The following is a 144,179-nucleotide window of genomic DNA, read 5'->3' as shown; positions in this document are numbered from 1 at the left end:
AAAATAACATTAGTAGAACATTCAAAAGAAACATTTTACTAATACTTTTGAATGTTATGATAATGTTATTCAATGTTTATGTTGCATTGTAAACATTATTTTAATGTTACAAACGAATATTGTTCTAATATTGTCTCCTAAATGTTCAAGTAATATTTGGATCATAACTGTAAAACAACATATAGCATATATATTTCAAACACTGAATCCCGGCACTTTTGCCCTTTTTCTTCCACTAACCATGTTTTCTTTAATAACACTTCTTTGCAACTAGAGCTTCGAGATGATGCCCACCATAGAATGCAAGCACAGCGCTATGTTACAAGAAGGTATTGCTTATTATCCATTCGCCACTATCACTAACGGAACACCCGTCGGCGATGGATATAAAAGGTTGACTCTATGCTATTTGTTCAGAGGTGAGTGTAGGAATGGTGCTGTATTGTGGAGTTGGACTTTATTGTGGTCTTTGTAAAGCGTGGAAGCTGTGTACCATATCAGGAGCAGTGGGCTTACATGCTCGTTCAAAGTTGCTCTACTTTTTCACGAATGTTACATTTATGTTGCATAAATAATAGATTTATGTTGTTTAAATGTTTATGGAAACATATACCAATATTTATATGTAACGTTGCTAAAACATTACAAAAGAATGGACATTAACAACATCAAAATAATGTTCGACTGAAACAAAAATGTAATATTTCTCTAATGTTTCGGTGCTACCTGGGCACCAATAGTTGATGCAGTGAAGAGGCATAAATGCACGCCGTGCTAAGCTCGTGCTGGGGTAAAATCATCTCAATACTCCGGCCTGGAAGAAAGCGTGCCGAGTTACGTGGTTGTGGAGGTCAATCTTCACCGCTCACAATAACTGCATAGTAATAGCTATGGCAGGCAGGTACGGGGGTTTGTAGCGCCTCCCTGAGGTACACCTTTTATTACAAGTTTGGGGCCCACAGTCATTTTGCACGGCTCGTTTAGCATTCACCGAGTCCTAACCGTTGGAGAGGGTAGAACCAAGTCTGATCCCCTATGTGTAACAAGAGAATGCAATTACGAAACACCCGATGTGGCTCCGAAGCAAATCCATTGGGCTGCTAACTTTTGAGAAGAGCTATATATGCCCAGAGCCCAGAAAGAAGACCAAGAAAGGGAATGTAAAAGAGTGACAACTTGTGCGAACGCTTTTCCTTGAACGAGTTAACGCTGTGGTTCTGGCAACAAACATTATTGATTGGCCACTAGTGGCAAGGACCAGAAATGCAATTTATTTTAATGTGAAGCGCTACTTCTCCCATTATGAGAAAAGCCCGGGGCGTTATTGTTCTTCCTTCTCAATCATTACAGATTAGACGGACACTGCCTCGGGCAGACAAAATTCTAAGCAGAAAAGAAGAGGTTATATGAAGAAAGTTGCAGGCGGGGGTTTTTTCCCGACCCACTAGCACTAGTGGCATCTGGCGATACAGGACCCGCGGTGCAAACACTGTAACAAAACTGCAGGTATGATACATATGATGTGGACATGTCCTAGTTACATGTCCTAGTTACAACGAACCAGACAGAAATTTGGAGTCCTGGGAGGCTTTAATGATCAGCCACAACAAAGAAATCCAAACAAAAATCATCAGTCTGGCCCTGGACACCACTAAATCCCAAGGGATTCCAGCCTGCTGAAAGGTTTGGTTTGGTTTGGTTTGTGGGGTTTAACGTCCCAAAGCAACTAAGGCTATGAGAGACGCCGTAGTGGAGGACTCCGGAAATTTCGACCACCTGGGGTTCTTTAACGTGCACTGACATCGCACAGCACACGGGCGCCTTTCTTTTCGCCTCCATCGAAAAGCAGCCGCCGAGGCCGGGATTCGATCCCGCACCCTTGGGAACAGTAGTCAAGCGCCGTAACCACTGCGCCACCCCGGCGGGGCCTGCTGAAAGGGGAGGAATCTTTTTCTTGACGGGTGTCAATAAAGTTATTCATCATCTTCCTCATGAGATGGTTATAAAAATCTCACTGATATGAAAGAAAACAATAGTGAAATCATTAAGTGGCCGTATGACGCAGCAAGTCGCTCATCCATGATGCATCACAGGATGCACCCAGACACAACCACTGAGGCCACCGCCACTTCTGACAATCCTATACATGTTGTTCCTCTATATATACTCGCAATTGGCCAACCTCCACGTAGCCCCAGTTCTCCCTACATTTGTGCTAAAAGTGTAACGCAACCATATGTCATATACCGTAGCCGGTAAAGTCATGATTCGACATTGCACGTAGCCAACGTGCTCTTCATGTGCTCGTTGGAAACAACTGGTTGAATTATTTTTGCGGCGCTTGACAACTTTCTTAATCGGACCTGAGTATTCAGAGTGACAATTATAAATGATCAGCCAATTTCGCCCAATTATTAATGCATTTAGAACTAAAAATGCTAGAGGGTACTTTAAATACACCTAATATCATTTGCTAGAGTTCAATTCAGAACAACACGCATTTTTTTTAAGATCTTCGTCACGATTATACACTTATATGCATGCACAAACAAGCACGTAAACAATGCATAGGCCATCGACAAATGCGACAAGTTTGCATTGGTAATATCGGCTGCACATTTTGCTTTTACACTGTTAGCTTTAATTGCAACTAATCTTGCCTTTGTATTTTGCTCTCGTCACGATCTTGGTGGGTGGAGCTTCTGAAAATCCAAGTTACATAGGTGTGACTCTAAAGGTGACTGTTTTTTAATATACACACTCATAAGAAAAAACAAGTGAACGCACAGGCACATACATGTCATACTTATCTTTTGTCAAATATTAATGACTATAAGCTAATGCCGTAAGGGACATCATGACTTCTTTTCTCTTGAGTGGACAGAATGAGAATCGAGCGGTGCGCCACATTGTCGTACCTCAGCAGTGCTCGCCAACCTGCTTTTGTGCGAAACAGTTTTATCAGTGGAAGAGCGCATGAGACGAGGTGCACTTACTGGAATTCCCCCAGGGCATTGCCAAGTTGTTCACTCATTTTTGACAATACATATTAACAGCATACAGGGCAAGAATTTGCTCAAACATCCATTCGATGGTAAAAGTGGTGGTAGCATTTCGTAAGCCTTTCCACTTATACATGTAGTTACCTGTGAGAGAATGTGCCAGTGGTAATGCACGTCAATTTTCACCCACAACTTGCACTGCTAAAAGAAGACTGAAACACATATATTGTTGTTGGTTTTATTTACAGGCTGTAGTCGACTGCAGAGCAATGCATCAGTGCTAAGATGCCAAACTTGCTCCACAGTCGCTACATTTTTTGTTCTTCATTCAATGTCCATCATTCAATGTCTGTCACATGACAATACTAACACCTCTCTCACTTTCCAGGACATATATTTTCCTCTAGGCTTAACTGTCTTCATTCAATGTCCATCAGTAGCACATGACAATGTCAACTGCTCTCTCTCTTTCCAAGACAAATATTTTCCTCTATGCTTAACTGCTAGCTAGTACGTATTCAAATTTTATAGTGTTAGTGCTTGGTGGACTAGCTTATTAACAATGTGTTCAATCGTTACCCATCCAAAACAAATTTCACCACAACATCGTGTCTTTACTGCCAGAGCAACAAAGTTGAATTTCACACACTGCATGCACGTGACACCATTCTTCACCAGGCATTCAATAGACTACTGCAGTCTGCTGCATCATGTCTCTTAATGAGGTTATAGCTGCAATTTGACGGCTATACTGTCAAATAAATCATAATACTGCAGCCGTATGCTTCACTATCCAAAGTCAGCTTTTGCTTTTAAGTTTCAGCTTCCAAGATCATGGTATCGTTATCAATGTCCGCACCGTGTGACACTCAAAATTCACAAACAAAAATCCTAACCTAAACACATGCAAGTTCACAACAGCATGTGCTGGCAGGCTAGCCAAGTGACTATGTTGCATCGCCTTTCTAAGATGCAATAAGAAACAAAGTGATAACAGGTTCTCTTGCTCAAAAACGTGAAAAAAATTGCAATGAGCTCAAAAACATGAAAGAAAGCAGTGGGTCCATCGACCCTAAACTTTGTGCTACGCAGAATGCAAAGCCAATAGGTGTCAGCACTAAGACCCCACTGTGCATGCCACCAAAAACACAGCAAAGAAGTTAAGACGTGAAAGCCCTGTGATGTGTGCTGCATAAGCTAAACCAAAGAAATCCATACGATATTACTATTTGTCTGCCAATATGAATTTTAAAATCTGACATTCATCCTGTCAGGTAGCAAATTCATACTGAAAACGAAAAAGGAACAGCGACCAAAAGTTCCTGAAAATTGCGGGACACACAAGCTCTGCGTTAAGTATATGACGCGATAGTGCTAATGGGTTAACTTCAGCAACCTCGTGTCCTTGTCAGATTACTTCAAAGATATATAGTTTATTTTACCTTCTAATCCTTTACAACAAGACAAACAAGGCCTGTCACTAAGGGAGCCCGTGCAGCACGTCTGACTCATGATCTAATGGTCCCAGATTCGATTCCCAAATTTCTATTCAGCCCAGTTATTTACATTACATTCCTACGTCATAATGACATTTGATTCATGTTGCGACCTTTTAATTAATTTCATTTTCGTGACATCACAATCCCAGATATATCAAATGCCACTATATCAAATTATTGCATATATCAAGCTCTCAGAATAGCTCCTTGAAATCTCCCAAAAAAGGCATAGCAGTGTTCATGTTTATTGAACTCCCATTAATATACTGAACTGTACACTAGACCCTGAATGTGGCACTTCTGTTCATTGCACTTCTTCGATCACTTTTTGCGCAAAGAGCCAGGTTCGCTGCGTGACCTTGAGCACCTACTGCCAGCACTAACGCGGTAAAGCAGCACGACAAGGTCAAATTCGAGTCCGCAAGAAAGTGGACTTAGTTCTGGGGTGCTTGTTTTCAACCCCAGGCAGCTGTTATACAGGACAGCTGGTGTTTGTTTTCAAGCTGTCATGCGGTGAAACAAACATAAATGACCAAAGACTTGCGGCGGCTCTTATGCGGCATTCTTTGTTGCTGAAGGCGATGCATAAATCAACTGTAATTTGCCATTACCAAAATTAGGCCTCTTACAATCAGCTGTGACCTTTTGCAAGGTCTCATTGGCTGCAGCTTTGACGAGAGCCCCAACTCCAACAAAGCTTCTGCCGTGGGGAGCGAAACGCGAGCAGTGTGCACTCTGACGCTCAGATCTGTCCCTACCAGATATCCCCTGCGCGTGCTTGTACCCATAATGCAACACGAGAGATCACTTTAGCGAGTGTTTGCACTCATAAAGCAAAATGTGAAGTCCCTTTAATGAAGGTGCACCCAGTGCACCCTCCTTTTCGGCAGCTAGCGTGAGGTAGCACTCAGTGCGCGGATGGACATGCATACACCTTGCGGGCTGCCGCACAAGCACTGTGCTGCTAATATACTGGCCTGCGTCAGGTCCCCGCAGGAAGAGAGCTGCGAGCATGGGTAAATCGTATTCACATTTCTGGCTTACGCAGACGCTTATCTGTTGGCATAATTTACGTATCGAATTATCAATACATCAAACTATTTCGTGATATCTTTCGAGTTCGTATATCCAGATCAACTGTATACAAATGATGTAGTAGCGGCATCATCGCCACTATAGTGTGGAGTTGTTGTGGACTGTTCGAATGACTGGAGTGAGGTTAAATAGGTGGGGTGTCGAGACTTGACCAAAGCGGGTTTTTGGACGCAGGACATTAGGGCTTCTCCTCCAGACTCCCAATCTGACATAATTGCATCAAAAAAATTTATAAACTGGCATGTGACCATCATAGCTTTGAAATGGAAGGTTTGGCAACATCTTGAATGGTCAGATAGTAAAACCATGTCACAAAGGAAAATGAAGCACCTACGAAAGGTTGTAAAAAAAGGTTCAGTCTTAATCTTTTGCAAAAAACTTTTTGCCGCTGTTATAATAGCTATAAAAGAGACAACCTGGGTCAAAGGGGTCTGCACCTCTTTGTGCAACAGCGTCGTCTGCATTCGTGGAGCCCTTGGCAATACCTCCGCGCAGCGTAGCCACGTCGTCTGCTCCGCGCAGCATTGACATGCATGTTGACGTCTACTCTGCGCTGCATTTGAGCGCGTGTTTACGTACATGCACGCGGTTGTTGCTCTCTTCTTCCTGCCGCCCTCTTGCCGTCGAAGCATTCTAAGAAAGGGGGCAACAAAAAACTACAGTGATTACATTACGACGCGCTTTTCGTACAACTTTTATGGTAAATGGTAACGGGGTGCTTGTCATCCCTTTTTGTTAAAGTATCTCGTACCACTCGTATCTCGAACCACCGTTCGTCCCTGGCGGTGCCGCAACAGCCATCGCGGAACCGAGTAGGCCTCAAACAGATATGTCAATCGTTCTACCCTCACATACAATCCTGCTTCTGGAGCTCAAACACAGCGCACTCGCTCAAGCAGATAACTGAACTTGGGATTGCACAGAGTAGCTGTAGAACTACGAACACAAAGATCTCCCTGGAGAAGTGTCCTCGCCTGCATCGAAAGTTGTCAGGCATTTCCTCGGTGTTCGTGTTGTGGAGAGAGAAAACTGCCATAAAAATGGCATGCGTCAGCTTCTTGTTAGTGACCCAGGTCATTAGAAACCCCTCATCGTTAAAGGTAGACAGATCACTGATTTCGGACGGCAGCGCTGCAGCAGCAAACTTCCTTGGCCACTGTCAGCATGAACCAAAGAAGGTGGTATCCTTTGTGCTTTTGTAGAGAACATGTCCATAACAGTCACCACGGCACCTGCAGCATCCTGTGTAGTTGTCCCCGTGTGGAAGCGAATGAGTCATTATGGGTGGCAATGTTTACTTTCGTTGACCTTGTTCGGGAGTTGCCTAAAACGTCTGTCCTCAAAGAGCTGAATGGGGCCCTTTCAAGTGAGCAGTCATAAAGGAATAGGAAGCTCCCCAACTGGTAACCGGAGCACTCGTTGCTATGTGCACATGTATCAATAATTCTCTACGAGAAGGCTGCATCTTTCATTCTCTCAATAGCTTGAACAGAGACATCGGGGCTCCTGCATTATTCTTTACTTTTTCACATCTTAACAAAACAAGAGGTGCCACCTCGGGTATCTCAAAATACCTGTCGCTTGCCTTTCGCCTTTGAGTAGCAAATCCACATTCATGGTTTTTTTTATTTGTTTCAGAGCCGGTCAAAAGCACTTTTTGAAAACAATGTTCACGACGGTCACTTTTCAGGACCTGAAGCAGTGCACAGTGATGACAGTCTATCAATTAATCATAATTCCTCGCTTTCGAAACCACCGATAAAAAGCATGCATATTTTCAACTAGCCTCTTTGTCAGCTGTGGAACTGCAAATGCAAAAATGAGAAACCCCACTGGTGAAGAGCACCGGCTTTACGCGCGTTTCCTGGCACACCTTCCTGCGGCGGGCTGCGCAGGCTCTAGACGGCTGTGCGCTGTGCAGCCGCGCGTAGGTTTTGCCGCTTCTCTCTGCTCCATCAGGAAGCGAGTGCTGGCGTCACAGAGCAAACTCTAGCTTGGGTTCCCTATATGTATAATTGGTTCACAGGTATGGAAAGAGCCAGTATCTGTTACACTTGTTCTGTGGATACCTGAACCCTGCCGTAAGGGAAGGGAGGAAGTTGGGAGAAAGCAGAAAGAGGAGCCGTAGTGGAAGGCTACGGAGTAATTTCGACCACCTGGGGATCTTTAACGTGCACCGACTTCGCACAGCACACAGACGCCTCTCTGCTTCGCCTCTATCGAAACGCAGCCGCCACTGTCGGGATCGTACCCGGGTACTCCGGCACAGTAGTCGGGCATCTTAACCACTGCACCACTGCGGCGCGGCTTTTGGCCGCTGTTTGTTTTTATTTTTAATAAGAGTTTACCGGTGTTCACTAAAATGACTATTTGCAATAGCAACTGTTACCACATTGCAGCTGTGTAGCAATGGTCGTCTATCTTGCTACACTGTGGTAATCGTGATGATGATTTCACGCTTTGATTTGCATTGCCATAAATGACTGTATACTATGATTTGCTTTGACTAAAACAAGCCATTCATGCGAACAATCTCACTGAACCACCAAATGTTTACTTCTCTACATTTGTTCTTTCCATTTTCAGAGCTAGCTTTCAAATAGTCTGGACAGGTCGAAGTCTTACATGAAGCCAGAAGCGATGTACCAACGTCCTAAAAACATCATTCAACACGTCTTCCTGAAATGCACAAACACACAGGAGTTTCACCTGGAAGTTGAGGCGAGTCTGTACTTATGACAGAACTTCTGCAGTGCAAAGAGTACACCTCGTCTTATGGGCTTGCGCTTCCCGCGCTTTTCAGTGCCCTCGTTGAAGGCCAGGACCTTCTTGATGGCCGTCCTAAATTCGGTCACATTCAACCTCTCTCGTCGCACCGCCTTACGGACAGCAGCGAACAGTTCATCCACATGGTTCTGGTTCATGCAGCCACTGAGCAAATGGCGCAGAGGAGGGCGCTCTTCATCCAGTGTCAGCGGAGAACACATGGACAGTACACTCTCGATGGTCATCAGAAAGGCCAGGTAGGGTGTCTTCCGGTTAGTGCTTGTGAGCGGGATGCCCTTGGTGTTGGTCAGGTTGGAGATATACGCCTTGCAGTCTTCCAGGAATGACTTCCATGAATCCTCCGCCGTGTCCGTACTTGGTGAGCCGATGTCTTCAGAGTCCTACATTAAAGAGGGGACCACAGTATAGCTTTCTCGTCTATGGTGCAACAGAGAAAATTTGTTGCAAAATTTGACACAGAAGCAGGCGTGGAATGGCGTGGAAATCCCATTGAGGAATGCGAAAATTCCAGGGGTGCACTTAGGTCTGCTCAGGTGCAGTAATGCAAAAGCATTTCGAGGTCTTTTACACCACCTGGCGTATTCATCAGACACCATGCTATTAAACCTTGGCTGCACTCGGCCAGATGGTGCATGTGTAGGGCGTATTTACCTAGGTTAATGAGAAGCAGCACAGATGGAACTTCATAAAGACGACAATTTTTACTTTATAGAGCAACAGTGTGTTGCAGCTTTACACGAGTCATGATCGGCTGTGGTAAAAGTATATAGTGCCCCCATGCCTGGGCCAAGGAAGCTGATCTGTTTAGATGGTGGTTCGATTCCTGGCAGTGAGAAAATCTTTTTTTCTTAAGTGTCAGTTTGTGTGGAGATGCTCAACGACAGGATCTTATCAGCAAGAATTTGCCTTTGCAGTGGACAATTTTGATATTGCAGGCAAGCTGACTTACAGGAATGTGTTTTCCAACCAAAAACCCTTATTCACAGTGCCGCTCTCCCGTCATTTTTAGACTAGTAAAGGAGATGCCCCTAACCTGCATGCGGGAGTTTGTTGATGGGGCGCACAATATTCACTGAATAAGCTATCCAGCAAACAGAAATTTTGCACTGATCTTAAGGTACAATAGTGCCATCACCTCACGTCTCTATCTTGGCCCATAACAAAAATTCTTGTAGGGGGGCTGGCGTTTCGCAACTTCTGGTCTGCCCTTTTGTGTTCAGAACAGAAGTGCGACACCACAAAGGTAAGTGTTTTGCCCTTCTGACAACTGCCTGCAATGCATGTCTGGAGTTCAGGCTTATGCTATCAATAAAAAATCCCTCCCTCTTCTTTCCAAGAAAGACTACAACAGTGGTCGACTGACACTTCTCCTCTAGCGCTAACCTCTTTTATGGGCAGTGCAGGAAGTGAACACAGCCTGTGAATGAGGGTTTTTGGCTGGAAAACATGTGCCTGTAAGTCAGCTTACCTAAAATTTTGAAAGTTGTCCATTAAAAGCATAGCACCAAGCTCATTACCAACCATATCCCTCCTTTCCATATGTTAAGTTCCAAAAGTTCCATACGCTCACAAGGAAAAAATATGGGCAATAAGAACAAGGCATCTGCAAAATAAGAACATTATATGGATTTCAAATACACCTTGCACACCACATCAAAATCACGTAGAAACTATGAGGAAAGGAGTGGAAACCACATGGAAAAAGAAGGAAACGTATGAATTGCTATATTATTTTCCATGTCACGTCACTTTATATTTACATAATTTCGTATGAGTCATTCCTGTCAAAATGTTTTGATAGGGTAAGCTGGTGACATCACACAGTCAGAAAAATTTACGTCTTACTCCACCAGATGTTGCGAGTGCCTGTGACTCAAATAATTCTTTTATTATTATTATTATTATTATTAGCAAAAAGCTGCTTTAGAGTGCTCACCCAAGATAATGTGACACCCACGGTGTCGCGTTAAGAGAGCAGCTAACACGTAAAAGGAAGAGTTGCACTGCATCGAACACAACGACTCCTTAGGCGGCGTGGATCTGTGGCACCCTCTGTGCTCAGAAGCAGGGGGAGATACCTTGTGCACCATTTGAAGCAAAAAAACCGAGTTTGGTAGAATTGAAGCCACTATATCGACGTAATTAAATTTGTCATGGATTAGCAACAGTCGTAGCATCAGCAAAGCCAGAAGTTGTTCACTTCTGCATTTCAAGGGCACCCCAACCGCTCTCCTTCGCCTCGCGGGAAGTTGACTGGTTTTCGTGCCTTCGTTTCAATTCGTTCCTACTCACAATGCCTGCCCAGCACCCCTGTAAGTTCCGACTTCAGGGGTATAGTATGTGCAACCGAAAATCAAAAACGAAGTGAAAACCCAAGCGCTGGCACACTCAATTCGCATTTGGTTTAACTACGCTAAATCTGTGTTCATTTTAGAGTGCAGCTCTCAGGCGTACATTTATGGCTTGGGCGTTGTTGTGTAAATGGTGGGCAGCTATGTATGAACAGGAGGCCATGACCGGGTCATGCCAAGAAGCCAGTGCCAAATGTGATAAAGCACACCCTGTCAAAGCTGGTACCGGCCAACCTGGGGCTCAAAGTTATTCTTGGCCTCTGCAAAGGTCATTCAGAAACCAGGAGTCTAGGGCATTCTAGTGAATGGCATAGGTGGGATCCTAAGGGACCCCTAAAGCTACTGCGTCTATACTTGGAGATGAAGTTTTTGGTGTAACCAGAATAACGTGCCCCAGGTGACTGCCCATTAATTCCCATCTTTGCGGATTTTCTGTGAGGTAAAAAGCTGCAACTAATTTTCACTTTTACTGAGCATCATAATCGTCAGTGTTCCTTTTCTCCCTTACCGTGCCGCGTCTCCCTTTATACTCTCTCCTCTGTCATCCAGCTCTTGAGGGGGCGAGCAAACTAAAAAAAAATAACCCGAGCCGGGTTGGCTGGTGACGCTTTGCTGGGGAGCGGGTTTATAATTTACAATGTAGGTGGGGAATGCATGAATGTAAGGCACAGTCTGTCAGGCTTGCCCCAGACCACGCACTTCCACCTCATCCTTCTCTTCCTCATGCCCAGTGCCACGCAGCACAGCGCAATTGGTGTAACAAAATATCATTACTGGTTTTTTCCATAACCTTGACAGAACCTTTTCCAGTGCCCTTTTAATTCACTGTGCTGTGCAATTAAATATTGTCACGAAACGTTTTACGTGCAATTATTTCATGCCTCATATGCGCAAATCATTCAAGCAAACAGCAAAATAAGTGTTTGCATGAAATAAGATTTGCTAGGAGCTTTCTGGAGTGGCATATCTATTGAGTACCTACTCCACACACCCACATACCCCTTAGAGGTGAAAGCAGTGTAGCTAGTGTTATGTGCAACTAATCAGACAATGAGAGTGAGGGCTGTTAAATTGATGTCTCCCAAGCATGCTAACAATAATCATAAGGCGAGTGTTGAAGTAGGTGCATGGATAAAAATTTGGTTAAACGGAATAAAAGGCCAATTACCTGCTCATTTAACTACCACCAGTCACGTAAGAATAGAAAGAGCATGTCAGAATCACCTCAGTTTTGACTTCACTGGCGTCGGCCGAACTGAGTGTCTTGGTGAGTTGGTGAAAGGTCTTGATGAAGCGGATGGTCGCCTCACAGCCGCGAAACTGTGGCATCTCCAGGGAGCGGCCGCAAAACTCAATTCCGTGGGCGAAGTTTAGCCCCAGCGTTGGTTCAGACAGTCGGATGCGCATGCCCATCCCCTCCCAGTCAATGCCCGAGAACTTGTGGCCCTGATGATAGACGAAGGCCTGCGCACGATGCAGTTCCATTATATAGTTCCATCGGATCTCTGAGGCTGTGCTGTCACATAATCGTTGCAAAAGGGCCAGAGATGTCTTGATGAGGGCGTGCATCTGACGAGAATCGAATGCAACATGAACTCTAGACTGCGGACACTCCGGATGCGGGAACCACGGCTGCATCGCGTCGGGGCTGGGATTGGCGCCAAGTTCACGAAGGAGGCCCGCATTGAATGTGGGCCCGCCGAAAGTCACCGACAAAACCTGTGTGTGGGCGTCATGCAGTTTGGAGATGCACAGCCGAATGAGGCTGGCCAGGTCTTTGTCCGAGAGGGCATCGACAAAAAAATAAGCACACGGGGCCTTCCAGTCCAATTCCAGGCTGACGGCCATGAAGACCAGGACGTTCCGGGCGGCTGGCAAGCTGTCGTCTTCGACCGACGTACCAAAGTCAATGTAGCCCCGAACATTGCGGCCGTCATGCGAGATCTCTTTGCGGATGGACATGTCATCAATGACAAGCGTGCACAGCAGCTTTCCACCATCAGTAATCGATGCTCTCTCCTTAAGGTTATCATACACGACACACGGAAAGCCCGGGCCGCACGTCGTGTTGCCCATCCAGTTCCGCGCTATGGGCACCGGAGGCAAGGCAACCTCATACAGCTTCCGCACTTCTTCGTATGCCTCTGTCGAAAAGCAGAGCAGCGTCAGAGCAAAGCTGCGCAACGAGCTGGGGTAGCCCGCCTTGGAGTTGTACACCCGGTAGTCCCTCAGGATGAGTTCCATATCCTCCTGAGATGTGTATGCGCAAACTTTTTCCAGCAGGTTGCACAGCAGTGGCGTGACCTTTCCAGACTCTTTGAGGCCATCGACAATGTCCTGGAGGGAATCGACGGGCTTTCGCATAACAAGTGCGCTTGGAGATGGCGGTCTCTTTGCGGGTGTCATGGTGGAAGGGTCGAGTGGCCGCTTGGTTTTCCTGAGGTACGTTCGAGGAGCAGCGGACTCCTCCGTTGCACCACTCTCTTCTTGAGCTGGTTTCGGCCTGTCTAGGTAAGACCTCTGGGGTGCACCCTGCAAGACCCCGACAAAGCATGCTGAGACACAGTATGGTGCACAAGTTTTTACCATATAAAAACACAAATTAAAAATGCCAAAAAAGTAGCTGGGAAAAGGAGTCATCACCTCCAAGGCCCTCTCTGCTTCTGCATGTTGTTACAGTTTTGCGATTCTTTAATGGAAACTCTGAGCCTTTTCACTGATTAAAGAACATCGTCCAATACAACTCATCAAAAAGCTGCGGTTGTTCTCACAGAAGGTCCTTCAGCTGATGGCACTGTCCTATTTTCACGATGCCACAGCTAATACAGTTAAACCTTGGTGAACACCCTTATATCTGTCCCATTTTAGGAGAATGGAAATCATGCCAACAACAGGATGTCGTCTACACAATGGACACAAATCACCCAGAGTTTCCTGCTAGCCTGTACGTGAAATATGTGGTGATGAGCTCACAGTTACCCACATTTTTATCTCACGTCCACAACTTGAAAAACTTTGGAAAAAATATGTGTATTTTACGAAGACTACATCCCATTTCATCTAGCATTTCTTTTAGGCAAACAAGCACTTGTCGAATTTTCTCTTGTTTTCACATTTCTGAAGAAAGCCAATCTTTTAAGTCAAATATAAGAATCATAAATGGAAAGTCTAAGCTTGTGTTTGGCACACGATAGCCCCAATCGCTTACGCACAATAAAATGCCTTATAACTAACTACCTCACATCTGTCACACCCAGCATTGCCCCACCTGGGGCGGAATTATGGACTGCACTACAATTGAAAGCACCCTAAAACGGCCACTTCTATTGGTCGCCGCCGCCCTCTTGAAAAGTTGCATAATGGGATGCTGCTATTCTGTCGAGGAGGCAAAAAAAAAAAAAACGATGACATTGCACACCTAATTATGCCCACAGTCTTAGACTATTTCTGCAGAGCGCTATGAGCCGGGCTATAACGTTTTAGAGCTAAAATAGCAGCGATGTCCGCGGTGCAGAGGTGGCTGCGGTGCTGAAGCAGCAGCGCCGGCGCTAGCAACGACGAAGAGCGGTGTGCGAGGATGCATTCTACATGTCTGGGTAGTTGTTCCGACGCCGATTTCGACTTGAGCGCAAAAGCGGAATGGTTGTGCGACAACTCGCCGATGAAATGTGATGAAGCTCACAGTCGACTGCCCTATCGGTGCGGCAGTAAGTGCTATGCGAGCTCCGGTGTGTGTGTGTGTGAGTGTGTGTGTGTGTGTGTGTGTGTGTGTGTGTGTGTGCGTGTGTGCGTATGTGCGCGTGTGCGCGCGCGTTTTTGCCTACGAAAAATTTCGAGTCTCTGTAGGCAGTAAGAGCGGATCTTCGGCCTCTCATTACCAATGGCAATTGAGTGCGTGCGTCAAATGACTGAAGCCGTATGCTGCAAAGTTAGCGCACTGAGCGGTGGATATGCTTCGCAGTGTACCAGAGCAAAAGGCAGCGGCGAAGGCGACATACAGTACAAAACGAATAAAAACGAGCGAGGTTGGTAGTGTACGCTCAACCGCGTTGCATTCCCTATGCTCCGTGGTCAATCTTTCTTCTGTTTCCTAAAGAAAAATAAACTGAACCCCTATTACACTGCTTTTGATCAGATTTCTTTGTGCATTAAGAACCACCACGCAATACCGTGATTTCAGACGATGCGTAAAAAGCAGGAACTAGCCGTGGAATCAGCCGTTTTACTGAAGGCCACCATTAGTACAAATTGTTTACCTCTGCCAGCGCACCCTCATGGCGACAGAAGTTACGCACAAGACAATTCAATTGCAAAACTGTAGCTACTTCTTGATTTTTTTTATGGTGTCGAACTTGAAATGCGGCTTCTTAAAAAATTAAAGCATTAGGCAATTTATTCACACGGTATATCTGTGAAAAAGTTATCAAACGGCCTCTTTACGTGCGAATAAACCTCTTGCCGTGCGAATAAGCGGCCCAAGGCAACACCCTTGCGGTCATTGGTTGATGCTGCATTTCGTCACGCATTGATGTTTCACCATGGCGTCATGATGTCGTCATTTTGACGTCATGCTCCAAAACTTTAGAGAAACTTCCGTAATTCGGCCCCCGGTTTACACCAGAATCGGTCAACGCCACTGGCTACAGGGGTGGGGTTGATCTCAGAGGCAAAAGCTGCTTTTTTCTTCAGTTGTAGCTGACTATAAATGTTTTCCCCTGGGTAAAGAAGTCAGAGGTCGTTAAATGGGTGAGAGAAGAAGATTAGCACAAGTGGCACATTACTGAAGCAGCGGTATGACAACCAGAGTGTTAAACTGGAATTTTTTCGGGTTCGGTTCGGGTTCGCGCCTTTCGGGTTCGAGTTTGGATACGGCTCCGCAGACACATTTCGTTCCAGTTCAAACCGGTTCAACCCTGCCCGAACCGGTTTAAATGGGTTCGTTACGGTTCAAACCGGTTCAACCCTGCCCGAACCGGTTTAAATGGGTTCAAACGGGTTCACAAAGAATAATCTCGGACTGCGCTTTCGTACTTCACTTTTTTATTACGGAGTTTTCTTTCATGTTCCAGTACATAATTAAAGCTCAAAATTCATGTACTAGTTCACCTAATGTTTTTGTCGTCAGATGTGAAGGTTTTCATGGATGTACAGACAGCAGCAAAATATTTATAATTACTGACCGACGATTACAGCAGAATGGAGGAAGAATGATTATTTTCATTGGCACTAACCAACTAGAGCGGTCACGCACCGAAGAAAAGTTAAAAGAACATACTGTTTTCTGCTGCGCTTTTCAGGTACACAAAATTACACATGAATTTTATTTTAGAGTGAAACCTCCCCTACTCCATGTACGTTTCATTCAGCTCGCACTAAATGACTGAAATGAGATCAAGGTCGAGCCAAGCACACACCCTAAGACTAAATATGTATATACCACATGTGTGACTATATATCGTACAGCCAAAGAACCGGATTAGTTAATTGTTTTGTTCTTGTGGCCGCGACACGATGCAACCACTGTCTTGTTGCGCGCCATGGTAGCCTTATACCTCCTTCTAGAGCCACTTTGAGGTTAGACTAGCATGTTTAGTCGCTTAATTTACAACAAGCATGACATGACATCATGGCTGCTGGTAAATATTTCATTATGTGCTCAGTAAACACTGCCATCGTTTTTATTTGCCAGCATAGAAAGCCGAAGGAAGACAACATTGTCGAGGGCTATCGAAGTCATACGGGTTCGATGACAAGAGAGGATATATACTTTATCGCAGAAAATGCTTTCTCGACGCTGACTTGTGCAGATGGCACAGCAAGCGCTGCTTAACATGTGAATACAGTTCTGGATGCCGCAACTGCCCTTCCCTCAAAGCCCTCGAGTCTGCTTATTCCGGGCACCTTTTGAAAAGCGTACAACAGGCTCTATAGTTCTTCAATTTTAAGAGAACTGCCACTATTTACAAGTTCTTGCAGGCAGTCTTTTTTCCCTTCTATAGAAAATGCTTCAAGCTCATTCTCGGCTTGTAAGCTTAGGGGGGGGATACTCTCCTGCCGCCTGTAGTCATACTTGATTGCGATCCTATGAAGCCGCTACCATGTGGTGACCAAATGCTGTTTTGCTCGGCATCTTTCCTCACTTTTCAGTGTAACGTGATATCGAGGATCTCACGCTGCGATTCACAGATTTCAGACTTACTTCCATTCCCTGCTCTGGGGTTTTTTTCCTCGGGGCCTGGTCGCAGGTTCCTTCGGTATGCTTGACCTCGTCCCTCTCCCTGCTTTTGAACATTTTTGTCCCGACTTCGTCATCGCGCAACCCGTAGATCAGCTAATTTTTCGTTAGTTACGTTTTCTCTCAATAGTGCACTTCTGCAGCTTTCAGTGCCACATTTCTAGACTGTCTTAAGTATTCGCATCACTGATGGTGGATAAAGCGATGAAACGCATTCTCTTTTTCAACACCTTATGTACGGACCAAAATGATAGTACGCCAGACAGAGCTTGTGAATCAATCAAAGTGAAATAAAACAAGCGGACATCATAGGAACAAAAGGAATAGAAGAAAAAAAGGAAACAACTTATGGAATCATCGTTGAGCTAAGTTCAGATACAGCTCAAGACCAGACAGGTAAATTGCCCAACACCAGCGTCGGTTTATCATTCTGAAGTCTCAGTCAACCAAATTGCATCTGCTGGCGTCGGATCACATACAGCTGCTATGCATGTGCCATGCGATTCATGGCGATGCCTTAGAACAATAGGAAAATACAATGATTTCCGACATTCTTTTACAGATTCGTCATTTCGTTTTTGAGTACATGGTTATATATTTATTCATGTAAATACGCAACTAAACTTATGAATTATATGCTATTGTCTCACTGCTTGGGAAGGCTATCGAATGAGGCAACTTTCTCCATAAGCTATTGTGCCGTTGTGCAATGCAGCAGTCACCTGTGTTCGGGATGAAACGATAGCTCGGCACCAGATTGGTGCTAGGCATATGGCAACATAGTTTCCTTTGTTCTTGTCCTCTTTTTGCAAGGAACGAGTTTCCAGTATAGTGGTAATGTTTGCAGTGTGCACTGGCTGTTTAAAATAAGACAGAAGGCATTTTACAAGCAGCTATAAAAGAAAAAAATAACAAAGGTAAGTTGCCACCAAAAGTTGGTTGGAACCGTACCACGAAACAGTTCGGGACGGTTTCTCTTTTTTGTTCCGGTTCGGATGCAGTTCCAAGATGGTGGAAAAAATTCGGGTTCGGTTCGGTTCCGGTTCGACATCCTGATGACAACGCATGGCTTTGCAGTAGGCAAATATACCCTGACAAAGAGTGCCAGGTTGTTCAGGACCACCACAACAGCAGTATGGCAACCTACGGCATTGCAGCAGATGAACCCCAGGTCAGTAAACTGCTGTCGACTTGACTGAAGTTCTTGTTTGTTTCCCCACCTTTCAAGCGATCGAGCCATAAAGAAAGGCCACAAGAAGTCCAGTCAGTGGTGCGCTTTACAAAGATTGCCGCCTGCCTTCCTCACATGCTGAAAACATAAGAACGGCCCTATTGATGGTTTTGCGCACCTCACCGCAACATGGCGTGATTTCACCACCGCAACCGTCAGTCACATGAGGTAGTCTTTTATATTCACACTTGTACCACACCTCCCATGAAAGTGCGGCGCAATGACAAGTGATAGTGTAAAGACAGCACTCACACATTATTTTTTTCTTCGATACCAGCTCCCCGTAAAGTTTTAAGATGTGGATCCCCAATCAGATCAAAACTTACTCATTTCATGCTGGTTTACTTCCATCGTCGTTTGGAAAAGAAAAGTCTACAACGATGAGCAGCCTACAACTCGCCCAAATCTCCCTTCTGCAGAAGTAAAACTGAAGTATGCAACCACTGCATTCAATGACACAATGGTAACACCTTGGTGCTAAATGCATTGAGACCACTGACTGATAACTCATGAATGAAAATATGATACTGGCATCTGACACTTGCCAAATGATTTATGCTCGTAACATAAGTTGAAGTAGCCTTTTTCTCACGCATCAAACAAACAGAGCTGATCTCAGATTTTTTGAAATGTTCCAGATACATGAACCAAATGAACTTTTATGCTTTCTGTTACTGTTATGCCTGCATTACTTATCTATTCACAACACTGTGGTTGTGTGTGGACAACACATCTGACACTGCGTACAGCTTCTGGCAGATGAGGCCTCTGCAGCTTCACTACAAATGTAGCAGCCAGAAATAATGAACGAGAATGTCAAATACCTCGAAGTGGACGTCAGGTAGGAGATAACCAACACACATTATACGCCGTTTCCGTGGTGGGTACACCGACCGCCGCCTTGGAACTCCGTCTTCAGACTCGTCCTGTTCGAGAAGGATGCCATGCACGTATGTAAGCGTACTGCGAAAGAAATAGACGTTCCTAGAAAGCACGCCACTCTTGAATAACAATCAAAACTATGAGGCCACTTAAGACTCTTAAAAAGCATTCGAATTCTCGGCTGTGTTTCTTCTGTGTGCTGACATAAGTTTTGTTGTTGCAATCATTAGCACGTTACACGGCACCTTGAGGTAGGATCCGAAGTTTTTCTGGTAGGCCGACAGGTCATAATTTGACTCCTGCAGGTGGTGCTCTGTAACTGGTCTTTAGCGGTCATGGGGTTCTATGACCTCATTACTGTCTCGACCAATCAGAGAATTTCATCTCAAAGGAGAGTGCGCGATGGTATTTGTGTTAACTCAGAGCCGATGGTGTAGTGCGAGCGCGGATTGCAGTATTGGACAAAATGTGTGCTGCCTGTGAGATGACCCAGTGAACCCACAGTTAAGAGCGAGCAGAAATCTATCCTGATGGCAGGGCCAGAGATTCTCGGCGGTATGAGTGTTAGGGTCTCATATATGAATAGCAGTGGATGTGGCAAAACCTGTTCCCACGGGACCCGAGGTGTCTGGGAACTGTGCTGGAGGCTACTGGCCCTGCCCCTAGGCGTCACCCTCACTTCTACTGACGTGGCTGGCTGTTTTTGTTTAACGAGGCTATTTAGTGAGGCGTCTATGAGGATTTTGGGAGCAGAAAAGACGAGATGCAATAGACATGCAGTTCATCCCAACTCCGAGTAGATCTCTAAGGGGCCCAGACGGCACACCCAAAAAGACTTCCGGTTAGCGCATCTTGGGCACGGTGGGTGAGGGGAAAACACTTTCGAAGGCCAGCAGCTGCACAGACTGCCACCTCTCTGGATGAGCACAGCGGGTGACAGCTCGGACAGTGCCTACAAAAGCTAACTGAAGTGGGTGGGGGATGGTGTGGAGGGTTGGTCTGACGGGAAGGTAGGGCCCCAAATTTTGAAGGGAAAGCTTGACTATGTCATGTATCAGCCAAGGCCAACCTGTCTGGCCGCTTGACCTTCAATGAGCCAGAGGTCACAGTGGATAATATAGCTAACCACCATTGATGGCAGATACAGCATCCCATGGTCCATCTTGTCGTTGACGGCATCCTCGACTCAATAATCTACAAATGAGGATGCTAACCTTTTAAAGGTGACTGTTATGAGTGAAGACAGTGTCGGCTGAACTGATACAAAACATGGGGCGAATTGTGATTATATACTTTATGAATGGGTTTAAGGTGAATCTGTTTTGGCGCATGTATTAGTTCGCCTTATTTGCATTTAAAAAGTGATATGACTCAGCAGCCTGAATGGCTTGCCAGCCCAGTGAAAACAAATGCAGGTAAACAGGACTGGCCTCATTGTCGAGTCTGGGTCCAGGCACATTGATGGTTGGCACCGCTTGCCAGCGAAGCACCTTTGGCTCATCATCGTTGCCACTGAAGGAGCGAGAATCAAAGTGGTCATTGCATATACGGTCCTCCTTGGTAGGTTTCCAGTCCTCAAGTTGGAGCTGTACCAGCCACTTTTTTAGTATGATTGGTCGTGAAATCGGGAACCTGTGGTGTTGCATCAGAGAGGAAAGATCTTCAGTGGGTTGAAATGAAGTTATTGAGGAGAGAATTTTATAGCAGTGCAATGGTAATTCTGCTGTCCAAAGCAGGTAACTTTAAGAAAGTTAATGAAAGGTAAAAATGGTGCAAGAACAATGGGACAAATTAAGGAAACACAAACAGCACTCGGTAGCAACCGTGATCTTCAGTAATTAAGGAGGCAGGCATACATTTACAGACACAAACATATGTAACAAAACAATGAAAATGTGCGGAGGAGAAGGAAACCAATTCCTTTTGATGCCAGATTTTTTGCTTCTCATCGCCGGCATGTGTGCGACTTTTATGGCCAGTGAAGACCACGGCAGTTGGCTAGCTCATCTGTGCCTTTGTTTCGTCCCATTTCTCCCGCGCGGTTTCTTTTTTTTACTCCCTTGTCCACTACGTGCGCACTAACTACATTGCGTCGATAACACATCAAGAGATTATTAAAGAGAACTCTTCAGCCTGTGTACTTTTTCATACAAACATGGTCTACACTGGGAGCACTGACTAGTGAAGGCAGCATTAGCTGCACGACCACCAAAAGCTAGATTTTCCTTCGCTATGCAGTGATGGTTACAGTAGCTAGTGTCCTGTAAGTGCCAATAAGCAATGTGGATGTTAGCAGTATGCAGATGCGTGCGAAAACGAAAGTTCACAGCTGGGGTGGACAAGTGCCAAATTTGTCCTCAAATCAAGCCCGAGTGCAAACGCTGACCTGACTTGAAACTTCAGAGCGCTAGTCAAATCTATGTCATAAAGCGAAGCTTTTACGCAGAGTGCAGTAGCCTCACATCCAAGTGCACAGTAGCGTAATTCGAAACCGCGACGTTATTCCGTGCGACCTGTCACTCCTCTCACCTTTGAAACACTTTGTCACCTCCTTCTACGTCTCTATTATTGCAAGTTGGTACGCTGCATTTTACTCCGTCTTCCGTCATTGCTCAAAGCGAAAACGGAGCAACAGCGACAAAACTTTCCACCTGCGATCAGCAGCAATTAATCACAATGATCACAATCATGGAAGCCGCCATGTTGTGTTTATACTTGAATGAAGCCAAGGCCGAAGTTTCGTAAGCCTTTTTTTGGCTTTATTCCAATGAGGCGTCGAATTCGAAGAACTCCCCTGCGTTAAGTAATAATCATAATAATTTTCAGCGGTCAAAAATAGTCATAGAGCTCCTTCGCGTAATTGCTTGTATGACATGGCTAACGTGGAGCGTCTTGCTTAATTTAGGTTGTACTAGTGATAAACGATAGTGAGTACCGCGTGAGTACCGGTAAAATATAGGCCTGTGTTATACATAGACTTAATACAAAGACTAACTCTATGGTGTTATATTATTTACTATTGAGGGACACTGTAACTTACTATTCATGAATGATCATAGAGTTCCAGCCGCATGCACTTCACCCCCTTACCCATACAATAATTTTTACGCTCTTGGGTTTGGGTCTGCGGCCAGCATGCGGCCACTGAACTAATCAGTTTCCTTCCTCCATGAATCAGATGTTCCCATAAAATGATCATCGCCTGATGATGATGATAAAAAGCGCCCCCTAGGCGTCTGCTGGTAGTACACCATGGTAGTACAAATCTCCGGCGTCTGCATTCGAAGGCATATATGGAGTCAGTATATGGATCCACCGCTTTAATTTCTATTATGTATGAATTACAGCAAATTTAAGGCGCTGAAAATTCTTTTAGGGCTGTCACGACGTAAGCAAAGGCAATAAATAATCCAACGGTCAGGTATTATACGGCATGCAGCAATCGGAGGCGACGTCTCGGCGCGCTGCCAGTCGATATAGCCAGGTAAGTGTCGCGCGAACTCGTGGAGCTCCACGAAAGCTTTATACGCAGCTGAGCTGAAGCAAGTGAGTCCACAAAACCACAACACGGATAGGCAACGTAAATAACCCCTCCGAGGCACAAAAAGTCCTTCCGATGGGCACCATGGACCGGCCGTGCATGGGCCGTTGGGTTTTGCGTTCAGTGCATGCATGTGAGCTTGTAAGTTGATCCTAAGCTGGCTTTTGCTTTCTACGCACCGTTTAGCTGATAAGTCACACTCGTAATGTTTGGAAATACAGTCCACGTACTGGGAAGTCCCACAGAAAGCTGAAGCTGGGACTGCAGATACGTTCGAATTGCACCGCGGCAGGCGCTTGTGTTCGTCATTAAGTGCAGATATCGCACGCTGACCTCGTTTCACTGCTCAACTAATACATGATTTATGTGCTTGCAGCTCTCGAGCCAGCGTTTTTGCCTGTTGGGGGCAGTGGGGACTATAGCTTTTTAAACAGAGTCCACTGGCCTCGCAATATGAGGTTGCGTACACACTTTATCATTGCGTCATCGCCATAGATAACGAAACGACGAAAGCTTCACCAAGGGTACAGACTTCGCCCTTAGCGTGAAGGGCATGACAAGAAAGACAAGCACCCTGCCTTCCTTTCTGTCCTGTGCTTAGCCCCGTAGGGCCAGGAACAGCCCCCCCCCCCCCCCCCTCCTCCCCCCACGGGATGCACATGCGAACAAGCGCGGACCCTCCGATCCAGCACCGCACTGTCCATCTAGCGGAAGAGGCCACAACAAGCCAAGGGCTACCTGCCAGCCTCTAATCCGCAGGCGCACGACTCCCCGTCTTCCTCGGCACGCATGTCAGGGGCGGGGAAGAGGACGCCCATTTCCGATGGAAATAAAAGTTGTGCAACCAACCAACCCATGTGGTCGAAATTACTTCGGAGCCCTCCACTAGGGCACCCCTTTCTCTCCGCTTTCACTCCCACCTTCTTCCCTTCCCTTACCGTAGGGTCAGTTGTCTACAGAACAAGTGTGACAGATACTGCGCCTTTACTTTCCTCTGAACGATTTCTGATGTATGGCATGTGCCTCTAATGCCATCGTGCTGAAGCTGCTCCAAATTGGTTTGGTTCGCCGGGGTGGTGCAGGTGTAAGACGCCCGACGGCCTGACTACTGCCCGGAATACCCGGGTTCGAACTCGACCTCGGCGGCTGCATTTCGATGGAGGTGAAACGAAGAGGCGTCTATGTGCTGTGCGATGTCAGTGCACGTTAAAGATCCCCAGGTGGTCGAAATTACTCCCCAGCCCTCCACTACGGCTCCTCTTTCCACTTTAACTCCCACCTTCCTCCCTTACGGCGCGGTTCAGGTGTCCACAGAGCAAGTGTGACAGGTACTGCGCCTTTCCCTTCCTGTGAACCAATTATTATTCGTGGGGTTTATAGTCCCAAAGCGAGGCTATGAGTGGAGAAGAATTGGTTCACAGGGATGGAAAGGCGCAGTATCTGTCACACTTGTGTCTGTGGACACCTGAACCGAGAAAGAAAGAGGAGCCGTAGTGGAGGGCTACGGAGTAATTTCGACCACCTGGGGATCTTTTAACGTGTGCTGACATCGCACAGCACATGGGCGCCTCTTCGTTTCGCCTCCATCGAAACGCAGCCGCCGAGGTCGGGTTCGAACCCGACAGTAGTCGGGCGTCTTGCAAAACTAGTAACATATGAACCTTTTCCTTCCCCCAAAAACGCATAGAATGTGCTTCCATTGCGTGTAGCAGGCGCCAGCAGAGATACTTTTGTTTCCGTACTAACGAAATCTACCGTACACGGTTATGCTCATAAGATCTGTTTGCATTTTTGTTTTGGTATGTTGAAATTGTATAACCTGACACTATCTGTGAAGCCTACTCACTCTTTAATGCTTGACGCTGTACGTAACAATGTAAATAAAAAAAAAGAAAATTGCTTCAATCCCTTGCCTTCCACCCTCTTCCTTTCAAAAGTGTTTTCTCGCTATATTCAGAGAATGCTATGGCTGCAAGATGCTGGCTTCCACATGCGAGCTATAGCAGACCGATGTGGTGGCGGCGAGCACTTGGAAATTTCAATGCACGACTGCAGAGAGCTGCCTGTTATGTTGAGACCATCATACATGCCACTGCAGTCTCAGATCGACAATTGTGGCACTGCAGAGCATGTTTTCGTGCTTACGTACGACTCGTCCGTACGTGCACGACGTAGGGCTCGTCCGTACGTGCACAGCACTTTTGCAATATTATAGCACTTTTGCACTATTTATCATATTGTGCAATACCCTAAAAGTGGAGGTCAAGTGTTTCCCAATTTAATTATCAATTTGTTATCAACAGTTTCACATTGTTGCTCAACTATGACCAAAAGCACATATAAAAAGGTAGAAGTCCCTCATTTTCCCTGACTAGTTTGGTCAATTTTCGATGCTTTCTTTCATAACTATTTCACAGTTATTACAGCACTAGCATCACAACCTCTCACACAGACATGCTCACATATAAGCACGACGCTCTGCAAACACGCAAAGCTACTCAAAACACTTGTAGGTGCAAGTAGTACACCAAAACAAAAACTGGTTAAATCAGACAGATGTTACGAGTAGGATAAACATTTATTTTGCTGGTTTACTATGCAGGCAGTCCGTTATCGTCACAGGTCAACACAAGTAAATTGCATGCCTACAATAATTACATCTAAAAGTCATGCAAAAGTGCCTTATGGTGGAACTGTACATGCACTTTCGCATACTAACACATTGGTGTAGTAAGCGTTCGCCACAGTGCTCACAAGATTCAACATGGGAACATAAATTAAAATGGACACTGCAATTCCACCTCTCAAAGAAATGGGTTGCAGCGGTCGCATAAAAAAAAAAAGACACACCATTGTCACGCAGCACGAATGCAGTAGCAGCCTTACGCTGGATGAGGCGCCTATACACAGCCAAACTCCTGTTCTAAATTGACCGCATCAACCATTCTGGTACAAGAACACATACAGATCATCATGAGCATCATCACCAGTTCCAAATTCATTGCACCAGCGTCTTTCCCTATTTTTTACAACCACCTATGTACATTACAAGATAAAAAAAAAGAATGAAAGGCATGAAAGTTTTCAGAGGGGTTGTCTGTTTAGGCATCTCCATGCTTTGGCATGCATCCTCGACAAATAGACAAATAGAGGGGCAAAAGCCCTCACAAAGACAACTCATCAACAAACTGAACCGAGTAAACACACGATCGTCTTGGAACAGACGTAGCAAGCAAGACTCTTGTTCCAGAAAACTATGCTGACCTTGGCCTTTTAACACGGCATTTAGAAAATCATAAGGCCCTTATAAGACAAGGCCTCTGGACAGCCTTTGCGGCAAACTTCACGCAGTCCTCCACAATCAGATGCAAAAACAGTCCCTTGAGGAGTAATTTCTCGAAATGAACAAATAACTTAACATGAGGTCAATATTACAACAATGAGAGGAGTAAAGCATAACCATCACGAGAGTGCCAGCTGCGGTTGAACTGGCGAAAGCAACGTCTTAACAAAAAATACACAAAAAGTCGCAATGGCTGCCTGTGTAAAGGCAGAAAACATGGCGAGGCTATGGGGCAGGACACAGGGCGATGTGAGCGGTCAGAGAGACGGTGGCAATAAAACTTGCTTAAAAGCTAATAATAAAAAAAAAAGCTAGTTAAAAACTCCTAGCATCGCTCTCTCCGTACACTACAGTGTCCCGCCAACTCGACACGGTTATTGCTCTATGTTAACAGGAGACCTTGTATCGGCGTCTTCGGTTCTCTCTTGCAATGAAAAGCATAATAGCCCAATGACCTAGCAGTTGGTCCCGTTCCCAAAACGTGAGGAGGGGGTCAACATGTTGGCATAGAATGGGTTATTCCTGTTGCTTGAGCGTTTCTACACAACAGTTACACAATTCTGTCGGAAAAAATGAAAAACCATGCATGTCAAAGAACTGCATAGGGTGCTCAGGTTGAGAATTCACGGACAAGTAAATCAGATTCAGAACGAGAAATCTGGCAGCGTCAAGCATTGATACGAGCCGGAAAAGTGCCCCCCACTGGACGCATGGAAACCTCAATTCAGAACCATTGTTGCCCGAATAGGCGAGGTCTGAAAAGTAAACACAACATTACCGGGCAGAACTAGGATGCAGTGTTTAGATTCTATTGCAAGACTAAGCGCTATAAGAAGTAAAAAAGGCCGTCACGAGTGAGATCAGACCGGGGCAATGACTGTCACGTCCCTGGCGCTATGGTTCGTCCATTGCCGAATGGAAAGATTGAAGGTTCTGGTATTAAAAAGAAATTGTGTGTTAAAATGTCCAGCTGTGTTTTCGAGCTTTGCATTCAAATATGTGGCTTTTCGGTAAGGAAGTTCTGAAGAGCATAGATTTAAGACTATTTATGATGCGTAGAAAGCTTTTCGCAGTTGGGACACCCAGGCCCGTACAACTACTTTCATGTATATAATGCATGTGCAACGCTTCATAATGCAAATGCAGCAAAAATGGAAACACAGCTGTATGCAAAGTGTACAGGATATGTAAGAATGAGAACTTTAGGATATGTAATATACCCACAATAAATATATAGGCAAGTCAAAAGTTAGTATACAGTCTAGCAATAGCCATTGTAACCCGGCCACGAACAGCCTAGAAATGCCTTCCAAGAGCCCTGTAGAATTACAATGCAAATCCTGCTTCCTAGACTGCAAGGAAAAGAAGTGGGAAAGGGTTCTTTTCCTTTTTTTTGGGAGGGGGACAAGGATTTGTTCAGTAATGGAATCCACTAAATTGAGCTTCCCGACATCAAGTTTCGAATGCACACCTCCGAGCTACATCCAATAGTGCACAACCAATCTGTTTGATCTAACTGCGGCACAAAACATTGCTCCTCGTAAACTAACACAAATAGTACAAAACTGCATGCACAATATTGTGGTGATATAGTGACAGCATCACGAGCACCGCCAACGGCAGAAATATCGATAGTAACAGTACCGAAGGCAGCTCGGCATGCAGAAATTGTGGCCACTGTCAATTTTCTTTAAAAAAAATTAAGTTATGCGAAGTGAGAACAAGTTTTCATGCAAACCCGTTTTGTGACCGATTCTGAAACAGTCACCGTGGGAACCAGCGAGCAGTCACTTTCAAGACGGGTTTCCCTCTGCGTCCTTCCTTTCACACAAAGCAAGTGTGCGAGTAACTAGCGAAAAGTTTAAAAAAAAAAATTTACATAATGCAACATTTTCGCGATAGCCTGCACTTACCCTTTGTGGTCCCAGATGACTCGGTGATCATATCTTTCAATCATAGCCTTTGACACAATCATAATTTTTCAATTTCCCTTACACCTGCTCACACATCTAGTCAATACTAACAGTACATCACCGCCTCACAATGACGTGGCCTTGGTCGACTCTGCGTGACTGTTGTAACGTACGACGGGAAGCCCACAAGTATTCGTTAAACAAAGAAATAGAATTCTCAAAATTCAGATGCAACAAGTTTCACTCTGGTAACAATTGTGGCAGTGTAACTTGACTTTTGCCAGCAGTCTCCGAATCCAAACTTGTCTCCGCGTTTACATGTTTTTCATTTTCCACGCAGAACTTTCTTAACAAAACATAATCTGTCTGCGAATAAAGCATTTTCCGGACCTTCGCCAAAAAAAAGTACCGCTTTCGCTTCCCTCCTCATTTCCGGTGTTTTAAGGCACCCGAGAGAGGGGGCTCGTGAATACCACAAATCTTATTAAGCTCGGACCACACATCTGTGCATATTGAAACACTATCATACTTTTTCGCTTGCATGGTCGAGAGAGCACTTTAACACAATACAAGGTTTCGTGAAAACAAAACAAAAAACAAGAAAATTCACACCGGACAATGACTTGGTCGCAAGACCCGTGGACAGTTGTGACGATGGAGGACAAAGATGACATCAGTCCAGTTCCTCCTCGCAGATGATGCTCGTGGTGGTGGCGATGGATTTTGAGGAGGCGGAAGAGAGCGGGGAGCGTCACAACCCCAACAACCTTGTCTCGAGAAGAGAGCGCCACGCCCCCAACGCCCTCGTCCCGAGAAGACAGTGTCACGGAGGAATGCAGAGGACGATGATGGGAGAGAAGTAGGAGGCGCGGCCGGCTGCGTGCCGTTATGACGAGCACTGCACTTCAACAGGAGGACGCGGTGCGCTCGATGGCGACGACGGGGAGATGGCTGGCTGAGAGACAGGTGCCAGGGAGGAGACACACGACGACGCAGGCGCACCTGCGAAAACAAAAAAGAAAAAAAAAGATATTTCCATGATTGCTCTCAAAAGCAGAGTTAGTGCCGACTGTTCGGCCACAAATTCGAGAAGAATTGTAGCATTTCAATGACACAAACGGGGCAACAATCAACGAAGGCTACGACTCTCTTGTTCGGATCATAAAGCTTAGTGGGCCTGATTATTGCTCAGCTTAGAGTTCCCTACCTCTACCATTTGCGCTTCCTCTTTTGCGGCCTTTAACAGGAAATGTTTGCCTTAATAAGAAGAATTACATAAATCTTGATCTCAGCAACCTCAAGAGACCAGCGGCCGACTCCCACAGAAATCGAATGGTTTGATGCAATTTTTTTTTTTTTTTTTTTTTTTTAGCAAGCCAAGCTCTTCGTTTCAGACTTGCCTGCTGACTTTGTGCTTCCGACTTTCTGCCGCGTGTCCCCTCAATCACTTATAAGCATTCCATGTGATCATCAGCACACATAACATTTTCAGTAATAGCATAGCTGCTTCTAGATGCTACGAACATGAAGATATGCCGAGTTTTTGAGGTGACCTTTTCAAATACGCACCGTCTTCTCAAGTCAATCATCTTCGGGCACGGTACACGTTACTCAACCTACGTGGATGGCCTAATCCCTCTCTCACCCGCACGGCACAAAGCGGAACCAGGGTATATCGAACTATTGCCTATATTCACCTCCCAGAATATCCCTTTGAAAACGCCACACAAGAATATAGCAGCCAGCGTTCCTCACGTTTACTTAACTCCCATTCAGTGTGACATTCTTGTATAAAAGAAACAGTCTAGGAAATGAAGAAAACATGGCAAAAAGGGGGAAGGGGGAGAGATGAGGCGAGGGAACTGAAATATGCATTGAACTATCACTGTTGAATTGAAAGCTGCAGCTGTTCTTTAAAAATATCATATTAAACAGTTGAAACTTGGAGTTACTTCAAAGTGCCATTTAATATTTTGGCTTCCCAACTAGACTTCACAATCACGTTTCTACAATTAAATATTTACAGTCATCAATAGATTTTTCAGACTCCAAAAATTCGGACTCCGAATTTAGGTCAACGCTGCCGCACCCTGTGGTCCTAGCTTGCCCAAAACATTTTTCAGAAGGCCGAGTCATAAAAGAACATTTATTCGTTCATGAGACATCTCTGACTAGTCGCTTGTGAGGACACTATCGCAATCATCATCTTACGAGCCACTGCTGCCGCTGGTCGCCGGAACCGGTGCCATGATGCCGCACGTGGAAAACGCCGCAGAGACCATGTCTGTTGGTTGTCCACACCAGGCATCATTGACCCATTGCGCCACTTCACCTAAAGAAGCTCGCTGTTGTGAACCCAATCTCGAACCACCTCATCAACGGTAGGGTATTGTCCGAACTTCGGCCCGCGAAAAGAACGGCATGTAGCAGCGCATGCGAAAAGCTTTGTTTTCTCCAACCGCTCACGCACTTTTCTGAGACTTCAAACTTCCGCCCCGCTGCGACGTTGTTTTTCGACTCGGCGTAGAGGATGAGTTGCCGCTTGAAAGCCGCGCTGTACTGTTGCTGAGGTTGCAGCGGCATCTTGCAAGGCGTCCGTCGGGCAGTGACACAAACCACATACACCGCTGTTAGCCGTCACGTAGGTGGCGCGACGTGCAGTAACGGCGAAAGGCATACAACAATGCACGGTTGCAGCACAACAACACGCGAAAATCAACGTTTTTAGATTGCGAAAATTCCTCTCGGCTCATGTGATTGGTCACGTGTGGTTATGTCTTGGATTGGATTGGATTTGTAGCTGTCCCATTTGTATCAAACATTGCCAGCCCGCCCGGCTTTGGTCGTTTTTCTGTGGAGCGCCCACGGTTTGTCGATAACAAGTTGCTATCGTATTAAAACAAACCTTTGGTGCATATCTCAATTAAATTCAAGTATTTTTTTAAGCAGATACACTTTCGCATCGTGTCTGACCACTATTATGGAACTACGAGCGCACGGGGCGTGACATTATCCGCGACTCGGTCAAAATTACTTTTGACCCCGCATATAGGGCGACTTAAAGACTTCGCATATACGTTGACTCCGATAATAAATCGACCCCCAACTTTGGATAGGCATTAAAAAAAAAAAAAAAAAGCATGTTGACTTATACGCGGCAACTTTAAAGTTGATCAGTCAAAATAAAGTTCATTTTCCCATATCACTGTTGTTGTTTTTTCCGAACTCTTCAGTTTAATCGGACATTTTTCGCGTCCCCTTGAAGTCCAACAAATCTGTCGGCAACTGTAAATAAATAAATAAAAAAAAAAGCGCAAAAATGTGATATCGCACCTCAACGCGTGCTTTCCAAAACACTTTATGCTTCAAATCTAGGCTGCAAAAACAGTACAATTTGCAGGTATAAAAACAATACACTTTGTGGGTGTATAAGGATAAAAAGAAGTCGACGAAGCACCTCTCTTAGTGACTTTCAACTGGCTTGACCCTTCCTCATTTGCACGCTTATAATTAGAAACATGATAGGAAAGGGCACTTCAAGAGTGTAAAAAAATGCTACACGGACACCCTTGAATGAGTTTTTACTCACATGACTCTTTTTTCTTCGCCCGCTTGCGCCGCCGATCTATCACCGCCACCTCGGCCTTCAGCTGCATGTACACCTTTCGCAGTTCGCTCATGCGGTCCTGGAGAACTGCAATCCGCTTCTCAGCATCCATGTTGTCATCTGTAATGAAAACAAACAAACAAAAAATCATGCTAGGCTTTGTGTGGCTAGCTAGCAACGGCATTGCTATTGTCATTAAAAATAATGACAATTCCCCCCCCCCCCCCAAACTTCTTCCCATTCACCTCAACTATGACCAAGGACGTAATCCAAGGACACACCTGTATGGTTAAAATTGCCCGAAAAATTTGAATTGTTTAGCTTTCACTGTGTTTGTGCCGTCTAGCCAGAACGGAAACCTCAAAAACCTTTTCTTTTTTTTTTCTTCTGGAATATAGAAGCCCACTACACAAGTTCAAAGATGCAAAAGCACCCACCACTTTGAAGATGGTTAAAAAAAAAAAAAAGAAAAAAAGAGAGAGAAGGCCATGAAAAGGGATGCAGCTCAATTCGGAAGTGATGCCAGCCAATAACAACCTCTTTCCATTCCCAACTTCGTCGCAATCGGAGTTAACCAACATTCCTTCTGCACAGATCAGACCTGCCCTCTATTACATATAGGCTCAATATTAACGGGAACAACTAGTTTGTACGCAAGAACAACTTCTGCTACTTCTGCAATGAAGAAAAGAAACATCCGATCCGAAAGAGAACTGTTCAGAACAAAGCAAGAAGTGTTCTTCCCGCTCAAGCTTGGGAACTAATCAATGGTTCAATACCTATGGTTACGCTGTCATAACATAGGCAACCTATACTTGACAGCTGTGCACTCAAGAAATGCCAGCTGAAGGTGACATGGCCATCACAATGTTGCATAAATGAGGCGTTAAACAGAAAAAGAGAGCAATGCAGCAGGCAGCATAAAGACACTATCCACGCACCCAAAGGCAGGTCAAAGTTGAACTTGGATGGCCGGTGGCAGCTGCCAATGTTGATGCTGCCCAGTGTTGCCGCCGCGCAGGCCGCTGCCATGGATGTTGGCGTGCAAGAGCCACTGTCTGGCATGGACGACATCAGCCCTGAAGTGTCTGCACAAGCAGACAAAAAAGTAAGTACAGAGTTGCAATTCTTTCCCAGATGCTTTCTGCCCTTGGTAACAATAACCAGTGACCACTGGTTGATCGCTATCGTCAACCACTTAAGAGAAGCTCCTAGTTTAAATACCGTATAAACCGGAATACAGGTCAAGATTTTAAGCTAAAGTCGGCCCTTGTCTTATATAGTGGCCTTTAGCAGAATTTGGGGCACAGTCTTGCAACAAGTGGCGTGCCTGCTCGTGAACGGACAGCTAAAACTGTATCTACATCCTGCAGTTGCTTTCACTTTTTTTCCCTGTCCCAAGTACATTCATCTTTGTGTGCACTCTTGCGTTCGACATGCTTCTTTAGTAATGAATAACAGCATGTGGAGGCAGTTTACAGCGGCTTTCCACAAAAAGTGATGTTCGCCGAAGCGAACGACAACATGGCCGCTCTCTCAGCGACAGTTCGACGTGTGGTGCTGCAGATAAGATCAGCTGTTCGCATGTTGCCTTTCAAGAAATGTCGCATAAGCAACACGCTTGATGGAACTAGATGACACACTCTGGGAGGTGGCGAGAAAAAGTCTTCAGAAGATGCTGCTGAAAGTTTGGAGTGAGTAGGCTTATAAACGGATAGCAGGACGGATAGTAGAGTGCGTGGACACCATGAAAGGAACTATATTCATGGCTGCCGCAACAGCTGAGTGGCAGTTCTATCACTGCTATCAACACGCAGGCTGTGCCATAGCCCCGCTTCTACTCAACCTAGCTCGACAACCCAGTGACGACACACCAACCCAAATTTCGACAGTAGACTTGCACTTTCGACTTTGTCTGCCGGCTATCCCGTTTGCCTTCCGGTAATTCTTTTTAATGACAGCAGCAATTCTGTCGACAACTACGACTCCAAGTATTGCCATGAGCGTGTCAATTATTGGCGAATAAACTAGGCAATCAAGAGCATCTAGACTCGATGTGACATTTATCCACAAAGATGAGGAAGCCGCCACCACGGCCGCCAAACCATTCCAAGTGACATCAGCTGCCGTGCCGGTTATGGTGCCTCTATGGCTTTGCCCATTCTTCCATAGTTTTACCCGATTTTATCATCTCTCCTCGTTATGAAGACGTGCAGCCTTGTAACTATGCCGCCCATCACAGGGGCATTTCTTTGGCCACATGCCAGACATCAGTTCGAACTGCCGACTCATGTCTAAGTTATAGGCTTTTCTATACAAGGAGTTCTACGGCGCTTGGCCAGACCAAATAGTGCAGTTTGAATTATCGAGGTCTTAATTAACAAGCTTTCAATGCATTTCATTAATTATCCACATCCTTACAATTTTACTGTTGTTATAGTCAGTAACTTTATAGTTTGATTCAGACTCCCTGCGCTTACTCCCAGCTCCGTACAGTGTGAACCAATTTTTGGCTCGCTTCAAATTCAGTGTCCAGAATCGACTTTATGCATTGTATCTAACCATCTTTTGGATAGGCAAGGGTCTCTACAATATACAGAAGTTATTTTCCAACTCTCCCCCCTTTCTCAGCAGCCTCAGGATCAGTCGTACAGAAAGCAAGATACAAATGCTCACCCCTTGTGCTTCGACCACTCGTCCGATGAGTCTTCCCCTTCAAGTCTCCATGCACCGCGGAAAGCATTGCCTTACGCGCTGCCTTCCTCGCCCGCTTTCCGTGCCCCATAAGCGCGTCGTCGTCGCGGGACGCGGGCCGCTTCATCCCAGCCAGCACTTTGTGCCGTTCTGCAGATGATGCACTGTCCGTCGTGCGCGAAGATGAGGAGTCGTCTTCCCCAGCTGCCTTGTAGCCGACCCCACCATCAGCGGAACCTCGGCTGTTCTCGGAGTCCGCTGACATGGTACTCTCTCCGTCAATGATGTGGAACCCGTCACCATCTCGCCGCGGAGAACCAGCCAGGGATGATGAAGGCGAGTCGTTCTCCGCGCCGCCGCTGCCGTCTGGTGTCGTAGGGGGCGTGTTGTCAAGGACAGCCGCTGAAGGGTCCGAGGTTGATGGCCCAGCGAGCGCCGCTTCTGCAACTGAAGTGAAGATGTCCATTTTCGTTGGGCCATGCTGCTGTTGCGAATGCGAAGGCTGCTGTTGCTGCTGATGATGATGCTGGTGATGGACATGTTGATGGTGATGATGCTGCTGGTGGTGGTGGTGATGATGGTGGTGCCCATGAGGCTGATGATGATGAGCCTCGGCCTCCTCATCTCCTTCTCTTGTGGGACTCGCCGGGACTTTCTCCTCACACAACAGGAACAAGGACTCTGCCGACTCTGTCTGCGGCTCGGTAGTCTTCATCTCCACCTCTTGTCCACACACCTCGGCAAGTGTGGACAAGTAGTCGTGGTGGAACGGTGGTGAGGGGCGCACTGCCTTACGCTTTTCGCGCTTGATCTTGCCCGTGAAGGTTCTCTCCACATCACCCGCAGCCTCGTCGGAGTCTTCGTACGTGGCGCTGGAAGCAAACTTCTTTCGCTTCCCCTTCTTCACTGTGTCCCCATGATCTTTGTTGGCCTTGCGAATTTTGCGCTTCGCTTTCTTAACACCAGTGACCTCTGGCTCATCCCCAGCGCCGGCCACCCCTTTCAGCTTTTTGCGCTTTTTCACCACGCGCTGCTCCCCGTCAACTTTACGGCACTTCTTCATGCGTGGCGCTTTTGCAGGCGTGCCATCAGGCAACAGCTGGCCCTTGAGTTTCTTGCGGCCTTTTAGTTTCACCTCAGCGCCAAATTTAGTCTTAGTGCCTTTGAATTTCTTCCGTTTGATTACTCGTTTTGTCGAGGGTTCGCCTTCGGGAGGACCCACTTCAACTTCTGCCGCTGACACCACTGTTTCGCCGCCGACTGGCGGGAATTCAACAGGCTCGTCGGCGCTCTTCGTTCCTTCCTCTTCCACTTTGAGGGCATTGGAGTTGCTGCCATCGTCGCTCAACGACAACGCCACCTTGTAGAAGTCCTGGGTGGAGGCGGACTCCGACTCCTCCTTGACGAACTCAATGCGGTCGACAGTGCTAGCCGGCTCCCTGTCGGCACTGTCGATGGGGCTGCTAGGAATGTTGTCCTCATCCTCATCTTCTTCCCTGTGCTCCTCCTCTTCCTCATCTTCTTCCTCATCCTTACAGACGTCAAACTCTGATGCTGGGAGGGAGTGCTCGGGCGCGAGAAGGGCATCCCTCTCAGGACCCTCTTTAGCTACAAGCGAAGGGGGTAGGAGAAGCACGTCACTGATGCTCTCTGCCGCAAGTTCCTCCACATTGTCATCATTCTCGCCAGGGGGCGATGACGGACAAGCCGTTTCCTGCTCGTCGACAGCTTCCTCTTCCTTCATCTCCTCCTCCTTTTCTTCAACATTCTTTGTAGATACCTCTTCGTGCTTCAGCCATTCACCATGCTTCGGCATCTCTTGTTCAAGAGCTGGTGGGAAGATGGTGATCACCCGCGTGGCGGCAATAACGGGGGGCTGGCTAGTCTCAACGGGTGGTGGAACAACCTCGGGCTCTTCCTCCTGCTTTGGCTCATCTACACCAGCCTCAGCCTTCTCCTCAACAGTAGCCACTTCATCATCGTGCTTGACAGCAGAGATGGCTGCAGCAGCTGCGGCCACTTCCGGTTCGACGGACACCGGCTCGTCATCGTCAGCAGCGTCGCCATCAGCCTTATCGTCCTCGAAGATGACCAGGCTGCCTTCTTCAAGCAAGCTGTCTTCCTCGTCGGCGAACGTATTGAGCACTTCTTCAACTTCCCCAATCTTTGTCACTTCCTCCTCAACATGCATAGTCATCTCAGCCTCGCTCTCTTCATCACCTCCTCCTTCATCAATGCTTATCTGCATGTCCTCCTTGCTCTGAGCTCGGGGAGTGGCTGGGAAAGCCGAAGCCGAGCTTTCGTCAATGTCTGTGTCTTCATCATCGCCCTCCATTTTCTCTTCCGCTTCCTCCTCTTGTGGCTCCTCCTTCACCGCGACCTCGCGATCCTCCAAGATTTCAAGCTTGGGCTCCGGACTGCACGGCATCAGAGGAACATCCTCGCTCGAGTCGGTCGCAGCAGAGGTCGTCTTCTCCATGTCATCCAACGGCTCGGCCTCAATCTTGATCGAGACATGACTCTTCTCCGAGGCTCCGTCGTCATCTCCAGAGCCCTCGTCGTCGTCCAGACAGGGCGGCGAGTGTGTCCCCGACTTCCGGCGGCTACGGCGACGCGGTTCGAGGCCGCTGGCAAATGCCGGTCCGGAGGTCGGGGTACGCTCGGACCGCATGATACGTGTCGTGGGCGCAGAACTGGACTTCCCGGGGGGCGGAGTCGCCGAGAGAGCCCTGCCTCGATTGGATGAAACACTGGGGGGACGGCCCCGACGCACCGCCTTCTTGCTGCCAGAGATTGGCGAATCGGATGAACCGGTCGAGCTGGCTGAGCTCTGTGTTGCTGCTGCAGGGGGTTGACTGCCATTGGGTCCAGACTGTGCTTTCTGCTGAGGCTGGAAATGAAAGAGCAGTGTCAGGCCAACGTACCGTATTTAATCGAATCTAAGCCGATAGTTCATAAAAAAAAATATATATATATAAAACTCTGGGGTAAGCTTAGATTCGAGGGTTTTGTCTCTGAGTATTATAATCATAAAATAGGGGGAAATAAAAGTAGCACGCAGGTGGCGCCCCCTGGAAAGCTAACAAAAGACAAGCCGTAGCCGACGCCGGCCAAAGCACACACGAGCATTGGCTGCCATTTTGGCCTTGTCTTCACGCGTGCTCGTGTGGCACCCTGAGCGCGTTTCGAGAGTTTTTATACGTGCGTATTTTTCACCGACATCATAGCACCAAGTAGGCAGTGTCACTATGGCGCCACCTTCAAGCGAAAAGTTATACTCTCTGCAGAAGAATCGCCAAATCTTCATGCCAGGCGGGACTTCTGAGTGTATGAAAAGAATGTTCGCCGTTGGAGGAAGTAGCATGACAACAATGTGTAGCGTAAAGCTACACTATGCTGGTCAGAGCAGAGTTTCGAGTGAGTATGCACCGCCCGTTATGCATATGCGCGAGAGCCCCGTGACGTCGCACGGACTTTTAACTTTCGGGTCTCGGCTTAGACTTGTGGCTGGCCTAGATTCGAGTAAATACGGAAGTTAGGGTTGTTAGTCAGCTCCCCTGCTGCCTCATCTTTGTAACGATTCTTTCAAAAAGGGACGCCCACCTATAGGGAGACCTCCTAGCCTGGCACTGTCATTAGCCATGCGAGGAGAAAAGAAAAAAGAAAAAGTAACATTCCATCCTTCTTTACGACACCAAAGGATGTTCTCAATCCATTGCTAACTAGCAGCTCAATTTGAACTGCCTTCCCCAACACAAAACACGCGAGGCACAAAAGAGTAATTACAGCAAGAAAATGGGGAAATCGAAGGACAAACTCACCGATGAATCTGACTGCTTCTCCTGCAGAAAGAAGAAGAAGAAGAAAAAAAAAAAAAAGCTCAATGTACAGCAATATAATGAACATTCAGCGCAAACTGTGCTCAAAAGGAAAAGGCAACCAAGTTGGCGGCTGTAGGGTCAATAGACAGTGTGGCTTACCTTCTGCAGTCGCTTGCGTCTCGACGTCTTGTCAGTGACATTTTCGACGATGCGGTTCTTCCTGACCCACTCGTCGTACCTGGAGCGAAGCAGTGTTGACTGAACGAGGAGCATTATCAAGCAGCCCAAAGACCCACTGCCGGACAGCGGGCGTCTTTATACTTTATCATGCATATGAATTGTACTTCCAGGTTAACTTTTAATTTTAGTCAGGGGTGCACGAATATTGAAATTTTTGAATACAAATCGAATACGAATATGACAAATAAAAATGCCTTCGAATATGCAGTATCTAATTAGCAAACAAAACATGGAAAATAAAAAAATAGCAAGCCCTGTTCACCTTGTTTATATTTCAGAATCCACATGGTATTTGCACATAAAATTGAACTAAAATTGCACATAAGTGCATATCCAACTGAAAAATACAGTAAAAGAGTTAGTAGAGGATTCTGTATATACAACAAACTCATTAATTCAGCTTTCAAGAGGCTAGACAAAATGTCAGAATGAACCGAAAGCTCTGATTATCGAATGAGCCCGAACAAGGCAACAACCCACTTGCATCACAGTAATTTTATCTGATGAATACCTGCATGATGCATACCTGGATTGCAAATGAAATTGGAGTAAGAATGACAGTTTTTGTTTCTCAGTTTAGAAACCGCGGTGAATTAGAAAATTTTTGGTGCATTCAGTAATTTTCAAATATTCCAAACTTTCGAATATTCGCGCATCTCTAATCTTGGTGATTAACATCGATGGTCCATTTATATTGAAACTGTGTTCATTACAGAAGCAAACACTGCATATCGAAACAAGAGGCCACTGCCCAATTGGCCACCCACCTCATGTTCCAGCCCGTGTAGTGCACGTAGAACTTCTTCTCGCTGCATTCTTCCTCAATGCGCAGCACCTTGGCCTCGTAGATCTTGAGCTGGCGGCCGCGGCCATACTTGACCTTCACTCGGTCACCCACATCAATGCTCATGTCGAGCGAGCAGCGCCGCGTCGGCTCCCCGCTGCCGCCGCCTGCGCTTTCCGAGCGTGGTGGTGGGACTGGCTCTGGCTTTGTCTCGGGCTCAGACGTGCCACTGCTGGCTCTGCAGCAACAGGACGACGACGATCATTTTAGCCCTTGCTCAAAAAGAACGGCCCTAATTCTTGCGATTTCGAAAACAATGGCACTGCTTCCTGCGTAAACAAAATGCTGCTCTCCTCGGACAAGACATTTTCAAATGCCTTTGCAGAGTCCACTTTCAGCAATTAAGCACTTAAAATTTAAAAACTTCGCTTGAATTACATGCAGTTAAGTCTGTAGGGAATCCTCGCAGGCTAGCCACCGCCGCAAGCGACATTCACCTACCAGTCCCAGCCTCGTAGGGCCAGGAACAGCCAACCTTCACCACCTCCGCCCACCCCCGCCTTCGATAATATTAACAACAATTGGTTCACAGGAAGGGAAAGGAGCAGTATCTATCATGCTTGTTTCTGTAGATCCCTGAACCACACCATGAGGGAAGGGAGGAAGGTGAGAGTGAAAGCGGAAAGAGAGAAATAAGAGCAGTAGTGTTAATTTGCTCGATTTTAATGGTGCAAACTGAAACTAGAAATTAACGTACAGTAGTACAGCACAGTTTAAAAGTGAAAGATGGCGCAACGCTTGGCACGCAAACTTGATTCTGAAAGGAAATGACATCCACAAATTAGACCAGGCCTCTGTAATATGCAGTCGACGACCGATTTTCGGACACCTAATTTTTTGGACATGCTTGATTATTCGGACTTTTTCCCAGCCCCAGGACATATTTTTCGGACATTCCAAGCGTCAGCCGGGCCAACTGCCACACATTTTGAGCGGTGTCGCCGCGATCTTGTTTGTTTACTTTTTCCTTCGATAGCCTCGAAACCGGTGCCGGCCTTGCGTGCCGCTCCTCAGCTAAACTGACGCTGGATTGAGGCTATATTATTTTCTTAGCAGCTTCCGTTTCCGGGACAACGTCGCTGCTATCGCTGCTCGCCGCCGGAGGGCTTTTCCTTTTCCTTTAGTGTGATCGCTTCGACTGCCTGTTCCACTGTGTGTTTGCCGTGCGTTTCACGTGCGTTGCCAAGCGTAGCGAGTAGGCCTAGCTGTGGTTGTGCTGATGCGAGAATTGAATCGGCTTCAGTTCTTCAAGAAGCTGTTTCCAAATTTTATAAGGAGTTTTTTTTTTCCTTTTTTTTTTCTTTTTTGGTGCAACGCAGCAGCGAGAAGGCACTCAACGGAGTCGGTCTTGTGATCAAGTGGTTGGTGGTTGTGGTGTGTCTCGACAGTCAGAAAACATACTCTGTCGATTTGCTTTGAACACTTAGTACGCTCGCCGATGCGTGGAAGTCTGTACCCCCACAATGCTGCACAACTGCTCCCACAACGTGGGATTTGTGCTGGATGACGAGTCGGCTGCCTTAGACGAGGAGTGTGTCGTCGAGCAGCTGTCAGGCAATGAGTCGCTCATTCACGATCTTCGGTGTCGAAATTTCATTAGCCGTCTCGTTTTCAGAGTTCACAGACGTGGACCACGAGCTCGAACTGTGCGCTGGGCTCACAGATGCAATAATTATTCGCCAAGAGCTTGCGGAGTCTGAGAGCGATGACAGCGATGACTTGCCTGCAGCAGCGCAGCCGACGCAAGCTGAGCTGATGCAAGCGAAATTCAGGCTGACCTGTTAGCACGGAAGCGGAGCGTAGTGCAGAAAAGCATTCATGACTTTTTCCGGCTTCAAAGTGAATAATAAGCAATAAATTGAGCTTTTTTGGTGCACATTTGTTTTTTAGGACTGCCCGATTTTTCGGACATCTTTGTGGTCCATTGAGAGTCCGAAAAATCAGTCGTCGACTGTATTGCTCCAGTCAGGAATTTATATCGCTTGCAGACATATTAACTAATTTATTTCAGCCTCGTGGCGTTGCTGCCGCACCTGTGACCCCAATTATTATACCAGAAGCAGGGTTACAACGTGTCGGACGTTTTGCAATTAAGCAGACAAGTCACGACTGGCACAGGTAACCTAGACGCCACAAAGCAGAGTGAGAATCTTTCTTTGTAAACACAGGAACATCGCATTACTCATCTGGCGGTTACACATTCCTTTGAACATGTTCAAGTCCTGTTTGGGTAGAGTCCTCTGTCGCTCACACACAGCCCGACATTGTGTATTTTCACGACATACTGAGATTGCAAAAGAACTATGTCTTCAAAACCAGAAAAAATAAATTTGACACGCTTATAGTAAAGTGCACGTAATGAATAGATACAACATTTTGCTGGAATACTACAAGCAGTTCCCTTGTCTCTAATACTGTAAAAGCTAGTAAATTCGAACTTTACAGAACCGGGAAAAAAGTCCGAATTATCGAATGGCCTCGAAAAAACTGACAAGAGTCATTCACATTACGGTAAATGTACTGTATTTACTTGAATAACGACCGCACTCGCATAGTGAACCCATCCAGCCCCGATCTTTGGCTATGAATTTGAAAAAAGAAGCGTGAGCCGTTAGCGCTTCCCTCCGTTCAGCGCCGTCACAGTTCATAACGCATTTTGCGGCGCAGCAGCGATAACGTAACGGTGTGTTTACCCTTCTAGGTTAGCTCTAGAAATACAAAAAAAATTATTTTCCTCGCGATTCTAGGTAATGCGTGGGCGGCGATGTCATATCGCGGGAGTCGCCGCCGCGACCAGGCGCACTTCACTATAACAAATTTTACCAAAAATATCTTTACTATAAAGGGGGGAAAATGTACAGTTGTCTATGGAAAATGAACTGAGACTTCAGTTCCACTTCATTATATCCGAGTTTACAATAGCGGGGTTCTACTGTAAGGCCATTCAGGCTACAATCACTGAGGGCGAACCTCCAAGCCCACCTGAGATCACAGAAGCGTGGGATAAACTACAAATGAATGGTGGGGCGCTTGATGGTACTAAATCTTGCGACTTTTTGTTTGTGGACAACGGCACCGTTTCTACGGAAGACTGTCTGATCCAGCACTTGTTAAACCATTTCATCGCCTTGAAAGTGATGGCTTGTCAGAGCCTGATTCACTTTGTGCAGTGCCTACAGCGACAGCTTGGATAGATATCTGTCGCATTTCGGTTTCGTTTTTGCAGGATCCTTACCAGTCTTAACCTGAAAACTGCACGCAACGAAACCCTGGATATGAAGAAAAATTGTAAACTTTTTAAATTTCGTTATATCTAGGTTTGACTGTATTAAGCTTAAAGACTTGCAATGAAAGCAGCTTCACACACAAAAGTTACACACATAAGAGTTACATGTATAAAGGTTACATACTTGGTGTCGTCATTCTTGTCCTTGTCAGCCTGGTCTTCTACTTTGTTCTTCTTTGGCTACAGAAAAAAAAAAAAAAAAAGGAGGGGGGAAAGAAATGCAATCAATATCATACCTAACATCACCAATTAATGCTACGAAACATATTGTGGTATGCAATGGCACAAGGAGTTTAATGTCCTGAAATTATCAGGCTATAAGGATGCTGTGATGGACGACTCCGTATGAATTTAGACCACCTAGGTTATCTTTAAGTGTGTTTACAATGTACAGCCCATTACTGCCCTGTCCATTTCATCTCTATCAGGTACATTCGATTATCAGTCCTGGACTGTCCGAGACTACTTGCCGACAGCTGTCTGGTGTTCGATTTTCCTCGGGCAGCCCAGAAACCCCGCCCACCAGTAAAGCTCCCGGGCCGCCGGCCATTTTGAGTTGGACTCTGGGCGCATTCCGAGTACTTTTCTTGTTCCTGCATGCAATATTGTGCGCTAAACAAGGACACAATCTCTCTAAGCAGCTGTAAGACGTTTAGATCTCACGTCTTCGCTTTCTTGTCTTGAATCTCTCTACACACAGAAGCGTCCGGAGCTCCGAGCATGGATTGTTTGTTCGTGCTGCCCAGAAGTTCACCAGTTTCGCTCTTTTCAGCATGCAGGTCTGAAAGCGTCACAATCAAACCGCTTTGTGCTGGAGCAGCTAATGCTTGTTGTAAATGCTTTTGCAAACGCTTTCGTCTGGCTTTGAGCGAAGTGAGCTAAGCCCTTGGAAGAACTTCGTGAGCAGCAACGGCAAGAAAACCCTGACAAACATTTAGGCATGCGACGCTCCGTTCGTGAAAAGTACCGAATGACTTGCGCTTCTGTTATCTGTATTACACGTATGTGCACCGAAAAATAAACATGCATGCAGCGTCACTGTGAAAGAACTGAGTCGTGACTGATTGTTGGCATCGTCTGCCAAGATTGGCAAAGAGCAGACGATGGAGGGAGCTTGCAAGGTCATGTGACCGTCACGCTGCTTTCTGCCAGAACAGAAGCCAAGAACTGTCAGCAAGTAGTCCGGGACTGGAAAATTGAATGTACCCATTGAAACATAGCCGGGTTCTAACCCGGCCCAAACACTGGTACTCCGACACTAGGCGAGCGTGCTAACCACCGAGCCACTGCACAGCATTTCGCACAAGGAGTTGTGGAAAAGGCATCGTAAAGATGTGGCATCCTCTATCACTTGGCAGGCGCTATGTTTTTGTCTATAAAGAATTCTCAAAAAAAAAAAAAAAAAAAAAGAAAAGGAAACACGCCGTAGTGATATCAGCAAACCATGATAATTTTTTTCCCCCATTACGAAAAGGTTTGTAACATACTAGGATTTCAACAAGCAATTGACTGCTCCTGCACTTTGTCTACACCAGAATGCAGGATTTGACTAGAAAAACAGCACGCTGCAACCAAACATCACACCCAACACCCCATTATGAAGAGATGTTCAGAGTTATGACGTATTTACAGTGCAAGCTGTATTATCTGGCTCCAGTGATTTCGAATCTAGTCCCACCACATATCTCTATCCGCATGCAAAACGATATACAACTGTATACATGTATAGGAAGCAGCTGGCTCGAGCGTGCCCACCCTACAGCCACTCTACCCTAAACTGTACCAATCAGCAAAGGTAAATTTAAGCAATAAACCCGGACCACAGGCCTTATCCCGGATGGTGATGAAGGTTACACTTTTCCTCACGCACAAAATACTGAAACTGTACTGTTCGATAGCAGTGGAAATCACGCTGGTATCATTATTCATTAAATTTAATCCTTGTTGAAGCTGTTCGTTTGTCATACCCGGAGGATAAGTGGGTAGAATTTTTTTTCACAACCTTGCACAGGGAACTGATGCAACAGCAGGCACAAAGAAAATACACAGCCATAGCAAGCACACACAGCGTACCTGTCGCTTTGGGGTGGTTGTCGGGGTCGCCTCCCCGTCTTTGGAGTCCTTGGAGGCGGCAGGCTTGGACGAGAAGCGCGACTTCTCCGCGGCCGGGGGCGGTGTCAAGACGACGACCGACTCCTTAGAAGAGTCCGCTTCCGCGCCGTCATTGGCAGTGGCTTCGATGTTGCTCTTGCGCAGCGGCGGCGGAGGAGTGGTCGCTGCTGCCGGCACTACCTTACTGTCGCGTTTGTCGGGACTGTCATGCTTCTCGCGCCGGCTGTCCTCTCTGGTTCGCACCTGCTTGTGGTGTCGCAAATGAAAGAAGCCAATGGAGAGAGGAGGGGGAGGAGGAGGGGAGGGGGGTTGAATTAAGTGAAGTCACAGCCCTACTGCTGTTTAAACTGCATCCTCTCTTTCACTTCCACCCCATAACCTGATGAGATGCGAAGAATACACAGCCCAGAAGATCAGTCTGATTACCCTCGTGGCGTTCATCCGCGCATCTTTAGCTGCGTGCCACATACCGAAATGCCCCACGCGCATCACATCTCCCGTTATCCGATGTTTCTTGTCAACACTTTTACCAAAATTCTTTGTCAATTATGAGAGTGGATTCACATACAGGTAAGTGCAGTGTTAATATAATTTTTATTACTATGACACCATACGCTTTAAATGCGCACAGTTTGCTTTCCCAACTCCATGCACAAGTAACCATGCACGTAATCCTGACTGACCTTGACATCTTCCTGGCTGGTGGTAGTCGCTGTTGCCGATGGCTTGGCAGCTGGAGATGGTGTCGGTGTGCCGTTGTCCTCATCCTGCTTAGCCCTGGATGTCCGGGACGGCCTTGGCTTCTCCGGAGGCGGCTCTTCTTTCACCACAACTGGTGGGGGAGCTGGGGCGGCCGCCGCTGCTGCAGCCGGCTTCTCTTTGGCTTTCTTCTCCTCCTCTTTGCTTTCCTTGTCCTCTTCTTTCTCTTTGGCTTTCTCCTCTTTCTTCTTTTGCTATATACGCAAACAGAAAAGAAAGGGGAAGGAAGAAAGAATGAGGGCCACGTGCAGCAGTTCCCTTCCAAAAAAGAAGAGCAGTCGCCGTCAATTCTAGATAGAGGCAGAAAATGAAAGCATCTTTACCGGCAGGAAATTACCAATACATCAATACAGCTTTGAAACAACTCGTAGACAATTCCGTACACTGTAAGCTCGCAGCACTTTTTAAAAAAAATTATTGCTATACCCAGTACTGGTCTCTTTAATTGAGTGCCCTTTCCTAAATAGAGTAGTTTTCTAATGCCAACTAGCGAATAAAATGAAAAATGTTTCTCAAAACAGAGACCTTGTAAGTATGACTTCCACCATTTTCTAGCCATGTCCTGCTATTGGTAATAATGTCCACTTCTTTTTTAAGATTTCTATTGTCACATGGCATGATTCCACGAGTCCTAGGAAGTCTATTCGTAAATTCTGGTATTTCCAACATTACAGCTCCCTATCATTACACATACGTGTATAAAAAAATGTGGCATTAGCATTGTCCAGTCAAAAACTACAAAAGTTGCTTTCTGGAGGCCTGGCTCGCTATCAAAGAAACAAAAATACTTCTTTCGAATAGAGATAAATGCCACTCCAAAATGATGTCCCTCAGGGATGGCTGACAAATTTACCATACTGTTTGTAGGACTGAACCCTTTTCTCTTTTACCACAGCAGCTGTCGCAACAAAAACTAGGAGAGAAAGCAAACGACTCACCTCCTTGTCTTTGCGGGCAAACAGGGTGAGTCCCCGGTCTTGGTTGCGGGTCATGATGCGGTCCGACCGGTGACGCACCCTACCCGACCGTGGGTTCGACATGGTGCAGCCCAGCTTACGGTAGAAGTCTTCGAAGCTCTGCAGGTACCTGCAAGTGGCGGAGAAAAGCACCCAGTCAAGGCTAAGCAACACCTGGATGTGAAGGAGCTATTTTTAACGGGAAGAAGAAAAAAAAAAAAAAAAAGATCATCCCTTCGGCCCTCAACATGTCTCACCAGTTCCTGGGGCCGTATTACGCACCGCTCTCAAACGGATCGCTCTCAAAATCGCTCTCAAAGGCCTATGTCTTATTGGTCAGTTCTGCGTCACCGGTGGACGTCATCAGACGTCATGAACACGAAATAAATGACGACGTTGAGCACCTAAATATGGCCGCCAATTGAGAGCGTTTTTTTGAGAGCGACAAAAGCAGTCTCAAACGTTTGAGAGTGAAAATGGCGGCCGCGTAAATTGCGATGCGCCGCTTTGAAGCATTGTATCGGCGATCCACAGCGAAGAATGAAGCACGAGGACGCGTTTGACTTGCCGGACAAGTTGCTCCGGCTTTGTTCAACTCGGGAACAAGCAGAAAGTGTAGTGACTGTGCGACGATTGCCGACGAACATCGATGAACGGCGGCTTGCGGACGAGTGCGTCGTCACCGCGGCGGCAACGCACCGCATTTTTTTGCTACCGGAGGCTTCCAACCACGATTATACCGTGCTTCCAACGTACGTAGGGAATGTAAGATCGTTTGCATCACGCAGTGCGTCGGTAGCGGAAGCCACCGGGCGGAACGATGACTGCCGTCAAGGATACGGAAACAAGTCGCTAGGCAAGGGGTTCTACGCACGTTGTGAACATCACAATAGTGAGTAGATTTTGTTATTGACTGTGTGTGTTTGCCGAAGAGTTCTGAAGATCATAGTAAACTTGTATTGTGCCTGCTTTATCTCAGATCTGCGAAGCGAACATGCGCATTTCGTGACCCTGGCTGCCCCGCCGGACCAACGCCTCCTCCACGGCGCGTTCGTCTAGCGTTTGTGAATGCGCCGTAAAAACGCCTGCTTCTTTTCATTTCATCCTTCTGTCAATTATATATGCGCGAATCAAAGGCGTCCAAAATAAAGTAAGTTCAATGCAGTTGTGTGTGTCCCTAGTCTTGTCCTTGTCTGCCAGCGCTGCGACACCATAATGTTTGATAGCGGTACTCCTGTGCACCGAAAGGTGATCGAAGGTCTGCTGAACACCTGCGTCTTTTTCCTGATTAGGCTCTAAAAACCCGTGTTGGTCATCGAATGATCTTGATTATATGCACTGATGTGTGCAATACCACTTGTTGTAAGTCGGCTTCTCTGCAAGGCTTTTTTTCCAACCAAAAGGCCTCGTTTCCACTCGTGCATTGTTTTTTAACAGTTGTCTTCAAAATGACCTAGCGAGAGCTGTCGAAAGGTTTCTGTATACCTGCCCTTTATATGTAAAGCACAGGATGAAGGGACTATTGATTGTCCAGCGCGCCTTGCTGCTCGATGACTGGTTTTGGGCCATTTGTCACGCTCCCTGCCTGCGACACATTCGCGGCTTGAAAGTGAATGCGCCGTTAAAACGCCTGCTTCTTTTCATTTCTGCAAAGACCGGGAGTCTTTTCTGAGGACAAGACTTTTTTTTTTTTTTTTGAAAACAAGCCTTGCAGGGAGAGATTGACTTAGATTTCGGCTTTGGCAAGAGATACATTTCCTGAATATGCTGAGACGGGCTATATGCCAAAGAATGCATGTTGCAGTGAAATTTTGTTCATGGCAAAAGCAATAGGAGACAAATATTTATAGTGTTTAAATTTATTTGCTGCCTAAGAAATCGGGGTGCTTCTGTTATGCAGGTAATCATCACTACCAAGTTACAAGGCTGTCCTTACAATGATGCTTGCCTAAACAGCATTGGCACACGTTGTAAGCATTCCTGCGAATGTTTACGATTCTGGCTGTGGGCTACTTAGTATGGATCTTCAATTGAGTGCTAAAACATGCTCAAAAGCTGTTGAGATTAGCAAAAGATGGGCCTAAGTGGATGTCATATTTTGGTTACCCATGAGACGGCAACTACCCACTGAAGTCATGGCTGATTACACCAGCGCCAAGCCATCCCAGTCCCAGCTCGCTGTCTCTTCTCTGCTACCGTCTTGCAGCCTGGTACAGTTGGCTGTGGTCACTGTGGTGTAAACATGCTTAAACTGAAAAGTGCAGTCTTACAGCAAGGCAGTAAATGTTCATGATGCTGATTGTAATCAGAAAATACTACCAACAAAGATCTTTTTTTTTTTACTGCCACTTATATTCAGTAGAAACACTTATTTCTTGGCAGCAGCATTTCACTTGAGTGTTTTTACTGCAAAAGAGGCAGCATATAGAGAAGCACATGTACCTTGATATACATTGACCCTACAACATTGAGAAGCCATTCCATTGCATATTGAAGCTACCTATACAAATAGGTACTGTATGCATGGTGCAGTATACAAAATGCTTATATATCAGATATAACAAAGCTGTAGCTGCTGCTCTGATGTACCAGCTGCTAGGAGAATAGTGCATTTTACATGGCTTCAGTGCCCAGAATGACTGCTGAATGACAAAAATCTTAGTGAAAATAAAATAACTGCAATCATAACAAATGCATTGCTGGGGCTATGTGTGAATAAAGGTTTACACTAATAAAACGTGCAACACTGTCAAGAAGAATGCTAAACAGCTTGAAGACAGTAGAGGAAGCTAAACTGTAAGCATCCAATAAATGACTACGCCATAAATGTGTGATATACACATTTTGCACAGCTACTTTTGTCATTGGCATTTATTTTCTAAGTCTTTTCAACAAATAATCAAAAAAATTCATCTTCTGTTCAAACTGATATTTTATAGAAAAGGCTTGTACATAATTCACACAATATTGAAAGAGAATGCGTAATGTGTGTAAAATGAACATATTTTGAAGCACTAAAGACTCTTTGATGGATATAAAGGCACTTGAAAGCTAGTTGTCATAGTGCGATCGCAGAAATTGAGCCGATTTCGAGCTCGCTCGCGGCATCACATGCATGATACGCTTGCTTTTCCTGCCGACAGAGTGGACACCGTCTAGCACGAACAGAAACTATGAAACCGTCAGAGAGGCCTTGCAACAATGTGCGACCAACACCATCACTCTTACCGCTGCGCGAAATGCAACATACTAGACATCCCTGCTCAGGCCTACCTTTATCGCCTCTAAACTGAGGTCTGGTAGAACAAACTCGTTCTCGCCTCGGTGACAAAAAAAAAAAACTGTGCTTTCTTTCTCTTGAACAAACCAAAACGGAGCGTAAACGTCGGTTTCGGTACCTCACACATAACATCAGCTACTGAACATGAACGGAATGGAGCAGCAGTAGCATCAATCGCAATATGAAGAACCGAGCCCAATGTGCCTGAAGTCAACTGGTTGCGAAGCACAGCAGCGAGTCACTGTGGCTTGCACGACAAGTCAGTGGTGAAGGGTCGTGCGTCGGATCTCGTTTCCCGCACTGCAGTCGCGAGCTCTTGCATAGCGGCTGACACCTACTTTACTGATACTGTCGGCTTCCATCTATCGGCAGAAGTAATAGTGTAGCCTTCATTTTCCTCTTGTATTTTCCAAAGAAACAACACTAGATCACATGGCTACCGCTCGTCGCTCTTGTCATCGCTGGTAAGCACTGATGAAAAACACTCTTCAGCAAGCTATTTTCGTGACAGATACTTTCACCAAGCTGTTCACTGCAGGTTCGTAGCCTTTACTGCTTTCAGTCAGATGTTTCCGGCAACTAACAACATCCGCAGAGGACCTCGATTTTAAACTACGCGTAAAAAGCAGCAACTAGACGGGAAAATCAGCTGTTTCTTTGCAGGCCGCCATGTTCACGCCTCGCTGTCGTCAGCTGACCCTCGCGGCAAAAATCGTTACCTAGGCGCACATTTAATTGTAATACTGAAAATGCCTCTATTTTTAGTTGCCGTATTATAGCTTTGAACAATGTTTCTTAGGTAAATAGAACATTTATACTTTTAATCGCTGCGTTTTCACGAGAAATGTTTGCACACGGCCCCTTTATCGTGCAAATAAAAGTTTCCGGGGTGGGGCTTTGCTATTAAGCACCCTAGCCTCCTTGTAATTGGCTAAAGCCGTGATGTCGTCACACTTCACATGTCTGAGCCTCGTCATTTTGACGTCACGCTCTCAAACTTGAGAGCGATTTTGAGAGCGGTGCGTAATACGGCCCCTGAACAGCCTCAAAGCCAGCGAAGACCCTGTAGCCTTGGTTCTGATGTAACCTTCAGCACATAACTGCACCTACCACCAAAGTTCTAAGACACAGAGATAAGAGACAGTTGGAAAACTGCCGCTGGCACGCAGCGCTGCAGAGTGGGCTCAAACAATCTCCTATATGACATCAGCCAATCCCAAAATGCCCCCCTCCCCCCTACCTGGAATGCTGTGGACAGGTAAGGCGGAAATATCAAATGCTGCTAACTCTCTTCTTTCAGCAACGCAATAGAAAATAACCTGCGTTTGCGCTCAAGCAGACGACATGCTTGAGCCACGTCTGCAACGTCTTTGCTTCAGACGCATCAGTAGACGTGGTGGCTTTCATATGCATGGAAAAGTGCGTTTAAAAACGCAAATGCAGTTTTATTTTCCGTTGCGTAGCTGAAAGAAGAGGGTAAGTAGCATTTAAAAATTCCGCCTTACCCATCTACAGCATTAGGGGGGGGGGCGGGGGGGGTAGAGGGGCGCTGCAGATTGGCCGACGTCATCCACAATGTTTATCTTCCTTTTATTGCCCAAGACTTTATCCGAGGCTGTGGTCATCTAAAACTGCTCAAAATGCTGAAGATCAGCCATGTACACACTCTTGAAACCGATTCCCTTCCCTGGGACAACGAGGCAAGGGCCAGGAACCTAGACGAGCACTTACTTCTTGTACGCCCCACGCAGGAGGTGTGCGTTGGCCTGGGTAGCCGGCGTAGGTAGGCCCAAGCGGGAGTAGACCAGCTTCCACTGGTTGTGGTTGGTGACTCTGTTGCAGCCGCCCAGCTTACCCACCACCCGGAACAGCCGGTACAGGTTCAGGTCGCGGCCCGCCATGGCGGGGCCCTTGTTGATGGGTGTCCCTGCACAAGAGCACAATGACACGTGACGGACGCATTCCGAGACTACTCCACAAACGGCACGAACAATGTGAAACAACAAATGCCTACCGCGTTCGTCCATGAACTTGTACAGCTGTGCCACAAACCGATCCTTCTCTTCACTCGGCTCGTCGTCAGACACCTGGAGGCCGCAAAAAACAAAAACACGTTCAGACAACATTGAGGCTGCAATACAGTCAAACCCGAATATAACGAACTCGGATAGAGCGAATTATGTTTTATATCGAACACTCGAATTTCCGCTAGCATTATGCATATAAAATGCATTTTTTATAACGAACTACACATCGAATATAGCGAACTCAGCGCGCGCAATCGGTCGCCAAACGCCCGCCAACGGGCGGGCGTTTGTGCCGGCTCCGAGTTCTCTCCGGGCAGCCCACGCTGCCGGGCCGCAATACTTCTAGCGCATGCCGTTGTCAGATGGGAGGGGGATTGGCGACGGCTCCGTTCCCCAAGGTCTCACACAGCGCATACGTCATCACGCGCCCGCTAGGGTGCTTCTGCTGCTTCTGCGCCGATGCCACGCTTCCGTAAAACGCAGGAGGGGCTCCCTACAGCAGCTTCCACGAGGGACCCTCCTGTACGCATGCGCGGCCGTCGCCCGGAGTAGCGTGAGTAGCCTTTAAAATCCGCGCCATCGGCCAGCCTCTCTTTGCAGCGCTCCTATTCGGCAGCTGCCTACCATGTGATCAAAGACGTTCGAGCAGCTCCGGACCTATTGCGCTTCGAGAAAGAAGCAACACCGGCCGGAACTGGTTTCAAGTTTGGGCGAAGGGAAGGCAGCCTCCGAACAACGAACGCATCAGTGGCGAACTTTCCCGCATCCTCGGAGCTTTCTTTGTTCGCGTTTGCAAGTCGTGCTGCTGCTATCCTCACGATTCCGGACGTGCCTACGTTGCTGCTGGCTTGCATTCCGGCGCTACATCCTGCAAGATGACGACGAAGCAGCGGCATGCCCTACCGCTTTCCGACAAGCTGGAGATAATTCGCCGCGTTGGCCGCGGCGAAAAAAAGTCTGACGTTGCCGCGCATTTCAAGATTCCGCGGAGCACGTTAAGCACCATTTTGAAAAACCAGTCGGCCATCAGAGGCAATGCACAGGAACGACCAAATGGTGATGGCTTTCGCCACCGCAAGCCGGCTTACGACCAAGTAGAGAAAGCGCTGTACCAATGGTTCTTGGACGTTCGCGCGCGAAATCTGCCGGTCTCTGGCCCCATGCTACAACAGAAGGCAAAAGATTTTGCCTTCGTCCTGGACGTCGAGGGGTTTACAGCAGGCAGTGGCTGGCTCCAACGATTTAAAGACCGCTACTCCATCACCGGGAAGGTGGTTGTAGGTGAAAGCCAAGCAGTGGACGCTGAGAGTGCTGAAAAGTGGGTGCAAGACGTGTGGCGTGCTGTCACGGAGAGATACGAACCGTGCAATATTTTTAACACCGACGAGACTGCCTTGTTTTGGCAACTGCTGCCGAGCAGAACCTTGGCGCTAAAGAATGAGAAGTGCCATGGCGGCAAATTGAATAAGGCCCGAGTCACCGTTCTTCTCACGACAAACATGGACGGTTCATCAAAGCTGCGGCCGCTTGTCATAGGCAAGTTCAAGTCTCCTATGTGCCTGCGAGGATGCACTTCACTCCCAGTCACATACAACTCAAATTCTAAGGCCTGGATGACCAGAACGTTGTTCGAAGCGTGGCTGCGTGGCTGGGACGAGGAACTTGCAACGAGCGGGCGAAAGATTTGCCTCCTCCTCGATAACTGTTCTGCGCACCACTGCGGCATCACGCTCAAGAACATCGAGCTTTGTTTCCTGCCACCAAACGCAACAGCGGTTTTGCAGCCCCTCGATCAGGGGATCATCCGCGCTTTCAAGCTGGGCTACAGGAAACGCGCCGTTGAGCGGCTGTTGGTGAAATTGCGGGTTAACGACGAGCTCAAGATTAATTTGCTGGCCGCAATAGAAATGATTAACCGTGCCTGGCAAGACGTGACGCAATCCACAATCCGCAACTGCTTCCACCATGCTGGACTATGTCGAGAGGATGCAGAAGCTGCTAGTGAAGCGCGCACTGTGCAAGATGACAGCGATGTTGCCATGCTGTGGGAAGAACTCGCTGATGTTCCGGACGCTGTGCCCGAAGAAGTTGCCCTGGAGGATTTTCTCACTGTTGACGACAACGTAGCCGTGACAGCGAGCCCGTTGGACTCGGAAATTGTTGCCGACATGCTGGCAGTGCGAACGAGGAGACCGAGGAGCCGCCGCCGGAGGACGATCGCCCTCGCCCGACGTTGCACGAAGCCCTCGCTGCTACCGATCTGCTGCGCCGATACTGCTCCGGAATACAGGGAAGCGGACTGGAGTTTGTGGAAATGATGTCGCGTGTGGAAAGTGCGATTCTCGCTGATGGAGTTAAATGCAGTGTTCAGGCGAAGATCACTGCCTACTGCAAATAAGTGAGCATTTATCTGCAATAAATTTCTTTTGTAGATTCATGGTGAGCGGCACGGTTTTTCTTTAGTTAGTGCGTTTTCGCTGCGCTGTCTGGACATCGTGTATAACGAATTTGGCACTGAAGTTCGTTATAAACGGGTTTGGTTATAGCGAAATACTTTATATAGCGAACAAATTGCGTTGAATTACGCAGTTCGTTATAACCGGGTTTGACTGTATATTAATCCGAGCAAGCCTTGCAAGTAAGTCCGAGTAAGTCTCAATCATCATCATCATCGATGCATAACCAGAAAAGAATGCGTACTAGTTACAAGCAGCAAGCATACCAGATTTATCCGCAGGCAATGCAATATAGATTTTTTTTTTTTTTTTACTATACTCCGTTTCATACATCAGGTGCAACGCAGCGAAAGCTACGCAAGTAGTCCGCAAGAAAAAATAAGGAGGCGTATCACTACGCGCTCGTTTTGTGGCCGAGTGGTTCCTGCGGAAACGGGCTCTATTCCGAGCATACACGTTTGCAATCCCTTGCTTCGCATGCCTAGACATCTTCGCAGTGCGGATCTAATAGAAAAAATGCGTACCGAAAAACCATTTCTCAAAAAGAGATGCGCAGCGTGGAGGGCACAGCCAGCGCCATCTAGTGGCACAGCTGGCAAGGTTGCTAGGCAGCAAAAACGCGACACGAACCAAAACGACATAAAAAACATACAAATTCACCGAATCCGATCCTTTTTCCTTAGAAAGGTGCTTTTTATGAAGTTGATGGCAAATGTAAGATGTATTAAGCTTGCAGACAAAGCAACTATTTTTCCTCTAGTCAAGTGCAGGCACTATTTTTTATTGCGGATGCAGAGAGCGCAAACAAGAGCTGTAGCTTTGGCAGTGTTGCACTTGATGTACGAAACGGAGTATAATGACTGAAGAGAAAGTCATTCTAAAGTTAAAATTAAGTCCCCTCCTCATTATTTTTCACTTCGCACTGGTAGAAGTAGCCTGCATATTGGAATCATGGTCACACTAAAATAAACCCAGGTAAATACGGTAACAGCATATAGATCAGCCCCTAAACAGTACCACCCTAGAAACACTAGCACTTGCTATTTTTTTTTTTTCTCATAAAAGACTATGGCTGCCTTGTTATACTTACTAACCACCATACAAAACACCCAATGACAGCAAACTACACATCTGTTTCAATAAAACAATGCCTGATACGATAGATAATTTCGGTTTCATGAGAAAATTACAATTTATTTACCCCGCACATTGAAGATAGCCTGAAATTTTTACCCAACGAAACGCCAAGCAACTCTACCAGATACTTTACGCTAACAGGGAAACAAACTCCACCCTTGGCTACTAATAGCCTCACCACGTCCTAACAAGTTTAATGTTGACAGTGTTAAAATGCCACAAACAGGGATGCGTTACCGTGATATATATTCTCTCCTTAACTGTTTTCAGTGTTTATGCCTGCTCCTCCAAATACTAACTAATGGATTGATTTCTGACCACCCTAAACGTTTTCTTCGCGCGTCCATGTCATAGCACGCGAATCAAGGCCTCAAAGCAAAAGAAAGAATCTTTTCTGACAAGCCAGTTTTTCCTTACGTGCCTTCATGAATGGAATCAATGCAGCACACAAAAGAGTTAATTAATGAGAGCTGTTTTAGTCGGGCAAGCTGACTCAGAGCTGTGGCAGTTCAAAATACCTACGTCACAGGACGATCCAAACCAGAATTATTGACCATTTTATGCAAAAGTGGCCATTCATTAACGCAGAAGACAAAGGAAGACTGTTCACAGATATTTGTCAATGCATGTCTTGACTGCCTAAAGTCAGAACACCCCACACAAAGTGGACTACACATGAATTGAAAACTTCCCATCTTTCATTGCTCCATCAACTCGGAGCTCTTCAACCGAACGGTACACAACGAAAACAGTGCACCCGAATGGCGTAGTTAAAAAAACTTGAATGCAGGAGATCTCGCAATTAAATTCGAATACAGTCTTTTCCCGCTCACATCGGACTGCGAGTCGTGGCCTCCGTCGTCGTCGTCAGGGGCAGAGGCAGAATTGCTGCCAGCATCCGCGGAAGACGATGCAGGCGAGGCAGAGCCCGTTGAGCCTCCTGCTGAGCGGGATGATGTGGGAGGCACGCTGCCACTGCGGAGCAAGGAGTCGCCCTGCCAACCCGTGGGCAGCTCGCCACGGTCGAGGAACGCCAACGCCCGGTCAACGGCCAGGCGCAACACATTGCTTTCGGCCCGCAGGCCCGCCTCGCGAGAGAATTCGCGGAGGTCGCGCTTGGAAACTTGCAAGCTGCGCATGGGGTGGGGAGAGGGGACAGGCAAAAAGGAACGGTCACGCATCTAGTTAGTACCTAGTCAATAAAAATGTGGCAATGTTTTTAGTTCTTCACTAATGCACCAACTCGCACAGTTTTCAGTTTTTCCGCACCTAGTTAGGTGCAAACTTGATAAATAAAAGACGCTTAGGAATAAGCGTCTTTGATTTATCAAGTTCTTATTTATCTTATATGTATCAAGCTGCCCAGAGTATGCCCATGCTGCTGACTACGAAAATGAAAATCGAACAGCTATACTATTTTCTTAAATGTAAGGGGAGTTCCCTTTTTTGTTTTTTCTCTCCAAAAATAAAAATGAATAGTCACCCGTCGAATTGCGATTGAACATTATGTGGCAAAAAAGGCATACTATTCCATATTTGCGCACATACTGGTAGCTGTGAAACATCACTCAGGCCCCAACTTCAGGCAAACAAACAAACAAAAAAAAAAAGAACAAGAAAAAAAAATTTTATTACAGTTAAAATCGGCAGACCAATGGAAGCTCCTAACTCCAAATATACATTCTAACCTCAGTATGACACAGATATAGCAAATCAGAGGACAGAACAAAGTAAAAGCAAAATTTGGTTGGTCCATGCTTTATTTCTACTTAAATTCTACCCTGTATAACAAAAACGAAAAACAACAAAGTTGTTTTATTTAGATTGATTGAAAATGCGTAAAGGAGCCGAAAAATAACTTCCACCGCGTTGCCACATGAGAGTAAACATGGTAGTAACCGTGTAGTAACACCAGCGAGAGTTTGTTCAACTTGTTCAACGGACACACCACGGCCACTTACAACTTGGCGTCCCTGAAGGACCGCACGACCACGTCGTCCCGAGGTAGCGGACTAGCAATGCTCTGTTGGCCTGCTGCTGCAGCCGGATTCACAATCAGCACGGGGGCCCACGAATCTCTCTTGCGCTTGTCTCCGGTGTCCAGGGTCGCCACGCGGCCGACGCGCCAGTCAGAAGACGGGGTCGTGGCTCTGCCACCCCCCGCTGAGCTCCTGGATCCCGCGGTGGGCGTGCCTCGACGCGGGGGAGTTGGGGCTGGTGGCGGAGTCGGTGCTGACTCTTCGTCACTGCTGTCTTCCTCCCTGTGACATCCACCACGAAGTTCGTGGGAATACTACTTCAGTCATCATAGATAACGAGTGATAGATGCATGCTTAGCAAGTGGTCACCACAACCACTAGGTCTACTACCACTACCACTAGGCTACCACTACCACTAGCAAATACCAGGTTACTGCTACCACTAGGTCTGCCTTCACTAAAATATACGCTGATTTGGTGATCCAGCACCGAGAATGGAAGGTTCAAATGAGAAACCGGGCACGTTCGATTTTCAGTTCAGGGCAGTTCCGACTACTTGCCAACAGGAATGCAGCGTTAAATTTTCCTCGGGCAGCCCAGAACCTCCGCCCACCAACCAATATGGACTCTGAGCACATTCAGAGCACTTTTCGTCTTCCTGCAGAGGATATTGCGCGTTAAGAACCCCGAGCACGGATCGTTTGTGCTGTCTATAAGTTCTTCACCTGTTTCGCTAGCTTTTCAGAGCGCAGGCCTAAAACCATCGCAAGCGAACTGCTGGAGCAAGCAAACCCTGCCATGCTGAGTTGTGTAAAATGCTTCGCATTCAGGCACGTCACGCTCCATTCGCGAAAAGCACCGCTTGATCCACGTCTCTGTTATCCATCTATAATATTGCGCGGATGCCACAATATAAACGTGCACACAGCGTCACTGTGAAAGAACTGTGTCGTGGTGACTGATTGTTTGGTGTTGTCTGCTAGAAGCAAACGATGGAGGGAGCTTGCAAGGTCACGTGACCGTAACGCTACTTCCCGTCAGAGCGGAAGCCGAGACTTGTTGGCAAGTAGTCCGGTACTGGAAAATCGAACATACCCACTTATAAACACATAAAATGGAGAGTGGAAAGAGAAAAACAGAAAGAAAACTTACATGGTGGCGATGGCAGAAAGCATCGATCGACGCTTCCGCTTCGTCTTTGAACTCATGACAGGAGTGCCAAAGTGTTCAGGGTTGGTTAGGGGAAGCTGATCCAATGTCTGTGAGAGAAAAAAAGAAAAAAAAAAAAACCCTGAAAAGAAGGCATCAACTCCTCCCATCCACTCTTTTCGGTCCAAGTAGCGGCCACCATCGCTACTATGCATACAGAGAAGTTGCCACCTGTTTTGGCCTTGATTATTTAACTTACATTTCTTACACAAGGAAACAAAATAGGCAAACAGGGGGCGAACATTTCGGCAGAAGCCTTTAAATTAGCACGTGCATTTTTTTTTGTTGGTGCTTAGTCTACTTGATCACCAAGCCCAACGTCCCGAGTAAATATCAAGCCCTGCCGATGTGAACCAAGCACTCTAGGTTAGGCAGGAGAGCAGGCACAAAAATGACAAAAAAAGAGGACAGAAAACATTCATCACGTAAACATCACACATAACAAGCAGACCAACAGCCAAAATAACATGCGACATGCTTTGTGCTTGAAAATATCTCGAGATTTCTAACAAGAAGATGTGAACATCCCTTAGGCCCACAGAGAAGAGCGTTCGTGGCATTTGCTAAGCACAAGTATGAAGTACAGCGTCCTAACTTGCACTGCATGTGACCAGTAACATCAACAAGAAGCAGGTTAGACAAACCTCGCTCTCTGCGAAGTGTCGGCCGCTCTTGAGACAGAGCGATGTCCGCCGAAGTGTGGTCTCGTCCCCATCGTCGAAGACTGGGAAATCGGGAGAAAAAAAGAGGAATGAAAGAGAGATGCCAACAAATCAAGGGACTTCATGCGTGCACAGCAGAAAGAGGGCTTAGCTACACCTAGGCAGCACGCAAATGAAGTTATCAGTGCTCGTCGACAAGGCCTTACAAAAAATTAAAGAAAAAAACAACAACAAAAAACAGCGCAGTCTGAACCAAGGTGTTAAAAGTGCAGTAATTCTGATACAGAGGCTTTGATTACATTCCCTGCTGCGAAAAAGTTAGTTTATGTTTCATCCTCGCTCTAGACATTCCCCATACAGGCCTAGTTTACGCATGCAAAACCTGGCGACAATACAAAGTGAGGCACTAAAATGCATGCCAGAAGTGCAAAGCCTCTGCTGTCCTCCGCAACTCTTCTGTTTGCTTAATTTGGCTTTCACTGACATCACACAGAATGGATGCCACTTCGTATCCGTCCGTGTGCTGTGCAATGTTAATGCATGTTAAAGATCCCCAGGTGGTCGAAATTACTCCGGAGCCCTCCACTATGGCACCCCTTTCTATCTTTCCGCTTTCACTCCCACCTTCCTCCCTTCCCTTAGGGTGCAGTTCAGGTGTCCACAGAACAAGCGTGACAGGTACTGCGCCTTTCCTTTCCTGTGAACCAATTATTATCATTCAGTTAAAAACTCGTTGATAAAACAGAGCACTCACCCACAGTGTACTGGCTGTAATCGAGCAGCTTGGCAATGACGGCCTCAACATACTGGTTCTTGTCCGGATGCTTGGCTTCCACATGGGCACCAACCTGCAACAGAAATTATATATATAAAAAAAGATGCCACTTAAGTCGGAAAAGTGAACACAGCGCATAACCTTGGCAAGCTGAAGCTTGAAAGTCGAAGATTGATAGTTGGCACAATCAATGTAACACAATGAAGCACAAGCTTTGAACGAGCACGTATTTCCAGCAGCATACATTTCTACTTCGAGAAGTCAACTGTGGCTCTAGGGATGCCTCACCATATTTTTGTTTGATGCTTTACACCGTTCCCTGCCCCTTTTTTTACTTTCCATTCACTTCTTCTGCCAGAATTGGAATGCACATACAAAATGTGTGTGGTTCAAAATATATATATATATATACTCTTCGAATGTACAGCCTTTGTCAAAAGTTTAGAGCCCAGGGGATCTACTTCTGAGCCATACATACTATGTGGCTCCTAATTCATTTCCAGGTTTCCAAACTTGCTGAAGAAATTTTTTGTCCTACCCTCTACAATGGCTAGGACTTCCATGATTGGTAAAGAAGTCATAATATACGGCTTTAAAGCAAACCCTCTGGGCTCTAAACTTTTGACAAAGGCTGTACGTGCTGTTCTCACTGTGCTCCATACCAGGGGTTCTCAATCTTCCGAGCCTTGAGGAACCCCCTCCTCGCAACTTTCAAAGGATGTTGCGGAACCACTTCTGTTCCGCTCTAAGACACGAAAGTAAAAAATAAAGAGCAATGAGACGCACAAGCCTCGTGTAAAGAAAAAAAAAAAGCAGGAACTTCACTTATTATTTCGACCTCCATGCACGTAATTATAGCTTTCGTGGTAGGTCCCATGGAGCCTTCTGATTACTTTCATCAAACCTTGCAACCAGACAGGCATTCTGCATTCTGCTAAAAGTCAGAAATTTTCCTGTTTTCGTGCCCCCAATTTGATTTTGGGCAACTGTGTACTGTAATGCCTTCAGCCTCTGTAGATGTTCTTTGAAGGTCATCGCAAAGACTACACTGTCGAGATGCACAACATATGTTCGCAACTTGAAGCTTGCCAACACCATGCCACTTGTTCAAAAGGTACAGCAAAATCCAAATAGCATGAACTTGAAGTTTTATAGACTATCCAACGATTTTGGGCAACTGTGTACTGTAATGCCTTCAGCCTCTGTAGATGTTCTTTGAAGGTCATCGCAAAAACTACACTGTCGAGATGCACAACATATGTTCGCAACTTGAAGCTTGCCAACACCATGCCACTTGTTCAAAAGGTACAGCAAAATCCAAATAGCATGAACTTGAAGTTTTATAGACTATCCAACGTGACAAAGGCTCTCTTTTCTCAGTCTCTCTCACCAACTGCGACAAGAAGCACTTGGCATGGCTAAGTCAGCCTAGCCTTTCATCTATACTGGAAAGGGGACATACGTCCTTCATTATGCCACTTAAGCCACTCGTAGTCAACACAAAATTAATTAATGCCGTCTTTCGCCGTCACTAGAAAAAATGATGCCGTCCTGGGCTCTTCCACATTTTGATGATGTCCTTGCGAAGTATTTCTTCCAATTGGCCTAGATGAGTTGGCATTCTCCTCTGGCAAAAAAGTTTGTTGCGTTCGTTGGTTCTGTGATGTCCGGGGGCCGGCATTTGTCAGATCTTTGACGAACAAGTGAAACACATGCTGCAAGCCTGAAGAATGTACATTTCAACTCATCAGTTCGAAGGCAATGATAGGTTGATGTCAAAGGCTGGCGTGTGATCTTTGTAAGGGCAATGATGCAAGGGCTGGTAGGAAAGGGCGAAGATGTCTAGAATGTATGTTAGTTCGCCCAAGAAACACCTACCTTTGAGGGTTGAGGTGTTGGTATTCTTTGCTGAAGTTTGTCACGAGTACCTCAGCTTGGCCATTTCGAAAACAGGTGAAGCATTTTGCGATCCCCAGCCCTTGATGGTCAAGCAGCAAATGCGCGTTTTGCTCAGTGATGCCCCTACGTCAGTATTCTCGACGTCTACAGAGACCATGATGCTTGAACTGGGCGGGGATGCTCATTTCTCCACTGAGGACATGGGCCAGCATGTCGCTGCAGCGTTGCCTTTGAAGGTCTGGCCTTGAACGTCGAAAGCGAGATGGACTTGGGTTGAACAAAAATGTCCACTCATGCAATAGAGAACTCAAAATGTACGAACACACACTGGACTTGCCGTTGATGGTACAGTGAGGCATTCTGAGATTAGCAATTGCAGTTTTAATAGCACCAAAGCAGAGTAGGTAAGGGGGCAGTGAATGTCAAGGCATGCAGACTTAGACACTAGGGCAGCCAACCAAGGGTTCTGACAAACTCTGAGAAGCCTTGCCACGTACCTCCCATACTTTGCTTTGTCTCCCATCCCCAGTAGGCTAGCAGGGTAGAGAATCATCGCTAAGAATAATCTGTTAACTTTGCTTGTCAAAGTTATCTTAAAGTTAGCGTACTGCTGGAAACAACTGCAAGAACTGTAATAACAGTTCACTACCCGATTATATAGGACCCAAGTTCAAAGTCGGTGCGTAACAAATAAGAGAAGCAGTGCCCCATATAGCTAATTGATTTGGCATGGTCTCTTAAACCCCCTAACAAAGAGGTTTGGTAACAAAATCTGAGCTAAAGAGGTCCTTTAGCACTTGTACCCTATCATTTACGAGCTGTATAGAAAGACGTGCTGGACAAGCCCTACTAGCTACAAACCGTACAGACTGACACAAAAGGCACGATGGGCAGAAGTCAGGAGGCAGAAGCAAGTCGTTTTTGTGAGAAGCCTGGCTAGTCCGCTAGGCTGATTAAAGACTGAAGCTAAGCCCTACTATTCATTTTTCCATTACATGTAGTAGTTAAGGAGTTGAAAAGCCGATTTAACAAGGGGAGCTCACCCGCAATGTGCCCCCTTTGATGTGGTCATCCGGGATGACATGGGTGCCATGGTTGTTCTTGAAGGTGACCTGCGCACAAAACCAACGAAGAGAGTTGCACTTAGTGAAGTCATAGGCCCACACTTCCAAATTTCTGCTGATATGCACACAAGCCCTCCCCACAAGAGACGGCGTAAATTTTTTTTCCAACGATGTTGTGACCTGAAAGCTCGGCCGAGAAGAAGGGGGTGTCAACAGCAGCCACGCAGCTCGCTCACGCGGCAAAACAGCAGCACGGCACGCGCGATTCGCTCTTCAAGTCGAGTCGGCAAGTCGGCACGGCGACGTACAGGTCTTCGGGCGGCCGATCATCGTGGATAACGTGGCAGCGTCTCAACGGCAGCGCGGCAGGCAGTGGGGTTTGGCACCTCATGCTGCGCGGTGGCCCGTCGCCATTGCTCATCCGTGGTGGTCGTAGCTGTGGCATCCGCGCACAGCGTCGTTTTCGCCGCGCCGGCAGATGAAGCCTGCACTGCTGTCCTGCCGCCACTTTTGCAGGGGCAGTCTGCAAGTCAACAGTGCAAGCGTTTGCTTATCTGTTCACTCAGCATGGCCGCGATGCGCAGCAGAACTCAATTCCGGCTACGCTGTACACACCCTTCGCAAGCAGGAGAAAGCAAAGCAACGGCTATGCTAATTTGCTAAGTAGGCACTAAGTGAATTGTACGAATCTGGAGCATCACAAATGAACCTCTCACAAATGCCACGAGATTTACGCTAGGTATCAGTTAACGATTCTACAGCGCACCTTTCTTTTATTCCCGAAATACTCAGCCCCAAAATGGCACATGCCTTAACAAGTGGACGCAATCGACTGAGCATGTTCAGGTGTCATCCTGACCAGCGTACTGAACATTACCGCGCAATACTGGGGTGGCTGTGATGCCTCACACCACGGCAGCCATGCTGGAGCTGCTTCATGGCTATATGAACAATTCAGTGAAAGATGATGTCCAGACGCCCCCCAAGGAGTGGCTGAGACCAAATGCTCACCTATGCTCGTACCAAGCAACAAGCTTAAACGTGCGTCACTAGATAAGAAGGGATAACATGCAGTTTGCAGCGTGACAGCTCAAACATGATGGACAACAGGAAGGTCAACATGCAGTGAACAACGAAAATGAGCTGCCTAAAGAAGCAAGCACATGTTGCCTCAGGCTCATGTGTAAACTTTGCGCTTTTCACAAGTGTGATGATGAAAAATATGGAACATTTTACACGCATCTAAGAATCGGCTACGTGCTGAAATTCAGTGGGCCCTTTTCGTACAGCACTTTTACCTTGACGAGAAGTTGACCGTACGAAAGAACACAGTGCTACTTATGAAAGTTTGCCATGCAGCCAATCACAGTTGTGACATCGGGGGATACTTGCATGTTGAGTTTTTACAATGGAAACCTGGCTAGCATCCACACAACGCTCATCTGCTGAAGGAACCCGACCATAACTTAACACAGCTTGAAATAACTTTTTAAAATAGAGAGAATCAACCTCACAAAACCTGTATGAAGAAAAACAAAAAAAAAGTTGAGTGATCTGATTTGACTCAACAACACACAGTCGCCGACCGATTTTTCGGACTCGGCAGACCCAGAAAACTGTCCAAATAATTGAACAGTCCTCTCAAAAAGATGCAAGCTTTGCTGCTTTTCACATTCCGAAGTATTTGTGTCAGAGCCATGATTTCGTCATGTCTGCACAGCCTCCTCGTGCCACCAAGACGAGACTGTATGACACGAGCACAGGTCATGTTGGAATGCGGTGGGGCAAACAACATGGTTGCAAAGACCGAGTCTGGAAACAGACAATTAAGCGGCCGTGAGTGAGCTTCATAGAGTTCCTCTCCCCCCTCCCCCGCTCGCACACCCGCCATACCACACCATGGGCATCGGGTGCTGCCACTGTTTGTTTTCAGCATGATCGCATGCCCAGCGTAGCTCGCACGCACTTCACTATAAGCCCCTTAAACAGCAACAAAGGGTGCTCCATTACCAGAGTGGCAGCAATGGGGAATAACTATCTAAACCTTTCCAAGGTAGTATGTTCAGATGACTTGTGATTAAATTCAAGATGGTGAACGGCAAAAAAGGTGAAGGGTTAGTTGGTGATGGTGAAGCCTGCCTGCACCCAAATTAACTCTCCATAAAAAAAAGCTGTCACCATAATAATGCTGATGTCTATTCCTAGCCCAAAATATAGAATTTGTAGCGTCCTACCACGCGCGACTATGGTCTAGCTGAAAACGAAGCCAACAAGAGGCTCACGCGCATGTAGCGCGAGCAGCGCAGGCTCGGCGTCTGGCAAGATGGAATATAGCTGCACACAGTCTTGTTTCCAACTGGCTGAGTGGACCTGATAAGATATATTTGTTGTCACCAGGCAGATGCCGGACTGGTTCATCTAAACCAAAAATTTTTGGAAGCCCAAATGGTTTGAAATATCAGTCGTCAATATGTAGATGTTCTACGAGGTGCGTGATGTTCTCCGGTAAAGCGTAAAACATCGCACAAGTCCGAAAAATCGGTCAGCTACTGCACAACGTGAGTGAACAAAACAAACGTGGACACATTTTCCATACAGTTAAATTTGAGTCCTCTTGACAATACACAACCAAATGGTCAATCAAATTTAGGAATGGCCTCTAGTGTAGAAATACAAAATCTCAGAGGCGCTCATGGTTGCGAGCACAAACGCACAAAGGAAGCGCTGTACTTCACTTAACTGCCTTAATATCATTTCAGCCCAACTCGGACAGAACAGTATGTTGAAAACAACTGTAAAAAAAGGCAGTTTGAAAAACTGCGATCTCAACAGTAACAAGCACCGATAACGTTCAAAAGAGCACGACTCCTATGTTCACTTTGAGGTGTCCATCAAAAAGATTACGCTACTGCAGGTAAGGCTCTCCATAAACAAGCTATCCTGAAAACCACTCGTTAAGGCACAGTCAAAATACGAATGATAGCTGCTTTGAACATAAACAGTGGAGCTCAGACGGGATCAAAGAAAGGAGGAAATCGTAAGTGAAAATTGTCAATATATGTCATCATGGCAATAGACGTCTTGTGCGAGCTGTTGCTGGTGCACTACTAAAAGGGGAGAAAAAGTGTTCCCGGAGGGCGCTTTTGTACACGAATGGCAGTTCCTCTGGTGGCTCCCATCCAAGAACCGGCTCCCATCTATTCACTGGGTAGCCATCAATAGGATCTGCAATATGACACGAAATGTGGCACTCAATGAATCCCAAGTTACATGCAACGCTCTACAAACAATGCAAGAGAGAATTGATCTGCACTGTCATGCTTTCCCCAATGAGGTTTTTGTAGGTTCGGTTGTAGGTCTATTGAAGATCATCAAAACATGTTGAGGAGCCCTAGCGGTCACACATTGTCATTGTGAGCACCTACAGTTGCTAGTTGCTGGGCAAAACCGTATCCAAAAGGAAGTCCTCCAAAATCCATATTTACTCAATTCTAGGTCAGGTCGAGTAAAGCAACCGGCGGAGCAAGTAAACTCGCCTGCATGGGATAGGTTAACTTGCTTGACCTGCTTGTCTAGAAACATGTAGATGCTGTCTAGTCAGGTAGTCGAGTTATGGGGAACTCTGGGATCAAAAAGCTTCCAGCGTGGCTATAAGCATCAGTGAAATCGAGTGCTTTCTAGCCCTCATCAGCAATAAAAATAATAAGCAAAGCTCTTGACAGTAAAAGGCAACGAAATCAAGCACGAAAAGGAACCTTGCACAACAAGTGCAAACGTAGAAGCTAGGTGCCGCCACTATACTTATTCGCTAGAAGCGAGTTCACATAGATACCAACAGTCGAGTAAGGGTGATCTCACTTACCCGACACTGACAAGACCCGGTGCTCTGAAGTACATGTATACAGGACATACATAAGAAGCATAAGGGAAAAAGAAAACTATGGGGGCACTTAAGCTATGCCTTAAGGGCTTCAGTAGCGATAATGTCGCCCATCGGGGGCTCCCCTCGCAGCTTTTTGTGCGCACACGTGTATCTTGCTATTCGCCTCATCACGAATCCCTTAATCCGTGCATCTATTAGATAGTTTTAGCTTACCTAGATCCGCGATCCGCTACTTGGATCTGCCACCGCGCGTTCCACTGCGCACGCCCACACCCCCCTTGACGCCGACAGATAGCGCCACATACTGGATGTCGGCACCAATCAGCTTGACCGCCCCGCCCACGCGCAGTAGAGAGCCACGGTGGCGGATCACGGTAAGCTAAATCTCTCTATTATCTCAGACATTCTCATTTGCATACAGTCATAAGCCACAACATTGCATGAAAGAATGCCTGACAGATATAAAGCCCTGATTTGACCAAGGCCTACGAACATGCTTGTGTGGCCTAGGGGTAGTGTATCTGGCTCTGGATTCAATTGTCCCGGAGGGCTGGGTTTCTATCTGACCCTCCCCAACCCAAGTTAGCAGCAGCTCCTAATAACTTGGTGTTCCATGACCTGTGACATCACACGACCCGCCAACCAATTAGAGGCCATCCATGTCACCTGCCACCTACCCACCCGTCACAGGTATGATGACTATTTTTCACTCACAACACTGACGCATTTTCTGAAGAATAGGGATTTTAAAACTAAAGAAAAACCCCAAGCAGTGCACAGCAGTCGCCGAGCTTATGATAAAACTGAGGAAGCCTAAGTGCACTATCTCGGCAGGCACTATTTAAAAAAAAAAAGTCACTAGGCCTCACGCCTAGTGACTTGCCGGCTACGAGGCAAGTGGTAGCATTTGTACCACTATTAGCTGTTAGGTATTTGCGCCCAGACAGTGTGCACGTATAGGAAGCAGTTTAAAAGTAGCAGGCTTTGCCGACGTAGATTTCTTTAAGGGCGCTCATGTAAATAGGTGCAAGGACACATTGTGGCCGCGGGCACAACACTGCAAGGCCGATCACGCGTGCTGGATCACAAATGCTGGCAGTCGGTGTCACTTTGTACCAGTGGAAGTGGTGCAATTGCTCTCTTGAACAATTTTGCAGTTGGCGAGTAATGCACTGAGGTCAGTACCAGGCCTTGGATGACCCACGGCAATTCTGGTATGCCTGAACTGTAGAGGTGTGTTTCAGCCAGCTCCTTTGGTATCTGCTGCTGCTTACTAAGCAGGTTGGCAAAAACTCTATGCACGTAACGATGCTTCCAAAAACAACTGCTGCACACACTACAGTGCAAACTCTCTTTCGTACCCATTCTCAACGTGAAAACAGCCATGCTTATGGCAGCTTCCCATTTTTCAGGTCAGAATCAGAGTTAGCACTGAGCTCGGAGCATCGGTATTACATAATCATAAGTTATGCCCTTCTAATGGCATTACTACATGACCACAATGTGTAAAGAATGAGTTCCCAAACATGGAAACTAAAGAGCAACGTGGCTTCTAAAATGCGATATTCTTTCCAGCGCCCTCAGGTCTTGCAGCATGAAGAGTCACGTACCAATTCGCGACGCAAGAGAAATGCCAGTGCTGTCCACTCCAATGAGTGAGCTCGCGCCCAATATGAAACACTAAAATTCCATGGATGATTTCAACAGCACTTCAGTTGACATTCAGTTGAACTGAATGGAGGTAGAGGTAGTACAAAGCAGCGGCAGCTGCATCTGACATCTCAACGGCCATTCTGTTCGACTGGTGTCGGTAGTTGCAGTTGAACCAGTCAACTGACAAGATGGCTGTCAGCGGATGCGCCGCATCAGCCGAGTCAGCGGCACTGCAAACTGGCACGCATTCTCAAATCGCATAGAAGGTTGTCCTGGCTAATGTAAAATCCAAACCTGCAATTTTTACTAATCAAATGAGTGTAAACTTGAGCACACAAAGCGCCACTGGAGAAGCCAGACATGCCTTAAATGAATCGTCCTGGCTGAGTACGGTGCTCAGTTTTGGCATATTCAACAAAGAACCCTTGCGCAAAAATTGCAACTTAATAATATAATGTGTGAAAATACTTACACTTACTAATAACAAAAAATGCACTTTTTCTGGACATAAATTGCTGTGATTCAAAGATCAACCCGAGTTTCGTGAGGCATTCCATGTAATTTCAACCCAGTGCCGTTAGTTTATCAGTTGGGAAGTTGAACGACTCAATTGCCATTGAACCTGCCTATGCTAATCAGGTATAAGGAAAGGTAACGTCAACTGAGCACTTTACAACCCTATATTAATGTTATAAGGCAGGGAAACCACAAAACAAAACAGAGTAAGTAAGCACGGCCCTCTCAGCATTTACAAGCATCCTACACTAATAATACAAGGGAAATGTTTACTAGTAGGTGGCAGTGAACATATCTGCATCAATGTGCATTAAAGCAAACAAAATATATCAGGCCCAATGTGCTGCTTGCGTTTTAAACTCTTCCATTATACTGAAACTGATAAAGTTTGGTCCCCAGAAAAACTATCAAATACAAGTTGTCTATAGCAACTGGAACCATGTCAAAGGGAGATGCCTGATTTTGACAATCGAAGGGTTGATAAGCAATGTTGTAGCTGTCTTACACATCTAATCTACAGATACTAGACAACTGCATCAAGTGTTTTCCGCATGACAGTTTTTTACCTGTTACTGCTGTCTCTCTGCATGGGTGACCTGTCTACACCCTACACTAGCAATACCCCAGCTACAGTTAAAAGAACACAGAGGACAGCGCCACGCAATTTTCATTTTTTACCAAGAATCAACCATTAGCTTGTTTCTGACAATGTTATCCGTCTGGAAGGGAAAGATATTTTTCATAGACAGGAAAACCTGAATTTGAATAAAACATTGTTCCTCTCCGTCCCTGCGAGATCCAAATTCGACCAATACGACTATTCCTGCTCTGGAAGTGGTGGTGTACGGTAACTGCATAGGTCCGCATTCAAACCGAACTGATGTCAATGCAGTTTGCTGGTGCAAATGAGTGGTGGCGACATCTGCACCTGATATTTCTTAACTCCGTCTAGCCAATAATTCTCCATTTCCAGCGAAGGCAGTAATGTACCTCAACATCAATTTGTTTCCAGTGAAAGGGCAGCAATTGCTTCCGAATTCACTCCCCACCTGTTTACCGGTGTCACGCACCCCTGTACTGCCAATGAAAACCACTTCATCAATCAATGCGCACTCCAACCACAATCTTACTAAACAAGACTTTTTTGTTTAAAATGCTTTGACAATGCACAGCCTTGTCAACCACTGTCTTGTACAATGACTCCTGGACTTTACTTTTTGTCATGCTGCTTGACACAGCTTTTAGTCCAGTAGACCACCCAGGGTCACTGTATGTCACCCTGGAAAATAAATTGATTTGTTTTGATTTAGCGGAGCAGTCTCACCATCCACAGAAGGCATCCTACACATAAAGCAGTAGGGACACCTAATTCTGGTTGTGCGTACACATCAATAAGCATGCACATAGAAATTGGTAAGCATAGACCAGCACGCGGCACCTGCCATACCCCAGTAAATAATTCATTTTTTTCATTTTATTTCGGTTTCAGTTTCAGCAGCCAACCATCTGTTACAATGTTACAGGCGAGTTCAGCCAAATATAGCAGCCGGACCCGTCACACAAAGATAGCTGTGCAATATCGCTGTTGCGGTTTTTTAGGAACGTTCGATTAAAGAGATGAAGTCAATTCAGCAAATTAAGCAATACTTATACACCAGTTTTGTGCACCTCACATGGTCTTAACATTGCCTCAACCTGCGTGTGAGTCAGAGCTTCCAGTTGGCTGTTGAAACCGTAAAGGGCCTGTCACACCAGCACGACATGAACCTGCGTGTGAGTCAGAGCTTCCAGTTGGCTGTTGAAACCGTAAAGGGCCTGTCACACCAGCACGACGCAGACGCACACACGACGATGATACTAACGGCCGGCCAACTCATCGGTGCCAACGCGAGCTACCATTCCGCATTTCTGAAGTCCGCAGCAAAGTGCAAAATGAACTAAGTGCTAATGACGAAGAAGTGACTATATTCCTGGAGCCAGCCTAGAGCTGCCGATCCTCCTAACTTCGATAGGAGTATGTTTAACATCTATTCGCTGCGGAATTATATACGTCGCTACTTCACAAGCCAACCTCAATTCTATGTTGTAAAAAATTTTTGAGAGAGAATATAATGCATTTCAAGAATTATGTGCATGGAGAAAGCAGAACTTGCAGAAAGAACAGCAGCCGTTCGGTTCTGCGGGCGGCCTTGTGCAAACCGCCGAAGGCTTTACCAGCTACTGCACAATATATACAGCAAAATATCGGCACTTCAGTCTCAGCAAACTGGACATTCTACAGTTAAACGGTAAACTCCTATCGCCCCTACTGCCTGCGAGATTTTCTCACCGAAAAAAAAAACAAACATATCAGGTGAAACCATATGTCGACGCCTCAAGTACAAGATGAGGCTTAGCTTTCGTGGCGCAGTGGTTACCACAGATTGCTACAAAGCAGGAGGTTGCAAGTTCGATCCCTCGCAAAACACTTTTTATTCTTTTTCTGTTTTTATTATATACTAGTAGCTCATATTTGCCACCGATTGCTTTTATTTTTAGAATGCAGCTTATCTGACCCGGAAACCACTGCCGTGAAATACTGGGCAGTATTCAGTCTCGGCCCATAATCACAACTGGAGAGGCGCTTGTGTTGGTATGAAACAATTAAAAATAAAGAGTCCCTCCCTATGCTACTATGAGATTAAACCAAGTAAGAGAAAGGGAGGGGCTATAAAAAGGAAACTTTCGCATGACACAAAAATAAGAAAAAGATTAAGAAAGGGACAGTACAGTGGCACAAGAAGACTGAGAACGAGGGAGCTGAGTAGGTGGGACGCTTCGCACGCTCTCGCTAGTGTGACATAGCAGTTAGGCGACCGTCGGCCGATAGCCATCTTGCGAGCGACACGGCGCTGACACCGACTGTCAGCCGACTGTTTTCGTCGGCGCAGTGACATAGACACAGACATCAGGAAGACACGGTGTTGGCAGACAGAATCGGCGTTGTGTCGTGCTAGTATGACAGGCCCTGAACAGTGCAAAAGAACAAATTATGCGGTCATGGGCAAATTCCACGCGGTGATCGATGTACATTCGTGCCCTGTCAATGTGAAAACTTCGGTTTTGATTAATGACAGCGACACCGTTTGTGAACCAAGTAGTCCCCAACAATGAACAACTATTGCATTGTAACAGTTTTTAAGGCCTGCTCCCAGCTCATAGTCACATGTACTCGAGTGAAAATTGCATTGCAATTGCGCATGTATATACAGAATGCAGATATCTGTAATTACTTGCCATACCAAGCACAAAGATTCCTTCTATCAGTGCATTAAAAAGTGCCACCCGCAGCAGCTTCGATAAGAAGCAGGGCAGACCTAGTAATGCCTGATGAGTGGTGCGCTTTAAGGATGCAGCGAGCGGCACGTCGCTACAAGAAGCATATGAGTGGTGTAGGTGCAATGTATTCTCACTTCTATGCTGCAAATAAGCTTACTGTCATATTTTTATATATCAAAATATCAAACCATTTCGCTGACCCCTTCAAATTCGATGTACAGTGAAAGCTCGTTAATTGGAACCTCTATTATATGAATTTTCAGAAAATTTGAACTGCACTACTTGGCCCGGCCAAGCTCCATAGAAGTCTATGGATAGAAAACCCGTTAATTCGAACGCAAGTTTACTTTGCCACGAATAATTCGAACCATGTGCTGTCACGTCTGGGCGACTTGGCTCCTGGCACATAGCCAAAGAAACACCAAAGAAACGGGGAGAGAACCTAAAACCAGGCAAAACCATGGAAGAATGGGCAAAGCCAAACTGGCGTTATGACCGGTGCAATGGCCAGCGGCACTGGAGGTTTAGGGGTTGGCGCCCATAGCGGTGGCTGCCTGCTTTGTTTCGTGAGACCTCCAAGACTGGCAACTAAATGCATGTACAGTAATTCGACTCCCATAAATTCGGAAATGCGGACGTATTACTGTCAGCGTGGTCCCAGCCAACGCCCATGTAGGGTTATGAAGTCTGATTGGCACTATCGGCCCTGCACCGTTTAGGCCGCGTCCAGGTACGACTGACACTGCAAGTGATCGTCAAAATGACACGTTTTCAAACCCGAACTGCATGTTGCATAGTTGACCGCACGTCTGTGACGTGTGCGTAACGGTAAGCGTGTCAAAACGTGCTTCCTTGTTTTTAATAGTAGGCAGATTATTTAATTCCACGGTTAGCCAATCCCACGGTGATGGCAGCTATCAGCTATTGGTGCAACAACCAGATAACAGATTGCAGTTGTGCGATGTTTCAGACGATTATTGGTGGTACTGGACATTTTCCATGCTTTAAGGTTCTTCTACTGCTTCGAAAATGCACACTTCTCAAGTCGTAAAGCCACTTTTGCGTGACGCCATGATGAATGATTGGCAAGCCTTTAAAATTTTTGAGCAGTTCTGCTCTGACACTCCAGGCAGTGTGCAGGGAATAAAGGATTAATTCGAGTGTTCAAAATAGTCACTGCCGCCACTGTTCTCATTTAATAGCAGGCCCAATTTTTCACCACATAAATTTAGCGTAACACAAGCGGTTCTTGTCACGTGGCCATATGATAATTATATATGATAATTCGAACTTTTTTTTTCTGGAAGTTCCAATTAACAAGCTTTTATTGAATCTGAAATCAGCTGTATTTCAGGTGCTCCAAGAGCCGTAACTAGCTCGAAAACATGCACTGAAGTATGAAGCCCGCAACAGCGCACAATATTATGTATATGTTGTGATGACACTTCTATCAAATTTGTTTTCGTACCACGAAACACCAGCAGCACATATCTGTATCCGGTTGGCTGCCAGCCACGAAATGTAGCTCCGAGTTTATGTAGCCTATGCTAAACTGCTGCAATGTTTTTCTTTTTTTAAAGCCACTCATTAGAAAGGCATGTCGACAAGGCGCATCAACACAATATCAGCATGGAACGAAAAGAAAAAAAAAGAAATGGAGCCTATTACTGAGCCATCCCTGACCCCCCTTCGCATCATCTCATTTGGCCAGAAACCGCAATACACTGGTGGTGCGGCTAAAAGGCCCTCTCTTTCCCGACTTTTCAGTAATATGTCTTGCGCTGATGTTTCACACTGAAAACGCAGGGCGAGAAGTATCAGGTTAGGATGGACGACATTCTCTTCTCATCGCTGTCCATATCTACGCGGAAAAAAGGGGGAGGGGGAGGGGTGCACAAATGCAACACACATTCAGCCTTTCCAGTGTCCGGGCCGCATCATGTTTTCATATCAATGAAGCCCCGAAACACTAGAGAAATAAATGCAGTGTCCAGAAAAACTGTACACGATTAAAGTCAGCCATATTAACGAGGGCATTATTAACGGGGCACAACAGTCCAGGGGTGGAAGTAGGCTTGAGCATTTTGGTGCAGCTCAAGAAGCAGCACTAATGCCATTTTGGAGCAGCTTTGGATCAATATACAGTTGAACCACTTTATAAGAGACATGCATTGGGAAGCAGTTCTTGTCTCTTATATGAGAGGACCCTTATAAGCAGGGTACCACATTCCCATTTTCTAACCTGACCTTATTGCGATGTAGGCATCCTATGGCTAAAATATGCAGCAAGGAAGGATATATCCTTTAGCAAAAGCGTTCTTACAGCTTTCACTTACTCGTTGCATTTGCTTGGTGGACCACCACACACTGAACACCACCTCACAACTGTCTCACACTTATTTACTGTTGAAACAGTTGTAAATCTTGGTCTGCTTCATGGCTGCATTGATGCTGTTCTTCAATATAGCTTCTTCCAGCTTGAAAACTGGGCCAAGAGCCTCATGGGCGCTAGGCAAAAACTGTATATGTTGGCGAACTGCGTTTGCAGCGATTGCAAAGGGCCATCGCAATGTGACATGGCACCGTAGCTAGCGATTCGCAACTCCAGAAAAAATTGCGTGTCTGGTAACGCTGCAAGAACTCGACTTAAAAAGTGCCACGAAATCATAAAAATACCCAGCTTACCACCAGGGCGCTAGAAGCAGCCAAAACTATAAAACATCACCAGCAGAAACATCACCCAGTAATTTATGTTTGTTTGACAAAGGGTAACGGAGGCTATGAGTAGCAAGCCTGCGAATGTTGCTACTCAGACAAAAAATAAAAAGCATATGAGGCATTTCTGAGTGGAGTTGAAAGTAGTTGAATAGCAACCAGACAAGTTTATTTGTCCTCTGTTCTCGCCAAAACAGAACCACTTCTGTTTTTATGCCGTTTATTTTTGTCTTGGCTCGGCTATGTCTCGCTTTCTAGGCACAATGGCTTGTTTACGTCAGCAGCAACAGCTGATCGCTCTCTTCACATTTACTGGATGATTTGTTGTTTATACTGAAATGCAACATAATAGGCAATTTCCGCTGTATTCTTCAGACTAGCAGATGCAACACTTAAGGTGCTTCTTGGTAGGAAGCTCCACTAATTGGAGAACCCAACGAGCGCTCGTGGTAGGCTCGTGCTGATGCTCGAAAGCGCAGTCGCACTTGTGATCTACACGGCAAGCCTGAAGAGCCTCTCTATGTTGCATTGCAACTGCAGGTGCTTCTTTTAGCGTTTTTCTAGCGAACTGACCTACTCATTGTTTGCTGAAGTTGTAATTAATAACGACCGCGCAGGTATATAGTTTGTCTCTCTTCTTTGTTTTCACTATGGCTGCGATTGAACCTGGCGATCGATGGGGCGGCATCTAATGTAAAAATGTCTGTTACAAGCGAGACTGAGTATGAAAAGTCAAGGCTAACATGCCCTTTATAACCAATTGTCGTCTACATACAATGTCTGTTAAAAAAGAGGTTCAGTTAAAGGAAGACATAGTGCAGCCAACAATTTGGGTGAATGGTGTCTCTTATACCCAACTTTGTTATATCAGTGTCTCTTATAATGGGGTTCAACTGTAATGAGAATTCCGGACCACGTTTCTAAAGGCCAAAAGCCTTTAACAATTGCAATTTTCCCTTCCTGACATAAAAAAAACAACCTCGGTTTGATTACTTTTTATTCAACCTTCAATGCTTTGCTGGCTACACCTGCACCTCTGATAAGATGAATGGTCAAAAGATGTACAGGTGTATGAAATGTGACAGCTGAATGCAGCAATAATTCGAAACAGATCGTCAGCAAACGGACTGCTTGCTTCTGTACTGACTACTTGCCTCTGTACTGTAAAACAATACCAAGCTGGACAAAACTTAAGATTCAAACGTTGGGCAGGACATGTAATGCGAGAGCAAGATGACCGACGTTTGCCGAGGAAAACAGACCGGATTCCAAGGGAAGGCAAGCATAGCAGGGGTGCCTGAAAGTTATGTGCGTGGATTTGAGTAGGAAGTTTGCGGGGATCAAACAGACGAGGCTTGCACAGGTACGGGTTAGTTAGGGGGATAGTGTGCAGTCAGGCCGATTATGATAATGAGATTCAAACATGAAGTCTACCACTTTAAAGTGCCCAAGCACGACCACTGGGTCGTGCATTCAGATCACTAAGCAGCACATTTCCACCTTCTATATTGCGCATATGCTCTTTATAAACAAACTCTTTTTCTCTATGCTTTTTATCCTGTACCTGTGTGGATAAATTCCTATTGCGGTGACTGCTTCGCTCGCTGTTCTTAAGTCTTTTCCTTCTGGTGATTTAAAAGGCTTGACGGGGATGCTATGTAATGTGCGCAGAGCATTTGATCACAACTGATTTCCTCCAATCACTTGTGGTTCAGTTTAAATTTACATGCGAACGAATATTTACTGTGGTACGAGCTTTTCCAGCCTACAAATATTTTTCGCATTCAACCCAGTAGGAGATGCGTTATACCTCCACGATCTGCGTACAGGCATCGTTTTGACCATTACAGCTTAAGTACTAGTATGGATGCGCAACTCACAATATGCCATCGGCCTGCTGTACTTCTCACGGTTGCTCAATCGAACTGAATCGGATCACATTTTTTATGGGCAATACAATGGCGCCCTCTGTGGCAAAAACCTGTGTTCTTCTATATATGTCGGAAAACATGAAGGCAGCTGGACTGCGACAGCTTTGGTGCAATGCTGTGGTTTGGGGCAAGCAAGCATTTTGAAGCAGTTTTGGTCCAATAAATGGACCAAAACTTCCACCCCTGACTGCTTCATAAACAATTTCTAAAGATAAAAAATTAGATAACCATAGTTCTTTCATCACAATGCCACGAGGACAACGAAAAATGATATGTCAGCTAAACTTGCAATGAAGGATGTCAGACATCAAGAGAAGAATTTTTGTGGCAGGCTTCCCTGCATCAAGTTTTAGGGAAAGCTCCTTCAGCCTAACGGAGGAGAACAAAAAGTCTGTGGACTCACCCGGCACTTCACCATGCGGTTCACCTTCTTAATCTTTGCCTCACAGAAGGCACCCCGATACTTGGCACTCACATCCGTCCCCACTGTCAGGTATAAGGGTTCATCTGACGAAGCCTGCAAGGAAACAGATCAAGGAATGCACATCACTCTCCTTTAGAATGCAATGCATTTGAACCACGCACAAACTCCCATGACACTCTGCTGTAATCTCTTACGGTGGTGTTTGCATTTTCCTCAGTTCCATATCTACGACGTTGTTTACTAGTACTTCGAAATGTTAAAATACTTTACGGAGGAGAGAAAACATGCTCCTTTTCCCCACACACATTTTGCACACTGTTAGGCTGCTGCATGAGCACATGATTATTTCACAAGTTTGCCATTAAAAAATCCACCGAAATGTACGTGGTAACATTCATTCATGCTGTGCAGCCAGGAACACTGAACTGTATGAACAAGTGGGAGAGATTTCTTTGTAAGGTGCCTTTTCCTAAACCTTACAATGATATCTATGCCACAGCGTCATCGCGTCACCCAGCATTTGTGACTGCACAGCAGAAACAAATGATACAACACATCAACGACCTATGCCCCAAGCAGCATGGTAATGCAACGACAATTTTAAACACCGTACAACCAGCACCGAAGAACAAGAATGCGGCAAGCTGAATAAATTGAGCGCATTGTACAAATTCTGAACTGCACAACACTTTGCTGACCAAGAAAATATTGCCCATTTTAGCTGAAAAGAACCAACAGAATAATGTCAGTTCACAAGCAACATGACAAAACCAGGTGGCACATGCAGCTGACCAATAAAAATGTGATGCGACCGCACCAAGGTTTACGTCAGTTTAAGAACAGTATTGCAGTGGAACTTCAAATTCCACTTGAAAAAAATTTGTGACTGAACAAAACTTTCGTGACCATATAACTGTGATCTGGATGATGCTGCGATGAATGCTGAAACATCTCACATTCCATTTACACGTGTAAAGCTTAAGTAGCAGTCAAAGTATGGCAAGGCAGCTGCGCATTTGATAAATGAGAACAGATGGAATGTAGCATGTATTATGCTCTCCTTGCACGACACAAAGCTAGGTCCTCGTGTACACACCTCTGTTATGCATCACTGCACTGCATTCATTTGCATTCCTTCCAACACTTGGATGTGCTAAGATGACTGAGGAATGAAGCAGACAGAGGAACAAACCCCGACATGACGAAGCATTTGCATTTCAAGTTAGGTGCGGGCTTAAGAAATCTGCAAGTGCAGACGAGTTGGAAGTTGAGTGAAACAGGGCTAGTTGATACATGTCGAAACTGAATCTGTGCTCATGGACAAGTTGAAAGCTGATTGAAACGAGACAAGAAAATGGGTGTTGAAACTGGAGAACGCCACCTGAAATGTAGACTGGAAGGAGGACAACTTCGCTTCCTCTGTCCTCCTCGTCCCCTGTCTACATTTTAGATAATGTTATCCAATTTGAAATGGAAACAATGCAGACCACAAATGAGCATTGCAGTGACATAAGGTTGTAGTAATTAGTAACAAATGAGGGCAAGTCACAACGTCTTAATTATAATTACGGCCGTACAAGTAGAGAAACTCGTCACTTTCGAAGATCCTGTAACAAGTGCACGTGAATCGACAGCCGAAGGTCAAAGACAGAACTAGGAAAAAAAAATAAATAATAATAATAATAACCATTTCGTCGTGACCAAAGCTAACATGTTTGAACGAGATGGGGTTACAGTGAAACCCCCCTGTCTACCGCGGCGGCGGAGACGTCAGCAGCGATACCTTCGTACGTCATATCATCTGGGCCCTAAACAGCTGCGAGTATCGTCTACGGAGGACACAATACGGGCCAGCGATCCTAATAAGGCACCTCTGACAGCTGTTCGCACTATATAACTCAAGATTACAGAACGATACGATCGCAAAATAGCAGCGAGCCGTCCAAGCTGCGGCTCGACTTCTCGTAAGAGGAAAAAGCGGCATCCAAGAAGTAAAAGAAAAAAAAAAAATCTGCCGACGCCGCGGACCTCGACGGAGGGCCCCTCGACGAGCTACGCGGTGCTCGGGCTACGTGCGACGATGATGGCCGCACTCGAGAAAGCTTTCACCCCGTGTCACGCCAAAGCTGGGCAAGCACACATCTCCACAAGGGCGACGGTCGGCGTTTTTCTGTCAAGGTGTTTAAACGCTCAGTTGGGTTACTGATGCTCCTTTCACCTGGCAGCTAGCGGCATGACCCAGAAAAAAAAAAAGCTAGCATCCGCTTCTCTTTTTTGCTACTTTTTCCCCTCATCATCGCAGTCGCTTCTGGCATCTCGGCGTCCGGCGACATCTTTTCGCGGCTGATCGGCACATACACGGCAAATGGGCGCGTGTACCGTAGCACGAGCGAAATAGCGCCGACAACGTGAAGACATCGCGAGCACCAGGAGCGATCGGCTCCGACGATTGCAGACACCCGTTAGGCCTAGGCAGAGCATAGTACACACAACACGAAACACACACGGTAGTACGGATCGGCGCAGGGCCTCCCGTCTGGGACGTTTCGCTCACCATTGCCGACTTGTCACGCTCGCAGGCGTCGCCGGCGCCCGCTGGATCGTCCCCGGTCCGAGCTGGGCTCGAAAGCGGCGAAAAATACTAGGAATTGCCCCGAAATATTCGCGCTCTGCAAGGCTCGGCTGCTCGCAGCATTGGAGACCGCTCGCATCAACAACTTGTCACCATGGCCTTATTCGCGATTGGCTGCCGTGAGGTCACGTGACCGTCCCCGCACAGGCGTCTGTTTGTGGCCGTCGCCGCCGTGCGTGCGTTTTGCGAGATGTGAAGGGCGACTCGAGTCGCAAGGTTTTTGCTTAATTTTCGTGCACAATGCCGACGTTCCACTTAGTGCAAACACGATAAATAACTCTTTCCAATAACGGCTAACTTTTTCCAAGTGTGCACGCGCTTGAAAACCAAAGCGCGAGCTACGTGACGATGGCGGGTGTCTGAGGAATCAAATTTGAGAATAAATACCACTTCCGCTCTTTACAGGTTATTTATAAACGAATAAGGCCATAGATAAACTTCTAAACACCTATTTAGAACTGCAGGAACATTTTATTGTGTCAACATTAATGTGCAAACCCTTGATTTCGCGCGTCAAATGCCCGATGTGATTATTTGTGTTGTTTTTTATTATTCCAGCTGATCCACAGCTGACGCCGGGAAGGCAAAATGGTGGTACGATCTGCTCAGCACAGGTGAAAAAGCCACTACAAATCAACTGATTGCTTTAAAAATCTACATAGTACAACTTGAATATTATTTAATTTTTAAATATTTAAGCACTGGCAAATAAAATATGTAAAACAAAACAATCTTTTTGTAGCCTTTTTTTGAGCGTAATTTTAAGCGCACGGATGCACCGCAGCACCTTTTCTGGTATGTTTTGATCTTTATGTTTCTTTTTTCTTTTTCAGCTGCTTCTCCGTGTTGTTTAGAAACTGCGACATTTATCGCGATTAAAGCAGTCTAACAAATAAGTGCGAATGGTAAAACTAAAACTTATGGTAACAGTCTACACCTTGGAATCACTCTCTGGATCAAATCTTATGATTTGGTTCAGCCGCAACGATTAGCGACAAGCCGGTGGCGCAGCCGAATCCACCTGAAATGTGCGTGGCACAAGTTTCAAATCAGCATCTAAATAACTAGAAACACAAGTCTGTTGTCGACATGACAATACTGCGAGTCGGACTTTGTCCCGAGCTAACTGCGCCGGTCGTCGAGAAGCTACGAGCTGCGGGTATAAAAACTGTGCTCGACTACCTGTCATCAGAGCGTGAATCTGTCGCCGAACAAACCGGTCTCGCTTACAGCGATGTAATTCGAGTTCGACGTTCGCTGCAAGCTATCTACGCCACAAAGGTGCGCACAGGAAACGAGCTGTACGAGCAACTCCTTAAGAGCACAGCTATCTTTAGTACTGGAAGTAGCAACGTCGACAACGCGATTGGAGGCGGCATCTACACAGGCCGCATCACCGAAATCGTGGGCGCTAGCAACAGTGGCAAAACGCAACTGTGTCACAGCCTGGTCGCCAACGTCGCAGTGACCAGTCACTTTGGTGTTCTTTACGTCGACACCTTGTGCTGCTTTTCACCCGAGAGGCTGCGACAGGTCATCGCAGCGTCGCGCAAAGCCGGCGGCGACTACGTCAGAACAGAAACTGCTGCTCTCGCCAAGATTAGGCACGTCGTCGTCTGCGACCTACTCGAGGTCGTCCAGGTCGTCGACCAAGTGCGCGACACCCTGTCGTCTAAGAAAGGTGGTTCTTCCTCTCTATTGGACGTGAAATTATTGGTCATCGATTCTTTAACAGCCGCTGCCTCACCAATTTTGACCGGGGGCCAGTACATCGATGGGCTGTCTTTGCTCTCGCATCTGTGCATTACTTTGCAGCACCTTGCGGCGAAGTTTAGGATCGCCGTGGTGGTCACCAACGACTTCGTTGCCGGAGAAGCCGGCCTTATGAAACCGGCCATGGGCAAGCACTGGGAGGACGTGCCTTCGCTTTCGCTGGAACTGCGCCTTTTGGGCGATATTTTCGACGCTGGTGAAACGCGGGAGATGAAGGTGGTCAAGAGCAGCAACTGCAGCGCCCTTGGTAGGACGGTGCTGTTCAAGATCGCCGCCAAAGGGATCACTACTGCTGGTGTGACCTCGGGATGTGTTGCAAGCAGCACGGCTGCAGCTGCTGCTTCTTTTAACCAGTGACTAACTTTGAGAATGGAGGTTGAATCATCAGCACAGAATATCAAGGACAAGGCTATGTATGGGTCCTGCAAGTGCTGACCTCCAGCAGTGGTAGACTGCTGCTTATGTTAGGTTTATTCACTAGCCATTTGTTGAAATCACATGGTTAGCCTAGTTGTTGAAAGTCAGCACTTTTGGTATTTTAATTCTCTTCATTGTTATTGTGAGCTGCCAGTGAACATAATTGGCTATAAGCAAGTTCGGCATGCTGTGTGATACGTAAGCTGCCTCTCATTGTTCATTTAAATTTGTAGCAAATGTTTCTTCCTTAGTTTTCTGTATGTTTTATGGATACAAAATATAAGTGTAGTACAGGGAATTTGGCTTCTATGATGTATGAGTTGCAGTCAAAGCGCTTAACTGTTATAGTCCAGTGGCTAAATTCTTTGCTGGTGGGCACTTAATTGGCACCCTGAAGGCTTAACTCTGACACCGGCGTAAATGCTGATTATGGTGACACAGGCATCACATTGTTGTCGCCCACTGGCAACTCCACCATGGCTTTAGGAGTTGATAACTTTTCTTGTATGCTTTAGTTGCTGTGAGTGTGCGTCCAATAACGAAGAGTGGTGTATGTGATGTACAGCACCCAGTACAACAACTCTTTAAACACAAAGCCTTGAAATCCCTTTTTATTCAGTTCTCTGTTGCAGCACAAGTGTTTCAGAAGGGGGCGAATACGGGCTGGTTCGTACATGTTGAAGAAAAGAATAAAACAGTGCTATGCAAGACGGGACAAGAGAGGGGCAAGCACATGCGCTGACTAGCAACCAAATGATTTATTGCTACAGGAAGGCCAGCGTATAAAGAAAACGACACAAGTAAAACAAGAAAAAAAGGGAAACCGTAGAACCACACAACCCGATTGAAATCGAATGGCTTCACTGATTAAGATGTGCATGTTCCTTTGGGAAGAGAGTTATTAGCAGGCTTCTGGTGCAGGTGTCGCTTAGCTTTTGTATATTACAAGCCTCTGAAATGAGTCTCGAGGTCTCATCTTTATATTCGATTCGCAATCGTTACACTCTGCGCAATGCATTGCAAGACGGTTTCTGCGGGACTTGCTCTCAGTATCTTTTGCATGTTCCTATACTCTGTCATTAATGCAGTGTCCAGTCTCACCGATGTAGAAATGGCCACATTCTTCCATGCTGTGCACAACAGATATGAATGCACTCGGAACAATGAGCATCCTTCCTTTTTGTTCTGTCTGCATTTGTACATGATCATCCACACTTAAGTGGAACTGGGATGAACAAGAGACCGCATGTCCACCTTCATTTGAGTCCAGAGTGTCCTAGATGGCCACATATTGAAGGAACATGGCAGCTGATGTGAGGCACCACCTCAAGGTTCTTCTTTCTCTCGTCCACATTGCTTTGCTATTCGGCTGCATCAGCAGCATTGGCATGCCAAAGAGGGAGGCCACTTGTTTGCATGTTCACCCTAAGTGTAGATGACCCTGTACTATGTATAGTATGGTCTACTGTTAAAAGGAGCACGAGACTGCGTGACCGCCAGTGTTTATAAAGCACTCTCAAAAGAGTGGGTGACAAACGATTGCACAGGATGCATGCACAGTAGGTACAGCTGGCATCTCTTCCCGAGCATGCAGATGATGCCACCCATTCTCGCTAGTTATCAGCGGCAGTGCTCTGCAAAGTGTTTAAGCCACGCTATCCCATGTTCCCTTTAATAGTGGACCGTACTGTACATTCCACATTGTTTGGCGTTTTATTTTGTCATTTGATGATCTTTCATCTGCTTTCCATGTATTTCTTGCTGATTTTTTCAGACACACGTGCAGCAGCAGTTCTCAAAAGTGCAGGCTAAGATTCTAAATATATTTAGGCTGATTTTGTTTTGTCCTTGTTTGCTATTTTTTAATGGGCTTTACTGACTTCAGCTTATATTTAGATGGCACGTTTTGGATATATGAAACTCAGCTCTTGTACAGGTTTCAGGGGCGATCCTTTTCTTGAACTTCGCAGACTATTAGGCTAGTTGATTCTCTGGAATCGTTGCTAGGCATTTATACTTGCAGAAGGGGATTTCCCTCGTCATATGTCGATGACAATTGGCAGAGGCTTCGCTGATTCTCTGCCAGAGCCTTAGTATATAATTTGTGATATTTATTAGATTCCCCAAGGTGTGAGCCTTGCACTGCTTTTTTCACTATGACCGCCCTTGCTCCAAGATCTCTATGCCTTGTAACTGGATGCCCGCTGAGTTAGACCACGCTTTAGTTAAAGGAGCTGAAATGTGAAGCCAGCACTAAAACTTAGTGCTTAGGTTTTATGTCTCTAGGCATACTACAAACCAGTTTTCATTGAGGTGCAGGATAGATTTCAACTGCTTGATATTGCTGATATTTTCTTTTCAAGTTACTCAGCTCAGTTTATTTTGTAGCCACAAATAAGCATTAGAAAGCTATTGCTAGGTTCGACTGTGAGCTTACTGTCATCTTTCTCACTGACGTGTTCTCCTCCCCTTCTCTCTTGACGGCACTGGAAGTGTTGATACATCAAGTAAATGGCAATAAAAGCAAGCTCATAAAAGAGATGGTAGGGATCTAGCCATATAGTCTACAGGTCAGTGGTTCAGTTTCATGTTCAGCATCCTTCGTATGCATGTTTCTTTTTCGTTTTGTTACCCGTTGACACCTGACGGACAGCACGTGGCTAGATTTTGCTAGGACTTTGCTTGTATTCAGTACAAGTCTGAAGGTTTAAAAGAAACACTACTTTTTGTAGAGACCTTCTTGGCGTGGTAATAGTTGCTGTGACTAAGATACTTTGTGGTGTAGCATGTGCTCAAACAATGACTTCATGTTCTGGTTGAGGCACACACCGAGGCCTGCTTTCAATTGTGTCATATGTTCCTACTTTGATATCTTTTCCAAAGTGAGATTTCACTTCCTTCAAAGCTGTTTTAGGCTGTGCAAATTTTTCTTCAAAAGGCTGACTTCAACTCTGCTACAGCCATTAAAACCTTCATGGCTGCAATGTGTAGTTAGTCTGTTTGAATGTTCTATTCAGGTACAGACATACAATCATGACATGGGGGATAGCATGCGTGTCCAGCTCCTTTTTTTTTCCTGCGTGCCTTTTCTGCATTGTTTCGTTGAAGTACCATGAAGTATGTTCTAATCTTTTTTTACCACTTTGGAGGTGGTACCTCTCACATTTGACTGCGTGCTACCAAACATGTGCCTTCTACTTTTCTGAAACAAAGTTTTCATCACCCCTCCCCCCCAAAGAACACCGAAATTTGAGCCAAAATGGTCTTTTAGTAAAAGGACCACCATTTGTTGCCAGAGAAGAAATTCATTGTGGAATTCAGACTAGCTTACATGCTGCAAACCATGTCTGGTTCTGTGGCATTCTGTTGACAAAATGTCAGACTCGTCAGGAGTGAAAGATTGCGGTCATCTTGCGGTGAGTGTGACTCGCCCGAGTTCACTAGTGGGTTAAGAAGCACCCCGTTGCATGTTACAGCCATCTTTCTTTCAGTTGCAGCACTCACTGCCATGTTTGTGGAGCTTTGACACTGTCCAGTTTATATTTTATTCCTGCTTTTCATTCTTTTCTATCTGCACAGCAATGTTCCATGCATAGTTTAAGAATATATCCAGTATTTGCTCAGCTTTGTAACAGTTGTGACTTACCTTCTTACGTGGTTGCTGGCTTGGTGGTCTCCCTGAATGTCTCAGCACCCAAACCCTGTCATTTCTTACACAGTGATTGTTGCCATGTGATTGCTCAGTTGTCATCAGCTGATGAGTCAGCACTACGATCATCAGTGTCATAATGATCAGAGATGTGCCCACATCGAGGTACTCATCTAATCTGCATTAAGCTTCTCAAATTGTTGCTTTGTCAATATTGACGCATTTAAAACACTAACATCTGTGACATGGTAGAACTAAATGGCAAGCAGTCCTTGTAAGAGGTTACATCCCAGCTGACAGAAGTGATCTGTCTGGTTCTCAAGTCTGTTGTTCTTCACTCCCTCTGGGCAGCGGACTAGCACGTGCTGTTGTACTTATGGTTCTAGCTTGCATCATGCACCTCTATCTGATGTGGCTTCACTTTCGGTCGTTCTCTTCTGCGTGAACTTGATGGGCACTGGCTTTTGATTTTACCTGACTCTGTTAACAGTGACAATGGCATCATCTCAGAGCTCCTTGTGACACCCAATCTAGTAAAGAGACGTATCTAGCGAATCATTATTCAATCTGATCGGCTCTGTTCCCTTGCCCTATGGCGGCAATTGTTAGTCATTGTTTTCTGCTACGTTTAGCCACATATGTACTTTTCAAATTTTTTTGCTAGTGTTTCTATTGTCACACTCAAAATTCTGATCATCAATCTGTAAAGGACTTTACAGCAGCTGCCAGTCCTCACTTGACTTCCAAATTACTATGTGCTTCATTTTAACTAGGCAAATGACACTGTATCTTGAGTCATCAGCATTAAAACCTTTGAAATATTTGACCCTGCCTTTAAACAATACAGTTAACTCCTTTTAAGGTGAACTCCGTTAAGATGAATTCTTAGATAAAATGAAAAGTGTTAGACCCTTTGGTTGGTTCTGGTTGGTTGGTGATTGTGAGCCACAGTGGCTCTCTGTCATGACATGCTTCTGCGCAAGAAAGTGCACCCCCATATGATGACTTCCGTGCACCATCGCAGAGAGCTGTGGGAGCACTGCTTTATGGGAGCGCGGTTTCTTGGTGGGGAAGCTTCCTTGCTGGTACGGAAAATGCAGGACATCATTGTGCCTGCACCGGTGGAAGTCTGAGATTGTACGTGCGCCATGTACCACGCACTTCCTTCTACACACTATATATAAGGGCGTATGTGCAAAGTGTGCTCGATCGCTGAATTTATGCTTAAAGGAGTGTAGGTACCGAATTCTAGTGGAATTTTTCTTGTTAATGATGCGTAAGGCATTCTTGTATGTAGGTCTGCACGCAGTTTTCGTCTGTGACTGCTAAATATTTTATAACCGAATTTTCTTTTCTCATGGTTTCGATTTCAGCAGCCGAGAGATGGCTGTGATGTCACAATCAGCTCTTGATGCGCATCATAAAAAAACGGCGGATCAGCAATATAATCGCTGATTCTTCACTTGTAGTGAGGCAGGCTGGCTTCATCATTGTAGTGAATTCAAACGACACAGCAATGATTATATCGCTGTTTTCATCCCTCACATGACCTAAACTCGACTTTGACGTCACAGCCATCGGAAACTGAAACTGAAACAAATGAGAAAAGAAATTCGATTATAAATTATTCAGCAGTCGTAGGCAAATATGACGGGGTGATCCACGCACAGTAATGTCTTGGGCATCATTGCAAAGGTTATAACACGAACCCAAAAATTGGCTGTCTATAGTCCTTTAAGAACTTCAAGGCCACATTTTCAACTGACGCGTCACAACACGTGCTATCGCAGCGCAAAGATGGCCAGATATCAATGCTAAATGCATTTCCTGTGACATATGGGAAATCATGTGGTGTACCTGTCCATGGAGTGGGTAGCAGCTAGGCTGCAGGCTGTATGTTAGTCTTCCAGCTAAATCTGAATGAACCAGCTCCAGTGGTGTCGCAATCTGTTCATGTTGCTTTGCTTTGTAGAGAACCACTCCTCTTAAATTTTTCTGGACCGCAAACACCACTTTTATTCTTCTTATTCATTTTTATTGGTACCAACATTTTATAGTGAAAGCTGTTATTGGCCAACTTTATTGCCACTGCAGGAAAGCCACAGCTGGATTAGCAAAAGGGCTGGGAAAAAGCTTAGTGTGTGGTTACCATGGTGATGGGCACACGTGCTTAATATAAATGTCAAGGTAAATTGGTTTATAAGAAAGGAAAGGCAGTTATTTGTCATACTTTTCGATGGACAGCTCAACCGCACAGTAAGGGATGGAAAGAAGGCTAGGTTGGAAATAAGAAAGAGAGAAAGAGGAGCTGGGTAGTGGATGGCTACGAAGTAACTTCGACCACCTGGGAATATTTAATGTGCACTGGCATAGCACAGCACGTGGACGCCTTCCCATTTTGCATCCATCGAAACTCGGCTGCTACTATCAGGTTTGAACCTGGGAACTGCTATTCAGTAGTCAAGCATCTTAGGCACATGTATACCACTTGTTGTAAGAAGCAGAGGAGAGGGAAAGCCTAGAGTGACAGTCAGTTGATGCGTAGGGAAGAATCACTGTTGAGTGCTAGACTCAATGATATGCTGTGTAATCGCCTGTTTAACGCGATGCACCACCGCGGAAATTTATAGCCAGAGCCACAACGTGCCTGCTTCCTACTTGTTTACTGTCTTGTAGCAGTCACTCCAGCACTGTTTAGCAAATGGTTTGCCATGAATTCTGTGCAGTGACGACTGTGTTTAGGCATGAAATCTGAACGGTGTGCCAGAAGTACAATTGAGCCAGAGACGACATAAGAACGAGCATTTTTGTGCGTGCGTGTGAGTAGTGAAGCTAAAATAAGCCTTTGAAGTGGCCAACAAGGCTCTTCAGAGGCACCTGTGAGATGCCAAAACAGAAATGCAACTTTTGACCTCTTGTGCGCTAATGCCAATCAGCTTTTGCTGAATACAGTTTTAAGCCAGTAAGCTTAGCTCATAATTTTATGCCTTTTCTACACAGTACTAGCATTCTATGGCAAATTTTTGTAATGGAGAAATGGCTACTATTTAGTGCTACTGTACTAAGCATGTACTGAAACTTGTGGTGCGAGCAAAGATAAATAAATCTATTGTCCTCGAACATTTTTCACTCATTGCTCAATTAAAACTGCCAGGTATGACGTGTGCCTGCAGACGCAGTTTTCATTCCTCCCTGAAGCAGAATGCGGGATTGGACTCGCAATGTAATGTCATGCTCTGTTCACTTACGCTCGCGCCTATACATATCCTACTACATTTCCTAAACAGCGGAATTAAAACTCTTTCTTTGCATGAGCCTTCTTTTGTTATTTTAAGGAACTAGCGCCACATGGTGTCTACAACTCCCAGCATGAGAGAGAAGAGATGACGACGACACAAGATGCGACTCGTGCGAGGAAGTGACAGGTAAGACAAGAGTGACATTTAGTACAGAGATCGGCGGAGCGGCATTGCAGGATGGGTGGTCAAGGAGCTGCGGCTTATGGCATTCTGCCTGGCCTACGACTCGGGATACCACACCTAGGAGTGGCCACAGAGCTCCTGCAGATCGCGTCCCTCCTGTCCTACAACCCGGGTGACTAGACCTGGGAGTGGCCGACTCCTGTTGTGCTCCTGGAGCACGTAGCCAGCACGCACATTCTGCATCATGATGGGTGTGCTGGACAGACGCACCTAGAAATCAGGCATCCCTACTGCATGACGGCAGCTTGAGTTCTCTCGCTTCGGCCGAGCGTCTCCCGCCGCCAAGCCACTTGCTGACCTGACCCAAGCGCCTGTGGACACCGGGCGTTCCAGACACTCCAAGCCCAAGCAACCAGGAGCGTCCGCATGGACATCATTAGCGTCTGGTGACTGTTATTAGTTCGTATTCATATTCGTTCTGTCTGTTAAGCTCATTACTTTTTTATTCATTGTTTTTTGTCTAGCCTAGTGTGTTTATAAAAAGATATGTTCCTGGTTTGACCGGTCTGGTCGTGTGTTTGTTTTCTCCCACTAAACCAAACCCTTTGATTGGTATGTGGGTTTTAAAGAACCTCTTCACAGTTATATATATGTCATGTGTTCTGTATGACCAGCACCAAGATGCCATTGGATGTATATCGGGGTATGCTGTCATCGCGTTATTTGCAGCTAGAGCCATCTGTGGATTGATTCTTGTGTGTTGTAAGCTGCTCTTACTGTACTGGTCATTTTCATCCCTTGTAATTCTGACTGAGTCATCTTTTACCACTGTGCTCCAAAAAAAAAAGCCTGTTAGTATTTGGCGACGAATATGTCATGGCGCAAGCTTTAATTCCCTTTGTTGCAGTATGTTCCGTGCTTGTCTCACAAACATGAATTTCTACTTGCACTAGAAGCATTTAAGTAGTTAGTGGTCCTCAATGAGAAAAAGGAGTCTGGCTTTTGCTGCCAGCCATCATTTCGTTTGAGCAGCCTGTGAGATTTACCTTCGACAAGCATCCCCACCACACTGAGGCACCTCTTGCTCTTACTGATCGCCTGTGACAGATTCAAGATAGTTTTGGCATGTAATAGGACATGACTCAAAAACATTGTGGTTTGTCAGCACACTGTATTGGGCGAGTTGGATGTGGTTTATCTTGATGTCCAGCTCAAAATACAAAGGAACAAGGAAAGTTCTTCTTGAGGACCAGTCAAAGAGACAAGGGACCAGCCTAAGCACGTTTGACTAAACAAAACAAGGTTAACGATAAATAAACGATACAGATCTTAGCAACAACAGTCAATCGCAGCAAAGCAGTGTCAAGACTTCGAAACAAAAGCTGTCAAAACCAAAATAACATAAAAAATAAGAGCACACAACAAGGTGAAAACCAAAAGTAACTAGCAAAAAAGCAATAGCAGTCAATCCCTCATAGCAAAAGCAGTGTCACATAACGAAGCAAAAGTAGTCGAACAAAAAAGCCGTAAAAAACCAAACCCAAGGGTAACTAACAAAAAAAAATTGTAGCAATAGCAGTCAGTCTCTCGTAGCAAAGGCAGTGTCATGTATACAAAACAAAAGCAGTCAAAACCTAAAATATTAAACAAGGTAAAATAAAAATTTAAAAAAAATAGAAAAAATATAAAACGCCACTACCACCAAAGCAGGTCGTCAGAAGCAGGTTACAAACAGTAGACACTGGGACACTCAATTCAGATCATTTTATCGAGGAAAGATACCTCACTGCTGTACAGCACAACAGAAGACTTACTGATACAGTCAGTCCCTCTTTATAAAATACGCTTCCATGATCTCACGTGTGAGTGAATTGCGGCTCTTGCCGAGAATCCTAATCTCATACAGCCGAGGCTGACAACCCCTGCAGGACACACGATGCTCATGCTGTACCCTGTCTTGTCTGTGTCTGTTCGCGCATCTATAAGATGTCTGAGCCACTGCATAAAGCTTAAGGCACCTATAGAATTGGAAACTAGCGACGTCTTGTACTTATTCTGTAGTGACATTTTCATGTAACTGTTGATACTTCAAAACATCTTTTCAGAGTTTTTATCTATTGCGTGTAAAAAGTGAGGATAAGTTCAGAAAGTATGCATGCTGCAAGAGGCCAGAATATTGGTAGTAACCCCATACCTTAGTGTCATCACTGTATCAAATGCTATACTAATACAATTTACATCATCCAGCACAATATTGACTTTTTACTCAAAAGGTGTTTTGTGTTTATAGGTGCCACAGCGATGTTGAATATGTTTGCTATCTGCAAAGGCAGGCTTGTGTTGCACAAGTCCCACAGGTGCGGTGGTAATGTGTGTGTAGCAAAACAGTTGTAGCTAGTGAGAAAAGAAGAATCTGATTTTGTAAATGTTTTTTTGTGCGTGTGACCTCCTATTTCTAGACTGTTTATGCAAGCAATCAGCTAGCAATAAATATTTCACTTCACAAAAACGAGCTAATTCATAGAACACAGACTATTGCTCCCACATATACAACACTGATCATATTGGTTAGTTATTTATTTCGTTGCATAAAAAGTGTAAAGGATGTATTATGTAATACAGTTAAGTAGCAATAAGCTTTTGAAAGGTCCTATTATGAAAATGATAATGATATTGTCATGTAAGTGCATACATCAATTGTGACAGAAATTCCAGACATGAAATAAAACATCAGAGCGATTGTAATGTGAAGGGGGGGCCTACTAAATTCCTACACTTTGAAAAGTGAAGAGGCACGCATATAATTCACATTGGAGTATGCAGTACACTCACAATAATCCAAACTAGGATCATTTGAACAAATTGCAATATTTTGATTGGCAGGGTATATTTTCAATTAAGTTTAAAGCCAATTAATTGGTACCACGTTTTGTCTCATCAATTCCCTTAAATTCTTCGTTTCCAGTAGCTCTGTGGCGCTCCAGACATACAGAAGAGTGGGGTGGGGTCCGAGTTTGGATACTGCACGATTGCGGCGCCGCGTGTGCCGGAACGCCTCACCAGTCTGCGAACTTGAAAAATAGAAAAAAAAGGATGAAGCAGATGGGGCGTGTCGAGGTCCAACTGGCACTCCAAGCAATCGCAGCGACCGGTCACCGCGCATAGTTACGCTTTCTGATCTTTCAGCCGGGTTGCGGCTGTCGGAAGCGAATTGACGAGCAAAGCTCAGCTGCGCGACGTCTTGTGCTCTGATTGGCGCGTCAGTTGTCTTTGTTCCTTCTCTCCGCCAGTGCGCAACTGTGCGTTTCCCTCGCTTCCGTTCATATGGTTCTTCCTGTGCTCACAACCTGATATGGCGCTGGGACAGGTAGGTCACCGCCGCTTGAGGGGCTAGCCTGCCCTAGAAGTTTTATCTGTTTAGGCCGTCATTGCACCCGCCACCGTTTCGGTGGTGGACGACGGCTGTTGTTGCGGCGCGCGTCTTTCTCTCCCTCTTACTTTTCTTTCTTCTCTATTTTTTCTCCAGCTGGACGACTGGAGTAAACATTTTGCTTTTCAGCATTATTTTAGCAAAATAGGCTTTGGTTATCCGCAGGGTTGGCGGCTGTGGCTTCGCAGACCATATCTGAGGCCAACCATATCAAGGTCATATTCTAGAGTCACAGCTGTGACTCTGAAGGGGCCACGTCGTTTCAGACGCTGCAGCGCGCATGACTGACCTTTCAGTTTTATATCAGGATGACGTCACACAGTTATAACGCCTACTCACATTTTTCTTCGATCTTCGAGTACGCAGTTCTGCGAAACCGTTACCGATTGAGGGTGCTTTATCGCACGAGTCTCTCTCTGTGAGGGGAAGCACCCTCACTACGCAATATTGCCGTTTGTAACGAGCTCTATAGCACCATGCGTCGCACTGCGAAAAGGGCTGCAGTGGAACATTGCGATTTTGGAGCAATTGTTGAACATCTCCAGAAGTGTGCGCAAAACAAAGCACTTGACAAATCAGCGAAAAATTGTCGTTGTCGCTTAACTTTCATCTCAAATATATAAACCCATTGTAGTGTTCATCAAAGTTGCTAAAAAGCTAACGGTTTTCGCTATTATTTCAGGGCCATTCAGTCATTCGAACTTTTGAATTCAAACATTGTCCCTGAAAGGCAAAATTATAGATTTTACTGTATTGGCAATGTGGCCACCACTTTCTCCTTTTAATTATTTACCTTCATTATTGACTTTTCTTGTCATGTAATATTACCACTAGTACAGTACGTGCCTGCACACGTACATCTTCAAAATATTCCATTTCAGCCTTGGTGTGATGCCATTGAACATCCCACATTCGTGCAAGGCCAACATAAATCAAGTACACTCTAATAACACACATAACGAAGCCAACGAACGATTTGGAGTAGTACTATGCACTGGAGATGGGTCCGAAAAAAACAACAAACAAAATTAAGCAGCTATCTGTGCTTTCGTTTTTTTTTTTTCTCTTTTAAGAAACCTGCTGTGTTGTCAATCATTCGGTTTACACCGCCGCTCACCTTTTGGCTCTCCTCCGCCGCCATGCCGGGTGGAGACAACTGTGTCGTCTGCTACGACGTCCGCCATTATGATGCCCACTCTGCAGTCCTCAAATGTCCACCTTTCAAAAGTTTCTGGGGAGAACATTGACTTGTTTTTAGCGCTTGAGTGGAAATAAAACTCAAATACTTTTCTGCTATGCGCATACCATTAATATATTACAGTACTTTAAAGCAAACTGCATTTATTCTTGTGTAGTTTTAAGGCGCATTTCTTGTAATTCAGGCAGAAATCTCCGGTAAATCTTGAAGGTGTCTTTTGTCAATTATTCAGCATAAAACTAATAAAGATCTCTTGCAATCACGTCGACCTATTCAATTAATCACCTAGCATGAAATCGCCGGTGAATAGCAAGTTAAGTGAACCCGTGAAATGGGAAATAATGGCGACCGTGACAACCCGCCGATGCCATTGAATGAAGAGCCTCTTGTAGCTGCGTTCTTGAATCGTACTTATCTGTATATATTGCACTAAAAAAATCAAAATGCAGGGCTTGCCATCACCGGAAGCTTTCGAAAGTAAACCGTATGCATCGACATAAGATTTTCCTAGCAGCCGGATATCGAAGGCGGGCTACAGCTAGCCTGTCGCTTCAAAACGACAACAATCAGTCCTCATTGGTGTGCTCCTCATGAGTCTGAATTTTATGGGAAGAAACTTGGTAAACCGTTTTACTGGGCAAAAACTGTTCTTTTTTGTTTACAGACAAACGCCTTAATATACCCAGAAATAGTCAGACAGTCGTACACAGCGAACAAAAATTTTGACGGAGTTTTCCTCACTGCATGTTTGAATGTTAGTTCTTGTTCGTATTACGCAGTTGCCTGTTATGATCTTTGTCTAAAATGGAATGTCTGACAAAGTTGTAACTTTTAACACTAAGGGAATAGTATGTCCACACTTAATATAACATCGGTAACTGACCAAAGCCAAGGTGCACTTTTCTCTCCATGAGACGAACGGCGAAGACGAGCGTGAAGGCTTTTGACCTGGGGAAAAGGGGGGAGGGAGGGGGGTCGACGGGAATATTCATCTTAGTTCGCTACAACTACTTAAACTATGCCAACAGCGTGTGTACTCCTAATGATGGCCACTACCACCTCGACGCATACAACACGTTGATCGACGTCCTCATTTCTTCAGGGCCTCGATCCATGGTGACAATTGTTTTACCACATTTCACTGAGTTCGGGGTTAGAGGTTGCTAAAGCTGGCATTCCACCCATTCTCCCTTTCCGCAGTTTGGATAACCTGCAGCTGCTGAAAGATTCGTCACATTTTATTTGTCTGTCGTTCCCTTTGTCTTGTGGGCCTGCCTTTAGGATATCACAAGTGCTGTGAGTGCACCATATCACATTCAACCAGATCTCGCCTCAGGCGCATCAAATAACTGTTACACTACAAGGCTTGATGTTAGCATAATGTGATGATATACGCAGGCAGGGGAAAAATATAATTGAAAGAGATTTAAAGTTATGCATCGGCGAAACACGAATATTGGTACTTAATAGCAGGCCGGAGTGTCCTGTAGGGCTTGACTGGTTGTGGTGGGGATTTTGACTTGGAGTGGGATCTCAGCTTTGAAACACGGAAAAAATAGATGAGCTTAAACTAAATCCGAAGCCCTTTACGGTAGCAGGACTGTACGTTTGCTGCATGTTGACTGGCACCAGTGCCAATCCACATGGAGACAACTCGAAGAAGACTGGACTGCGGCTGACTCACATTGGAGCCGCCCTCCCGAGTGTGTCATCCTATCTCTGGCTTTGAAAGCTTACCAACTAGCTGAGCAATCTAGCCACCTTACCAAAAAAGAAATGCACGCTCAGTATTCTAGTTCACTATAGTGAATCGAAAGAAGCGGGCACTTGCAGAACTCACAACTCTCTCAACAGATGGCGACACTCGATGGCGCTTGCATTACATCGGATAAACTGTTTTTGAAACACCAGTGGCGAGAGCTGCGTGATCAAAAATGGATACCATTAAAGTCCGATTAATCTGAAAAAAAAAAACGGTGTAGGAAAATTAGGGTTGAGATAAGAAAGAGATCGGGTGACGGAGGCCAATTCATATCACATATCTGCTATCTTATAACAAAATTGTTACCCATAATAATTTTACCTCTATTGTTTTGTATTATTGTACAAATAATGGTTCATGTTCCTTTTTAAGGTTACGAGTTGTCCTTCCCCTCTGCAATGTACTCTGTACCCCGGGAGTAAAATAAATAAATAGATGAAACGTGCACGCTGTGCGCGTGAGACATTTAGGTCTCCCGGTTTTTGCGGTGTTGTCGGGTTAACAGCGTGCCTGAGCTGATTGTTCGCAAAGCTGGGGCGTTACGTGTCACCTAACTGTAACTCGTCGTTCTGTCTGGCCAGCATGAAGGCGCGTCAAGAATGACGTCAATTGCAACGTGCCGTAGCAGCGCACAACGTCACGTGGCACACCATAAATAGTGACGTCACGCACTCTTACCACCGAATACCTTTACTGCGGGCACTGAGGGTACTTGCGTACGGCTAATGCGAAAGCAATGAAAATATGTTTTTGCTCTAAACTGCGATTTCGGAGGTCATTTAGAAAATTTTCAAGCAGCCAAGGTTGATTTAAAACCTTTTGCCTGGACTCCCTGAATGACTGGCCGGCGGGCTGTGCGAAGTCAGGAATCACCTAGCAGATGGCAGTGTCAGCTCGGGTAACTCCTTGGAAGTGCGTGCGTGTGTGTGTGGGGGGGGGGGGGGGGATAGAATCCTATCCACTAGGACCCTGCACACGGCACACTTTGTAAGAGAGCCAACCGTACAACACACTAGGACCCTGCACACGGCACACTTTGTGTAGGAGAGCCAACCGTACAACAGCGGCAGATAGCCAGTCAGTGTTGAAAGAGGATATAAAACCTGGCGCCTGGCTACCGCTTCTATGGAAGCGGTCCGGTTATAGTGAATCATAGCTCAGGAAAGCACCCATTAGAGAGCCGGGAAATGAGGAAGTATGATGGTCAGCTTTTCAGCAGGAAAATTAAAAGAATTTTAGTACTTTGGGCTTTACTTGCACATCTTAGGGGCTGTGGTAAGTGCAGGACAGTGACCATGACATCGCGTCAATAGGTAAACGCCATTGATTATAAAGATTGCCTACTTTGGAAAATTTTCACTGCTTCGGTATTTGTAATCGATTACAGCAGAGGGAGGATTTTTAGAAGACGGCCAAGGATATACTGTGTGAGACGTGTACATCATTTGAGAAGCCTTGAAGGGGTTCGTCTCGTATGGAATGCTTGCTTATTGAGTGTGTGATGGACTCTTGTAATGGGAAGACGAGTTCGTGCTCCTGACTGGAGCTATCATTGGTACTTACTGCCGAGGACAGCGAAAAAAGTGAACCGTGGTTTTCCATAGCAAACGGTAGACGTCTTTGCGCACTAAATAGCCTTAGTCGACTATTAGGCTTAGTTAAGCCTAATGAAGCTTAGTCTAGGATGGTGTAATTACGACCAATATGTTTTCAGATTGCAATGCACTGCAGTGTTGTTAGTCACAGGCCGTTATACTTAGCTAGGCCTATTAGGCTCAATAAACCCAACCCGTAAAGTTAGGCTTAAGAGGGCATGTGTGCGTTCAGACAGGTTAAGACTTCATTCCTAACCTATGCTTTACAAGGGCTTGAGCAGTGCCAGTTAAGCCTAACTGCCTTGGTCATGGCACTCATGATCACGATAGCATGGAGGAAACAGCTGAGCAAACAGGAGTCTTTCCAAATCTGCAGCTTTTAAGCAAATGACACCCCGAGGCAAGAAATGCGATAGAACCCTGGTCTTGGTCATCATGATGTGGACTTGCCCTAGCTTTGAAGAGCCGAACAGAAGTAGAGATTTATGGAAGGCACTTTTGCATGCTCAACCAGGAAGCACAAGACGAGAGTAAAGTCATCGGTCTGCCCATGGCTGCCGCCGCGATACAAGAGATCTCGGCCGCCGTGTAGGGGGGAATGATCAGGAATGACTCCCAGTTAAATTCTGTGAGGGTGAAAATAAAGTTATTTCTCTCTCTCTCTCGCTGTCTCTCGTAGCAAGTCATAGATAACCATGTATAGTAAGGTTGGGTTTAGTAACTGCCATACCTATGTCGGTTAGGCAGACGAATTCCGGAAATTGTAAGCTAAACCGCCGAAGTATGTATTGGATAGCCAAAGTATAGAAACATTTCTTGCTAATCTGAGAGCCTCGGGTGTCTGAACTTCGCAATCTGTCGTACAATATGTATGAGAATAGTATAACGCGTCCATGAGAGCATCATATGTGTCGTTGAATGTGGTTGTCTATGTATAGTTTTGTATCTTATTGTGTCATTTTGCGCTCACCCCTGCTAAGAGTCAAGCGACTCCGCCGTACTAATAAATTTTAGTGCGAAAGCACCTCTAGCCTAGCACGATGGATTTATTTATTATATAAATTCATCGAGCTAGGCTAGAGGTGCTTTCGCACTAAAATGTTCCTTTTTCTGCAAAAAATGCCAACGTCCTCACCCTTTAGGCCAACCTGAAGTAATGTCGTAAACGTTCCAGAAGAATCGAATTAGCAAAACTTCGACCAGTCGCACCTGATCACCGGCAGGAGCTGTCAATATTCCTTGCGGAGTGAAGCGCACAAGCCGGCTTGATACGTACACAGAAGCTGATAGAATCTAGGTGGAAAGCACGAGGGAAGAAGTGAAAGTAAGCTCTGCATCATTGAAAAAATAAAAAAAAATAAAATAAAAAAATAAAGTGTGCTCCGGCACTTGTTGCTCGAACAAAAAAGGAGTCGCTATAGATAGTTCCGCAAAGCAGGTCATTTTGGAACAAGACCGGTCTCGGTTTTCGGCGGCGACGGAGCCAATCAGTGAGCGTTAGGAGCCGCGGCGGTGCCAAGGTCTCCTCGGTCGTCCTTGCACGTCAAGTTTATTCCTGGAAGCTAATTAGTTGCTCGCACTAAATGAGTTCTTCGCCTCTTTGTCTGGCCATCAGCCGCGAGAAAATGAGAACTTGTTGCAGGTGCGTGAGGCTCTTGGTGGCGCTTCTATTTCATCGAGCAAAAATTTTCTAGCACTTATAATCAGATTATCTTTCAACTAAATAGTTTGTTAGATTATAGGGGTTTGCATCCCAAAGCAACTTAGGCTACGAGGAACGCCGTAATGGATGGATCTGGAAATGCTTATCGCTATTTTTTCATGGTCACAACAGATCAATAATGAACAAATAAACATCACTATTCATTTCTTGACTGATCGAGTGGTTGGCTTTTGATGCATTAGAATCGTCGGTTAACAGGATGACCGCTCTATTTTTGTGCAACGCGTTGCCTTATGATATTGATGAAGGGGTACTATATATATATATATATATATATATATATATATATATATATATATCAAATACTTAATCGCAATATTTTTTAAGGTGAATACCTTTCTAGGCTATGTCGGTAGGGTCTTGTGTACAGAACGTCTCCGCAGCCGTTGTGTCGTTCTCGGAAGACTTAGGATCAATCACGTGCACTGCTTAGCGTATGCACTGGGCAACAAAATGGCAGCTGTGAGGTCACGTGAACACACTATAAATGCTAAGGATATCAATCTGATGTAAAGCACTGTGGAAGGTTGCCTTATAGCTTGTCCAATGAGATTACTGCCGCCACGCCCAGGCGCATGTGCACTGTTCAGAGTATGCACTGGGCAACAAAATGGCAACTGTGAGGTCACGTGAACACACTATAAATGCTAAGAATATCAATCTGATGTAAAGCACTGTGGAAGGTTGCCTTATAGCTTGTCCAATGAGATTACTGCCGCCACGCCCAGGCGCATGTGCACTACTCAGAGTATGCACTGGGCAACAAAATGGCGGCTGTGAGGTCACGTGAACCCACTACAAGGAGCAATGCAGTAGAGATCGGAATAGACACAAAAGGCGAGAGGCGGTGCCGCTCAAACAGTGGACTAAAATAGTGCAGTGCGTTTTGCAGATCGGGAGCTGTGCATTTAACTCGCGACCAAACGGGACGTCTTCTGACTGCGGTGCCTAATATTGTCAGCAGTGTGGCAACAACAGACAGAAAATGTAAGTCCAAATAAGTTAGTCGCTTTCTGAACGTTATTCGCACTTGTCGGCGTAGCTGTTGTTTGATTGGTTTCACTCTTTCTTTCTAGGCAGAGGCTAGGGGACGAGTTTGCTCCCAACACATGCACATTCCCAGCCGAACCTCACCCACGCCGCTATATGCGCTCTATGTGGGGCCAAATAGCCCGCGTTATATGGCGCAACCTTTCTCATCGATTCAATGCCCCCTCCGTCCCGTCCCACGCAAATAAACCCACGCACGGTGCTTTAGTGAAATGGCCGAGGGGCAATGTATGCACAAGACAGCGCTTGTATATATTGAGTCAGACCTATATATACAGAGAAGTTCCGTTTGTGTCCTACCATAGGAGATGTGTTGACGGCGCGTGCACAAGATTGGGATATATCTCAAGGTAGAATAATTTAGCTTTCTTGTGTCGCTCTTTCATTGCGTAACCACTGCCCGATTAACAATGTACCGGTGCTGTTAACGTAGGTAGTCCCTGAAAAGGGCTGCATGTAGCAGTAAGGTTGCGTAAAATACTACGAAGGGCAGGCTAAAATTGGTTCTTGGGCAGGCACATATATGGAGAGATATATGGGAATTCGCATAAATGATTACTTCGATATAGGAATAATTTTAACCACGGCGCATGTTGAAGCAGTGTAAGGCTGTCGTTATCGTAGAAAAGAGTCAAAAGTAAAAGCTAAGGGCAAACAGCGAATCCAGAGGCTCTTTACAAGGTACAGAGCGCGTCAAGAGTCCCCAGCCGATATAGTCTGCTTTTGAGCCATTTAGTGGGGAATTCACCACACACCTCAACAATAAGACATTTGAAGTATGTTGGAAAAGCATCATTATAATTACTTAATTGATGTATTGTTCATGAAGGATGGCCACTATACTTTGACGTTTGGTGCAAAGCTGTGTTATGGGCGCGATTGACTAAGGGCGTTGGAGCGGCGTCGGCACCATCGCTTTATAGTACATACATCAGATTAAAGTGCTTTGAGGCTGTTGTTTTTGGTAAAATTACGTGCAATTCGTTTCTGCGGATTTAATTTTCCGCGGTACCTAGCTGCAAAGTCACTGCAAGGAGAACAAATTTTGATAACACACGCGCACGCGCGCGCGCGCGCGCGCGCACACACACACACACACACACACACACACACACACACACACACACACACACACACACACACACACACACACACACACACACACACACACACACACACACACACACACACACACACACACACACACACACACACACACACACACACACACACACACACACACACACACACACACACACACACACACACACACACACACACACACACACACACACACACACACACACACACACAAGCGCGCGCACGCACGCACACACTTTGTTTTGCTCTCATCACCTGTAAAACCACGGCCACATGCCTTAGTCTCTCGCCCTGGTGCCTGGCGGGGATTTCGGGTAAGGTCTCGGGCGAGTGCATGGGCACACTCATTGCCTAGAAGGGAAGCATGGTCTGATTTGAACACTGCTGGAGGATCTGTAGCGCCTTTTTGATAATAAGACAGAGGCGTAGGCCCGACATGCCGCTTGTGAGTCTTTTATGATGGCACGGATTTCGATCTCCTAATTCTACGGGCTGACAGATGATCCCGTGAATGGCAAGGTCATCAACTGCCACTTCTACCGTCCTGTTCAAGCTGGTGAATATTGAGCCTGACATTTGTTTATCGCCGGAATAGTTCATGGTCGCTATCGATATGAATTCCTATTTATTCAGGTAGCTTGCGGCATACGCGTAAAGAATGATTTTTTCCCGAGCTGTGGCTGGAGCGCTTAGAATCGCGGGCTCATCTCCTTCCATCTTTAATGCTTCCTGGTCCGCACTATGTGACAGGGTGTCAAAGGTGAGAGAGAGAGAGTAAACTTTAATTGTTTAACGGAATAGCGTGGGTGGTTTCCTCAGTCCAGGATACCATTGGCCTGGGCTGTCTCCCGGGCCCTGGTGAGCAGGCTGCGCTGCTCAAAGAGACCCGTGTGGGCCAGCTCTGCCTCCCACTCCGCTTGGCTGAGTGCTCGAGCTTTATATTTCTCTAATGGCTCTTTGCAGTTCCATATCATGAGAAGGATGTCCGAGACTTTACCGCATGCAGTGCATGTGTTATGTTTGAATTTTTCGGGCCACATTTTGTGGTACTTTGCTAGGTTTGGGAATGTCCTAGCCTTTTATGTTCCCCCAGGTTACTGCCTCCTGTCTGCTGCGGTCTTTGTGCGGTTCTGCGTATCGTTTTCTTTCTAATTTGAAGTATTGTATTAGTTCCCCGTATGTAAGAGGGGTTGAAGGCTCTGGGGCAGCTGACGCAGGTGCCCGGGAAGAATGCCCTCGGGCTATCCTGTCGGCAGCCTCGTTGCCGTCGATTCCCTCGTGTGCCGGTATCCACATGATTGTGCGCTTCATGTTGCCTGTCTTTTTTTTTCCTGCTCCATTATTATTATATATACTGGAACAGAAGAAGTTTCATGCCTCTTTTCTGGTCATCAATCCAAGAACTGCTATTGCACAGTCAGAACAGACATCTGACAACAAAAAACACAGTGTTGCTATGTAAGAAGAATCTAAGTGCTCAAGTGTTCATTTTAAGGGCTGTTCTCACGTTCGGTTTCTTATTACTTTCTCTTAGCCATGACGTCAATATTGACGAAAGTGTCGACGTCACGAAGCAATTAAGCAATGACGGAGGCCACACACATGTTATTTGTTTTTCTTTTTGACGCCTGTCGGACGCGTCTTTTGCTCTCGCTCTTTCGGCGTCGGTAAGCTAGCGTCCAAGGAATAGCACGGTTTATGTTTGTAGCCTCAATGACAATAAAGATTACATTGCTTTTGAATGTGTTTGCGCACCACAGGAAAAATTTTTTGGTTATCATCACCAGGCATACTGAAATTGCAATTTGGACGTATTACTGCAGATAAACAGCAAAATTAGCGTGCTTGAATCAAGGAGAATATATATCCTCCTTGGTTTGAACTGATATCAGAGTGGTGGCGTCACGAAGCCGAGAACGTTAACACAGGACCGAGTTAAAGAAAAACGAATTTTGACGTCACGAAATGTAATTGTAAAGATAAGCGTATCTGGTATAGACAGCAATAGAGTCCGCACGTGTTGAAAAACTCCGTGTCAGGGATTCTCTCATTGGCTGAGAGAAAAATGGAGTCACAATGTCGCCTGACTGCTAAGCACTGATTGGTGGATGGAGTGTATGACGTCATAAGGTCACATGATATGGCCGAATTTGCAGGTGCACTCGAATTTGGCGCTTGGTAGGTGGTGCCGGAATACCCGGGTTCGATCCCGACCGCCGGTGGCTGCGTTTCGATGGAGGCAAAACGAAGAGGCGTCCGTGTACTGTGCGATGTCAGTGCACGTTAAAGATTACCAGGTGGTCAAAATTATACCGTAGCCCTTCACTACGGCTCATCCTTCTGTCTATCCACTTTCATATCTCCCTTCCGCTCTTCCTTTACGGCGCGCTTCAGGTGTTCACAAAAATAAGTGTGACAGATACTGCGCCTTTCCCTTCCTGTGAATAGATTATTATTATTAATATTATTATTATATACCTTTCTCTTTCTTCCCCTTTATTTATGTTTGATTTATCAGCACTTTCTCTATGTATTTTTTGTTTCATTCTTCTGCTTCTATTTGTTGGTTTTTCTTTGCGAATTTTTGTCGACATACCCTTACAATGTCGTAGGAGGTTGTCAAGCTCTATTTTCCACCCCTCCTGCTTGTTATGGACTATCCCGCTAACTATCATACTCTAGTCACGCTTTCTTCCCGTGTTTTTGTGTTCTGCACATCTGTCTCTCTTAGCGCACTTTCTTTGTCGTTTTTTGCATAGCCGTTGTTTTACTGTTCTTTGCTTTCCCGGTTCTGTTTCCTGTTTTTGTATTGTTTTCAAGTCTGAATGCTACCTTCTGGAGTTTTTTCTTTAGGCTAGCGTGGACCTCCTTATGACTTGGACTTTCTTTTAATATTATTATTTCACTGTTTTTCCAAGAAGTATTTTTTTATTCAGCATTTGCTCCTTCTTATTTATTTTTAATTGGCTCAAATCCTGGTAAAGCTTTTGCTGGTCCAAGCTCCTTCTCCTTTCTTTATGTTTTTTTTTTTTTGTGTTGTTCGAGAGGACCAATAACAGGGTAAATGGGCTTTAACTCTACTATAGTTTTGGGATACCGTATAAACAAATCTGGGTGCTTTCAAAGGATGGCCTTGTCTACCCACAGAAACGAAGTTATCGACAGGGTACAGGCGAGTCGTTTACGTCTTGTTTCAAATGGACTCGAACAATGTCTGAAACCCGGCATTTCCGGCTGCCCATGGGATAGTGCAGTTTCGCGTGGGTGAGAAAGGGGGGTGTAAGGCAAGCAGACCATACTCATTTGATTATCTGGCTCTCGCGCGCTGGTTTTGGGGTTCTCCAGGCATCCACTGTAGGCGTATTGCCTAATAATCAAGACCACTGGGTCTGGGCTCAGTTGCGCTGTATGGTCACTCTGTCCCGTCTATTCCACTGCGCGAGCAGCATTACCTCGCACCTAAATGTCCCTGTGAATTTTAGTTCACTTTGGAACTGAAAGAAAGCCTCCCTTAAATATGGCGGGCCGATCATCTTCTAAAGAGGTACGGACATTAACTGTACAAGAGCTGGGCTTTAATGAGGGCTTCAGAGTAACCCAGAGACCGAAGGCCCATTTTTGTTTTTTCTGCTAATGTGCAGATCAAGGGCGAAGCCCACACTCGCCTTATGCATAAAGACTTGTATCGTTCTCGGCAGATGATTGGGAAGTTGTGGGTACCAGGACTGAAACACCCGTGAAATTTTCTAGTCTAAATTATATAAATTCGATGTTAGCATAGACTGCTTCCTTTCCTTGCGTCAGGGGTGGCTTTAAATAGAGATCAGACAGCAAATAAAAGTAACCTGATTTTCCCACCAACAGCATGAGCACCTGGAAAAATTAAACTACTTTTGTTGGACATTACTTTTTGTGTGACGATTGCGGAATATTAACGCGATATTATCACTCTCCCCACTTCAAGAAAAGACGTCGCCATCGCATGTCCCCAAATTCTCTGATTGGTTGAGAGAGGTCACGTGCTCCCATGGAGTCACACACTCAAACAACAGGCCAGCAGTCGGACAGGGTACCTAACTTTATGACGTCATCAACTGCTCGACCAATGGGAGAATTTAGTCACCGCGTTGGCAGGCGGTCTGGCAGATAGCAGACCACATTTTGATTAAAATCCAGTATCGTTGTGTGTCAAAAAGGTTCTTGATTGATTGAGAGTGGGCTCCTGGCTTCATGACGTCACAAACTCTGCCAAACTCTGTCACAAACTCTGCCAACTCTGGAGGGCTCCGGAATTTTAGACCACCTGGGGATCTTTAACGTGCGCTGACATCGCACAGCACATGTGCGCCTTGCTTTTCGCCTCCATCGAAAAGCTGCCGCCGCGGCCGGGATTAAATCCCGCGTCTTTGGGCACAGTAGTCGTGCGCATTAACCACTGCTCCGGCGGGGCAAATCTCTTTTGTGGAGTGTCCCTAATTACTGTGGCGTTGCTTTGTATCATGGCTTGCGTTAAGAGATGCAGTATAGTCATTCATGTAGAAAAGTATTTCCGGGCGACATATCAGCAAAAATCAGTTGTAATCTAAACCGTTGTCTAGCGCAAGCCTTCTACGGGATAAGCGCACCACAGAATTCGTTTTATGTATTACGTAAGCCATATTTCTACACTCTGAGCGTTCAATGTCGCAATGTCAAGAAGAAAGAGAAGGTGTAGAAGAGTGAAAGGTTTAAAATACGACACTGCCCTGTATGGCGAATAATAATTTCCAACGATTTCAATACTATCTGGCATCGTGACCATGGTGAGCCATGGACGTCTTGCAAGTTTTACTTTGTGCAAACACAAAATAGAAAGCGGAAGCGTCATCCGATACATCCGGCAATTATCTGCGCCAAATGGATGTGAGGGCTTATGCTGGAGAATGCCTGCGGAGCTTACATCACCAGACTTTAGGCGCTGCTGCATGCTGCTGACACTAACCAGACATGAGGAAACATGAGCCAATATATCGAGAATGGAACTGCAGGTGAGCGAGACAAGCAATGAAGGCACAAACGTTCTTGTGGTGTTTGGTCGCACGCAATGCAGTGCATGGAAAGGAGAGGCTGTTGTCTCGGCGAATGTCCCGGCTTTGTAAGCGGTCTTCTGTAATGCTGTTACGCGTCTCCTAAAAGCGAAGCTTCTCTTCGTTTCGTTATATTTTCAATGTCTGGCTTTTCAGACATCCGATCCAAGTGTTTTTGTTCCCTCAAGCAGGAATGACGGAAACGGGGGGAAAGTCAGTGCCTGGCGATGGAAGAGAAATCAGTAGGTTCACTTTCTGTTGTATGGCGCCATTTATAGCGCCCAGGGTTGTACGTTATGACCGCTGTAGCTTTGAATTTCTATGATTATTATGGAAAGATGCTTACGTGAATAAATATTTCGTACTAACTAGATGAAATCGTATCTGAAGAGAGAGAGAAAGATATATATATATATATATATATATATATATATATATATATATATATATATATATATATATATATATATATATATATATATATATATATATATATATATATATATATTAATTGCAACAGGAGATGTTTGCCTGGTGGTGAGCCTAGCATGCTACTCCCGATGAGCGTGACAATATGTGGGAGGGGAGGGGAAAAATTAATGAAAAAAAAAGGAAAAACAATCGTTGTTGCACACTTTCACACACACATAACCACACACAGATGAGTTTTAAAGGGTCTCTATGAACCCTGCGTCCTTGAGAAAAGTTAATAAGGCCTTTGTAGCTCGCGCTGCCGAAGACCCGTCGCACCAAGGACCGAGGACATGTTCCAATGCGCAGGGTTGTGTCTTCAACTAAGCCTAAATTATTATGCAGCGTCCTGCGATGTGCAGTAAACCTTTCACAGGAGGTTATCAAATGTTTGAAATCTTCACACATCACATGTAGAGCACAGAGGGCTGCTGGCTATACCTATTTTATGTAAAAAGAAGTTTGTGTATGACACATTCAAAAGGATTCGGTGTAGACAGTTACGATGGCATCTGTTCAAATTGTGAGGAAATCGAAATACGCAGGATCTATTCGGTGTAGTGGTCGTATTGATGGTTCGGGTCACACCCCAGAGAGCGCTGCAATCGCCATGATTCAGTGGCTACAAGTCTTGCTGCATCTCTTTGTGAGAATGAAATAGGAATTGTCTTTGAGGAATCTTCGAGTACCTAGTACTTTTGCAGCGGCGTCGACGTAGTTATTGCCCACGATGCCGCAGTGAGCAGGTAACCACTGTAGCACAATGCGATGACTCAGCTCATAGGCCTCAGTGTGCAGCTTATTTAAGTCAATGACGAGCTGTTCCTGAATTCTTGATGGCTTAAGCAATTGTAGTGCAGCGCGACTATCACTGAATATAACCAATGCTGCAGGGGGCTGTATAATATATATAATAGCTTCTCTCAGAGCTGTTAACTCAGTAGCCATAGCTGAAGTGCGGTCGGTGACTGAGTGTTGTCAAGATTGTGGTGTGCATTGATGGTATCCACACGCCTATGGATGAAGAAACAGCTGTAACAGAGCCATCAGTATAGATGTGTCAATGTTGACTGTGGCATGCACAGATGTGCTCAAGCGCGAAGTATTTAAGTGCGGGTCCTGGGGTGTGGGCTTTACTTTTGATGTCAGGTATAGTCGTTCAAATTTGCCATAAAGCAAACCTCCATGGTGGGAAAGATGACGGTACTGCGCCTTGATATTGCGCAGTCAGTAGATGAGAGAGTGCTGTCATACTTTGCTCTAAAAATGGATGGGTAGGCTCACATGCAAAGCGCAGCTGGGCACGAAGCAGCTCCTGTGGTATCAGCACATTTATAGATAGACGTCTGCTCTCCGCAAGAGTACCCCCTGTGGAGGTGTTCTTTGGAAGACCAAGGCCACTCCCAAAGCTTTGGACTGCATGGCTTCCAATAGCTTTATCATTTTATGCTTGCCTGCGAGATGCCTTGAAGAAAGGGAGGATATAACGCAGAAGGCCTTCACAAAGTGCTTCATAAAGTCGTATTAAGGAATCGGTAGAGCGTTCTCTTCTGGTTGTTGAGAGCATACGAAATATAGATACGTATGAGGAGAGTTTGATCTTTTAAGTTGTTGAACATGTGGTGACCATGAAAGAGAATTATCAAAGGACACACCTAGAAATTCTTGGTGGCTGACATATGGTATAGGAGTGCTAGCAACTTTCAGCACATAACGGGAGAGATCACATCGTGAAAACGAAATTGCTGCGCACTTTTTTGGATATATAACAAGACCTCGCTTGTTTAAGAATAACACAATGCACCCTACTGTTTTCTGTAGTCAAGCATGCACAATGCGTCTGTTCCTTTCGGAGCACCATATGCAGATGTCATCTGCGTAGAGGGAGATTTCAACAGTAGGTGGCAAGGAACTGAAAGAACTGAAGAGAGGCTCCCGGGCTTAGTGTAGCAGGCGATATTATTAAGGCTAAAGTAATGCCTCATAGTTGTCGACAGAGGATTGTCCGATAGAGGGCTGTCAGCAGAAAAACTGATTGATTTATAGGAAGGGAAAGGCGCGTTAACTGTCTCACTTGTTTTCTGTGGACACCTTAACCGCACCGTAAGGGAAGGGAGGAAGGTGGGAGTGAAAGGGGAAATAGAGAAAGAGGAGCCATAGTGGAGGGCTACAGAGTAATTTCGACCACATGGGGATCATTAACGTGCGCTGACATCGCACAGCACACGGACGCCACTTCGTTTTTTTTTTATTTATTTATAGTAAGGGAAAGGCGCGGTAACTGTCTCACTTGTTTTCTGTGGACACCACAACCGCACCGTGAGGGAAGGGAGGAAGATGGGAAGTGAAAGTGGAAAGAGAGAAAGAGAAGCCGTAGTGGAGGGCTACGGAGTAATTTCGACCACCTGGGGATCTTTAACGTGCCTCCATCGAAACGCGGACAGAAGAGGGAAAAGAAGTGGGAGAGAAAGCCGCACGCCGCAACAGCCGTCGTCCACCACCTAAACGGTGGCGGGTGCAATGTCGGCCTACAACAGAAAAAAATGGTAGCAGGCTAGCCCTAGCTGCAAGCGGCGTTGACCTACTAGTCCCAGCCCCGTAGGGCCAGCTGACTTGACTGTTGCCAAATTGTCAGATTTCCGCTGTCTACGTCCACAAGTTGTGCGCGCCGTCCGATGCTGCCAAATAGCGCTTAATGAGCGATACATTCGATGGCGTCAGTTTTCGACCTTCTCGCAACCGTTTATTTGCTAGAAACCTAGCGCCGCTAGAAATGACGTCGTCGTCATTGCGGCCTTTGCTAGCTTGGTGCTGTGGAAAGCGGACAAGTCTGAACGTTTGCGTCACTTACAAGAAAATGTTACTTTTTAACAATTGAAAAACGGACAGTTCGACCTTTTAAGTGTCTCTGCGTAACATATACGGCTATATGTCCATCAAAATATGTTTCATTGGCCACATAGCTCTTTTTATGCCATAATAGAGCCCATGTTTCCCCGCTCTTTGTCAGTAGCATATTTTGCTTTTGTCGTGTATATATATATATATATATATATATATATATATATATATATATATATATATATATATATATATATATATATATATATATATATATATTGCTTTCTATTTTGCCGCTTGACTGTTGATGCGGTTCATGATTTTAGTTACGTCGGATTATTGACACATGCGATTGTAGCTTGTTTGTATTTCGCCAAATTACCAGTATTATTAATATTATTATCATCCCTTATTGCTGTTTGCCTCTGTTCCGATCTGTAATGCGAGGATTAGGCTCGTCAGGAGGCATCAGTCTCCTTTAGCCTTTCCCCGCGGTCACCATGTAATGTTGTCCGTAATAAAAATGACGACGAGGAAACTTTATTCTCTAGTAACATCCGCAATTGAAAGGCTATACGCACAAAACGACTACACATTGTTTACCTCTGTCGTCGCGGTCACTCCAGTGGTTAGGGTGCTCGGCTGCTTACTCGAAAGATGTCAGTTCAATCCCGGTCGCACTGGGCGCATTTCAATGGAGGCAGAATGCTACAGGTCCGTGTGATGTGTGATTTCAGTGCACGTTAAGAACCTCAGCTGGTCGAAGTTGTCCGGTATCCTTCAATGCGGCATCCTTCAGAGACTGAGTCGCTCTGACACGTTAAGCGCCGTAAACCAAACTATTCTTTATTTGCAAGTTGCGTACGTTCGTCTATTTTAAGTTCGTAGAATTTTAAAACCTCTTCAGCTGCTCTTTACGCAATTAAAATGTAAAAAAATGTTTCCAACTAAGACATTACCGGAGATACTGGGAGAAAATCCTAGCAGATTTGAGAAATTAGATGTTTAGGCAGACACGTCTAAATATACTCTAACAAGCTCTTATGATTAACCTATGCCAGACAGTGACTGTTCGTCAGTATTACGTAACATCGTCTACAGTTAATTCACCCAAACTTTCTTAAATGACTTCCCAGATCACTGCGTCTATAATTATCTGTCAGTGTATCCGGCCATGGTCAACCCCGATGAATCGCCGATGAATCGCCGATGTGATTGACAGATTGATATAGCTTTTGACTGCCACCATCAACTGTTTTTTTTCCGAGCTCTTAAAGAAGCACCAAAATGTGTTCCCCGATGATTCTGGTTAAAGTGCTTCACCAATTGCTAATGAATAGTACGATACCGGTGTGGGCTGGATGGTAGGGGAAGTGATTCCGGTACGCAAATCAGGAAATAAGCAATCACCTCTTAACTATAGTCATATATCAATCACCAGAAACTGACTAAGGTTTTGAAACAAGTCCTTTTCAGGCATGGTAAATGTTTTAGAACCGAATTCGTTTTTTATGTGAAATCTGGCTTTCATAGGTGATATTTTTGAATAATGTGTCTCTAGAAATTCTCCAGCCTCTTTCCACTGCCGACTGCATCTTCTCAGACATCGTAAATATTTTTAACAAGATTTGTCATCAGATTTCACTGCTGCAACTGTGCATGATAAGGCTTGATATACCAACGTATTAAAACGACTTGAATGCTATCAAGCAGGTCCTGGGCAGTTTGTCGCAGTTTATTCTGCTAATTCTTATTTACATCGATTAGTATTTTCTTATTTGTTCTTGTTTCCAAAATTCAATAATTACTTAAATTCATTACCTCATCAATTCATTGAATGAGAGAGGGATGCGTTCTTTTCGGTGAAATAATAACCGATAATGTTATGTGCGTAATTCAAACTGACATTAACAATAATTCCTCACAGTGCAAAACTTAGCAAATGACGCTAAATGTTAGAAATGTGAGCTATGCGTATATCCAGGTCAACAAGTAGCGTATACCTATATCTTAACAGTATCACTCTCGAAATTGCACTGTCATGCAAGTACCCAGACATATCTTTGCTAATCCAAGCTGGAAAACACGTCGAATTAGCCGCCAGTGCAAGTAGCCGCGTGCTAGGCTACTTAAAACGAAGCTTTCACTTTGACTCTGCTTACGGCAAGGTTACATTTTACACAGCAATTTCATATTCGCAACTTGACTAGGCATTGTAAATTTGTGACCCAGGAACTAATGATCTCAGTATCCAGCTAGACATATTTTAAATCAATGCAGCTTATTTCGTTTTCTCTAATTATCCCCGTGCTGCTGGCGTATCTGAAATGAGACATAACCTCAACCCAGAACCTCTGGCATCTCATCGGAAGATTCAAAACTCTGCCTTCTTCATAAGAGTTTTGTCCTGTATTTTATACGACAATTTGCTTAATCCGCCTTCATATTTGTGATAGCGCATACGCCCTATTTAAGTTGGTACAATTCCATGCATCATTATAACTGCCTCAGATTCATTTATAACCGGCACGTAGAAGAGCTGGAAACCACCTTTTCTCTTCTATTGCAAATATCATTAAATATTTATCACGTGAGTCTGAAGTGCACAATGTAGAGCACATGAGTATGCCTTTCTCGTGTCCATAAATTGAGACGCAGTTTTCTGCATTTATATAAACATTTAATTTCTGTAGACTATTCTTTAAAGTTGTACCTGCATACCATGTTGCGATTGCTCGAATGAATTTTATAATGATAACTGCACAACAAGTAATGTTCTGTATTATAAGACCTCACCTGATACGAACATGTTACTTGTAAGTTTATATACTTTGTTTTGCCTATTTGTATATTTTTATTCAACCCAGACATCTATGTAATGCTTTTTTAATACAGGTTTTATTATCAAATTTGAAACAAACATAAATAAATGTAGACTTTTACAATATGCCACATTTGATATATAATTAAAAAGTGATGCCTAAGAAATTGGGCTTTTGAAGTAACTTCATTTGAATGCTTCTTGCAGAATAAAATAATTAATGACGGCTGTGTAATCTATGGCCTCGTAATTAACTCTACCGACCGGGAGGCTTTTCAAACGAACCTTAATGTTAAAAAATGTCCCACGATGCTGCCTATAGTTTCGTGCACCCTAGAAGCCGAGTGCACCTCGCTTTAAAGGTAATGTTTTTTTTTCACTCTTCAAAAATATTATGCTGAACTAATTTCCTAATTGGGCATTAACGTTAAACACATTCCGCGCTGATATCAGTAGTTTTGTGCAGTTCAGAAGCAAAGCTTGTCAAGGTGAGTATGCTGCAACTCGCTCAATGCTCTGAAATTTTTAGGCTCGTCTCATTGCATCAGCTGCTCTATTGCACTGCGCGTTTCTAACTTGGTGAGCTCCACACAAACCAGGCAATGCATTGTGCCGTGTGCGTTCTTGAGCTGTGCAGCACAACTCTCATGCCAAAAATGTATACCTTAGTTGCAAATAAAGATCGGCAGCTTTGAACGCTCTTTCTCTCTCTTTTTCAGTCGTCGAATTTAGCGAAAACGATCAGTCATTTCGATCAATTGCAGTTTTGATTGGCTGGCTGGTCACATATAATTAGAAGAGATGTCAAGTTGGTCTTCATCATCTATGTTCGCAGGTGCACATACCACGTGTTTTTATGACACTTACCTGTTGCGTCAGCAATAAAAAGGTCAGCGGAGCTTGTAACAAAATTGGAAAACAAAGGGAAAGAACTGAGACATAGACCTTGCTCGACAGATTTATAGCCAGGCGATTTACAAGGTATGCGTAAGCCGTTATGCAAGCGATGCACCATTCCTTGTAACGAAATCGTTACGCAAACAATCGGGAATCGTTTAAGCTCGCTCGCCAAGCAAGGATATGGACAAAGAGGCCATTATCGGTCGTGTTGCACAGGTCCGAGAAGCAGCTCAAACACGGGCGAGGTAGGGGCACAGAGCTGTGGAGGCTAGAGCCGAACGAGTGACGTAACGAAGCACGAACAGCTGTTGAGCCCTGGCTACCAGATGTGCGGTAGGCATGGGTTTTTAGATAGGGGGCTCTTACGCCATGTACTTGCGCGACTAATGCGTCTTTCTCTGCGGAATGTTGAGGATCCCGGGCAAGATGTTAGGCTTCTATGTGCATGCACGACGCCATTTGGACGTCGAAATACGGAAGCTATGACGTTACGCTCAAACTACAGTTAAAAACTTTCACCGCAGACAAAATTTCAGTTTATGCTAGTTCAGCGTCAGCTTTTTAGCCCAGTTTAGCTTTCTTACAAGAGGTCGGCACACTCACTCTTAAAGGGCCACTGCTCAGTGTATGACTTTTCAAGCAAATGAGCCCAATGCTTCGATCAGATACCGGAGATAGTCTGTGCAAAATGTTACAGCGATACGCGCGCCGCAAAGCAGCAAAAATACAAATCAAAGCTATCTCATCCTCCCCTTCGAAAAACCAGCTTCTCTGTTCTCTATGAGCCACTAGGCTGACGTCGGAGTAGCGACGACATCCATTGGTCCGTCTGGCTGACTGACGGGTGAAGGATGGGCGTACACGACTAATTGTGTGCGTCGCTCGCTGCCCGCTTTTACCTCGCCACAGTCGGACTGAATGCAATGAATGCAGCGGCGTGTGCTCTTTCGCCCGTTTCGTTTTCGCGCACGCAGAGTACCGCGCCCCACCTCCCACCAAACGCGGAGGAAGGGGAATTTGGCTTGTGGAGGCTAGACGACCGGGCAGGAGAGTGAAAAACCTTTGCGAGGAAACTGGAGGAGAGAAACACGACAGAATAGGGTGATTGCAGTGGCTGTAACTGCTTTATTAGTTACTCTATTCAAAATCATTTTTTTTCGGCTGTGCGTTCTGTGGGCGAAGCCTCATAGTCACGGGGGAAGAAAATATTTTCGACCACAGTGTGGAAGTGGCCCTTTAAGTGTACTCATATCGCCTCACTCACACTCACACCCGTAAGTGCGAGTGTGTATGAGCGACGTGATTTGCGTGAATGTGAGTGGTTGTGTGTGTGTGTGTGCATGCGAGTGAGTGACTCTGAGCGCTAGTGAGTGTGAGTGGACGTGTGCATGAGCGCTAGTGAGTTGTGAAGGTGAGTGGATATGAGTGTGAGTGCGACTGAGGGGATGTAGGCATGGGTGGACGTGAGTGTGAGTGAGTGGATTTGAGTGTGAGCGGCAATGTGTGTAAATGAGAGTGAGTGGGTGCGAGTGTGAGTAGATGTGAGTGGACTTGAATGTGAATGCTAATGAGTGGTTGTAATTGCCGTTATACTTAGTGACACGGGCAGAGGCATATTATTTTTTATTATTTTTGGCATCCTCGCCATACTATATGTGAGTGAGTGGTTGCGAGTGTGAGCGAGCATGACTGGGGGTGCAAGTTAGTGGATGCGTGTGTGAGCGAGCATGAGTGAGTGAGTGGGTAGAGTATGACATGAGTGAGTAGGGAATGGTGGATGTGAGTGTGAGAGCCAGGGAACGCTTATGAGTATGAGTGGACGTAAGTGCAAGTGAGTGGACTCAAGTGTGAACGAGCAAAAGTGTGAGTGCAAGTGAGTGGATGTGCGAATCGTCGTCAGTGAATATGAGTGCAAGCTGTCGGGACTGTAAGTGCATATGAGTGCGATCGATCATAGGTGTGAGTGTATACGAGTGGGCAGTAGTTTTACTGAAGGTGAGTATGAGTGGTCATGAGTGGATGCATGCGAGTGGTTGGTATTGATAAGAGTGTGCGTAGACATGCGTAAGTGGCCTTGACTGTATGTGAATGGGAGGGAGTAGATATGATTGGTCAAGAGTGTGAGCGAATGGCCGTGAGTGTATGTGAATGGGGATGAGTGGATATGAATCTGAGTGCATGGCTATGAGTGTGAATGGATGCGAGCGTGAGTGCGTGGATGTGTGTGAGCGGGCATGCGTGAGTGTGACTGAGAGCATGCGAGTGGAAGTGAGTGCATGCGAACTTGAGTGTGAGTGAGCGAATGTGAGTGTACGAGGGCATGAGTGTGAGTTCTGGTGAGTGGTGTGTGCTGAGTGTGAGTGCTAGTGTGAGTGGGCGTGAGTGTTAGTGCGAGTAAGTGAATGTGTGTACGAGCGGGCATGACCGTGAGTGAGTGGAGTTTGGTCGTGAATAAGTGTGCGGGGATATGAGCGTAAGAAGGAATGATAGTGAGTTAGTGGATGTGCATGTGAGTGAACATGAGTTGTGAGTGCCAGTGAGTGGATGTGAGTGTGAGCGATGAGTGCAAGTGAATGGATATGTTGTGAGTTGGCTTGAGGGTAGGTGCGAGTTAGTGGTTGTGAGTGTGAGCGGCCATGAGTACGAGTGCGAGTGAGCGGAGGTTAGTGTAACTAGTATTCTGATTGTGAGTGACCCGATCGTATGGTGCCGACCTATTTGCAAGACCTATTAATTTAACATTTAGTTAATTTCTTTGGGATCTAATCGATCTTTGAAAGCGGCTCAACTTGTTTTCCGAAAATCTTACTTTTGTGAACTAAAGCTTACATCTTTCTATTTCATTAACTACGCCACATGTTAGACCGCTCATCAATGCACACTGCATTTTTGCAGATTGATTTCAAGCTCTCGACAAAGCCTCTCGCAAGCTCCTATTTAATAACGTAAACCAGTCAAGCACAAAGTACAGACTTCTAAAATGAATTAAATGTTTAATAAATCGCTCACATTTTTCGGTAGCTAACGACATAATCTCGTCCGCTTGCGAATTTGTGCTTTTTTTTTTTTTTGGTGTGCGTCGATAATGTGTTCTTGGATGAATTTATTTTTGCATCTTCGTAAATGCTCTACATCCACAGTAAACTTTATTATACATGTTTTGCAGATAACTGGATATTACTGTCAAATAACTAGGAAAAATATTTCTGCAATTGCACAAAGATTGAGCTTATTAGGAAACTAGTGTAATAAATGACAAATGAAACATTTACTAATATTTTGAAAATCATGGGTATGCCCTGTACATCTTTCATACTACTTACTTATTAAATAGTTTTGGAAATCGTTGGCTCCTTTAAATGCTCCTACCACGATAGTGTGCTGATGTAACATAACGTAATCAGCCCACCGAGAACCGCCTAACGACCACCGTCTCCAAGAGACATCATGCTCGTGAATTTTAGCTCACAACGCCGATGCTAACACCGACATCGATTTCGAATTTTCTGGGCAAGGAGCCTTTGACGGTGCCGCTTCAGAAACCTACAATCCTAGTTGGCACATCCTCTCAACTTTCTGATATTATGTGGCCTCGCTAAGTGGCCCAAACCATGGATGAATCAGGGCCCAGCCATGCCAGCTGGCATCTGCCAGCATCAAGTCTATGAATTTTCAGACACAACGTCGACACCGATGTCGCTCTTTAAATAACGGGAAGTTTAGAGCTATCACTTTAAAACATGCGCAGTAGTAACCGTTTCCGTTGAAGCGAAAACATCGGCCGCTCTAGCATCATTTAAGAGCTTGCACTTTCTGCAACACGAGCAAAATACGGCAGCCCGCTTTTCACCGCGAGTGCTGCATCTTCGACGTCCCTCGTGATACAGCAACTTAGGATTTAAAGTGATAACTGTAAATCCTGCATAGTTGGAAGAGTCCTAATCAACGGTATTGCAAAATCTAGCTTGTAAGAAAAGAGAAGTGAGGATTGTTGGGCCTCGTTTAAGCTGCACCTTGTGCATTTGTGCGCGTTTTAGGGGCCAGGATAGAGTGAACGTACCTAGAAAAATTAACGATGGTATGCAAGTACTTCTTATCGAACTATTTAAGTTTGTGAACTTTTTTTAACTATATGTAGCATGGACACTGTTTGCCAACTGCCAGGAACTGGCCATCAAACCTTTACTGGCTTTGAGAGGTCTGAATCAGCATCATGCTAGTTGTAAAAAAACAGATTATTACTGTTATTATTATTATTATTATTATTATTATTATTATTATTATTATTATTATTATTATTATTATTATTATTATTATTATTATTATTATTATTATTATTATTATTATTATTATTATTATTCCCTGAAGTCTCGAGGTCGGAAGCACACGCTCACGAGCGAAATGTGCTTTTACACTGGTTTAGGTAGGAAAAAGAAATGTCTACATAAAAAAAAAAATGCAAATGACTCGTCACTGAAATCGTTATGAACTATACTGCGGAGAATGCACTAACTGAAAATACGCCAAAAATAGCAGTGGTGAAGGATATGGCTACATTTAGCGATGACTTCATTGCAAGAGAGCAAAGTTTCGTGCCATTTGGTGACTGACCAGGATGATACACACTAAGCAATAGCTGCTTGAAGTTGACGCGATGACTAGTTAGCGTAGCGGGCTACAGAGCTTGTCATACAAAAATTTGAAATGCAAGGCAACAATGTTAAACAAGTAAAGCAATGAGTGGGGCGAAGAACATCTGGCTGATGAATATTGCAACGATACCTATATAAACGAGTCTTTTTAAAGTGTAAGTTTTGAAAAGGTGCCTTGTTTTTGAGTAACACACGCACACGCACACGCACACGCACACGCACACGCACACACACACACACACACACACACACACACACACACACACACACACACACACACACACACACACACACACACACACACACACACACACACACACACACACACACACACACACACACACACACACACACACACACACACACACACACACACACACACACACACACACACACACACCGCTAAGGAATGTTGTTTTGCAGGATGTCTACTATGCATTTTAGCTAGTAATTTTGGAGGGTAAAAGTAGAGAAAACAAGACGAGCCTATAAATCGTAAATAAAAATTCTTTTTCTGTAAAGAAAAAGTAGAAATGAGGTCAATACAATGATACCAATGTGACAGCCCTAACCTTTATGCATACGGAGAAAAAAGGAGACAAACATAATCTGACATACATAGAATGCAGAAAATAGGGCCTACTCTCTCCTAAAACAATACCGTTGTACAAAGTAGTTACAAAGCTGATTGTGCAGTTTTATATGAGGCATTAACGCTCATTATCGATGAGGAGACCGCAGTTCCAAGAGCCTGGTGCAGATTTTTAATGCCCGAGAAATAAGAACATCTAAATTAGAGTTTGCTTTAAGAAAATGCATACAGCAGTCTGACTAGAATGACATAGACATGGATAAAACAACTGACAGAGGGGGTACTAGGTCGCTGCTATTTCGGGTGTTTATAATCCGTCACCTCATGAATAAACAAAGGCACGCAAAAAAAAAAGGAAGGGCTGTTGCTATCATCCATTGCGTAAGAGTAGTCACCGCGCAATCACTTCGAGATTACAGCTAGGAAGGGCCAGACATGACACGGGATTTGCTTTTATTTTTAGGCTGGGGGATAGGTCACCTTACGGTAGACTTTCTCTCCAAACCCCATCGTCCTGGCAGTGAACTTGATACTGCCAAGTGGCGGAAGGACCGTGGACCGGAAATTGAGTTGGAAGCGGGGGTCGGACGCGTTACGGCTTGTGGCGTCGCTTTATTTTTGTTATTAGGATCCCGCCGACAGCTGAGCAGCGATAGTTTATTGGCCGCTACTGATACAAGGATGCTGTCCGTTATCTAGGGTATACAACGCCCCGCAGTAAATTATTTTGGACAAGAATGCCGTTTCGATTTGCGAGGCCACCACCTCTGTTTGGTAAGCATAATCGTGAGAATAAATAAAAAAAACTTTCTTGCATCCTGCGAGTTGTGTCTTACGTAAAAGTTTTACTGAATCGTGCACATGTTGGTCTGAGTTTTTTTTTGCACATATCAATCTATAAGTATTTTAAAGAATTCAGTTATTTAAGTCTTTTTTTTTTTCATTTCTTTAAACCACCGTAAGTGATGAAAAGAGAATCGGAGGCAAACAATCGAGATAAAAAAAAAATGAAAAAAAAAACGTATCTTACTAATTGAGACCGTGATGCTGTCTATGGTGATGGGTAGGTTGTGGCACTTCCAGGCGAATCTTTCGCTTCAAAACTACAAAGATATCAGTCTGATATCAAAGGATGATTCAGAGCATTTTGCTCAAGGAACTGAAATATTCTCGCGCCAGTTACATGTCACTCGTTAGGTTCAGTGACTTTGTTATCCTATTGACACCTTTTGATCATTCTTTGAACTGTCAGGGATCAGTGCTTACTATAGTGATAATTTTATACAATGTACATGCTGCTGCGAAAATTATTAGGCGGCTTTAAAGTGACAACCGTTCATGTTTTTGGAACAAGGTTTGACTTTCTGCTGTTTTTTTCACAAGCCTTTGAAGAGCGATGCCCGTTTGTTTTGGGCAATGAATGACACTAACATAAATGTGCACACATTTATTTAGGAATTCAGTTTGACTCACCGTAGAAATTGGCCTTGTGGCATAAATAATAAAATACAATTGCGATTCCTAAGTTTTTCGCAGTTCGATTTTAAATATCTATTTTTCTTCGTGTTACTTTCGTATACGTTGTTGGCACAAGCAAATATTTTCGTGGTCAGGTCAACACGGACCATTGCTGTTATGCGCTAAAGAAAGCAAAATTGGTCCTTTGACTTTTTTTTAGCGTGCGAGTGATCACATAGCCTTAGGGCAGAACTGGTCTCTTCAGAATACACACTATGTTTATGTGGTACAAAATTCTCTACTAATCAGCTATTGAACACACTTCACAATTAACGCAGATTTGATTCCTCAGTTTAACCTTCAATTCATGAACATATTTCTACTGCAGGCCCCGAATAAACGTTTTACCAATCGAATCCAATCGTAGAAAAGACACTCTCAGTTACTTTATTCAATCCATTGCGTGCAACACTGTACAAACCAGTTTGTATATTGAACACACAGAGTGATAGATTTGGGTCTTAGGTTCAGGGAGGCGATGAGGGAAATATCAGGGAAGAAAACTAGCTTACAGCGCCGGAAGACACTGTGTTTAAACTAGAGGCTTATTCTTTTCGTATACACTTAACAATAAGTGTGTTTAATTATTAGGTAAACAATAAGCAAATATAGTATGATTCTATACCAGGAAATGATGCACCCGTCGCATGTATAGGTGGTGAGGGAAAAAGGAAAAATAACTTGATTAAATGACCAACATACGAACAGAACGAGTGCTATCCGGACTTTATATTGCTTTGACGCAAGGTTGTTACTCGGAATAAAAAAAAAAAAACCACTTTAAAGAGGAAGGCGTTCTGAAAACGAAAAAAAAAAAAAAAAAGCGGCAGAGAAAGAAAATCCCCAGTCGGTTTCGCTATGGTCGCGACTGAAATAAACCAAATTTCCTCGTTTACCCGTGACTCTCCGGGGGACGCGACGCCTGCTGACGCAATGCATTCTGCAACTCTGATCCAACTGTCGGCGACTGCTCAATTTGAGCGAAATTGGGATACGAACTGGTGATGGCCGTTGTCCGAGAAGACTCGGCTAGCATCTTGTGTACGAGCCAAATATAAACATCTTCACTACACGCGTACAACGTTAGTGCAGCCTTCATCCTTTTCTGCGCTCATCTGTCTTCCCCCTTCCCTTGCTGTGAGAAGCAAGACGCCCACGCGCGCCTTCTACGGTCGCAACGGTTCCCGAGCCGGAGTTTCTAAATATAGCTCTCGGCGGCGACCTCGCCGGCCGGCAGTGCAAGGCTCGGCAATCGATCGCAGCGCCACCACTGAGAGCTTCGATTGGTCGCCGCGGTGGCAGCGCGAGACAGCCGTGACGTCACGAGCAGCCGTTGCGTAGTGAGGAGGAAAGGTAAAAGGGAGAATAGGAGTTCTAGGGAAGAGTATTGCGGTGCGCAGGATCGGCGCAGCAGGCATTGTGAGGGCGAGTATAAATGAAAGAGAACTAGAGCGAGGGTGCATTGAGGGAGCTGTGTGAGGTGAGTGGAATAGGGATAGCAAAGCGAAGAAGAGTGGGGATGAACAGAAAATGTGTGTTCTAATGCGAGGAAGGATGTTGGGATGAAAGGTAAGAAAAAGGTGGCAGAAGAGAGAAGGCTATGGAAAGAGGAAGGCAAGATTCGTTGTGGGGGAGAGAAGATCGGAGGGGCAGGGAGAGGATGTATAGGGAAGACCGGCGTTCGGAAGTTGAGGATGAAATAGAAAGAGGAAAATGCAGTTCGCATGCATGGTGTCTGTTGGGAGAGGAAGGTGGCCGCAGGAAGGAGGAGGAAAACGGAGCGCTCTGTTACAGGAAAGCCGCGTACGCCGCCTTCCCGTTCATGCGGGACAGCCTTCCCGAGCTGCACCGCGCGCGTGACATTTCGCCGGGAGGTATTTAAGTGGCCAGCGCGGGCGGCGGCCCCTCAAAGCGCAGTGCTCTCTCTTCTGTGCGCTGGTTCCGATCGAGAAGTTTGATTGTTTTCTCGGCGGCGTTCCTGTCTTGTTCTCAGTGCGTGGCTTCGCACGCGTGTGGCAAGGTAGCTTCACTGCGACGCGTTCCTTCGTGGCCATCAAGACCTACTCTCCGACACTAGTTTCGGTGAGTATTCTTCGCGTTTTGGAACATCGGAAAATTCAGCTTTGAACTTTCTTCGTTACAAGGGATGTATAGATTAAATAAATTCAGTTTTATTAACTTGAACAACGTAAAAAAGCGCAACGCCTGTTGCCAGCTTTTGGTACGCTCAAGTGAAGCTTCTTAGGTGGAATCGTGCCTAATATAGGAGCCTCGCGCCAAGATCGCCGTTGAAGCAACAAGTTGTTGTCCGAGGCGGTTTTCTCGAATGCGCAGCGCCACGACAGAAGCGCTCGCTTTATGAAAAAAATACCATTTGAGGTTCTTTAATTCTTTAGTGTGTTTGATTTTGTTGTAAGTAGTTCAGCTTTACGAATTAATGGCTGGTGTTTCAATGCGTTGGAAATGTGGCATTGTTTTATCCCAGCATTGGATTGGTAAATATGGCGAAAGTTTTATGTCAGCGAGACGCAATTTTTGATGACAAAAAAAAAAAAATGGGAGGGGGAGGGGTAACGTGAAGTCTAAAACAGACATGCGCTAGGAGCTGTTTTTTAAATTTCACCATTGAATAACTGTCTTCGTAAGTAAGCTGGAACGTTAGGACACTGTAGATAAATTCTGAACCTTCCAATAATAGCTGGTTTCCTTTAGTGACATTAAATGATACACGCAGAGTCAGATAGTGTGCCAGTTTATGGATGTTGATTTGCTGTTTATGTCCTCTTGTTTATGAATGACATCCAGCTAACCGTGTTTTGAATATACCACTTCCTTGTCCAAGAAGCAGTTGAGATTCAAGAAAGGAACGTGCTGAGGTATATGTCGCGACAGAGCGGCATTCATTGTTCTCTAGCTCTGGATTTAAAACTGGCAGCTATTGCAGTGCTATCAGTCGTCTACTTCGATGTGAAAACGATGCATTATCTCGCCTCCTCTTACATTACCGACCCCAGATAGTAATGAATATGCGTTTACGTAAGATCTAGATTGCCAAGGGACGTGTGCTGTCTAAGGCGTCCACATACATGGTACTAAACTTACCTTCGCCAAAAACCATAAAGTTGGAAACACTAATCTTTGGTGCTTGTTACGCAGAGACACACGCAGGGAATTGTCAGTGTCGGCTTGACAACCGTTATGACAAAACACTTCACGAATTTAGTTGTTTATTGATAATCTAGAATGAAGTACCGACGGGAGCGCTTAAGTCTAGAGCTTATTATAGGGCTGCACCGCTCAGTCATTTTATTAGCATATATATCACACCTTTTGTAGGGAGCGGGACTTTAAAATTCGCTACCGGGGGCCCCGAACGCGCCCAGGAATCCCTGTTATCCGGGGATGGCCGTTGCCTTGACGACGCTTTTCGCTCCCGGCCAATGAGCGTCGAGGACGTGAACTTTGCGGCGCGACCGGCGGCATGGCGCGCACTCTTTCTTTGTTATGCGGCCTCTTACGGATTTCTGCTTTTGAGCCGAGTTCGAGAGCGGACGATGCCGTTGCCTTGTCCTCTGCGCTCGCATTCAAAGCTTGCCTGCAACAATGTGTCTCTTCCCGGATTTTGTTTTTCTTGTCTCTGCGGCCGCAGCCGCGTCAACTGCCTATGGAGGCTAGCGCACTTGGTGGCAAGAGCTGGCTTTGTTGTATGGAAAGAGGACATATGAAGCCCTTTGTTTGTAAAGAAAGAACATATCGACGGCATTTTTTGTCAGTGCGTATAATTTTGCCTTTTTTATTCGTGCTGAAAGAGTGCCTGTCGAGGGTAATGTATCTTGGACAAAGCTGTGGTATTAATATTAGCATGCTATCCTACTCACAAGGCGCCAGCCATATAACAGAATTGTAGACTACCATCTTTGTCTTAACTTAGAACACGATGTAAGGTTGAAACGACGAAGTGTTCCCCTCCTCCCTCCCACCCCCTACAAAAGGAGCACAGTCATGAAACCATGTTATATTATTTTACTTCTCCAAGCTCGCAGAAAAGAAAACAAGAGAAATTCTCTATTGCCTTGACGCGCGTTTAATGCAACGGCACGCACTACAGAATCTTAGTGTTTTCCTCCCATGCTTCGCGCTGAAAGACGTGGCAATGACCTGCGTTATATGTTACACACTAAGAACACAGCGAAGCAGCAAACCCTCTGATGGCTAAGCAGTAAACATAAGCCTTGGTGAGTTTGTAATTTTCTTTCGCAGTGTTTCGGAACTGCCTTAGCATCCTTAGCTTCGCTAGTGACTGATAAACACAAAAACAGCAGAAGACGCAAAAATTTAGCAGCCACTTTTGGTGACAAGGCTTATCCCGTTTCCTGTACCGCCCTTGATGGTGCCGCCATTTTCAGACCCACTCGAGACTACGCGCTCACCGGTGGTAAACTTCAGAGGGCGCTTGTTGACCAGCTTACTAAAATTTGACTTCAAAGGTTTGCACTTAACTCGACATCGTTTAGGCAACATTTAGTTATGGCATACGATGAAACAACTTAATCACGTTTGAATACGTTCCCCATGCAGCTACCACTGTAAAAGAAGAAGTTCAAGAGGCGTCCGTCAGCAGCAGAGGTCGCTATTACCTAAATCGATATTGTTCCACACTTGGGGGCCTCAGATGGGAAGAGTGAAAGCACTGTTAAGACCATCGCTATTAAAGCCAACGACAAAAAAATCTGTACATATTCTCTGTCGTGTGTTACCAACATACGGCACCGATAAATAGGCAAATATTTGCATAGGATGCGCTCATATGACAGCCGCAGCGTACGGATGACCAACAATCCGCTCATGTGATCAAAAATCGATTAAATGAAATAATGCTAACGTTTTCACTAAGTACCGAGGGTAATTTAACACGCCCAGACAGCTGCGGTACTCAGCATATTTCGCAAGTACTGAGCATATTTCCGAGGACCAACAAGCGCACTTGTACCGACAGACGCTCTTGGGGGTTAACTATGGCTTTGGGCACTTCGGCGATAAAATAAATATGGCTCCGGAGACTCTAGAGGTCTACGGAAAAATGACAAAATAATTGGGAATTTCAGAGAAATGACCTTTTAAAGTCGTTTTTTCCTTTTTAAAACACTATAAGTGCCAAATATTCTCTTTAAGTTTGCAAGAGCTTCCATTATCAAATGTTGATCTATGGCGAGGGTTCATGCCTTCGGCACTCTTGCAGCTGCTGCTTCTTTACTGTATTTGTTGTTATTCCTTCCATTTAAGTGGTTTTCGTTCGTGAGATGCTTTTTGTCACCCTTTCTTTCATCTGTGCTATATTAGTTCACAGAAAGACACGTAAACAGCGATACACTACCGTAACATTAACAAATGTCCGCCTTCGAATTTAAGCCTTTCAGTTTCTGAGCCAAGTCCTAAAGCCCATGCAGAGTAAAACTTGCTATTAATGCTTACACTGTTTGTTCCTCTCTCCTTATCGCAGCGACAGCTCTCTTTGTAGGGCCGCAATGTTGTCGTCTGCCGACGCCATCTTGGCCCTTGTCGGCATCACCTTCCTCGCGCTGGTTGGAGGGGTCTCCTCCTTCCCGTCTAGTCCTGTCTATGGTCGACTGCAGAGAAACGCCGTCTCGTACCCCGAAGGCCGGTACCCGCACTCCGACTCCAACTACTACGCGCTGCTCCGAGGCGACGTACCTCTGGGTGGACCTGCTTCATCTCCCGACTGGGGGCAGTTCCTGCCAGCACCCTGGAGTGGCGCTGACGCTTACAACGGAGGAGCAGGACCCATGGTAGTGCCAGCGGTCGTCCCACAGTACGACGACTACGCCGACGAGTACGATGCCAGCAGCAGCGCTGGGGCAGTCCAGTTCCCATCGTCGTCTAACCTCGGCTACGACTGGTACGAAGCCCAAGGACAGCCCCAACCACCGCAACAGCTAGAACAGCAGGAACTCCAAGAAGCCGCCGTCTTCAAAGACCTTCTCGCTAACTACCTGTCGAAGAAGTCCAACAACGCTGCCATTCCAGCGGCAAGCGATGCTGAGAAGAGGTCCGAGACTGCCAAGAAGTACACAGTCGCTGGCGCCGCTCGGTCGACGAGCACCACGGCTAGGCCTAACGTGGCGGTCCTCACGGCACCCCGCGGGAAGGGAGCAGCTGCGTCAGCGCAGGTGGCGCTGTCTTCGTCTACGGCAGCTCCGCAGCTTGCGGCCTCTTCCTCGTCATCTTCATCTTTGACAGGGGCAGCTGCGGAAGCGTTTTCGGTTCCGGTCAGCCAGGAAGGAGGCCAGAAAGAGTACGCCATGTTTCGACCCGTTGGGACGGCTGAGAGCAGACGGCCCACCTTCTGGCGTGGAGGAGCCAAGCAGGTCAACTCAGGGGCTGCCGCAGCGGTAAGTGTGTGTTCCTTTGCTCTAGATACTGATCTGGATCGACAATGTTCAGAGTGCTACGTAATTATTCCACTCTTTCACATATTGAAAATGCATCAGAAAGATGCGAAAATATCTACAAACTGTTTCCCCTTTCAGCAGATAAATTGCCGGGAACCCATTCTTCATAATAGAGGTTTCCGCAGCGTCTTCACATGGCACTACGCTTGAGTTTTTCTTTTTTTTTTTGCTCAAAGTTAACGCAGCGGTATTGTCAGAAAATGGAATGCCCTCAATATGGGTTCACCCCGTAGCACTAGCTGACAGCGGAAAATTCGACTGGAGAAAAACACCCAGTTATTGATGTATATTTGGTGACAGCCTCACTGCAATGTGCGTAATTTTGCTCCAGTTCAAAAGCAACGAACCGCAAGAACCGCACGAATAGACTCTCCTGTACTACATCTTTCAAAACATGAATTGTCAGACTGGCTTTCCCTTCTCATGTCTCACTTAATATTTAAAACTGTTCCTTCGAACTGAAACATAATTTTGCATGAAAGTTCTTCAGGGCTTGAATTCCGGAAGTACAGTTCACAGCAGTCGTTTTCATTCTGAATGGAGAGATCGTTCGTATGAGCTAGCAAGCGGCGGTTCATCCGCGAAAATGACCACGTTCTTCGAAATGAAAGAAATTTATAGAAAATGCATATTTTAGTCACTGAGGACAAATAGCTTGGGAGTCATTTAGAAAGTACTAGTGCCCGCAAAATAAAACGGAGCCCAGGATTGAACAAAATTTTGTTTCGCGGCGCGCCCTGCAAGCGGATGCGTATGTATATAGCTTGTGTTCGTGAGGGTCACTGGAGTGTTCAGCTTGAGACTCTTGGTGTTCGCCTCATTAGAAACCTAGACGAAGAAGAGCACTTTTTCCACAGGTCCGAAGCTCCGTTTTATTTTGGGGGCATTAGTACAGTAATTTGACACTTGTAAACTGAAGAAAAGACAAAATTGTTCACTTGTGGCAATCGAGGACATGTACTCTGTATATGACTTGCGATGTTGTATGTAAAAGAAGATGCCAGTTTGTAAGGTATCCTAAATGTCGCCGTTAAGTGCAGAGACTGTCCAAGACCAAAACAACAATAACAGCCACAAAAATATGATGGTGGTTTTGTGCTCTCTAATCTGGCTTCGCCTCAGTAAGCGTATTGCTGTGGCGAAGCACCCTTTACAAGAAGAACGTCAGTGGCTTTTAGCTGCAGGAATCGTCAGATGATTATCTGGCGGAGAGCCATCGCTACATGTAATGTGCCAAATAGTATACGATGATTGGTTGCCATTATTACACTACAATATTTATTACCCTGGAAATTTGTAGGGGTAAACGGTAAATTTTCGCATGAAAGATGAACTATAGTTAACCAAGCAATGAATTCTGAATTCAAGCTAATGTGCTCGGCCTGTAAATAAGCTTGTCCGTTGTTTCTAGCGGGCGTAAAATGAACTAAAATAAATAGGTTACATATATGCCCCGATAGTGCTCTAAGCAACGAATTGAAAGGATCGCACATCGCAAGCAATATTTGCTATTTTTCAATTTAAGATACTAACGGGATATGTTGTCAGGAGCATCAAAGTATCCGACGTGGTCTATTGTCAGGAGCATCAAAGTATCCAACGTGGTCTATAATTGGGGTGTTAGTGTAAGACATCGTGTAAAAGACGCCAATCAAGTCCTATAGCGAAACCAAGAAAGAGGAAATGTCTTACAGGAAATGAGCGTGAATTTACATGGCGTCATTTATACAGTGGTCTGTGAACTGGACACAGAAGGAGTAGAATAAAAGGACGAGTAAGAACAGAAAGCTTCAGAGCGTGAAGTGTAAAAGGGAGGGGGGGGGGGGGGGGGGTCGAAGAACTAACACGTGTACATTGCAGGGTTTCGGCGCCAAGTTTTCAACAGTGTGTTTAAAGATAGCATAACGCCAAGTACCCACGCACGACGAGTTGAGTTCAGGGTCAGGTTACAAGGCCAAAAATTTGCGTAATTAAAAATGCCGGATTATCTAATGCGCACACCATTAACTCGAAGCACATTCGACTAGTATTTGAGTATTCACTACATATCTGAGTCGCATGAAGGCAGGGGTGTCGTGGGTATATTGGCAGCTAAATAGCAACTGTGCCATCTTAGCGTCACGACGAGATACACCATAAAATTATGGCGCGTGTTTTATAACTGCTTAAGCTGACTGCGCTGCGCCTTATTCAAACCTCTTGCTTGCTTCATAGCAGTCTGGGAAGAAAAACAAAACTAGCTTATGATCTTGCTAGAAACAGTTGACTGAAGAAATACTTCACTTAAAGAAAGAATGGAATCACAGAAGCGAGAAAACGAATACTACTATGAATACACAAGAAACATATCAGTTACGTCCCCGTAACTAGATCTTGTTTTGTTTGCAAATGGAAGTAGACCTGCATCAACAGTGTTATTCTTGAGCCAAAAACAGGACTAATAATGCAAGTGGTCCTGACGAAAGATAAAGTAAAGCAAGGAAAGTCTGTTTAAAATTACAAAATTCGTGGAGCTAACACAATCAATTAACCACGTGTGTGTCGGTAGCACATTTAACAAAGATCCGCCGGTTAGAAACATAAAAATAAAATGGGAAGTTATGCCAGTGAAGACATAGAGCCTGGCGCAACAGACGTAGTACGCTGAAGAATCCTTCCAAAGTGGCATCCTTTATGACGCAGAAGGGAGCAGTAGCAGCTTTGAGAAAAGTGTGGGCGGCTGGAGTGTGGGAGGCGGCGTCCCGAAAATAAATCCCACGGTTACTGCATTTCGCGGATAAAAACGCGTGCACGACGGCTGGAGGGGGAACGGGGGGGTGCAAGAACTCTGCGAAAGAGACCGATACGAAAAAAAAAAATATATTTACAGCCAGCCGTCATGGTCGGCTGCTGCAGCCGACGCCGGTGACGTCAGAAGCGAGGGCTATTGTGCGTCAGCGACGCCGTCACCGCTGCGCCAACCAATGAGCGCGCGGCTCCATTCATGGTTTCTCGCTTGCTCCCTCATCCTCCCCTTTCTCATCGCAACCCAGGCAGAGAATACGAGCGTTCCCTTTTCCTCCTCAAAAAAAGTCGTACGACGGCTAGCGTTCAATGGATGGCGCTCGGTCTGCGGGGCCTGCTGTGGAAATTGGGAGTAGAGGGAGCCTTGGATGGGGAAACAGGGATACAAGCAGAAAGAAAGAGCCAGGAAGAAGAGTTGAGGCCCACGGTATCCGGATAGAGAGCAGGTTTTCCTATTTCTGTATTTATTCGCACCGAAGAATGGATGTTCGAACGAGAGGTGATCTGTTTCGCTTTTCTTTACTCGTTAACCTTGTCGTATACGCTGTCCAGTCTGGAACCAAAATGGTGACACCCACGTCTTCATCATGTTCGCTTCTGGCTCCCCCTTCGTGTTTTCCCCAAAGTTCCCTTCTCGTTCCTTCGCGCTCAGAGATATCGACGCGGATGGGCTATTTTTGGAAAGCGGCTGCACTTCCAGCGCGTTCGCCTTCCCTACTAAAAAAAAGTGACGCGCACTGCGCTTCTGAGGGTATCTGCCTCCCCCGCCTTAATGCGACGCTTTTTGCTTTCTTTAAATTTTTTTGAAAAGGATAACGTGAGAGAGGACAGCGCTACGGCAAACAAGGTAGCAGTGTGGTGTCGAGACTAGACCATGACATCAAACTGATAACCTCATCAGACCACCGAATCCAGCGCGCCACAATCCCCCCCCCCCCCCCCTTCCTCTCGCTCTCTGCCTTCTTCAAACTCCCTGTCTTACCATCTCATGATATGCGCATACTTCTTGCGACCCTGGTTATGTGGCTGCTCTTGAATCGCCTTTCTTCTAATTTTTATCTTGCACTGCAGGCGCGTCGTTTTGAAGCACTGCGCCGTGCTGTTCACAAAGGAGATGGCGAAGGCGATAGCGATTTGGGAGAACCAGCGCGTTGAGGCGTCTCCTAATAGCGTTCCTTTGTTCGCCTCAGTGGCGGAACCGCGCAGACACGTTGGGAGGCGATGCATCGAGGTTCGAACCGAGTGCCCGCTTCGACGAATTGCATTTGCCCTTTACACGGTGAACCAGGAGGTTGAGACATACCTATGGAAAGCGGCGGAGGAAAAAAAAAAAAAGACCGCTTTTACCGATCTGAGGCGTTCGATGGAAGCGGCTGCTTGGGAACACCGGTAGAGAAGAAGGTTGGGTTTGCGGGTGGCGTCTGTGAAGTGCGCGTTCATTGTCCGCGGCTAAAAAAAGACCGTCGCGTTTTCAGTACGACGACGGCGAACGATGCTATTTCTTGTCATCGGGGAGGGATCGTTCGATATTCGGTATGACTCGAGAGTCTATCTACGGCACCGCGTCGCCGACTTTGAACTCGCGTCGGATTCTAAACATAGATGTTAGCGTTGGGGTTGTTTCACGTGGCATTGATCTCGACAACAGGCCATGGTCGCGACTTTGTCAAGGTCGGAGTCTAAGACAATAAGGGAGGTTCCACCCGGTGACAGGCTTGCGCGCCCTTCTCCGATCGCCATTATGTGAATCAGCAAAAGCGCTGAGGTTAGGTTAAAAAAAATTTTAAGGACGATTACGATGCTCACCACATTTGAGCGCAGATGTTTAGGCGTTGCTGGGATATATTGAGGCGAAGAATTTGAGAGGTGTATGTATGTATGTATGTATGTATGTATGTATGTATGTATGTATGTATGTATGTATGTATGTATGTATGTATGTATGTATGTATGTATGTATGTATGTATGTATGTATGTATGTATGTATGTATGTATGTATGTATGTATGTATGTATGTATGTATGTATGTATGTGTGTGTGTATGTATGTATGTATGTATGTATGTATGTATGTATGTATGTATGTATGTATGTATGTATGTATGTATGTATGTATGTATGTATGTATGTATGTATGTATGTATGTATGTATGTACGTATGTATGTATGTACGTATGTATGTATGTATGCATGTATGTATGTATGTATGTATGTATGTATGTATGTATGTATGTATGTATGTATGTATGTATGTATGTATGTATGTATGTATGTATGTATGTATGCATGCATGCATGTATGTATGCATGCATGCATGTATGTATGTATGTATGTATGTATGTATGTATGTATGTATGTATGTATGTATGTATGTATGTATGTATGTATGTATGTATGTATGTATGTATGTATGTATGTATGTATGTATGTATGTATGTATGTATGTATGTATGTATGTGAAGTTACATAGTACTCTTGATTTTTGTCATGAGCCTATTTAGATTTCTCAGGAGTTCGTCCCTACAGAAATGTTTAGTATTTAATAGTGTTTCTTTTTCGCTACAACCTCTAAAGGAACTCGCTCCTGTGATCTACGCGGCTACATGCAAGAGTTGAGTTGGGCGAAGATGTTGACATAGGATTTAAAGGGACGTTTGATTATCCCCTTGTATTTCTATCCTAATTCTTCTTGTTTCTGAATGGGATTGACACCTGCGAAGGAGAGGTTCAAAGCCACACAAAAATCGACTTTTGCTCTGGCTCGTATTCTGCCCATAAAACTCAAGCGATTTCGTTTTGATAGGTTGATCCTGTTAGTGTAAAGTTCGTGCGCAGTGAATCTCGAAAGAAACGTAATTGTCGAAACTGAAGTGTTCAATACCATAGTCATTTACTGTAACCTTTGTCGGCGCACTGCTATGCGCAAATTACAGCTGCTCCATGGAAGTTTCTGATTGGGCAAGGACGACTACTTAGACTTTGTTGTTGAGGGCTCTTTGGCCATGCTTTTGCAACTTTCTTCTCATTTTTTTTTCTTATGCTGCAACTGAAAAGTGGTCGTGAGGGTAGACAACTTCTTTAAACCTTTTGTTTCTATACATACAATATTTTTCAAATAAATATGTAAGAATTGAAAGTTGCTCTACAGCTAGAATGTGAGAGCCAGAAAATGATGCCTAATGAAACATTTTGTCAGTGTTCTAGGGCACTTGGCCGGCTAAAGGAGGCGTCCGCACGATAGGCGATCCTTTGTACCCGCGCTTACCTCGCAATGTTTCTGCTCTGATCTAAGCCTAACATAAGACGGCCATCTTGTCCTTCCTGCCAAAGTGTCTATACCGCTGGTGCCAGGCTTCGTGTTCCTCATATGGGAAATGGGGACCTGACGTGAATGAGCCTTATTTTGCGTCTAGCTAGGCGTGCGAGAAGCCATGGGGACCTCTCGAGTTTGAGCTGCGGTGCTTGGCTTGGCCTGATTGTGGCTCGTCAGCCTTCCGCCCCAATCATCCGCGGTGGCGTGCTCGGGTACGTGTACAAAAAAGGAAATAGGCGATGATGGTGCGTTGTGCCTCATAACGACGCTATATAGCTCATACGATGAACGTTATGACTAAGGCTGGTCCTTCTTTTCATTCTTTCTCATCAAGTTCGTGCTTCTCTTAATAAAAAAAATATGCTCGGAATTATTAATTTAGTTTATGGAGCAAAGATTGACCGTTTTTGGGTTCCGTCATGGGCCGGGTGCTGGAAAACAGCAAATTAGGGGCTATTTTCTCCACCGAGAATTGCTATCGACCAGCTGGAAATGTTCCACAATTGCAGCACGATCTTGCCACTCTAATGATTTCGGAGCACGTGAGCTCATAATTTAATAAATGATGGACTACCTCGGTCCATTTATAGCTCGCAATCGTAAAGAGAATAAGATGTGTAGCATCGACTTCCACTATAGCGTGAATATCGCATATCCCAGCCTTGATTGTATGCTTAGTGATTACTAGTCACTGGAAGACGACTTCAAAATACGTCTACACAACATACAGTAGTACCCTATTCGATTAGTTTGTTGTTACTTACGCTTCAGTGAGTAGTTTTTCTTCGTGAGTAATTAGGTCTACGCTAGTTATAAACTTTCAGTTGTAGAAATCGTACAAAACCATGCCACTCGTTCACCTGTGTCATTTTGTCATAACGCTGGAGTTTTGACTCCGAATATCTTGCCATCATGCTTGTTTGTTCTGGAAGTTGATAATAAACAAGTTTAGAGCTTGTTATGAGATGGAGGGCGAGAGAAAAGTAAGTGCATTTTATCTTTTTTTCTTTGATCTCGTTGCAGCACGGGAAGGCGACAAGGTCGAGGTTCGGACGCTTCGCAGATGACACCCTAACGGAGGAACTGGACCAGCTTAAAACACAGTAATCAGATCGTCAACGGCATCGCCATGAGACTAAGGAAGCGACACCTGGTGGCCCTTGTGAGAAGTTTGAGCGGCTACTGAGCAGAACACGTCATGGCACGCCGTCTACAACCGAGACAACCGGCCGACATTCGAAGTGCGGTGTTTCGCGACCGGACTCAGTCTACTCGGTGTAATGTCGCTCTCATTATGATTCGCTGTTCGCGCTATTGTTCTTTACTTCCAAAGATGCTGCTTGAGAAGAACGGCATGCTTCTCAGAAACAAAGAATCTTGGGAAGGCGCACAACATTTTCTTGATAAGAATGCCGCACGATGCGAACTTAGTCGTATTTATTGTTGCAAAATGTGTCAAGTGAGGTGCTACGATGTACGCTCTGGATTGTGTACTGAGTTGCCTGTCACTGTCCGGGTTGTCAACGCTTTAAACTTCTGGCCTCCGAAATGGCGAGCGACGAACAAACATATAATACTGTCATTTTCGCCGTAACAGCAAATGCTGTGATATAGATTTCATTATGGTTAGAAAATTGCTCTCAGGACTAATAGATAATCCAAGATATTTCGTTTTCAGTTATTTAATGCCAGCGACTTTTCCAAGGGATTTGACGGGCTCTAACTGTTGTTGATACACGGTGCTTGCAGAGTGGTAGTAGGATGGCTGCATTATTTTTTGACCACCTTGTTTTGCACGAAAGCCATGGCTTACAGATTTAAGTGTGCCGTCGTTTCTTCCCAGAGCGATCGACGTGTATTTTTGGTGCGCTGAACTATTTAAGGTGATTTTTTAAAGGCAAAAACTACAAGTAAAATTACTGAATTGGTGGTCTACGGCAGCTTCGCTGTGGTCTCCGCCTCAGTGGGCAAATGTTTGCGGAAACAATATCAAACAAGCAGTGCCGTCTCTGATGGAAAGTGTGCAGAATGAACGTGTTTTTGCGAGAGCATGAATCTAAAGTAGGGAAATCCCTGCTTTGTTGGTGGGAACGCCTGTAGGTGAAGTAACAAGGGAAAGCCCATGCAGCGGCATACCCTGACTGCATGGAAAGGAAGACCATGATTCTTCGTTTCGTTTTGGTAGCGATGGTAAAAATTTCTAAGGGGACTGTTTCGCAGTTGTTGCGGTTACCTGAAAGCAGCAATCCAATGGAACACTAGCGCCATAAAGACGCGAGACGGGCGGGGCGGTATTTCTATTTTTAGCCGTGAGATGGTGCCGCATCTAGAATGAATCAAAGGTGCCAGCGACACTGACGCTCTGCCTCAGAAACAGTAACTTGCATTTTCTGGTATTGTCGCTGCCCGTTTGTTCCGAGCGCCCACAGCTAGTTATGTCAGCTCATGGGGTTTCAGGGATGTGGATGTGGAACTCCGAGCAGACGATCGAGGTTCGGCAGTTTGACTGAATGCTGCTACCGCTGAACAGATATCGAGCTCGATAAGAGGAACTGATTAGATATTTAATTTGTGCCAAATTTTGGCGAAAAGCAGAATTTCAGTACCCTACCTGGGTACTGCGATCTTACTGCTGTTAAGTGGAGGTACAATTCTCGATGCCGCTCGGAGTGTTATTTCGCTGGCTGATAAAATGTGCAACTGCGCTACTTAGTGTATTCAATTGTGTACGACGAAGACTGCAGAATTGAGCTGACTGCGTTCCTACGCGTAGCTCACACAAGACCTGCATGCGTTACAGCCCCTATCCCGTTCCTCGATATACATCTGCGGAAGAGTATATATGCGAACAACACCTTGGTCCTACCTCCAATTAACTTGTCCACTTTTCTTGAGCATCAAAGTCTCCGCGACATTTTGGAACTAACTTAGAACAGCGAGAATCTCGTGCAAATATTTCTCAGAGTGCACTGTTAGCTGTGTCGCTCAGCAAAAGAAAACAAACAAAAAATTAGCCTTTAATACCAAGCCCTCCTCATACGTAGCCTATTTTTATAACCAACAAGCGGGCAAAGAAGTCGTAATCCCGCTCAAATAAAAAAAAAAAACAGAAAAAAAGACCGCTGAAATATAGGCGACGATATAATTGTTCTCTTTATTTGGTTTCTTCACATACACTGCGACTGACCAGAACACTAGAATTTTTGTATGCTAGTACTCTTGCCACCCAATTACAGCTGGTATCGACGCAGCTGTCTGCATGGCTACTCATTGGGCAGGCGAGTAATAATGACAGAGAATCGCCAGTCAATGGTAACTTTAGCTGTTATCAGACTCAGGAAATTAAGGCGCGATTTGTTGGCAGTAGTTCAAGCTTTCACGTGCGCTGCACGGGTTTGTTGAGTTAGAGCGTTCGAAACACTTCTGGTTTTACTAAACTGTCGTGTTCTCGAAGAAAAAATGGAGTCGTGAGCGGTGCTTGTATATAAGAACCCCTTGTGTGTACCAAATAATCAAAGGTGCTGTCGGCACTCCGAAGATCAGATATCTATAAAGTAGGCTTAACTCCAGTGAAATACTGTAGTTCTTATTTGGTTACTTCGCAAACGTTTTTATGAGAAAATAAGGAAGATTTTATCTTAGAGATCTCAGTTCACTTTGTGGTTGTCAGTTTTTCCCCCTTTGATATAAGGGAGTAAAATAATAAAAAAATATATAGAGCAGAAATGGTTGTGATGTAGCATTTAGCAAAAACAAAAGCAGTACGTGTATGATTTCCTGCAGTTGCCGAGACCGACCGTGCATAAAAGGGCGATTTTATTTTCGGTCTAAGTCCTCCTTTACTGTAAATAGTGTGACGCTGCATTTCATGAGCGTGATGTGCGTTTACTGAGGCATGGTTAAGTCTTCCTGAAGAAAGTTAAAGAAATGTCGGCTGTAAAAGAAAGATATTTAAACTTGATAATTCATAGCCAAGGGTGATACTTGTTTCACTTGATTGTCTTTAAGAAGATAACTTACCTCGTAGTTTAGGAGCAGATTCCTGTGTCAAAAATGTTGTATCGCAGAATGTGCAAATTTCTGTATCATAAACATATTTGTTTAGAAGAAAGCAGGGGCCCTCTGCTGGGGCTTTGTAAATTTAATATTAGTCCACGAATAACAAACAGACAACAAGAGAGACATCTTGTGCACTGTTGGCATTTATTTTTACGACAGAAATTCATGGTTGCTTACCTTGGCGTACAAGTATTGCCGGCTGATGGAAAACACAACTTTTGCAAAACCCATCGTATAAATTCCAATATATCAAGTTTGCGCCGCTCAGAGATGTAAATCGGCATATTTTAGATCCCAACTTGAATGTGTCCAGCCTTCACACTAGTGAGAAAAGTGAGAAAACAATAGTTTACTAGTTATCGACAGTATACCAGCCTCTTATGAGGGCGTGATCTGTCACTAGAAGGTGATATTGTAAATACCCGTGTTGCGTGTTTAGTACAATCCTCTGTAAGCGTGGGCATAGGGCCGATCTCTATTCCTCTGAACTCAAAGTGTTCCACCTACCTTTATATTAGAGATTAGTAGATTTGTAGATAAGGTTTCATCTTCGGACATCAGGGATTGCACTGGAGTGCGCACAGTGAGAGCGATTATTGGGGTGGTAGCTGATACGTTCAATCACGAATGTGAAGCTGCATCCTCGAAGGTTGTAACAGGTTACAAGCACAGAAATGCACTGTGAATATACAGAGCATTTCTGTTAGCACTAGAACCAGCTACGTTGGGCAGGCAAATATTAAGATAACGTGTTATCTTGTAGCACTTTAGCACGTGGATTATCCGAAGCCTAACGATTAGGTAATGGGTGCTGGAAATGAAGAATAAAGGATTGAGCGCTCTCTTTTCTCACTGGTGCTATAGAAAGAATGCAGTATCAATTATAGCGATTTGCTAAGCAAAGTGCTCAGTAAGTAGTGAAATAATTGCTGCATAGTCATCTTGCTCGAGAAGAAGAAATGTGCGTTAAAATTGTTTCGGTAAATAACGTTGGTAGACACATCGCTTTATCCCGTTGGAGCCCAGTGCTTACTGAGGATGTACTCACTATGTGTATAAAGTGACAGAGTTGACGTCAAGAATGCAATGGCGTTTGTGTGTTCGTGCCGTTTGTATTTTATGCAGGCAAGATGTTGTAGCGTTTGCTAGGAGCACGTTAGCTAGTGCTCTACTTTGAGTACGAGCTTGGAATATATGTGAAGGTTTGTTTGAGGACACATGAAAACCCACGAGGGTCAACGTGATGCCCATGACGTTGTGAAAGTCACTGTGAAAGAGAGGAAAGCGAATGCATTTTCCATATCGATAAGCTCAACAGTTGTTTTCATGTGGTTGTGCATGCATGAATTTGTTCTCGTCTATGTGTACGACTTCGGCTTGAGATAACCGTAGATAAGCAAAAGCCGATTGCTACAGCCAGTGGTCTAGGTTCACTTGCACGGGCATCTGGAGCAGTCTTACTCGGTCAGGAAGAGAAGAGCGTGATTATTGGCCTATTTAAAACAAGACCGATAAAACTTGTGGTTCTTCCTTAATCGGCTTACAAACGCAGTAATGGGTTGAAGGTTTTTAGGGTAGCATTTTTCTACTGCACTCTATGTTCCAATCCTCACAGCTGGCTGAAAATTTGATAAACTTTAGCAAATTCGCTTGATTTTTATGAAAACGTCTTATTATATTTCGCTTGAGAAGACCTTTTCTCAAAAATGTGCTTAGAAAAGTGGTGGGGAAGTGTAAAGCCACATAATTACAATTTTGAACACCTCCGTCAAAACTCATTAGAAAGTATTCTCAGGTTTGGCATAAAAGGAGAAACGAAATGTGCAAGAAAAAAATTAATTTTTTACAGAATATCCATTTCCGCCTTTGAGGTTCAGCCGCTACCTTCCACATGCCTGTTAACTGAGCCGAAATAAAAAACCAATTGTAAGGCCTGGCCGAATTTTTTACGGCCACATCAGAGACAAAGACTGAACTACGCTTGTTCCTGCAAGTGAAACCGCAATCGCACCAAGAACACGGCCAAAGCCCACACCTTAAAATGTACAGCTTAAACTGTTTGGGTCCCGCTTGGCTGTCTATCTGCCCATGTATCTTCTTTTATCTCTTGTCAAGGACTCATCCGAGGACGGTGTGATACGCGTGTGCTTGTATTTTCATCTTTGCTCCTCTTTCTCAGGGGATAAAAATTTTTCTCTTTCTCTCGACGTTTCGCGGTAAGACACAGGAGATTGTAAATTCCACCAAGGTGTGTTCACGGAACCACAATCTTTTGCCTCTTCTCGATTCAATGAGAAGTTGTGTGAATACATGTTTCTTCCTATCTTTCACGTTTGGTCGGGCGAGGATTGACCTTTCTAGCCATCCTGCGTCATTTGCCTGTGTAGATTGCCCGTATTCTTTTTTCTGTTTCATTTCATTGCTATGGCTATACATGAATGCGGAGTCACCACCTGTCACTTGAAGAGCATCTGCAAAACTGTTATCAACAACCCATTGAGTATCGCCAAGATGCAGCCACTTAAATTTGTATCGCATGAAAATCTTCCCAAGCAAGAATAATTGCGAAAAAACAACAGTAACAAAACATTGAAGATGCCGCAAGATTGGCTGTCTTGGAAATAGATCAAAACATGGTGCAGTGGTATTGGCGATAACACTGGTTTCAATTGTAATTGACCAAACATGGCTCTAGGAAGCTGCGGCTTACACTTAGTTATCGCTCCGCATTCACACTACCGCTGTGACAATTTTGTAGCATTGTACTACTTGGCTTAGGAGTTAGATAAGAAAAAAAAATTACAAGTGGCTCATTTGCCCTGATACACCGTGCCTGCATGTAATCTTGTTATCTCTATGTACCAATCAAGCCCCACCTGAGAAGAGTTTTCCGCTTCACCGCGCTTGACGGAGTAGAGTGCAGGAAGGTTGCCCCTAGATGTGTGCTACCTGCAGAACCATCTGTACATAAATCGAGGAATTATTTTCAATAAAAAACTCACACGCGCGTAAACCTTGTGTCAATGCGTCGTTCACTACAACTGTTTGAAATTTTAAAATGGTGACTAAGTTGGAGCTCTTCTGCACAGCAAAGATTGTGGTCATGGTCGTAAGGTATTACTTGAATTTCTTGCCGTTACTGGCTGTGACCGACACAACAGGAGCGGTGCGCACATTTTGTGGTTCAGCTTGGAAAACAATCATGTGCGCCATATCGTGTTGATTCGTTTGACACACTTAGAAGCTTGTACCTAAAACAGATGCACCACCACCAATGATGATTTTGAGCCTTGACTAACACACCCATACCCAGGTGGAGTGCATAAGGACGGTGGATAGTATAGTAGTCGACACAGAGGTGGTGGGGGGCCTCGGCCACGTGGCTTTAGGGAATCATAATGTCATAATGGTGGATCAGGTGGTGGACTCCATTGTGTGAGTGGCCATGTGGTGGATAAGAAATCATTTGCAATGATGTAGCTAAGATAACGCGAGTTGGCCGCCATCTTGGATATGAGAGCGATGCAGAAACGGACGAGAAACCGGCAAGTACAAGAAGTTAGAGCGAGCGCTCTAAAAATCTCAACTTATTTCCTGATCTCCCTTCATATACCGAAATAATGCGCTCACAGCATAACTACGCTTCATTTACCAACAGGCTTGCTGGGAATCAAGGTGCCGAATGTTGGAAGAAAGTTTTACAGGTGGGAGCTGCAAAGCGTCAATTCATCTGGCCGTCATTACCCATTATGTTTGTATTATGCCCAAAAGAAGTCCAGTGAACAGTCAAAGCCAACTTGTTTCATTATGACGAGACAATACCCCAGATTCAGTAAAGGTGCATATTTTGAACGGGGCCAAGGTAACAGTAAGAAAAAGAGACTATGTCTATTATGTCAGAATGCACATGAGGCAATGTAGCCAGTGTCAGAATATATACGGCCATAGACAACGATGGTCTTTTGTTCCTGATATTTTAATAATATAGACACTAAGAGGTAAGTACTAAATACGAGAGATACAAAATCCTCTCTGTAAATAACAGCTGCAGAGTTTGTCTAGAGAGAAGCATCCCGAGTATGCATGATAGATAACTGGAAAAGGCAATCCTGACAAGTAAGAACAATCAATAAGAGAAACGCAGATCAAGGAAACTCGGTCCGAAATGAGCTATGCGTTTCTGTGGGCTAAGCGTCTTTGCAGTGGCAAGAATTACTTGCAATCTATCGATTCGTATGATCATGCTAAGAATCATCATCATCATCATCATCATAATCATCATCATCATTATCATCAGCCTGACTATACCCACTGCCTCTCCCATATTTCTCCACTGAACCCGGTTCTGTGCTAGCTGCATCCACTTGACCCCTGCGAACTTCTTAACCTCATCCGCCCACCTAACTTTCTGCCGCCCCCTGCTACGCTTTCCTTCCCTTGGAATCCAGTTTGTTACCCTAAGCGACTATCGGTTATCCTCTCTTCGCACATGTCCTGCCCATGCCCATTTCTTCTTCTTAATTTCCACTAGAATGTCGGTAACTTGAGTTATTTCTCTGCTGAGTATATTGCATTGAAAAGAGTGTAATATATATATTGCCGACATTGTAGTGAAAACTTGTTTTGGCGGTGATTACTTTCTCTGTGTGACAGGGTCTGAACTGTGGAGATAAGAACCTTGGACGTTCCCAACGCTGCGTATTAGAACTGTGAAAAAATATCTGAACAGAGCAGCAGGCAAAACACGTGTTTTCTTATCAATAAGCATTTTCCTTCAATATCTTAGTGAGTCACCACGCTTAATTTTCTTTAAATCACCAAACGTGTTTTGCAATACGTATGCCACGAACTAGTTTTACCGCGGAGAAAGATAGCGGCAGTAATGAAATGTTAATACAAAATAAAAATCACTGATGCTATCACTGGGATTAATGCAGCATATAAGCGAGGGAGATTCTACTCTACAACGCACTAGCTACATGATCATGTTCTCGCCTATGTGCAGAAGTGACAGATACTATTCTGCTTATTACTCTATAACTTAATGTGCTGTGGCAATTTATTTTCAGGTAAATAAGACCATATGGGTTGCCAGAAACCATCAATTTTTACTTCTTGTGAAGGTTGCCAGCAGAATGGACCATTATATCTTTGTCATCAGAGATGTGAGCCCTTCCTTTCCACCTGTCATAGGATGCTCGAGATTTTTCGAGACTGTGGTGACTTTAACGGGGGATGTAAGGGTCCCGGTGTATTCAACTCGCAGCTCGCGCTTCTCCATGAAAGAAATGAGTGGCCAGAGTTGTCAACTCTCCCTAAACCGAGCATATGTCATCTTGTATCGGGATTTCAATCAATCAATCAATCAATCAATCAATCAATCAATCAATCAATCAATCAATCAATCAATCAATCAATCAATCAATCAATCAATCAATCAATCAATCAATCAATCAATCAATCAATTGATTTTCTATGTCAGCAGTCAACTGCCACCTACCGGAAGTGTGTTCATGATTCTTCGAGGCCCTGACGCTTGAAAGGGTCAACGTCAAAAAACGCGACGTTGAAGAATACATATATACCGGGTGTCCCAGCTAACTTGAACCAAGGGTTACAAGATAATATATTTGAGGTAGGTCAGTGAAACCAATTGCATTCAACTGCCAGCCTCCTTGCGCACTACAGGCGAATTTTTGTTTTGCAATTACTTAATTAGCTAATTATGCTAATTTTTCTAATTTATTAAATATCGACTTTAGACCAAAAATGTGAATTGGAAAGTTGTAGAGCACCTTCAGAAACCCCCATTCCATTAATTGCGATAAGGAAAGTTTCACGTGTATCTTTTTTCCCGGGCTCAGAAGAAAGCCCGCGAAATACAAATAATACCACGTGACTAGCGCATTTGTGCGCCGCGATTGTGGTGCTCTCAGTCGTGGTTTGAGTGAACGAAATAAGCTGCGGCTGTGACCCGATGGTCCTGTTGCAGCGGCAGGCAGAAATGTTGGCGATGGTTCGAGCGAGCTCGAGCTCGCCCGTCGCCACCGCGATTTTGGCCAGGCCTGCGCACCGCAGCAGCCTACATCACGACAGGCGGATGGCGATAAAGAACCGGCAAATGAAGGTGCAGCGCTAATTTTAGTCGAGTCACATGATGTCATCTCGTCCCTTTACCCAAGCTTGTATGCGCAGATTCAGTGGCTGATACCTTATCGCCCATTTGTTTGTCGTGACGTTCGCTGATGGGAGAGAAGGAGGCCTTGTTAGAATCTCGGTGGTGTCGGCTCGCCGCTCTCGCTGCTACTGCACCGTCACGTGGGCCGGCTGTCTGACGCGGGCGAAGAAGCCATCGCAGGCATATTGGCCTGCCGCTTTAACGGGGCCAAGAAGACACGGCCGCAGCTGACTTCGTTCGCTCAAACCACGGCTGAGAGCACCACAATAGCGGCGCACAAATGCACTAGTCACGTGGTATTATTTGTATTTCGCGGGCTTTCTTCTGAGCCCGGAAAAAAAGATACACGTGAGACTTTATCGCAATTAATGAAATGGGGGTTTCTGAAGGTGCTCTACAACTTTCCAATTTGCATGTCTAGTCTAAAGTCGATATTTAATAAATTAGATAAATTAACATAATAGCTAATTAAGTAATTGCAAAACAAAAAAATTGGCTGTAGTGCGCAAGGAGGCTGGCAGTTGAATGCAATTGGTTTCACTGACCTACCTCAAATATATTATTTTGTACCCCTTGGTTCAAGTTAGCTGGGACACCCGGTATATATTTTTGCTGACGCGATGGTACTAGCTTCTCGGGATAAAACTGGCGAGTAATTTCCTCTTTTAATATAATGTCGTCAGGTCGGACATCTCCTGGGCAGGCACCATTATGATACTAACACAAAAGACATTGCACAAATTCTCAAAAAGAGTATATTTGAGAAATTTGAAAGCGCACTTGTTACGACTGCAGCTCAAAGAGGTGCGCCGATGATATGGTGACGCATGAAAAGCCAAGCAACATCAGTGAGGTATGAGCTAATGTGATAATGACGTCGCTGTTCTGCTGAGCCGTCCTCCTCCACGCGCTGCCAAGATGGACGCAGAACTCATCAGAATATATGCTTGGACAAAATGGAATGTCATTTCAAAAGTAACAGCGCAACTTGGACGAGGACGAGAGGAAGACACATGGATGCGCGGGGACTTACTGCTGAAGTTTGCTTGAAAAGTAGAAATAAATACATCAGGCTCTAAGCAATAAAAAACAAAACAAAACATATGTTCATACACATGAGGAACAAACACAAATGAGAGCAGCCATCATTACCTTCCTACTGTTAGAAATTCTAATTCTTTTGCTGACGGAACTAAGGAGGGGCTGATGATACATGCATCCTTTAACCGGGTGATTTTCGCGGCTTCAATTATTTATCGGGTTTTCTTGTAACTGCGCCTGCTTAACACTTTTTTTTTTTTGATGGAAGTATGGCTTGCAAGTTTTATTTTCACAGCCTTTGCAGTAGATGCCGACATCCCTTTAGCTGTGTTTACACATTGCGATTGTGTTATTGTATGCGCTCAGGCTTCTTTCTACCCGTCTGACCGATGTAATGTTTACTGCATGATAGTGGGATGGAGTAGACGACATCTTCTGAGCATGCAACAAAACTATTCTCCTCTTTTATGGTGCACTCTTGTGGGGCGATTTCGGCGTGAGCTTTTTGCGCAAATTTCCTAGCATTTTGGGAGCTGAAAAAACAAAAACGCATCTCTGACGTGCACCTGTTAGGTTGTCTGTAACCTTTTGTCTG

At 45.3% G+C, this 144,179-nt stretch overlaps 3 protein-coding genes across 3 annotated transcripts; 2 read left to right on the top strand and 1 right to left on the bottom strand.

Annotated features, from left to right (window-relative positions):
* Positions 1 to 25,182: 25,182 nt before the first annotated feature.
* LOC146173146 (uncharacterized) lies at positions 25,183 to 79,886 on the bottom strand. Its single transcript, XM_084584602.1, has 21 exons — positions 79,681 to 79,886; positions 77,106 to 77,219; positions 62,666 to 62,734; positions 59,703 to 59,796; positions 58,931 to 59,010; positions 58,230 to 58,336; positions 57,060 to 57,359; positions 55,932 to 56,229; positions 51,493 to 51,565; positions 51,210 to 51,405; positions 46,181 to 46,328; positions 45,167 to 45,436; positions 44,445 to 44,726; positions 42,496 to 42,551; positions 39,009 to 39,263; positions 38,161 to 38,239; positions 38,002 to 38,022; positions 34,163 to 37,070; positions 32,428 to 32,574; positions 31,469 to 31,606; positions 25,183 to 28,881 (listed from the first exon to the last, which is right to left on the bottom strand). Exons 1-21 carry the CDS (start codon positions 79,681 to 79,683, stop codon positions 28,766 to 28,768), a joined length of 5,754 nt encoding a protein of 1,917 aa, XP_084440728.1. The 5' UTR covers positions 79,684 to 79,886; the 3' UTR covers positions 25,183 to 28,765.
* Positions 79,887 to 80,563: 677 nt separating this feature from the next.
* On the top strand, positions 80,564 to 89,507 carry LOC146173145 (DNA repair protein RAD51 homolog 4-like). Its single transcript, XM_084584058.1, has one exon. The coding sequence runs from the start codon at positions 80,848 to 80,850 to the stop codon at positions 81,886 to 81,888; it is 1,041 nt and encodes a 346-aa protein (XP_084440184.1). The 5' UTR covers positions 80,564 to 80,847; the 3' UTR covers positions 81,889 to 89,507.
* A 35,757-nt stretch (positions 89,508 to 125,264) lies between these two features.
* LOC146173144 (uncharacterized) lies at positions 125,265 to 133,413 on the top strand. The gene is made up of 2 exons (XM_084583129.1): positions 125,265 to 126,149; positions 133,330 to 133,413. The coding sequence occupies exons 1-2, from the start codon at positions 125,265 to 125,267 to the stop codon at positions 133,411 to 133,413; spliced, it is 969 nt and encodes a 322-aa protein (XP_084439255.1).
* Positions 133,414 to 144,179: the final 10,766 nt, after the last annotated feature.

The sequence above is a fragment of the Amblyomma maculatum genome, chromosome 11, assembly GCF_055883805.1.
Source record: "Amblyomma maculatum isolate TAMU_Amacu chromosome 11, ASM5588380v1, whole genome shotgun sequence".
Lineage (NCBI taxonomy): Eukaryota > Metazoa > Arthropoda > Arachnida > Ixodida > Ixodidae > Amblyomma > Amblyomma maculatum.
This window is presented reverse-complemented; position numbering and strand designations above follow the sequence as displayed.

Bases quoted from the DNA above. Each gene is read 5' to 3' on its own strand.
- LOC146173146 (XM_084584602.1), bottom strand. The intron at 59,011-59,702 runs GTGAGTGCTCTG...CCGATTTCCCAG, and splicing joins TTACAGCCAGTACACTGTGG to TCTTCGACGATGGGGACGAG. The intron at 57,360-58,229 runs GTAAGTTTTCTT...TGGATGTCACAG, and splicing joins CTTTCTGCCATCGCCACCAT to GGAGGAAGACAGCAGTGACG.
- LOC146173145 (XM_084584058.1), top strand. From the start codon at position 80,848: ATGACAATACTGCGAGTCGGACTTTGTCCCGAGCTAACTGCGCCGGTC.
- LOC146173144 (XM_084583129.1), top strand. From the start codon at position 125,265: ATGTTGTCGTCTGCCGACGCCATCTTGGCCCTTGTCGGCATCACCTTC. The intron at 126,150-133,329 runs GTAAGTGTGTGT...ATCTCGTTGCAG, and splicing joins ACTCAGGGGCTGCCGCAGCG to CACGGGAAGGCGACAAGGTC.